Source organism: Pelophylax lessonae (genome assembly GCF_965119305.1).
Source record: "Pelophylax lessonae genome assembly, chromosome: 8".
In the NCBI taxonomy this organism is placed as follows: domain Eukaryota; kingdom Metazoa; phylum Chordata; class Amphibia; order Anura; family Ranidae; genus Pelophylax; species Pelophylax lessonae.
In genome coordinates, this window is record NC_138775.1 from 182,473,206 (window position 1) to 182,617,384 (window position 144,179).

General features: G+C 43.5%; 2 protein-coding genes across 2 annotated transcripts; both read right to left on the minus strand.

Moving 5' to 3' along the window:
- Window positions 1-1,077: 1,077 nt before the first annotated feature.
- CNN3 (calponin 3) lies at window positions 1,078-103,961 on the minus strand. Its single transcript, XM_082265863.1, has 7 exons — window positions 103,780-103,961; window positions 46,854-46,975; window positions 38,440-38,506; window positions 38,214-38,351; window positions 15,979-16,095; window positions 7,733-7,879; window positions 1,078-1,923 (listed from the first exon to the last, which is right to left on the minus strand). Exons 1-7 carry the CDS (start codon window positions 103,834-103,836, stop codon window positions 1,576-1,578), a joined length of 996 nt encoding a protein of 331 aa, XP_082121989.1. The 5' UTR covers window positions 103,837-103,961; the 3' UTR covers window positions 1,078-1,575.
- LOC309561649 (uncharacterized protein) lies at window positions 19,653-31,348 on the minus strand (the record flags this gene model as incomplete). Its single annotated transcript, XM_082265643.1, has 3 exons — window positions 19,653-19,834; window positions 28,123-29,095; window positions 31,217-31,348. The coding sequence occupies 3 exons, from the start codon at window positions 31,346-31,348 to the stop codon at window positions 19,653-19,655; spliced, it is 1,287 nt and encodes a 428-aa protein (XP_082121769.1).
- Window positions 103,962-144,179: the final 40,218 nt, after the last annotated feature.

Sequence of the window (144,179 nt, forward strand, 5' to 3'; positions counted from 1 at the left end):
TGGTTCAGCTGGACATCCTAAACATCTGTGTCTACGAAGCTTGATCTCTAAAGTGTTTGCAATGTGTCACAACTTATTTCCAAAAAGGAGGAGAACCCCACTTCTGGCTCCACATACCACCTTTGACTGGCAGCACAACTCCTGTTATTGGCAAGAGTGCTAGGAAACACTGACATACAACAATAAAACCCAGTTCTTCCAGTAATACCAGAACAAAGCTACCGAGGCCTCCTGCTAGGGAGAAATCCAATCAACTGGCCATATATGTAAGATCCTGCCTCCAAAATAGCACAGACTCAATATGCCCAGTCACAGAAACCGAACGTAGTGTGAAATTTAGATCCATGTATTTTGAGAAGTGATCGCGGCACACACTGTATATTTGGTGGCTATTTACTTGCTCGGGATCATTCTCGTAACATTTACATTTGAAATAGACGCTACCGTTTTTATAGGATTATATTCAACTTACTAGATTAGAACAACGCAGGACTAATGAAGCAAGTAGATATTTTCCCAGTGCAGTGATAGAAATGAGTCCTTGGGAGGTACAGCACTTTTCAAATGAAGACTGAAAAAGTGCATTAGCAATCCCAAACCACTATGTAGGAGGACTTTAAGAGTCACCCACTGCAGATTTTCCTTACTTCCAGTTTTATTTATCCAAGTCTTCTCCTAACCACCATTTTCAGTGAACAATCATCATTCTGTTGCACCCATAGCCTCATACAGATGGGAAAGCTGGTCACAAAGGATATTACTGTCCGCTGTACCACCAAAATATACCTCAAAAACCATACCGCTCTTAAACAGCACAGCTATAAACAAGACCCGCGTCTGCAATTTTTCTAGGTGGGGAGATATCCAAATATAAACCCATTTACAAATACTTGGGAACATTATTCTAGAATGGCTATAACAGAATTGAATTCAGAATTTTGTTCCTGTGCAGTTTTGCTATGCATGTGGTCCAGGGGGGAAGGGAAAATAAAAAAGCAGATCAGACCTCTGCTAAGGCAACTAATAGGTAAAATGTATCTGCTAAGCACACACAACCAAGTCAAGGCAGCCAAAAAAAAAAACCCATTTAGCCAAAGCGAATGCTCTCACTTGACATAATGGCTGCTGCCTACATTACTTAAAACCACCTAAAATACACTATGGAAATAGAAAACTTTCTCAACTAGTTAAAAATGTTACCTAAACCATTGGCAATTTAAAAATACAAAGCACTTTAGACTTATGAACCTAGGATGCAACATGATATGTATAGCAATAAAATGCATAGTCCTGATAGAGCTTAACTGGACTGTACAAATCTCCCTTCCATATTCACAGTATTCCTTTTACTTCATATGAATTCCTGGTAATGCTGCCGGGTAACCTCAATCTCAGCACTAGAAGGCAACTAGGGATACAAGGCAGAGATGAAAAAAGGAATGTACATAAGGCAATTTGTTTTTTTCCATATTAAAGCATAGTAGTGTTTAAGGAAGACAGAAAAAAAAATTACACAAGGCTAGCTTGGTCTTCATTGAATAAAATAAGAACTAATACGGAGTAGACTGTATAGACCTAGTAATCTATGCCCTGGTCACTGTACTGGCCATGGTAATCTCTAGGGTAGTCATCTGGGTACTCTCCTGTGTATTCTTCAGGGTATTCTGCCTGATAGTCGCTGTCGCTGATCTCTGAACCATTTGTGCCGGTCCCTTGGCTGCCGTTGTGTATGATTGGTTCTGTGGGGGCGGCACAGTATTTGGGGTCGTATACTTGCCGGCCAAGGCCATATACGCTCATTCCTTTCTGAGATGCCACCTTATTGGTGCCCATTTGTAGTGAGATTGTGGAGTTATCGATGGGCTGAAGAATTCCTTTCTGATCATAGATGTCCCGTCTTGTTCCTGGTGCCAGCATTCCAGCCTAGTAAAGAAACAAAAAGGCCATAGTATTGCAGATTATTCTGTATTCACACTGCCATAGCGTTTCAGATATCTCCAAGTTATGGAAATACATATTTTTTCACAACTTTGGTACAGTAAAAAGTCAGTGTAATGATAAATGAGGCCCAAATTATACCAGATCATTCCATTGTGGTAAGTAACCAAGTATTTTGTGGGTCAAATTAAAGGGATTGTAAAGTCTCAAGGTTTTTCACCTTAATGCATTCTATGCATTAAGGTGAAAAACCTTTGTTGCAGCTGTCCCCCAGAGCCCCCCTTTTGCTTACCTGAGCCCACCCGTTCCAGCGATGTGCACTAGCCCAGCGGCTCCGGCTGCTGTCTCTGTCCTTATTGGATAGATTGATGGCAGCAGGAGCCATTGGCTCCTGCTGCTGTCAATCAAATCCAGTGACGCAGGGGGCAGGGCCGAGTCATGCTGTCTGTGACAACAGACGCAGCAGTGGGACTCGGGAGAGTGCCCGCACAGGTGCCCCCATGGGGACCCCCGATAAAGGGGAAGATCCAGGAGTGCCGATGGGGCACAGAGTAGGTAAGTTTAACATGTTTGTTATTTTTATTTTAAAAAATATGAACCTTTATAACCCCTTTAATTTGCATTAACTATCCATCGACTGCTCACAGTAAATATACTGCTAGCAGGCGGCAGGTGCAGGCACAATCACATACATGTACGTGACAGCCTTCTGGGTTTGCACGCCCTCTGCCCTGACTGGACACAGCACGAGTTTGGCCGCTGATTTCAGCCGATGATTTTGGCTAAAGTCAGCTGATGGGCTGTGTCCACACACAGAGTTCTGGGTTTACAAACACACCGGTGTACAGGGAACAGTGATCTGGCTGCTTCTTCTCCCTGAAAAGCAGGGAGAAAAAACAGGCAGATCAGAAAGTGAAGATAGCACACATTACACATTGTTAAGCAGTGTTAACCCCTTGATTGTCCCTAGATAATAACACCTTCCCAGGCAGGGTCATTAGTAAAGTGTCATCACTGTATTAGGGTCACTAGCGACATCAGTGTCAGTTAGTGACCCTACCAGATAATGTCGGTTAGTGTCAAACTGCTTGCCACCCTATCATAGTTCACTATAAGTCGCTGATAACCGCCATTACAGTTTAATATTATAAATTCCAGTACATATCTTAGTCTGTAGCTGCTATAGAGCTGTCACACAAACCCATCCTTGGTGACCACTGACAAACACAAGGGGAGGAAGGATTTGCCCAGCCGGAGAACGAAGCCACCATATCAGGGACTCCTTCGTTCCCCGGCTCAGCCGGATCCGATTGCCAAGAGAATGCGGAGTCTTGTCCGATTTGGTCAGAATCCCCCTTGCAGGGACCTCGTATGGAACTGTGCAAACGGAACACCCTCGAAGGTAGACCATCAGGCCCAGCACCTGCATGCAAGTCCGGAGAGATGACCATCTGCTGGACAGCAGGAGACCAACTGCAGCCTGCAATTTCTGGAGCTTTTCCAATGGAAGGCGCACTCTGGCTAAGGCCGAGTCCAGAGTCAGACCCAGATAGTCCAGCTTTGTGGACGAAACCAGAGCAGACTTCTGAAAATTTAGAATCTAGCCAAACTCCCTCAGAGTTTGTATGGTGATTTCCAGGTTTTCCCACCAGAACAGTAGGGGACTCCGCTCACAGAAGAAGGTCACCCAAGTAGGCCAATACCGCGATCCCCCGTTGGCGTAACAATGCTAGCACCAGGGCTAACACTTTTGTGAAGACCCAAGGGGCAGATGTGAGACCAGAGGGTAACGCCACAAACTGATACTGCTTTTCTCCCATGGCAAGGCGGAGGAAGCGCTGGTGACCGGCACATATTGGAATGTGAAGGTAAGTATCCTTGATGTTGATAGAAGGCAAGAAAATCCCCCTGATGCAGGGATGCCACCACTGTGCGAACGGTGAGGTCCAGGATTTGACGCACCTTGCCTTCCTTCCCCCAGCTCAGCAAAGGCAGGGGGGAGCTGTGCTCCCTCCAGGTCACAGCGTAAAAGCTTAGCCCACTCTAGAGTGTGCAACAGCCAGGCCAGGCTGGATTGATGAATACCAGCCTCAGTGCCGAACCAGCCAGAGTGTACATATTGCGGGCCACAGCCTCTGCCTTCCTGTCAGCTGGAATCAGGATTGCCCTGTTCAACTTGGAAACCAGAGGGTCCACCACTGGTGGAACAGTTCACTTCTTAATAAAGGGACACCTCATAGGGATAATGCCTAGTAAATTGTTTAGGGACCCCAAGAGGACGCTTTGTTCGTCCCCACTCTTTAGCGTCAATTCTGTAAAAATAAAAACGGGGAAAGGAAAACACCTTTGCCGCTCTGGATGGCTTGCGAGTGCCAAAGGGAACCTGTGCCTCCGTCGCAGCTGCATCCTTCATCTTCAAGGTCTCACGCGCCAATACAATCAATGCTTTCACCAGAGCCTTTTCGTACACGATTGTAGATATGGAGGAAGCATCCTCTCTGAGGATTCCCGGGCGCCCGGTCAAAGACCCAAGCAGGGTGACCCATGTCTGCAGCCAAATTGGATTCAGGATCTGATGAGGCAAGGGGCTTTTTTTGCTAGCCCGTCTCCCAAAAGCCACTTCCACCCGGGACACAAAGGACTCCAGGACCGCATGATAGTCGCTGATCTGTGCATCGATGGATGGTGGGGACCCAGAGGGCCCCAAAGCCTCAGAGAGGAGGCCAGGTGGGGAGATGTGCTCCAAAGACTCCATGAGTCACCAGGGGGACCCCGCAAAAAGTAACACATTGCAAAGGGACAACCCCCACCTGGCTGGCAGCACTACCCGGTCGCCAGGCACAAGCACCAAGCGATCCTCAGCAGAGAAGGAGAGAACCCCTCTAGACTAACCACCCAGCAGAGACAGGCACCTGCAGCCACCAGGATAATCTGCACTCCCGTGCAGTGATCAGGAAGTGAAAGGATCCAGGAGTCAGCACCAGGGGATGAGGGGCTCCCACCGCCGAAATCAGCGCCCACAGGGCTTCACTGTCATGGCCACCACTATTTTCAATGGAAAACCACCGCAAAATGGCCGCCGGACTACACAAACATGGCCACTCAGCATAGAAACACAAAGGCTACAGCAAAATGGCGGCCCCATGAGGCCCTCCGGGACCCAGGAGGGATCCCTAGGCCTCAAAACCAGGCCCAGTCAGGACAGGGGGCCGTGGCAGGAGCCCCCCCACCAGGTACAACCCCCCAACACAGCGATCGTCCAGTCACCGGTGGCACACACCCCCCTACCCCCATCGCCAGCATAGCACCCTGCCCCCACCCTAGGAGGTGGACCAGACCACCCACACAGCCCCAGCATAAATGGGGAGGGGGGGGTAGGATGGGGGGGACAGATAAAAAGGGGGTGCCTGACGGGAAGAAGGGGAACCCGAGGGTCAGGCCGTCCCAAGGAGGGGCCTACATCCACCCCAAAACCCTCCAGGAGAGGGGGCAGCCACTCACCATACCAGGCAAACACCGCTCCAGACAGAGCAGGGAGCTGAGGTCTGTGCGCGCTTGCTGACCAGACTGGGGTGACCACTGGATCTAGGAGGCTGAAAGGGGAAAAAAAGAGGAAATCTTCATCCCCTTAGGAATGATAGGACTTTATAGGCATCTGTTTGACTGATCTCAAAAGGAATGTACACCTAAAATACATATTCTCCTCTGGGGGGGAAAAAAAAAAAAAAAAAAAACTTTCGCTTGGGCGGAGTCCAGGACCATGCCCAGGTAGCTGAGACGGACTGACGGAGTCAGTGCAGACTCCTGGAAGTTGATGGTCCACCCAAACTCCTGGAGTGTCTGAACCGTGACCGACAGATCGTCCGACAGAGTGGCAAACAAGCTTATCCTGGGCCATTTGTTCCGTGAGCTCAATGAGGGTCGGGGGAACCGACTCAGCCAGCAAGTTGCTCTTAAGCACCTTGATCCATTCCGTAACCATCTGCGAAACCAGCACGGAAGCGAACACAGGCTTGAGGAGCAAGCCCGCCACTAAGTACATGTGGCGGGAAAGGGACTCCATGCGCCTGTCCATCGGGTCTTTAAACACCGGGGAGTCCTCCACGGGCATCACTGTGGATTTATTTAACCTGGAAACAGTGTGGTCCAACTTAGGGGACACCATCCAGCGATTGGAAACTGGGTCCGCAAAAGAATAGCGGCGTTGAAAACGCTTAGGCACCACCAGCACATGCTTAATGCGTCGCCACTGTTCGTTCATGATATCGTGAAACTCCTCGGGGCAGGGGAAAACCTGACCCCAACTTCTGGACTTTGCGAGAGCCGAAGACAACCCGCTTTCCTGATTGGGTGGGCTCATCATCAATATTCAAAGTCTCCCTGACGGAGCGAACAAGCGCTTCAACTAAAGCACGTTCCTGCGCTGCAGCGGAGGAGGACTCATGCCCTCACCGTCAGAGTGCGAGGACAGGGAACCCTCAGGCAGGGCAGTGTCCGTGGCAACCACATCAGGCTCTGAATCAGAAGACAGAGGGCATCGGCCTTTTTTGAGGTTGTCGTGTCGCTTGTAGTTCACCAGGAGGATCCCCCTGACTATCTAGCGATAGTTCGTGAAGAAAAATAAAACATTTCTCAAAGAAAAATAAAAAACTGAAACCGGAGTCCCAGCAGGGAAATCTAGGTCCTACTCCTGAGCTAGGCAGCAAGAAACTGATTAGTAAGCTCCATGTGTCTGGGGGTAATGTTTGAAAGGACAGCCCCTAAAAGGTGTGTCTAGTGAAAGTTTTTAAATTAAGTTTAACTACCTAGCCTGCTCCTGCAGAGGGCGCCATTACCCAATAGTGATGAAACTTGGAAGGGCTGCGTCTGTCAGAGGACATAAGAGAAAACAAGTTTATTTTGTACAAAAGGTTCAGAAGTTTCATGAACGAAACCATTATACAAGAATACAAAAACCAGTCATAGGACAATAAGCTCCTACATCAATGGAACCCTTGTGCATAACAGAATGTAACATTTGGTATGTAGAATTCAGACTTAAAAGTTTATAGGATATGCAGGGTTCACTTGTGGTGGAAACATGACCAGAGAAGCACTACGCGTTTCGCTCCACAGCTTCTTCAGTCAATTGCATTCTGTTATGCACAAGGGTTCCCTTGATGTGGGAGCATATTGTCATATGACTGTTTTTTGTATTCTTGTATAATGGTTTAGTTGTTCATGAAACTTATGAACCTTTTGTATAAAATAAACTTGTTTTTATTTATATTTTAGTGTGCATTCCTTTTGAGATCAGTTAAACAGACGCCTATAAAGTCCTATCATTCCTAAGGGGACGAAGATTTCCTCTTTTTTCCCCCTTTCAGCCTTCCAGTATACGTTTTTGGGATGTGGTATCAATATATTGATTATGTCTCTAATCTCTCTTTGGACCACTGGATCTAGATTATCCAGCCCATCGCCCAGTCCGGCAGTTGATTGTAGTGTAGATCTCACAGAAAAAAAAAAAGGTTTTTTTTTTTTTTTTAATCTAAAAAAATTTGCCAGGACTAGGGATCCCAGCAAGGAACTAGGTCCCTTCTCCTGACTAGGCAGAAAAAAAAACTGAGTACAGCAGGGAGAGGGAGTAAAAATTCTGTGAATTTAGTGATTGAAATCCTCAGAACAAATTATACCCTTAGGCTCAATCAGTAAAAAGAAATTATCAGTTCTTTAAGCATGCATGCTCTAACTGGCATTGATGAACAAATTGCAATATATTGTGCATGCAATTGACACTGATTGGGCTATTTACCTGACTAGCACCTTTGTTTGTTCCCATCTGTAAACTGATTGTCGTCTGGTCAAATGGTTTATCAGTCTGCATCTTTGGATCATACAAATGTCGTCTTGTACCGTATGCTGTCATTCCTGCTTGGCTTGCACATTTGTTTGTTCCCATCTGAAGAAGCAAAAGGGAAAATAATTCTGCCAGGTGTACTTCCACATTAAAAAAAAAAAAAAATCTGATCAGCTCATCCAGAAATGGCTTTCCCAAAGGCTGCCTTATGGTGCACAATCTATGAGCTCTTGCACATCCTTTATTAAGGGCTTTCAAAAAAAAAAAAAAAAAAGACAACCAGCAGTAAAAAAAAAAAAAAAATGCCAAAATTTCATTTCTTCAGAGGTAAGCATTATAAATAAGCTTGAATATTTAAGTCCCATTCACATGGGCGCTGGCACCCATACTGCATGACCGTGGCTGAGCCAAATGCAGGCAGTATACAAAGTGAACAAATTGATCAGAGAGTGGTGATCAGAGCATCAGGTAGACAAATTACATTTACACTGCCAACAACATTATCTGATAAAATCCACCAAATAATTAAACAAAGTGGGGCTTTTAAAATATGTCACAAAGAGTGAATGTATGAAAAATCATCAAAAGATGGCAAATGGCCTTGTTTTATTAATGAGAGAAAACTTGTGGCTACCAAACCAAAGTTGATTTAAACCCAGGCATTTTGTCCGCTTTGATGCTGTGGTCTACTTATTGACCTGTGGATGCGTTTCTCTAGGTCAGTAAAACGAAACGCCAATTCTGGAAGCGTATCAAGGACCAAGTTTCTTTGACTAGACGCTGATTATCTTTAAGACAGACTAGGTCTAGCCCACAATGTGTATTATATTTGAAGCTGAGGTGTCTGAGACTTTCCATTTGGTATTTAATGTCTGTTTTTTGCATTACATTGTTGTCTTGTTTTTCCCCTTTGGGATGCGAGTCTAAACCACAAAGAAAGAAAAACGTGGGGGGAAAATTATATTTTTGACTTACCGTAAAATCCATTTCTCTGATGATCACTGACAGCTCCTGTCATTCTTGACCATTGGGTTATACTGCCCCCTACAGGAGTAGGACACTAGGCAGAAAAAAATTCTGCCTACACCCATGGGCAGTCCCAGGGGGTATACTCCCTCTCTCTCCTATAGTCACTCAGTTTTGTTACAAGCAGTGTCAGGAGAATTATAACTCCACAGAGGGGTGGGTGCTGTGTCCGTCAATGAACATCAGAGAAATGGATTTTATGGCAAGTCAAAAATCCCATTTTCTCTTTCGTTCATTGACGGATCCACAGGTCCTGTCACTCTTGACCATTGGGAAGTCCCAAAGCAGTGTAAAAAAAAAAAAAAAAATGAGGGGTGGGAAACAGCAAAAGCTTTCCAAGCCTAAACAGTAGCCACAGGGGCTCAGGCAAAACAACTGGAGCCCATTTATAAAAAAAAAAAAAAAAAAAAAAAAAAAAAAAATACACCCTCAAATAGGATCGGGTCCTCTTAACAGCAACCTGCAAAACCTTGCGGCCAAAGGAAGCATCCGCAGATGCCAACACATCCACTTTATAAAACTTTGTAAACGTGTGCACCGATGACCAGGTGCCAGGTGGCCCCCTTGCAAACCTGCGCCACTGATGCCTGATGACGGGAGGCCCAGGAGGCACTAAGCACTCTACTAGAGAGTGCGCCTTGACAGGGAAAGGAGGAACCTGACCTCTGATGGAATAGGCCTGAAAAACAGTCTGTCTGATCCATCTGGAAATGGTCGCAGAGGAAGCAGACAACCCTTTGCGAGGTCCATCCATGAGCACAAAGAGTGTTCGACTTCCTGAAATACTCTGTAGCTGCAAGGTACACCCCAATTGCCCAGACCACTTCAAAAAGGCATGCAAGGCAATTTCCTTCGGATGTTTAGGCCTGGGACACAGAAGGCAACACAATGTCTTCCATTAAAATCAGAGACCATCTTAGGAAGGAATGAAGGACAGGGGCGAAGCACCACATTATCCTTGTGAATCACCAAATAAAGTGAGCGACAGGATAACGCCACCGCCAGGTCCGATACCCTACACAAGCGATAGCCACAAAATTTTTTTTTAAAAAAAGACAACCTTCTGGGACAGCGCAAGCAGGGGAACCTCCCGAATAAGAGAGGCTTCTGTAGAGCTGAAAGCACCAAAGATCCCAAGACGGAAACGAAGTCTGCACTGGAGGAACCAAATGTCGGAAAACCCTGAAGAAAAAAGGTACGTACCAGGGAGTGTGTGGCCAAAGGTCTTTGGAAAAAGACAACCAAGGCCGAGACCTGGCCCTTGATGGTACTTAAGGCCAAATTTTGTTCAGCCCCCCGTTGAAGGAAGGTTAAAATACGAGCCACCGAGAAGGAGCGAAGATTAACCCCAAGAGACACACACCACGCAATGTACGTCATCCTCATACCATCGTAAATCTTCCTAGAAGTAGATTTCCTAGCTTTTAAACAGCATAGGAATCAGACACTCCGACAAACCTCTATCCTTTAGCTTGGCTTTTGAATGCCAGGTGCTGTCAAAGCCAGCAACTAAAGCAGGATGGAAGATCGGACCTTGGGACAGCAGATCTTCCCTGAGGGAAAGCTTCCAAGGAAAGTTGGCGACCAGCCACACTAGATCTGCGTGCCAGGCCGGGCGAGGCCAGTCCGGTGCCACTAAGATGACCGGAATACCTTCTGCCTCGATCCTGCGTAGGAGTCTGGGCAGAAGCTTGAGAGGAGGGAAGGCGTAGATAAGACAATACTGATCCCATGAGGCCACCAGCACGTCTGTGGCATCTGCCAGAGGATCCCTTGACCGGACCACAAACCTCTGCACCTTTGTTGAGCCGAGACACCAATAAATCCATCTCCGGTGGGGGTACCCCTGAGACACAGCTGATGAAACACCTGCGGATGAAGGGACCACTTCTCTTGGACCAACGCCTGCCCACTGAGGTAATCCGCCTGCCAGTTTTCCACACCGGGAATGTTTTCTGGGGAGAAGGCTGGAACAAACTGTTCTGCCCAGTGCACTTCTTGTGCCCCTTGGTGATTGACATAAGACCCGGCCGTCCTGATGCAGGGAAGCCACCACCCTGTGAACAGACTCCCATTCTGAACTTCTGCACCCGCACAAAGCAGTTCAGCGCCTTGAGGTCCAGAATTGGAGGCACTTTGCCTTCCTTCCTGGACACTGCAAACAGGTTTGAGTAAAACCCCTGAAAACGTTCCAAAGTCAGAAACGGGACAATGACCCATTGAAGGAACAGGTCTTGTACCACCCCAAACAGACCAGTAAGTGGTCCAGGGACAGGCGCAGGTTGGAAGGAAAGAACCTTGCCGGGGGACAAGAGCGAAACTGGATCTTGTAGCTGGACCGAATGACTTTGTGAACCCACTTGTCTTCGAGCCCTTGTCAGTCGACCCTGAGGGACGAAAAACTTATGAGCCGACTAGGACGTGGGTCCTTGCCCTTAGAAGCCTGGGGAAGAGTTACTCTTGCCCCATGAGACCTTTAAGGATGTCATCCAGGGTAGCACCAAACAGGCAATCTCCTTGAAAGGGGAGATCAGTCAAGGCCTTCTTGAAAGTTTGGTCCACAGACGAGCATTTGAGCCAAAAGACACACCAAAGGACCACTGCCGAAACAGAGAGCCGAGCCACATCCAAAGCGGTATCACCTGGACCAGTCCATCAGCTCAGCAAAGGAGCTGTTCAGGGGAAGGAGCTGTTCTCTCTCCAGGTAACGGCTAAAAAAAGCTTAGTCCACTCGGTCAGAGTTTGCGACACCAGGGCAATGATGAACACCAGCTTCAATGCCAAACCAGCCAGAGTGTATATATTCACGGGCCACAGGCTCCGCCTTCCTGTCAGCCGGATCCTTAAAGGCCGGGGACTCCAACCGGAATCATGGTTGCCTTGTTCAATCTGGAAGCCGGAGGGTCCACCACCGGTGGAACAGTCCACTTCTCAAGAAGGGACTCCTCATAGGGGTATCACCTGGCAAATCTCTTACGGACCCCCAAGGGGAAGCTTTAGTTGTCCCCACTCTTTAGAGACAATTCTGTCAAAATAGGCAGGGAAAGGAAACCTTTGCTGCTCTGGATGGTTTGGGAGTGCCAAAAGGGAACCTGCGCCTCGGTCGCAGCTGCGTCCTCCATCTTTAAGGTCTCACGCACAGATACAATCAGTGCTTCCACCAGCGCCTTTTCGTACGCGGTTGCAGATGTGGAGGAATCACTATCTGAGGATTCTGGGCGTGTGGTCGCAGCCCAAACAGGGAGACCCACGTCCACGGCGGTCAAATCAGATCCAGGATCAGATGAGGAAGGGGAAGGCGTTGGGCGCTTTTTGCTAGCCCGTCAACCATCTCCACCCAGGACACAAAAGGATTCCAGGACCGCCGTCAGTGCAGATGGTTGGGAACCGGAGGGCCTCGCACTTTGAGAGGGGGATCAGATGGGGAGATGAGTTTCAAAGACTCCATAAGTCACCAGGGGGACCCCACAAAAAGTGTAACACACTGCAAAGGGCCAACCCCCACCACGCTGGCAGCACCACCCGGTTACCAGGCACAAAGCACTAAGCGACCCCCAGCAGAGATGGAGAGGACCCCACCAGACTCACAACCCAGCAGAAACAGACACCCGCAGCCACCAGGATAATCTGTACTCCACGTGAGGCGATCAGGAAGTGAAAAGATCCTGGAATCAGCACCAGGGGGTGTGTTCCTACCACCAAAATCACCACCCACAAGGCTCTACAGTCATGGCGCCGCTATTTTCAATGGCAAACCACCGCAAAATGGCTGCCGGACTACACAAACATGGCCACTGTGCATTGAGCACAGAGACTACAACAAAATGGGCGCCTCACAAGGCTACCAGGGACCCAGGAGGGATCCCTAGGCCTCAAGGATAAGGCCAGACTGGACGGGGGCCCTGGCAGGAGCCCCCACCAGGTACAAACCTCCCCACACACAGCCAATCATCCGTTTGCCGGTGGGGCACCCCGACCCCAAATTGCCAGCATAGTGTCCAGCCCCCACCCCAGGAGGTGGACCAGACCACCCATACAGCCCCAGCATAAGTGGAGGGGGGTAGGATGGAGGGAAAGATGAATGGAGGTGCCTAACGGAAAGGAGGGGAACCTGGGGGTCTGACCGTCTGAAGAAGGGGCCAACGTCCACCAGAAAATCCTCTGGAGGGGGGGGGGGAACAGCTACTCACCATACCGGGAACCAGGTAGGCCCTGCTCCAGACAGAACCCCTCGCTATCGAAATGGGGGGGCTGTCAGCCAGGAGGAACGCTGCGACTCAGTCGTATGTGACCTCACAAGGCGTTTAACTCGCAGGCCAGCCCCCGTCCAGTGGGACTATGTCGTGGCAGATCTCACGGGGAAAAAAAAAACAGGAGAAAGTTTTCCATCTTAAGAAAAAATTGCCAGCACCAGAGAGATCCCAGCAAGTAACTAGGTCCTTACTCCTGACTAGGCAGAAAAAAAAACTTGGAAAGTTTTGGTAGGTTTATCTTTTGGCATTTATACCCACTCTCTTCTCTTTACTATATGCCCATGTGGGAGTCTCCTTAATTAAAGCAGAGTCAAATATAGGTACCCCCCAAAAAAAAAAAAAAAAAAAAAAACCATGCTCAAATGTGGCATGTCAGTGGGACAGAAGGCCTGAAAGCGAAGTTCCACTTTTGGGTGGAACTCCGCTTTAGGTCTTCTTTATCTTGTTGGTAAGAGCAGTTTGTGCTGGCCCGCAATTTTGGAGCAGATTCACATTTTACCCCTCTTATTTTCTTTAAATGGTGTTCTCTAAATTAGTGAGGTGCAACTGGTCAATTAGGGAAAGTTTCACCCCTTCTTATACTATATAGTTTTTTATGGGCGCCTCTGTGGGCCTTTATACTTTTTGTCCGTGTGCCATCTTATAACAATCTGGGTCATTAACATACTACAATACCATGTGTGGTCACACACAGACACTTGTTTTGCACACTCCACAGAGAACATAGTGGGTGCAGCTGGATAATTATTTGACTACAACTTAGGCGTGGAGCTATTATATTTATATTGTAGACCTTCTACCAACACCCTACTGCTAGCGATTGTTTCTGGTTCCTATAGGATATACTTCGTCTCACAATGGGGTAAGAATGGGCTACCCGCTCTGAATACTTTACAGAAAGTTATTACTGAGGCTCTTATTGCATGCATCTCGGGTTTGTTACAGCTATCGGTGCTTTGTAAGGTCACCCCACAAGCTTAGGGGTGCTCTTTAATCCCCCCCCCCCCCCATTCTGGGAGTCATTCCCTTAACCCGAGGTTGGAAGTGTGAGGGAGGTCTTTAACCCCTTCATTCCCCCCCCCCCATTTTTTTCCTCTCTGCTGGATATGAAAATATATTTTGGGAAACATTATGTTGGATGTATTTTATGCATTTTGTTTGTTTTTCCTGTATGTTTATTCTTACGGATAGTGGATTATTCATAGAGGTGTAGATAGTCCTGATGAAGTGGGGAAACCCATGAAATGCGTAGACCGTTTACTTTATTGTAACAACCTCATTTCATGCTTTCCCAATCACTTTAAAGCTTACATTTTATACTCTTACTTTATACATTACTCTTTGTAAGAAAATGTGGTGATTTTTAATGATCTTCTATTAGTTTTTCATACATTCACTCACGGTGGCATATTTAAAGTCCCACGTCTTGGTTTCATTTTTTGGCTGTGCGCAGGCAGCCTACAGAAGTGAATGCAGATGCAGAGGCTGCACCGACACCGCTTTCTGTCAAAGGTTGACAGGTATACAGAAGTAACTGCATGTCCCCAAAGCACATTGTCTGCTTTTGAGGCTACGCTCCCGCACACCTGACAAATCCTGACTGCACCGGCATTCACTTTCATATGCTGCCTCCACACACACAGGGTGGATACAGGCACAGAAACGAAAGCCTTGTTTATGCAGTACGGCTGCCAGCACCCTTGTCATTAAGGCCCAAGTCTTTCAAATTTGTGTTTTTAAAAAAAAAAAAGGCATTTGAGAGACACAGTAAAAAGGTTGAAGCACAATATCTGGCTAGAGCACAGTATTACTACATCGGTCTGTAATGCTTTTTTTTTCCCCCCGTTTACCAAATAAAGTTCGACTTTTTAGGTTACATCAGAGATGCTGCTCAACATGTTAAAAGACCTAAAAGGCCAAGGTTACCTTTTTCAGAAAATGGCTTATGTAGTCACGGGGCCCCAGTAGGTATTAAAAAAACCGCACAGCTGGTTTTACTGGTCATTTTGGACCCCTACTAGAAGCCTGAAAACAACATACTGAGAAAATAGATAAACGCATCCAACCTATAACACCATTACAAGTAAAAAAAAAAAAAAAATTATCCTTAGCCTTGAGGACTATAACAATAGGATGGCAGATCTACTTTATATACTCCCTTTTCTATAAACACACTTAGGAATTTAGGCCTTTTAAGCGTTTTAATAGGATTATGCACAAGGTACAGATTTGCAGTAAAGCCGCGGCAACCTGGTTTCCATTTCACTTTGCATATATCAGACAATTCACATATCCCACAGCTTAACACATATCAGCATCAGTGACTAGGGTTAAAGTGGTTCTAAAGCCAAAAGGTTTTTGATCCTAATGCATTCTATGCAATAAGTTAAAACACTTTGTGTGCAGCAGCCCCCCCACCCCCCAGTACTTACCACCATCTCCATCCAGCGATGTTGCACGAGAGAGTCTGTTGTCCAGGACTCTCCCTTCTCATTCGCTGAGACAGCAGCGCAATTTGCTCCCACTGCGGTCAAAGTCATTGAGCCAATAAAGTGAGGGGGTGGGGTGGCTCAATGACTAAATGGAGACACAGAGCCACAGCTCGGTTCAGGTGCCCCCATAGCAAGCTGCTTGCTGTGGGGGCAGAAGGGAGGGCCAGGAGTCCCAGTGAGGGACCCAAGAAGAGGAGGATCTAGGCTGCTCTGTGCAAAACCACTTCACAGAACAGGTAAGTATAACATGTTTTTTTATTTTCTTTTCTCATTTAAAAATAACAAAGACTATTACTTTAAGTGGAGATCACATGATGGATGATTTGAGTCAATCAGGCCAAAATAATGCAACTGAGAAATAGACCCTTCTTTAGAAACATTTTACAAATGAAAGCCTGCTTTTCTTTTGCAGTTGGGAATAACCCATTACCTGTAAACCAATAACGCTCTGTCCAGCTTTTAGCTTATCGTCATCAAACTGTCTCTTCTGCTTTTCTGCATATTTGACACCAATGTCTACTGTAGTGTGAAAGCCTTTTGTTTTTGCCTGGAAAAAATAAAAAATAAAGATAAATCTTTACAGAGACTTGCTGGCCATCAACAGGAAATAACCAAGTTATATAAATCTAGGCGTATGGCATAAGACAATTTATTTTTTTTAAATACTTTTTATTACAGAATTATTTAATCATTACAAATAATATGCATCTCTTAACATACTCAATCACATACTTTTGGTTCCACAAGGGATCCCTACATTCACAACTTTACAGATAGAAGAGAATCAGCGTACTATATAACATGACATATCCATCTTAATATATTAACATACCCTTATACTTTGGTAATTAGACAATTGTTTCCTTCCATATTTCACTCTTAAAGAGTAACATTGGCATTTACCCATACATCCCAAATCTTATGATATTTTTGTATTACCCCTCTATGTTCATACATGATCTTTTCATAGGGAATAATTTGATTAACAGTTTTAATCCATTGATTCACTGACAGTGATGTCGCCTGTAACCATTTTACCGCTATTTGTTTTCTGGCTAAAAATAATGTTTCCTGTATTAGTATCTTATTATATTTTGACCATATTTCCTCCTCCAACAACCCAAACAGACAAAGTTCAACAATAGATGGAATTGGTCTTGTCAAGACCGTTAACAAGATCTCCGTCACTTGTCTCCAAAACTCAACTGTGAATTCACAATTCCACATCAGATACAAGAAATCCATCCCCTCTCGGTGGCATCTCTGACACTCCGATGTGGCCCTCCGTCCCATTCTATGTAATCTACTTGGACTCAAATATATTTCATGTGTCATGTATAATTGTATTAAACTATTTGCTGCTGGTGATACTGTTAAATGTATAGAACAAATCTCTTCCCATTTATCATCCATCATATTCAAAATAATCTCTTGCCATTTATCTCTTACTCTCAACTTATTTCTATTTACCTTTGCCTGGATTAAACATGAGTAGAGTATGGAGATCAGACCCTTTGGGCCATGTGACCTCAATACTCCAATAGGGTATTTTGATATCTTACATTTTTGTGGCCTCATTTGTGTCTGTAAGGCATCCTGGAGTTGCAGATATTTAGAATTTTTTTTGGGTTATGTTGTACCGCTCACATATACCGTATTTTCCGGCGTATAAGACGACCCCCCTAATCTTCATCTACCGGTAATACTTATACTTAGGTTACCTTGGAGATATAATACTCGGCGTATAAGACGACCCCCCATTTTTGGGGGATTTTTTTGAGGTTCAAAAGTAGTCTTATACGCCAGAAAATACAGTACTCAAAAGAGTATATTATCCCATCATTATATATTTGTGCCAGCGTATAAATGCCTTTCTGTTTCCAAAACTCGCTGTCCATATGAGTACTTATTTGATCCAAGCCCGGGTTATTCCATAATGGGACTTCTTGTGGAAGATCACTAAATCCCTTCACTTCTTTTGTTTCTCTCCAGACCGATCTTGCTAGGGGTTACAATGGGAAATTTTATCCTAGGTATAATGCTTGTGCTTCTAAACTCACTTAATAAGTTAGATTCCCAGCATTCTTAACCACTTACCGCATACTAACGTAGGTCTACGTCAGTAAACTTTGCGGTAGTGTACCGGGATGATGCCTCTAGCTAGAGGCACCATCCCGGTACCGTGGTTTAGAGCCGACGGTTGGCTTTCCGTCGGTACCGACCGATGCGGCTCGGGAGCCGCTCGATCGGTACCCGGGGGGGCGGGAGGGGACGTCCCCCCCCCTCCCGCCGCCTTCCGTGGCTTTGCCCGGGGCTCCCGTTCCACCGGGAGCCCCGAGCACCCAGCCGGCACGTCCGCCGGCTGGATGGAGTCCCGATGAATGCCGGAAACGGCATCGATCGGGTCTCCGATGACGTAACCCGGAGGCGGCGTCCATGACGTCACTTCCGGGTTACTGTGCTGCAAAAGGCGGCAAATTTGAAAAACGGCTGTATGCAAAAATGCCGTTTTCGGCGTTTTGCATACAGGGAAGTGTAGTGGAGGGGTCTAGGGTCTTTTAGACCCTCGATCCCTCCATAAAGTGTACCTGTCACTACATATTGGTGTCACAAGGGATGTTTACATTGCTTGTGACAGCAATAAAAGTGATCAGATTTTTTTTTTTTTTTTAAAACTTTAATAAAGTTAAAAAAATAAATAAAATAAATGGGAAAATAAAAAAAAAAAAAAAAATTTAGCCGCCCCCGTCACCGTTAGCTCGCGCACAAAAAAAAACGTATACGGAAGTCGAGCCGCAAATGAAATCGCTGTTCAAACCACACATGTGAGGTATCGCCGCGATCGCCAGAGCGTGAGCAATAATTTAAAAAAAAGAGCTACACTCTAACTCTAAACTGGTAACCGTTACATAAATTTAAAGCGTCGCAGATTGAGATCTCTTTTGACCGTAGTTTGTCGCGATCCCACGGGGGGGCGCAATTTTAAACCGTAACATGTTGGGTATCTATTTACTCGGCGTGACATGTTCTTTCACAATATACAAAAAAAATGGGCTAACTTTACTGTTTAGTATTTTTTAAAATTAGTGAAATGTGATTTTTCAAAAATTTTCCAAAAAAATGGCGCTTTAAAGACCGCTGCGCAAATACCGCGTGATAAAAAATATTACAATGACCGACATTTTATTCTCCAGAGTCTTTGCTAAAAAAATATATATAATGTTTGGGGGTTCTAAGTAGTTTTCTAGGAAAAAATACTGATTTAAACTTGTAAACAAAAAGTGTCCGAAATAGGGCTGGGGCTTAAGTGGTTAAAAAGCATCCCTCTACATCTAACCCATAGCCCGGATTCAACCACTTCTGTAGATGCTTTAGCTGACCTGCCAGATATTACAAATATACATCTGGTAGAGCCAGTCCTCCCTCCATTTTTGGCTGCTGTAACGTTGTTAATTTTAATTTACATCTGTCATTAATCCATATAAATCTTGAAAAGTAAGAATTTTTTAAATATCAGTTTAGGTATTACTGGTGAATGTGAGAATACATAGACATTTTGGTAATATTATTGTTTTAATCAAACTTATTCTTTCTACAACTGATAGTGGCATTTTAGACCATATCCCCAATTTATTTTTTATATATTCCATTAGGGGATATACATTAGCCCCCAGCGATCCCCAAATATTTAAATGTATCAGCTATTTGTAATGGGTAGTTAATACTCTTTGTCTGTATTTTCTGTCGAAGTGGCATCAATACTGATTTCTGCCAGTTTATCTTTAAACCGGAGAAATCACCAAAATCATTTATAATCCTCATTGCCTCATCCAGTGTACTCTGGGAATCATTCATATACAATACAATATCATCCACATATAACCCAATATGTTCTGTCCTCCCTCCTATCGTTATCCCTTTATATCCCTTAGATTGTCTAAATCCCAGGGCCATTATCGCTATTGCTATAGCAAACAAGTGGGGGGGTCAGCGGGCACCCCTGACTTGTCTCCCTATACAATCTTACAGGGGATGACAATTTATAATTTACCAATATAGTCGACCATGGTTGTTTATATATTATCTCTATCCACCTAATAAAGTTTACCCAAATCCAAATTTATTCATCGCCACCCTTAGAAACAGCCACTCAATAGAGTCAAATGCTCTTGCTGTATCCAAAGATGCCAACGCACTTGTTTCCGGGACATAATCCTTTAATTGTGCTACTACTTGCGTTCTTATATTTATTGATGTTGATTTCCCAGGCATAAATCCTGTCTGATCTTTATGGATTATAGTTGGAATTACTGTATTTAATCTTTTCACCAAAATTTTTGCTAGTATTTTGTAATCTATACTCAACAATGAAATTGGTCTATAAGAAGAGCATTCTCTCATTTCTTTATCAGGTTTAGGTATAACTGTAGCCTCAAACATAGAGTCAGACAGTAACCCTTGCCTAAAACATATTTATATATAGCTTAGTGAGGGCTGGTACCATGATATCTATATATTGTACATAAACTTTTAGCGATATCCCATCAGGGCCTGGAGCTTTACCCTTTGTCATTGCTAAAATGGCCATCCTCACCTCTTCCTCCGCGATCTGTTCCTCCATTCTCAATCTATTCTCCATAGCAAGCTCAGGGATAACTTAGTCACTTAAGTATCTTTCTATTTCTTCCTCCCTATATGACATTGTGAATGTGTACATTGAAACATAATCATAAAAAGTTTTACTTATTTCTTCCGTTAAATATACCTCTTCTCCATTTTTATCTCAAATTTTTGGAATTACTAATGCTGTTATTTGCCGATCAGAAATGCTGACAGTTTACCTATTTGATCTCCATGTTCATATTTCTTTTGTCTTCGGAAGAATAATCTTCGCTTAGAATTGGCTATAATATGATTCTTATGTCTGCGGCAAAGATTTTCCCATTTTTGTTGATTATGATCTGTACCAGCTTTCATAAAATCTACTTCTGCCTGCATACATGCTTGTGCCAACTCCTCTTCTCTTCCGTTTGTCTTTTTTTATATAGGCTATTGTAGATTTTAAGGTTCCTCGTAAATATGCCTTAAATGTATCCCATATAACTCCATCAATTTGGGAGTCCTCATGAGCCTCCCAGAACATTTTTAACTGATCTATTACTCTATCATTTGTGCCTGAGACAACCAATATGGGTGTAGTCTCCATCCAGGGCATCTTCCCTTAGGGCCTCTATTGTTAAACAGCAGACCTATGGTGAATGATCAGGCACACTTCGTGGTAGATACTTGACTGAGTTCACCAAAGGTATTGTTTTCACATTAACGAGTATCAAGTCTATCCTAGACATGCTCTTACCGGGTACCGAACAAGAATATGCTCTAGTATGGGGATACTTTGACCTCCATATATATATATATATATACACACACACACACACAGAGGCTACCTCCCATGCAAACTTTAATATACCTATTCCCCCCACTCGGTCCCGTATGCTTTTCCCGTTTTTTTATCGAATGTGGGGTCCATTAACTTATTAAAGTCTCCCATACATATAACATATGCATCCGGGTATTGCATCATAAATATAACTTCCTTTAATATTTTCATATTAGCTGGGGGTGGGGGAATTATAAAGCCCTATTACGAAAAGGTAATGAGAACACCCTAGCATACACAAATATATATCTTCCTTCCGAGTCTTTTTTAAACTTGAATACATTCCCAAGATACAGACCGATGCACCATCAGTGAAACACCTCTTGAATATGTTGTGTGACACGTATGGCACACCCACTGAGCCCATACTTTCTTTAAACATTCTAAAACGTTCCATTGTCATATGTGTTTCTTGCAAGCAGATAATTTTGGCCCTAGTTTTATGAATAACTGAAAAAAACTTGATTTTGTTTTTCTGCTGTTCTAAGGCCCCTTACATTCCATGTTAGAAAGCCACATTGCTCAACCAATTCTGATCTATTCCAATTTGTAACTTATAATATAATTCCATCCACATATGTTCCCCATTTCTAGTCATCCCTTATTTTTAAGTAGCTCCCAGCACCAGTCCTTGTATACACTAATCTCTTTTCCTCTATCTGCATAAAACCCATTCTTAATCATCCACTCTACTACATTCATACCCCATCCAAGAAATACATATAGCCAAATAGTAATAAAAAGAAAAAGAATAAAAGAAAAATCGGGCATTGCCACCATAAAGCATATGCTTATATGTAGGCAATATAGATTAAGCTCAGCCCATCCAGCTCTGGGGATCCATTAGTATTCCTTTCGGCTTATTTTCAAATTCTACAAGGACAAAAAAAATTTGACACCTTCACTCAAAAAAAAAAAAAAAAAAGGGAGAGAAGACGTGTTATATATGCTCCTTAGCCACAATAATGTTATAGTGCAAAAAAAAAAAAAAAAAAAAAAGTTTTCTTCTTTCTTTTTTTTATTCCAAAATTATCCTGTGACCATCTTATTACTCCATGGTGTTTGTCATTATTTCTTCCTTCCTTCTATAGAACTAAACCCAAACCTGTGCAATATATCTCTTATTCATCCATTTAATTCAAATAATTTCTTTTTTTTTTTTTTTTTTTACACTGAAAAACACAAATACACCTCAATCGCAAAACATACACAAATAAAAAGGGGGAACAATAAGTGCAATAGTGCAACCGCTTATCCAGCATTAAAACATTTTTTTACCACTCCTCCCCCCACAAAATCCATCATCATAGTCCATTATAGAACCAGTTAATTATCCCATAGTATCAATTTTATCCTCTTAACTATTTTCTTCATAAGTTCATTCAGCTTCAAGATTTAATCATTTTGTAGCTATGTTTTTACTCAAAGTCAAAGCAGCTTTATATGTTCTCAACCATTCTTGTGCTTCATCTGGAGTGCTAAAAAAACACTGTTTTCCCATTATCCTCTACTATCAGTCTAGCAGGATATGCCATTGAGTATACTATTTCTTTTTCTCAAAGTTTCCGCTTAATTTCATTAAATGTAGCACGCGGTTTCTGTAATTCCAATGAAAAATCTGGGAATATGGATACTTTGTGACTTTCAAACTGTAGGATGCCTTTGTCTTGCCTTCCACAACACTTGATCTCGATCCTTGCAGTTTAGTAGGTGTGCTATTATTGGTCTTGCAGGTGCACCTGGTTGTGGGGATCTTGCTGGAACTCTAGGAGCTCCCTCTACTGCAAATGCAGTGGAAAACTCTACCTCAGAAAAAAATGTTTTTAACCATTTTTCCACAAATACACCCGTGTTCTACCCTTTAGCTCTTTCAGGCATCCCCACAATCCTAATATTATTCCGCTGTATGCGTTTCTCCAAATCATCCATTTTCTGTTGCCATCAGTTTGCTTTCCCATGTCTGCTACTTTTTTTAGATATCGGAGGTATTGCATCCTCTATAGCTGACACACTGTTTTCTACTTCAGCCATCCTTTCCCCAATGTTCTTAATATGTCTAAGCAGTCCTATATCTTCCTTTAGCTCCTCAATTTTACCTGTAAAGGTGCTGCTGCTTATTTGTATTGCTGCCAGAAGCTGTGTATTCATTTGCTCTAGAGTAAGCCTCGGTTGCCGGTCAGTTTGCTCAGACTGAGTGGTGCTCACTTTTTGTGTCTCCACATTTGGCCGATCGCCACTCCGCATCACAGGCGGGCTCCGTCCGCCCTCCTGCTTTTCTGTCCTGGCATATTCTCAAAGCCGCCCTGCCGCCGCATGTCGGTCCTTGCTCATTCTGTCGCCGTATTCACCGGATGAAAAACCCCCCTTATAATGGGTCCTCGGAGCCACGGATACATTACAGGATTCTGACGGAGCCTAGAGGCTGAGCATGGAGCTCACGCTGACCACGCTCCTCTAACCACTTCCGTGCATGGTAAAGGAAGTCATGCCCTGACCAAGACAATATATTAAATGGATATATGTTCATTTCCCTCCACATACGCCAGATATACCTCTGCTGCAATTATACTGTCAAAACACACAACTCTAGGGTCAATTTCCAGCCCAATATTCAAGACGGTGAGTGGGGAGAGGAAACCTGCATAAATATGGGAAGAACGTAAGATATAGGTCTAAGATATTCCAGTATAATTGACTACACTAGAACTGGTTACAAACAGTTATAGCACACAGTGCTCTTTCTATTAAAGCTCTATTCTTTATTAAAGTGAACCATTATCCATCATAAATATTTAAAAAAGTAAAATAGTCTAGAAAATCCTCTTCAGTGCCTCATGAGATTGCTTTCTTTAGGCACAAAATCAGCTTATTGCTCACCAGTCTCCTGTCCGACAAGTGTGCCTTGCTCAACAATTAATGCAACCTTGTCTAGTTTGCTAAATTGTGGGGAACTTTACAAGAATCCATGCCCAAAGTCAAAGCTCAAAGTATATAAAGGTTCATCAGAATGAAAGAAAAAAAAAAAATGCAATAAAATCCCTTTTATAATGTATTTTTTTTATCATTTTATTCACTTTAATTAGGATGTGGCAGTGACTCCTACGTTGTTTTGTAATGACTGGGGCGTCTCACCCCCTTAAAACATGATAGGAAACAGTGAATTCTTCAGACAATAGGTGGGAGGCAGCCCCGGCTGACAACAACAGCACACCAGGAGACCGTCCACAAGGAAATGTCACTGCAGACATCTTCCTGCAAGCTCAATAAATCAGGACATTTGTCAGGTGCACACACGTGCCAACTCCACAAACTGACAAAACTTGAGCTAATCACTGCGGATATATAATACAAGGTACTGTGCTTTAAAACAGACGCCACTGAAGTGCTTTAAAACAGACGCCACTGAACACAGACAATCTGATATCTGGTACTGGGGGAGATTTCATGTCATGTGATACTTAGCCTGGGCCACCTTACCTGTGCTGTTGATCATGGATGGCACATTTGGAGTAGAATGCCAACTAATCTAAATTGGTTGTAAAAACAGATCTTTACCTTAAAAACCCCTTTCTTGGAGTACATCACGCAGGACACAAGAGAGTTCATTCTAATTGACCAAAAGCAACCCAAACAGCTTACAGTATAAGTAGTTATGATTCCGCGCTACAGTATAGACAAAATGGCTGCTGCCTACCTCACATATGGAAATCAAATATAGAGGGAGAGGTATAGGTTGTGCTGCCTATTTAGTGTGTGTAATCCTCATAGGAAAGAAATAGCACTAATATGCAAAAAAGTTGCTATCCCTTTAAATAAACCTCAGATGCATGCGATCATCTCACATAAAAAAAAAAACCTTAGTTACTTACCGGTGACGGTATTTCTAAGAGCCTTTCAGGACAGCACCTGGAGAGAGCGCAGCTCCACCCAATCCACAGGAAACACTGCAAATAAAAACTCCTCCTCTTCCACCATGCCTCAGTCATAGAGTAGCCTCCGACATGCTGGAAAACATAAACTACCACAGGTTAAACATTTACAAATTATATTATAAACAAAACCAAGGGGGGGGTAGCTGCTGCTGTCCTGAAAGGCTCTTAGAAATACCGTCACCGGTAAGTAACTAAGGTTTTCTCAGATCGCCTTTCAGGACAGCACCTGGAGAGGATAAGCGAGTAACTTACACTTAGGGTGGGACCACTGCCTGCAGAACTTTTCTGCCGAAGGTTTGATCCTGAGCTGACAACAAGTCCAACCTGTAATGTCTAATAAAGGTTGAATAGCTGGACCAGGTAGCTGCCTTGCAGATTTGATCAGGCAAAGCACCGGCCCTTTCAGCCCATGAGGTTGCCACAGACCTTGTAGAATGCGCCAAGATGCCTTCTGGAGGTTCTTCTCCTTGAGCTACATAAGCCTGTTCAATTGCCCATCTGAGCCATTTGCCTAAAGTGCTCTTTGATGCTTTTTCTCCTATACGGGACCCTGAGAAGATGACAAATAATGCATTTGTCTTTCTAAATTCCTTAGTTACCAGGAGGAACTGAAGCATCTCCTCACATCCAAGGTATGAAAGGATTCTTCCCGAGTATTACTAGGAGTTGAGGAGAAAGATGGTAAGACAATTTCTTGTGATCTATGAAAAGATGAAGCAATCTTTGGAAGAAAGGCTGGGTCCGTTCTTAGGACTACTCGATCTGCAAAAATTGTCAAAAAAGGGTCTGAAATTGAGAGGGCCTGGATCTCACTGATCCTCCTGGCCGAGGTAATTGCTATCAAAAAGATAGTTTTCAAAACTAAATTCTTCAGGGAAGCCTCTTTTAAAGGTTCAAAAGGAAACTTAGTTAGACCTTGTAACACAATGGTCAAATCCCATTTGGGAAATACTTTAAGGGCTATCGGCCTATTGCGGGCTAATGCCTTGAAAAAACAAATGATTAGAGTCTCTTGGGACAAAGTCTTTTCGAAAAAAACTGAAAGTGCCGCTACTTGCGTCTTTAAAGTACTTGCTGCTAGTCCTTTCTCCATTCCCTCATGGAGGAACTCAAGCACTGAAATTAAATTTTTTAATTCAAAATTTCTGCTGGAACACCAAAAGTTGTATTTTCTCCAGACTTGCAAGTAAATATCCCTAGTCACCTTCTTCCTGCTGGAGAGAAGGGTGGAGATAACTTTTTCTGACAGGCCTCTGGCTCTCAAGATGTCCTCTTCAGTAATCACGCTGTCAGTTGTAAGCGGTCCAGTTCTGGGTACACTAGGTTCCCCTGTGTCAAAAGATCTCTCCTGCACGGAAGTTTCCAGGGAGGTTCTGAGGCAAGATTCAGCAGGAGGGCGAACCAAGGTCTCTTTGGCCAGTAAGGTGTAATCAGAATCAAGTTGGTCTTTTCTTCCCTGAACTTTTTGAGAACCAACGGAATCAGTTGGAATGGAGGGAATGCGTAAGACAAACGGAAGTCCCATGGATGGGCTAGAGCATCCAAGCCCCAGTCCTGATCCTCCCTGTGTAGGGAAAAGAATCTTTGGACTTTGGTGTTTTGTTGACAAGCGAACAAATCTATTTGGGGAAGACCCCAGACTTCCACGATCTGCATGAATACTTCTTGATTCAGACTCCATTCTGATTCCAACACCTTTTTCCTGCTCAGCAGATCTGCTAGAAGGTTTTGTGACCCCTTCAGATGCACCGCTGTCAGAGAGGCTAGATTTTTCTCCGCCCAGGAGAGTAGCTGTTTTGCCAGATCTGATAGCTGTCTGCTTCTTGTGCCTCCTTGCTTTGACACGTAGGCCACTGCTGTCATGTTGTCCGACAGAACTTGCACATGATGGCCCTTGACTGTCTTTTGAAAGGACCAAAGACCCAAAAGGATGGCTTTCAACTCCCGCCAGTTGGATGATTTCCTGGACTCTGCTTTGGACCATGTCCCTTGCACTGTCCGGCCTTCCAGGTGGGCTCCCCAACCCCACGAACTGGCATCCGTCGTCAAGACGTTTGTTCGTCTGGAAAGTCCATTGCAGACCTTCTTCCAGATTTCTGGAATTCCTCCACCACCACAGAGATCTCTTTGCTTTCGTGGAGATTCTGATGGATTTCTCCAGATGTTCCGGGTATGACCAACTCTGCAGAATGTCTCTCTGGAGAAGCCGGGAATGCAGTCTTGCCCACTGTACTGCAGGGATAGCGGCTGTGAGCAAGCCCAAAGCTGCCATGGCCGACCTGACAGTAACCTGATGATTGGTTTGTAATCGAGCAACTGCGTTCTGAGTCTTCTCGATCTTTTCTTGAGGTAGAAACACTTTCTGGAGAACCGAATCTATTCTGTATCCCAGAAATTTTATCTGCTGAGATGGAATCAAGCTGGACTTCTCCAAATTCATGAGCCACCCCAAACTCTCTAGGTGGTCCTGAGTCTCCTGAAGGTGTACCAACGCCTGGCTCTTGGACTCTGCAAAAATTAGCAGATCGTCCAGGTAAGGGACAATTGAAATACCCTTCAGCCTTAATGGCTCTAGGGCATCCGCCATTACCTTGGTAAACACCCTTGGAGAAGATGAGAGGCCAAAGGGGAGGGCCCTGAACTGCAGATGCCAGACCGATTCCCCGAGATTGACCGCCAGCCTTAGGAATTTCTGGCACTCCTGATTTATTGGGATGTGCAGGTAAGCGTCCCTCAGATCCAAGGATGCCATGAAACAGTTTGGGGACAACAGTTTGGTCACTGAATAAATGGTGTCCATCCTGAAGTGCTTGTACCGAATTGATCTGTTTAGGATTTTCAAATTTAGAATCATTCGGTACTTGCCTGAGGGTTTTTTTACTAGAAAGATCTGAGAATAAAACCCACGGCCTTGTTGCCCCTCGGGGACTTGGATAATCACTTCCTGTTGAATCAGCTCTTGTAAAAGAGACATCATTGAGGAAGCCTCTTCCGGATCCCTTGGAAGGGGAGTAACATGGAATCTGCTTGGAGGTGTCTCCGAAAACTCCAGCTTGTATCCTTGAGCCACTATATTCTTTACAAAGGGGCTTGCGGATACCTCTTCCCAACGCGGGAGGAACCATAACAGCCTTCCTCCCACTGGAAGACTGTTGTCACTTGCTTTTATTGGCCTGGTCAGGTGGTCTAAAGAGGACTCCACCTTTCCCTTTGCCTTTATGGGAGGTCCATCTTGATCTCTGATCTTGTTCACGACCTCTGTTGGTTTGTTGAACAGAACGAAATCTCTTCTTAGGAGGCGATTTCTTTTTTGACGGAAAGGCCTTCTTATCCGCCGTTCTGTCAAGAATTGCTTCCAAATCAGGCCCGAAAAGCAAGTCACCGGCAAAAGGTAAACCACAGAGTTTCACCTTAGAAGCTGAATCACCTGTCCAGGTTTTCAACCAGACCGCCCTCCTGGCAGAGTTGACGAGGGCTGCTGACCTGGCAGACATTTTAATGGATTCAGCAGAAGCATCGGCCATATATTTTACTGCCTTTAGGAGCAGCGGAAATGAATCCAGGAGATCTTTCCTTGCTGTTCCAGCCTCCACATGCCCTTTAAGTTGTTCGAGCCAGCACTCAAGATTTCTGGCTACCACCGTGGAGGCCATGGCCGGCTTAAGGCTGGACGTAGAGGAGTCCCAAGCCTTTTTAAGGAGAGAATCTGCCCTTTTATCCATGGCGTCTTTCAGAACACCCATGTCTTCGAACGCCAAATCCGTGCGGCGAGACACCTGAGAAAAAGCAGCATCCACTCTGGGCTTTTTGTTCCATAGGTGCGCCGTATCCTCTTCAAACGGAAATCTCCTTCTTAGGGATTTAGAGAAAAAAGGGGCCCTCTCTGGGTCCTTCCACTCTTTTTCAATAGATTCCGTAAGGACTTTATGAACAGGAAAAACCCTGCGCTTTGTCTGTTCAAGGCCCTGGTACATTCTGTCATGAAGTGAAACTTGCACCTTTTCTTCTGCGATTTCCAATGTGGTGTAAATCGCTTTCAGCAACTCCTCAACCTCTTCCAAGGATAATTTGTATCTGGAAGAACTAGCCACCTCTTCCTTCTCTTCCTCCTCTGAATCCCTGATGGAACAGAGAGCACTCTCCCCCTCATCTTCTGAATCGCTTGACACTGCAGACTTAGAAGTAGACGCTTGGGAAGATGTACCACCCGTTTGTTGGGAATCTGAAAGAACTTGTGGCGTCCTGGATAACAGGGAACGAACTGAGGACAGGGTGTCTGTGAGTTCTTTAAATGAAGATATGAATTCATTATTCTGCTGACTAGACTCTTCCTTCACAAGGTCAGCAATACATGCTTTACAAAGTGGCTTCACCCAGGAATCTCTGAGTGGATTCTTGCATGAAGGGCATTTCCTTGATGCTGGGGCTCTTGTCTTCACTGTGGCTTTAACCTAGTAAAGAAAAAGCCACCATGAAAGCCCAATAACCACTAATAAAAGAAAAACCACCACCTAGTGATTTCTTGCAAGGGAGAAAATCGTGACCCACACCAAAAAAGGATCAGAAGAAAGAGACTCCCTTATGTATATGTATCCTGTTAGACTGGGAACAGTTACTCAGTCTACAGGGCAGGCTCCAAAGGAGGAAGGAAGAAACCCCACAATAAAAGCTCACACAGTAAAGAAAAAAGAGGCACCACTGCACCTCTCCTACCTGAGCTTGGCCGGCGCTGGCGGTGCCTGCTTCCACCGTCGCTGCAGACTTTTTCTCCATGTTGTTGAAAAGCGCAGCTTGCTGGCAGATCTCTCCATTTAAATACCGCTTCCCGCGTCCTCCTCTGTGGACCGGAAGCGGAAGCGCCGACCTCGTGACCTGCCTCTGACCCCTGCGTGTACTGCGGTTGGAGCAAACGCCGCCACGCCCCCACCGGAAGTCCCGTCCACCGGAAGTGACGCCGCGCGTCCCCGGGATCAGAGTCCGAAAGTGCGGGAGATTCAAAAGCCAAAAGCGGCTCCCCGCCCGCCGACCGGCCGAAGCGCGGACCTCTGACGCCCGGACCGGATCCTCCGATGGGTTTCAGCTCCCCTGAGCGAACGAGGTGAGAGGCTCCGGAGCATACCCCCTTTGACACTCCAGGGAGGGGAGCTGGGATGGTCTCCATGCTGAAACAGCAAACACAAAACTGGGCAACAAATCCTTCTCTCCCCCTGGAGAGAGTGCAGCCCTTTCCACATAGCTCCTGCAATGCTTCCACCATGGCGGAGGAAACACAAATGACTGTGGCATGGTGGAAGAGGAGGAGTTTTTATTTGCAGTGTTTCCTGTGGATTGGGTGGAGCTGCGCTCTCTCCAGGTGCTGTCCTGAAAGGCGATCTGAGGAAAAAAATTTATAAAGTGCAAACATACTAGGAAAAATTGCCAACCAATTGGTAATCCACAAATCTAAACTACTCCAGCACACTGTGTGTAGGTGGAGACTACAGCGCCATCGCCTCACTTCCAGTTTTGAGCTTTTCTGGTCCATGAACGCAGGGTGTCCCAGACACAGTGTTTGACTTACTGCCTTCAGTCTTTGAACCTCCAAGTACTTTTTTTGCTTTTAACAATAAAAAAGCTTGTTTACGGACTTGCACTATGAGATGCCTTCTTTGGCCATCTACCCCAAGACCCGGTGAGGAGACATAGGACCGTGCAGTAACCTATTTGTTGGTGTCTCTGACCCCGCTGGGGTTCAGTCCGCTGGTGAATGCGGATCTGAGGGGGGGGAGCACTAGTGGATTCACCTCCTGTTTTCATCACCAAAAGACGGGCACTGCACTTTGCTGTTTTTTTGCAACAGTCACTTTATAATATTTATAAGGACTCAAAACATTTTTTTGAACATTTATGGGATTATTTCATTGATTTGTTTATTATTCATATTTATTTTTTATATTATATTATTTTTATGTATACTGTGACAGTGTGCTGGAGTATTTTAAATTTGTGGATTACCACTTGGTTGGGAACTTGTACTAGCATGTTTGCATTTTACTAAGGTTTTTCTCATAGGAGATCATTTTGGTATTTCTTTCCTAGGAGGATTACACACAATAAATAGGCAGCCCCACCTATACCTCTTCCTCTATATTTACCAAACAGCTTACAGGCCTAACCGTTATCAATCCACTTAACAGAAGAGGAAAAAAACTGACAAGGCCTTTAAAAGGGCTGACTGTAGGATTTTCCAACCGATAGCAATGTCCGCCACAGCTTGAATATCCCTGTATTAGCAGAAGACCAGAACGTTGTCTTACAGGTCTGGGAAATGGAGGCCTAATGTTGAAAAGCCCATGAAGCACCAGCGCTTCTGCTGGAGTGGGCCTTCCCTTCTGAGGCTCCTGCTCCACTTCAGCCGCATCTACCGCCACGGGAGCCACACTATCCATCTCTGGATACACCCAGGCAACCCATGGGTAAGATTGGGCATCAAAAACATATCTCCCAGGCCTGTACCAAGTCTCGGCCGCCTCCACTCATGGATTGCTTCCTACTTAGGCCGCAATCCCCAGCCTTGAGTAACCTGGCAGAACCAAAATGCGACAGTGACTGTAGATGTCCTACATTTAAAGCTACACACCCTGCTACAAGATTTAACCCACAACAACATCACCAAAGAAGTGGGGAAAATAGCACACAAGATTAGAGGTGAAATAGGGTGGAAAATAAGTTCAATGAACTGGTGCAATACATTCATGTTCTGGAAGAAGATAATGCTGCTCTTAAATGCGCCTCTATCTCTAGGATCTTTTTGTCACCTTAGCCCCTCATATTCCGGACACAGATTAGCGTCTTGATCAGGCTCACAGGTCTTTAGCCCCCAAACTACCACCAGGCACAAATTCTAGAGACATCATTGTACGTATCCATTATTATGAAAGTAAAGAAGCACTCACTTTAGCAACACGCAACAAATCCCGCATTGCTTTTGAAGGTGCCAAGATTAAAATTTTTAGTAATTTGTCACCTATCACCTTGGCAAAACGATAAAGTCTACGCCCTGTTACTACCCATCTACAAAATCCCCAGGTAACCTATCGCTAAGGGTTTCCCCTTCCGGTTGTCTGCCTCCAAAAATGGGACACAGTACTCTATGTGGGAGCTTTAGGAAAGAGGCATTCATTCGCAATCTGGGCCTTCCACCACTCTCTAAAGATGACCTTTAACTCCCCCACCAACATCACGACCGCTTTCTACCCATTGAAAAACCTGGACCCGTTCGTCAGATCGTAGAAAACTTCCTCCACTCCTCAATGTTCTACTCATCCCAGATACCCCACCTGACTACTTCATCCTGATTAATGTGCACTTCTAAATTTTACATGGATGACTTGCCTTCATCCGTGTGATGCAGACTCTAAAGATTTCATCTCCCTACTCATGGGAACATCACGAGAGTCTGCATTACAATATTCTGTTTGGTTGTTTCCATCTCATTTGCTTTATCGCCACAGATTTCAGAAGGAGACAGGGCCTTAATGCCAATTCTTGCAGGCCACCTTGCTCCTCTCCGCTGTCCTAGGCACTCGCCTTGGACTCCTGAGGGTCATGTTCTCCTCAGGTCTCAGTGTTACTTTTTCTTTTTTTCTCAGGTCCTTTGAGTTTCCTTTGATTTTGCATCTCATTTCAATTGTTTCGGTTTCCAACTCAAGTGTTTATACATTAATGACTTTTTTCTTATACACCATGGACATTGTTTTTTACCCCTATTAATTGGATAATGTTTGCATTACCTTCATGTTTTGAGATATGGCTTTAAGAATAATTTCTTGTAATGTGAAGGGCTTGAACTCCATTCATAAGAAATGGCTATGAAGGAGTTCAGGTCTTCTAATGCAATGCAGATGTGGTCATATTTCAGGAGACACTTTCGAGGAGGGGGAATCCTCTGAATTTGCCTCTAAATATTTCCCTACCGCCTTTGTAGCTTCAGATGATCCTGGAAAAGCAGACGTAGACATTTTTTTTTTTTTTTTTTAAGCGCTCATGCCCAATACGCATTAAGTAAAGAAAACTTTTTTTAACGTAAAATCCATTTTTCTGATGTACACAGCTCCTGGTATTCATAACCATTGGGTTTTACTGCCCCCTACAGGAGTAAGACCTTAGGCAGAAAAGTATTCTGGCTACACCTATGGGCAGTCCCAGGGGGTATACTCTCTCTCTCTGCTATAGCCACTCAGTTTGGATACAAGCAGTGTCAGGAGAAAAATAACTCCACAGAGGGGTGGGTGCTGTGTCAGTCAATGAACATCATAGAAATGGATTTTACTCTAAGTCAAAAATCCAATTTTATCTTTCGTTCATTGACGGACACAGCTCCTGGCACTCATAACTATTGGGACGTACCAAACCAGTGTTAAACATGAGGGGTGGGAACAACCAAAAAACATTCCCAAGGCTAAACAGCCAACCAGGAACAGGAGCTCACCTGAAAAAAACAATACACACTAAAAGAGGACCAGGTCCTCTAAACAGCAGCCTGCAAAACCTTGCGGCCAAAAGGAAGCATCCTCAGATGCTAACACATCCACTTTATAACACTTTTATAAAAGTGTACACCAACCACCAGGTGGCCCTCTTGCAAACATGCGTCACTGAAGCCTGATGACAAAAGGCCCAGGAGGCACCAAGCGCCCTTGTAGAGTGCGCCTTCACAGGAAAAGGAGGAACCTGACCCCTGATGGAATATGCAAGAACCACTGACTGTCGGATCAATCTGGAAATGGTCGGAAAGGAAGGGGACAACCCTTCGAGGTACGTCCGTGAGCACAAAGAGCCCGGCTTCCTAAAAGATTCCATAGCTGCAAGGTACACCCTAATTGCCCGGACCATATCAAAAGGCACACAAGGCACTTTCCTTTGGATGTTCAGGGCTCGGACAAAGGAAAGGAAACACAATGTCTTCATTCAAATGAAAATCAGAGACAACCTTTGGAAGGAAAGACGGACAGGGACAAAGCACTACCTTATCCTTGTGAATCACCAGATAGGGTGAACAACAGGATAACGCCGCCAGTTCCGACACCCTTTGGGCAGAGGTGATAGCAACCCAAAAGACCACCTTCTGAGACAGCGTAAGCAGGGGAATCTCCCGAATGTTTTCAAAGGGAGGCTTCTGCACCAAATTGAGATCCCAAAGGCGGCAACGGAGCCCGAACTGGAGGGACTAAATGTTAGGCATCCTGAAGAAAGGTACGCACCAGGGAGTGTGTGGCCAAAAGTCATTGAAAGAAAACTGCCAAAGCCAACACCTGGCCCTTGAAGGTACTCAAGGCCAACTTATGTTCAACCCCCCATTGAAGGAAGGTTAAGATCCAAGCCATTGAGAAGTAGTGAGGATGGACCCAAAGCGACACCACGCAATGTACGTCTTCATAGAAGTAGATTTCCTAGCTTTCAACAGAGTGGAAAAATCACCGATTCAGATAAGCCCCTATCCTTCAGCACCTGTGTTTAACAGCCAAGCCATCAAAGCCAGCGACTGTAAAGCAGGATGGAAGATCGGTCCTTGAGACAGCAGATCCTCCCTGAGTGCGGTTAGTCTGAATGTTCCAAGGAACGTCAGACTAACCGCAACAGATCAGCGTACCAAGCCCCACGAGACCAGTCTGGAACCACTAAGATGACCGGAATCCCTTCTGCCTTGATCCTGCGTAGAAGTCTGGGTAGAAGCTTGAGAGGAGGTAAGGCGCAAATCAGCCGATACTGACCCCACGGGGCCAGCAGCGCGTCTGTGGCGTCCGCCAGAGAATCCCTTTCACCGAGCCACAAACCTCTGCACCTTTCTGTTCAGTCAAGAGATCCACCTAAGGGGTGCCCCAATGGAGACACAGATGATGAAACCCCTTTGGATGAAGGGACCACTCCCCTTGGTTCTACGCCTGCCGACGTAGGTAATCTGCCTGCCAATTTTACACCCCCCCTAATGTGTATGGAGGAGGGACTGGAAAAACCAGTTCTGCCCACCTTAGAATGGATTCCATTCTGAACTTCTGTACCCGCACAAAGCTGTTAAGCGCCTTGAGGTCCAGATTGGACACACTTTGCCTTCCTTCCTGGGGACTGAACAGGTTTGAGTAAAAACCCTGAAAAAGTCAGAACCAGGACAATCACCCCTTGAAGTAACAGGTCTTGTACTGCCCCAAACAGGCCCTGTAAGCAGTCTGGGGACAGGCGCAAGTTGGAAGGAAAAAAATTTGCCGGGGGACAAGAGCGAAACTTGATCTTGTAGCCGAACTGAATGACTTTGTGGACCCACTTATCTTGCACCAGGGAAGTCCACGGATCTGGAAACCAGCAAAGACATCCCCCGACCCCCAATACCGGCGAGGGCGCACCTTCATGCTGAAGGAGCCTTCTTGAGTCTGGAGAAGCCTGATCTTGGCTTGCTAGACCAGGTTCTTTTGGATCCTCCAGAAGAGGCCCTGAAAGGTTTTGAGCCCTTGTCAGTCGACCCTGACGGACGAAAAAAAAAAAAAAAAAAAACTTATGAGCCAAGGTCCACGTCTACGACGAGGTTCCTTGCCCTTAGTAGCCTGCGGAAGAAAAGTACTCTTCTCCCCCCCCCCCCCCCGTGAGACCATGATGATTTTATCCAGGGTAGCTCTAAACAGGCAATCTCTTGGAAAGGAAGATCAGTCAAGGCCTTTTTTATAAGTCTGATCCGCAAACCAGCACTTGAGCCAAAAAACACGCCGAAGGACCACTGCCAAAATAGAGAGGCGAGACATCAGGGGAGCCGCATCCAAAGCGGCATCACAGATGAACTGCAGCCCCTGGACCAGCTGGTCCGCCAGTTCAGTAAAGGCAGGGGAGAGCTGTTCCCCCCCCCCCCCCCCCCTCCAGGTCACGGCCCAAGAGCTTAGCTCACTCTGTCAGAGTTTGCGATACTAGGGCAATGGTTAATACTGGCCTCATTGCCGAAACTAGCCAGAGTGTACATATTGCGAGCCACAGCCTCCGTCTTCCGGTCAGCAGGATCCTTAAAGGCTGGGGACCCTTCTAGCAGAATCATGGTTGCCTTAATCTGGAAACTGGAGGGTCCACCACCGGTGGCACAGTCCACTTCTTAAGAAGGGACTGCTCATAGGGGTAAATAGTAAAGCGCTTAGGAACCCCACAGGGACGCTTTGGTTGTCCCCACTCTTTAGCGACAATTCTTTCAAAATAGGCAGGGAAAGGAAACCCCTGTGCTGCTCTGGATGCCTTGTGAGTGCCAAAGGGTACCTGCATCTCCGTCGCAGCTTCAGCTGTATCCTCCTTCTTTAGGGTCTCAGGTACAGATACAATCAGTGCATCCACCAGCGCCTTTTCATGCGTGGTCGCAGACGTGGAGGAATCATCCTCACTATCAGAGGATTCCAGTCACATGGCTGCAGACCCAGCCGGGTGACCCACGTCCGCGGCGGCCAAAATTAGACTGAGGATCTGATGAGGCTGATGAGGCAGGGGGCACTATTTGCCAGCCCATCGCCCGCAAGCCACCTCCACTCGGGTCACAAGCGACTCCAAGACCACCGTCCGTGCATAGATGGATGGTTGGGACCCGGAGGGTATCAGGTGGGGAAATGTGCTCCAAAGACTCCATGAGTTACGGAGTTCTACTATTAAAGACCAACTATAATCAGAAATTGTCTTTTTTTTTTAGGGGTGAATGCATCTCCGCTGGTTTGCGTAGCCGGCAGAAGCACCGGAGGGCGGCGGGAGGATGGGGGGGGGGGCCGCCTGTAACAATCGATCATCGGCTTAACAGCCCCAATGATTGTTCTTATGGTGCAGGGAATTGCCGGCGGAAAAAAAATGATATCTGAATGATGCCTGATCTCCCCAGTGAAGTTCCGGGTGAGAGGTGAGTTGGGAGGAAGTAGAGACAAGACGTTGCTGGAAGAAGCAGTAGAGGAGCGGTTTAAGGGCTGTTCTCGGGTGACTCCGTATAACATCACTGGGTATACAGGCATTTACTCATCAGCATCTGTGGTTCAAGAGCCTGTCTCGGATGACTCCATTGGGATATCTTATCTGAGAGACGCCACTGGTGATACAGGTCTACTTTTACCAGTATCTGGTAAACAGGATTATTTACTGGTGGAGGATACAGCACTTTTGGTGTACACAATCTGGATTAAAAATTTTCACCAAATCTTGGGATTATTTGGACTTTAGAGATTGCCATTTTAGCACTTGTTTATTATTTAGCGTTTACTGATCTAAATCAGATAATACACACTTATCACTGTTTTTGAACTGAATTGTAATATTTTTTTTGATAAGTTCATTCATTTATTATGATTTTTGATTGATCACACATGTCATCATTCACTTAGCGCAGCTTGTTTATTTATTTATTCTAACATGGCACCTGCACAGTAGCACAGACGGGCTTGCGGCACATGCACAGTAGCACAGATTGGCTGACAGCACATGCGCCGTAGTGCCACCAGGTCACACTTGAGCAGAAGGCAGGTGGCTGCACAGAGCAGCCAAAGAATAGCAATGTGTGCCCAGACAGGGTGGCGTGTGTGCACCTTGTGATCATGTATGCCCACAGTGTGCTCTAATGACCCCAGCCAGCCAGGACCAACCATTTAATAGGGACACTTACACATATGCCAAGCAGAGCCAAAAATGGTCTCAATCTTCACCTTCTCCTAGACAGGCATGCTTAATAGCATCTTTAGGAACTGAGCTCAGTCACAGCGGTCTATGACCCTGAACCTGTAAAGAACCCAACCAGCTAACTCACAGATGCAACCAAACAGCGCACACATAGAATCCAGTGCCCATATAGTTTACCGGCTAGTCTTCAATTCGTCCACTGTGGTCCAGATACGGTCTTTTTGGATAAAAGCATCTGTAGGGGCCAATCTTGAAAATTGCCACTGTTCTAGAGAACAGAGGCCACACACACACACACACACACACACACACACACACACACATCCATTGTCTGCTGACACTAGTAAAAAACTGAAGCAATGCTGGGAGCAGGAATACAATGCTGGGTGTAGTTAAAGCTTATTTGTCAGTGTTCAATCACCTGGAGATGTATTATAACCCAATAGTCTAAGAATTAACTCTCCTGTTTCCTGTTATTACTATGAATACATTTGAATTTACTTCTAATCTTTCTCCCTCAAGCTGTACTTACTTGTAGAAACAAAATAAAAAAAAAAAAAGTCACACACACGGTACTGAATACAAGGTTTCTGTCCCTACATTTAATTTATAAATGTGCAAAAAAAGGGTACATACCAAACCAGCCAGGGATATCAAAGACGACTGAACTTGGGTCATATTTCCATTCTCAAATAGGTCATTTGCTTCAAAAATGTCATGTGGCTTCATCCCATATTCCTGTATGGCTTTAATGAAGTTTCCAATGTTTTCCAGCTGTAGAACAATCAGCACATGACACCATTAAGATAGATTGACATAATATAACTACACAGTCTAAGAAAAATGTACCCACAGCCCTTACCTTGTGCCAGTTTATTTTTGCATCATTTACTTTCTTTACTGCTCCCGGTTGTAATCTGTTAATGAGACTAGAAGAAGGAAGGAATTAATAACAAATATACTGAAAGGTTCTAAAGCCGACCATAGACAGCCGAGATTAAAAACCATGTATGGGCATGCAGTTTGTTCCCCAGTTCATCGATTGATACAGTAGGGTACAATCAGCTTGCGATTTTTAATTATTGCCAGCATCTATAGCCACTAGGAATAATCACTAAGTTCTCCCAGAGCAGGTATGCCTGAACCCCCACCCCCCCCCCCCCCTTACTGCTATCATGTAATGTCCCCTATAAAACTATCACTAAAATTTGTATAATTTACAGAGTACAGAGGAAGGAGGGTCGCCCTTAAAATGAGTAAGCCATGATGCACGTTTGAGGCTATGATTAGGTGTTGCTGAATAGGTTCGACAAATGGTATTTTGCTTTAAATGGACTGAGCAAGCATCGCTCAGGATGGATTTATGTTTTGTGAGCTTTTAGAAAAAGTACTTCTGTGGGTAGATATACTTTTTAATAAATATCACACAATGCCAGCGTGGTTTATATTTGTTCTATAGGGCTGCACAAGGATTTCCAAGTCGGGAAAGAGTTGCAATGCTGTGGATTTTATCTTTATATGTGCATTCTTCTTTTAAATACTGGAATGAACTTCGGATGGTAAGTAATCAGTAAGAGTGTATACTTGAGCGCTGTTAGTTTGCATTTAACAATATTAGAAAAGTAAAAAACGGAGAGCTTGGTTGGGTGCAGAAAGCAGCACAGACAAAATTCTTCCCTCAGACCTACTGATAAATTGAGGCTACTGGTCAGTGTAGAGGCAATAGCAGAACAATCACCTGATCGGAGGTAAACAATCTATTAAACGCCACTCAAAATAAAAGGTTTGCTTTTTAGAAACAAAAAAGACAGTCTATCCAGCCTTTCCATCTACATAAACTCTGTACACCAAGTGCGGTTTGCTATGTGAGCATAGTAATCTGGTTCTGCCACATTTTCCAGATGTAGGAAGGTGAATGTCAGGTGTTCAAGGTTGTTTTTGCTGTAACATGGAAGCCTCTACCATCAGCTAGAACAGGATATCAGAGGAGAGATTTGGGTTTCATTTTGCACAATTTTATAGTTTAAGCTGACAAAGTGGTCACCTTAAAAACACTAAACAGGAAGACGATCATGAACTTCAGCATACAAAAAAATCTCTGTATGTTACCTCATCAAGCACACTGGAAAACCTGATATCTAGAGTGCTGTATTATATGAATCTTTTCAATCTACTAAGCGCACAGGTTAATTTTAACCCTCACAATAAGCTGGTAATCATCGCTAAGAACCAAAACAAAACAAAAGAACAGATGGGGTTGCTCAAGATCTGCATAAGCGCTCCCCAACTGATCGAGACCTGGGGGTTCTATAAGGTATGTCAGCTTTCAGTCATCTAGTGGTCACTTTTGAGCTTTCAGTCATCTAGTGGTCACTTTTGAACATCAAGTGCAACGTGTTTTTATATTTCAGTCCCAATGCAAAATATATTGGGTCATATTTTTCATTGTTCTTTTTAATTTTTATTTATTTTGCTTGCTAGGTTTATAACATTTCATTATTATAAATGTTTTGCCAAAAATCTTTGCTAATCTATACATTTATGTATATCAAATGTCACGTTACTATGAACACATATTGCTGCTCATCCTGCTACCCTCTGTCAAACGTACTTGCCTGTGGCAAAAATGCAATATGGATTGAAGGTAATTAGTCAATGTACAATTGCTCTCTTTCTGTAAATTCAAACCACAACACCACCAAAGCAGCTAAACACCATTTTAAAATACATGTGTGTTAATTTGTTCACCTGTCAAAGAATTCATAATTCTGGGCAGCCACAAGTGTAATTTACAGAGCTCTACCACCACCCTCTTATCAAGGAGACCGACACTACTATTCAAAGCATGCAGCTCCACCTCTTCCTTTCTGCATTTCTTCTTCAACCCTAGTTTGCTAATCAGACTATGAATAATGCTGGGTATACACAAACTGAAATTCAGCAGGAATGACTGAATTTTGATGTCTGTGTATCCCTCGCTGTTCAACAGAAGGCAGTCTAACAACTGGCTTCTGTCGAACAGTCATGCTGGAAAACCAGGAATAGTGCAGTAGGGAAAATCCCTGCTCCAATCTCTAGTGTGGATGCAGGTATCAGAGATTTTTGCTCAACCTGCTGGTTGAACGAAAAAAAGAAATACCTGGTTTAAGAATCACTAGACTGGTGATTACGCTCCCTGTGCTCCCCTCAGCCTCTACAGCTGTCTAAACCCCCACTGCATGAAGCATGTAGAGATCAGATTTTTACCATTTTTTTTTTTTTTTTTTTAAGGGGAAGATAATTCGGGTTTGTAATGACTGGACAGTTTGTAATGTTTTGCTGTTTTTATACAATGTAGCTCTCTCTCTCTCTCTCAAGTATACAGTTTAGACACAAAGTGTAGTTTTACAGACTTCAAGTACATTTTGTCAACATTTTAGATATACATGCCTACATATAGTTATAAATTATTTACATTATATATGCAATGTCTGTTATCAAATATAAAAATCTTCAAATCTATACTATGTCCCTGTGCAATGTACACTGCTCAAAAAAATTAAAGGAACACTTTGAAAACACATCAGGGAAAAAAATGGGACGTTTGACTTACCGTAAAATCCATTTCTCTGATGTTCATTAAAATAGACACAGCTCCTAATCTTAACCATTGGTTTATACTGCCCCCTACAGGAGTAAGACACTAGGCAGAAAAAAAAAAAAAAGACTGTCTACACCTATGGGAAGTCCCAGGGGTTATACTCCCTCTTTTTTTGTTTTGTTAGTGTCAGAAGAATTACAATGCCACAGAGGGGTGGGTGCTGTGTCCGTCAATGAACATCAGAGAAATGGATTTTACTATTAAGTCAAATATCCCATTTTCTCTCTTTAGATCATTGACGGACAAAGCTCCTGATCTTCTCAACCATTGGAACATCCCAAAGCAGTGTTAAACATGAGGGGTGGGAACAGCGTAGAAGAAATTCCCAAGGCTAACTATAGTCAACCAAATAAACAGGAGCTCAATCAAAATGACTGGAGCTCACCAGAAAAAAAAAGCGTGCTCCGACGACCAGGTGTCCACCTTGCAAACCTGCGTCACTGATGCCTGGTGACGAAATGCCCAGGAGGCACTGAGCGCCCGAGTAGAGTGCGCCTTGACAGGGAAAGGAGGAACCTGACCCCTGATGGAACCAGCCTTGATCACCGTCTGTCTGATCAATCTTGAAATGGTCGCAGAGGAAGCGGACAACCCTTTCCGAGGCCCATCTGTGAGCAGAAATAGTGAGTCTGACCTTCCTAAAAGACTCCATATCTGCCAGTTACACCCCAATTGCCAGGACCACATCCAAGGCATGCAAGGCAATTTCCTACAGATGTTTTGGCCTGGAACACAGGGAAGGCAACAAAGTGTCTTCATTCAAATGAAAATCAGAGACAACCTTTGGAAGGAACGACAGACAGGGACGAAGAACCACCTTATCTCCGTGATCGACCAAGTAAGATGGACAGGATAAAGCCGCCAATTACAACACACTGCCCGAGGTCCCTAGGTGGCAACGGAGACAGCACTGCAGGGGCCAAGTGCCTTATTCCCCGATGAAACATACGCACCAGGGAGTGTGTGGCCAAGGGCCGTTGAAAGAATTCCACTGTCGGACAGCAGGAGACAAATTGCAGCCTGCAATTTCTGGTGTTTGTCCAGAGGAAGGAGCACTCTGGCGGCTAAGGCTGAGTCCAGAGTCAGACCCATATAGTCCAGCTTTGTGGAAGGAAGCAGAGCAGACATGAGAATTCAGAATCCAGCCGAACTCCACTTCGTATAGGGATTTCCAGGTTTTCCACAAGAGCAGGAGGAGACTCTGCTTACAGAAGGAGGTCGTCCAAGTAACCCAGTAACGGGAACAATGCTAGCACCGGGGTCAACACTTCGTGAAGACCCGAGGAGCAGAGGCGAGACCAAAGGGGTAAAGCCACAAATTGATAATGCTCCTCTCCCCAGGCAAAGCAGAGGAAGCGCTGGTGAATGGCTCATATTGGAATGTGAAGGTAAGCATCCTTAAGTCGATAGAGGCAAGAAAATCCCTGATGCAGGGATGCCAACAGTGCGAATGGACTCCATTCTGAACTTCTGCACCCGCACAAAGCTGTTTAGCGACTTGAGGTCCTGGGAACTGTAAACAGGTTTAAGTAAAAACCCTGAAAACTTTATAAAGTCGAAACCAGAACAATCACCCCTTGAAGTAACAGGTCTTGTACCGTCCCAAACCGACCCTGTAAGCAGTTCGGGGACAGGTGCAAGTTGGAAGGAAAGAACCTTGCCAGGGTACAAGAGTGAAACTCGATCTTGTAGCTGGACCGAATTACTTTGTGGACCCACTTGTCTTGTACCAGGGAAGTCCACGGGTCTGGAACCCAGTAAAGACGCCCCCCCCCCCACCAATACAGGGGAGGGGGCACCTTCATACTGAAGAAGCCTTGTCCGCAGGTCTGGAGAAGCCCGCTCTTGGCTTGCCAGACCAGGTTCGTTTGGATCCTCCAAAAGGAGGCCCTGAAAGGCTTCGAGCCCTGGTCAGTCGACCCTGAGGGACAAAAAAAAAAAAAAAAACTTCTTATAAGCCGAGAAGGAGGGCCTACGTCTACAACGAAGGTCCTTGCCCTTAGTAGCCTGCTGAAGAAAGGTACGCTTTACCTATGAGAACTTTAATGAGTCCATCTAGGGTAGCTCCTAACAGGCAATCTCCTTGAAAGGGGAAATCAGTCAAGGCCTTTTTAGAAGTCTGTTCCACAGACCAGCATTTGAGCCAAAAGACACGCCGAAGAACCACTGTAGAAACAGAGAGCCGAGCTGCATATAAAGAGGCATCACAGATAAACTGCAGCCCCTGGACAAGCTGATCCACCAGCTCAGCAAAGGCAGGGGGGGGGGGGGGGAGCTATTCTCCCTCCAGGTCACAGCGTAAAAGCTTAGCCCACTCAGTCAGTTTGCGACACCAGGGCAATGGTGAATACTGGTCTCAGTGCCGAATCAGCCAGAGTGTACATATTGTGAGCCACAGCCTCTGCCTTCCTGTCAGTCGGATCCTTAAAGACCGAGGACTCTTCAACTGGAACCATGGTTGCCTTGTTTAATCTAGAAACCTTGGGGGGTCCACCACCAGTGGAACACTCCACTTCTTAAGAAGGGACTCCTCATAGGGGTATCTAGGGGTATCGCCTAGCAAATCGCTTAGGGACCCCAAGGGGAGGCTTTTGTCGTCCCCACTCTTTAGCGACAATTCTGTCCAAATAGGCGGGGAAAGAAAACACCTCTGCCATTCTGGATGGCTTGTGATTGTCAAAGGGAACCTATGCCTCCGTCCCAGCTGCATCCTCCATGTTTAAGGTCTCACACACAGATACAATCAGTGCTTCCACCAGCGCCTTTTCATGCACGGTTGCAGATGTGGAGGAATCATCCTCACTATCTGAGGATTCTGGCCGTGTGGTCACAGACCCAGCAGGGAGACCCACATCCGCAGCGGCCGAATCAAATTCAGGATCCGATGAGGCAGGGGGCGCATTTCGCTAGCCCATCACCCAAAAGCCACCTCCATCCAGAACACAAATGACTCCAGGACTGCTGTCAGTGCATCAAAAAATGAGTACCTTTAGCAGAGAGGGAGTATACCCCCTGGGACTGCCCATAGGCATAGCCAGACTTTTTCTGCCTAGTGTTCTAATCCTATAGGGGACAGTATAACCCAATGGTTAAGAAGATCAGGAGCTGTGTCCATCAATAAACGAAAGAGAAATATCATGCTGGATATCTATACTGATATTGACTGTGTAATGTGTTAGGAATGAAAGGATGCCACATCATTTGATGAAAATGATGAACCTACAGAGGGCTGAATTCAAAGACACCGCAAAAATCAAAGTGAAAACATGATGCAGCAGACTAGTCCATTTTGCTGAAATTTCATTGCAGCAAATCAAAAAACGGTACTAAGTAGTTTGTTTGGCCCCCACTTGCTTGTATGCATGCCTAACAACGTCATGGCATGCTCCTAATGAGACGACGGATGGTGTCCTGGGGCATTTCCTCCCAAATATGAAGCAGGACATCAATAAGCCCCTGAACAGACAAAGGTGCAACCTGGCGGCATCGGATGGACCGAAACAAAGTCTTAGAGGTGTTCTATTGGATTTAGGTCAGGCGAACGCGGGGGCTCTTCAATGGTATCAATTCCTTCATCCTCGAGGAACTGGCTGCATACTCCCACCACGAGGCTGAGAATTGTCATGCACCAGGAGGAACCAAGGACCCACTGCAAAAGCGTAGGGTCCGACAATTGATCCAAAGATTTCATCCCGATACCCAATGGCAGTCAGCGTGCCATTTTCTAGCTTGTAGAAGTCTGTGCGTCCCTCCAGGGATATGTCTCCCCAGGCGACCCACCACCAAACATGCTGAACGATGTTACAGGCAGCATAACGTTCTCCACGGCTTCTCCAGACCCTTTCACGTATGTCACATGTGCTAAGGGTGAACCAGCACTCATCTGAAAACCACAGGGCGCCAGTGGCGGTCCTGCCAATTCTGGTATTCAATGGCAAATGCCAATCAAGCTCCACGGTGCTGGGCAGTGAGCACAGGACCCACTAGAGGACATCGGACCCTCAGGCCACCCTCATGAAGTCTGTTTGATTGTTTTGTCAGACATTTCACACCAGTAGGCCTACTGGAGGTCATTTTGTAGGGCTCTGGCAAAACTCAGGAAAAAAAGAGTAGGGGGAAAACAAAAATATTAGTGGCCTTCACCTGTAAAACCATTCCTGTTGCCCTAGTCTAGTGCATCTGTTAATTAACACCAAAAGCAGCTGAAACTGATCCACAACCCCCTCTGCTATGTAACTAGATCAATATCCCAGGAGTTTGAGATAATGCTATACTCTGACCTTTAATGAGAAAAAGAAAAGAAGAAAAGAAAAAGAGAAAAAGAGAAAAAGAGATCGAGAGAGAGAGATCGAGAGAGAGAGAGAGAGAGATCGAGAAGAGGGGGGGGGGGGGGGGAGAAGAGAGGGGGGGGGGAGAAGAGAGGGGGGGGGGGAGAAGAGAGGGGGGGGAGAGAAGAGAGGGGGGGGAGAAGAGAGGGGGGGGGGAGGAGAAGAGAGGGGGGGGGGGGAGGAGAAGAGAGGGGGGGGGGGAGAAGAGAGGGGGGGGGGGAGAAGAGAGGGGGGGGAGAAGAGAGGGGGGGAGAAGAGAGGGGGGGGGAGAAGAGAGGGGGGGGAGAAGAGAGGGGGAGGGGAGAAGAGAGGGGGGGGGGAGAAGAGAGAGGGAGGGGAGAAGAGAGAGGGAGGGGAGAAGAGAGAGGGAAAGACACACGGTGGATTACAACCAGATTGCTAATGACTTTAAAAGCATTAAAAAATAAGCGTAGTTACAATTGACCAAAAGGATCCCATTATAGACAACTGCCATACCATATTGAAAATGGTTCCATCAACAGACGCATCTATGACAAAACTGCAGTGGGGGATTTTCTCCAATTTTAAACCATCTAGATGGTATATTATGGATACCATGTAAATATTTTAAATTAGTTTGTCCCTAGAAGAGATGATCATTGTAATATGTGGTTCTATAAGGCTTTTGATTGTAGTATGGATAAAGGTGGAGTAGTGCATGGAGATCAACTGAGCTTCGCTGGTTAACAGCAAAAAGCACAAGCAGCCTGATTTCTGGTATGCAGGGGATTATTAGAAGTTACTATGTTTATACTTGTAAAAGTTGTAAATCTCAGTCAGGAAATCTGAGAAAAGCACATATCTGTAGTGTTTACTTATATTTCTCCAAAGCACTAAGTAGGGAAGAGAGGGCTGCAGACAAACAGGTTAAACCTATGTAGGAGAATTTGTTTCAGCTCTGCATCATCTGAGGCTGTTCACATCACTTGGTATTTGTAAGGGTTTACAACCACTTCAAAGCGATTTTGTCAGCAAATGAAAATTCCCAATAATTGAATGTGTTTTCAATTTTGACCCTGTAGTGAAAGGATCACTAAAAAAAAAACAAAAAAAAAAAAAACAGACAAATGTGCTATTGCTGACATCGTTAAGAAAGCATTAGATGCCTGGTGGTCCCTGGTTTCAATACACTGTAAATCACTGGCCTGGGATAAGCATGCAAGTAAACTCAGGGACTCCAAAAGCACTGGATCAACAGAAAGTCAGACAAATCAGCATTTTTAACAACAACCCACCCGCTATACTCATCACAGGATATAATAGAGTATGATCGAACAGCACACTTACTGGCAGAGAATGACTCCATCTCTCAGGCCCACCTGGAAGTTGTCACCAATCCTCATGCCAGTCACCTCCTCTATCCAGAGTCGCAGATCCTCCTCCACCTGCGGGTCATATTTCTGGGCAATCTGAAAGTAAAAAAGAAAAAAATTGTATGGCCAGTGGACATTCCAATAGCTTTTATCAAGTATTATTACAGTTACAATGTAAACATTTACAATTACACAATTTTTGCCATTTTAGAAATAACATTTTTTCCCCCATTATTAATATTCTATCATTTAAGCTAGGGCACCACCATAGCTTTAGACCTTCAGATATAACAGGGAAAGAATGTAGTTGTAATTTTCTCCGAAATTACCACATCAAACAAGATTACACACAAAAAAATAAATAAAACACAAGACACATTATTCTAAGGCTACGTTCACATCTTGGCGTTGCTATTTACAGGCGTTTTTTAGGCGTTGTTTCAGGCGTTTTTAGGTTGACAAGTGACCAATGGAAAAAAATAAAAAACGCCTGTAATCTGCCCAAAAAGAAGCTCATGTACTTTTTTGAGCGTTGGGCGTTTTGCTTAAAACGTCAAAACGCTCAGATGTGAACAGGGGTCATTGAAATGAATAGGATTTGTCTTATTGAGCTGATCCTAGAGCAGAAAAACACCCAAAACGCCTACATGTGAACTTAGCCTTAAACTTCTGGAAATGCCAACACCGATATTCCCGACACATCAGTGAACCAGTTCTGCAAACCAGACCAACCAATGAGTGCAGACCAGTTTTGCAATCCTGACACATTGGTGAATATGGGGCAGTTCCACAGTCCTAATACACAAATGAACGCAAACCAGTTCTGAAGTCCTGACACATAAGTGAACTTGGTTCAATGGAGTAGCAAATATATAAGATAATGCAGGCCAGAGGATGGTAGTTTTGGATCATACAATAAGCGGGCTAAACAAAACCATCAGATTCCTCCATCCACACAAACTAGGTATATGAAGAAATCCCATCCCCGCTGGGATATTATATTCTGAAACAGGCTCCTACTGCTCTCAATATACATTGCTTAAAGTGGTTGTAAACCCACTTTAAAAAAGACTTTTACCCTATAGGTAAGCCTATATTAAGGCTTACCTATAGGTGCTATAAATATCTCCTAAACATGCACCGTTTAGGAGATATTTACAGTGCATGCAGCCAATGTCATTCTTGCATGCGCTCTGAAGGAACGGCCACCCGTGCCATTCCTTCAGAGCCCAGTGGCGTGAGTGGCGGCTCCCGCTCGCATGCGCAGGAGTGATGTAATCGCTCCTCCGGCCAGATGGCCAGAGGATGCGATCCAGGAAGCAGGATGGCTGAACATGTCGGCTGTCCTGTCGGCACTGTGGGGGCTTAGTGTTTTAGGTAAGTACTTCATAATGAGCTAGTGTGCAATGCATACTAGCTCATTATGCCTTTGTCTTAACAGGTTTTTTTTTTTTTCACTTTTTTCAGTGGGTTTACTTCCTCTTTAATGGTTGCAGATTTCTAAGTTTTCCAACTTGTCCGTTTAACAGAAGTCAATTAAATTATAGACCTGTTGAACAGGGACAACCACACACTGATTAAAATTTGTCCAGCTGAACCAGACGAATTGTGGTCATTCTCTGGCCAGCTTTAACTGTATTGCCCACAGAAAAGGTCAATATACTTTTGGTAAAGTGGGAAGGTTGCAAGAAAAATTACTTATCAGGTAATCATGCAAATGATGTCTTGGTAGCACAAATAGACGAGCATGTGCTTTTCCCTCAATGCAAGTACTGTACTGTCAGACCACATGCACCAGACTTATGGGCCATACACACGTGCAGATTATCTGAAGACTTTTGTCTGTAGACTTACCAAAACCATATAATATGAGGTCAAACCTAAACACTTTCAATTTGTATGCAATCCGGCAGGCCCTTGCACTACATAGAAAAGGTAAATCTGAAGGAAAAAGACTTCAGATAATCTGATAGTGTGTATGGCCCTTTAGGCAGACTGTACAATCAGTCAGAAAAGGTCACATTCATGGGTATGGTAATAAATGGCAGCTGTGCATGGAAGGGGGGGAACTGACCACAGAATCCAGTGTCAAAGAAAACAAATCTGCTGATTCTGCTGCTCTGATGTCTGCACCCACAATACAGAGCAGTTCTACGTTTAAGTGCGTTACTGCTGGGTTTGCACTCAAACTGCCCTAATCCATTTTTACGAGCGAGTTCATTTCCACCTACTGTAATATCCCAATTCGCCCTACTGTTAAAGCCAAGATAAGTGCACTTTATAAAAGTCTAATATGTTGCAGCCCAATACGCAATGAGCAGGGCCCTCTGATTCCTCCTGTATTAAATTGTATTGCAACTGTACTGTTTGTCCTCACGCTGTAAAGCGCTGCGCAAACAGCTGGCACTATATAAATCCTGTATAATAAAAATACGTCCCAAATTCCAGAAACTGTTAGTGAATGTTAAATATTCTAAAACCCGCGCTATGAATAATAGGGAAAACAAAAAGCAGCTGCTGTTCACCCAAAGGGTCCTTTCACACGGCCGCTCCGTGTGTCCGCAAATCATCCTATTTTTTTGCGGATGATTTGCGGACATAATGTAAGTGAATGGCACTGCGGGTGTCAGCGGAATACCATCCGCTGACATCCGATTTTCCTCCTTTCAGTTCTGTTCCGTTTTTTCGAATGGAACAGAACCCTATTTTTTCATCCGTGTAAAAAACGGAAAGGAAGGAAAATCGGATGTCAGCGGTATCATCCACTGACATCCGCAGTGCTATATACTTACATTATGTCCGCATATCATCCGCAAACGGATGGGATGATATGCGGGCACACGGAGGGGATGACACAAATGTCATCCGCTCAGTGAAAAAAAAAAAAAAGTCCCGCAGCGGAGCGGCCGTCTGAAAGGACCCAAAGGGAAAGTAAATAAATGAATATTACAGCGCTTGCTACATGAATAGATACAAAAATATAATGACCAAAGTGCTAAAAATAAGGTGCCAAGTAAATACAATCCATTACCAAAATCGAATGATGTCTATTGATGACGCTCGGGGAAGCGGGCAAAACACAGACGTTATTTCCCGCGTACCCTAACCATCTATGTCACTGTTCCTCGGTGGAACACACGCAAGTCGGCGTTCCAGGAAGTATTCTGTTGTAGATCTGCTGCCTACATTTTTTTTACTGGCTTGTGAGTATATTTGATTGCGTTTTTATAATAAACTATCCATGCAGTATTATGCTATGATCGCTTAAATTTAAATTGGGCTGAGCGCAACAAGGAAGCAGCATTCGCCATTAGAAGCAAGCAGGTTGTTTGGACGAAATCCTCACAAGTTTTCCAGGACTCTATACTCACCTCCAATTAGCCACATCTGACCTGGTCTTTACTTCTGAGTAGGGGTACATGAGGGGAGTGTGGCACCTTGGCACTGATGAGCACTTTATTCAAAAGAAATCGAAGGAGCACTAACACAGTCTTGAGCACTACTGCACTGGTTATTGGACTATTTATGGACTTGGATTCATTTTTTATTGAATTTTTTATAATGATTGATGAATTTTGATACACTTTCTGCATTTTTGCACCTTTAGATTTTAGTAATATATGGATTGTATTTACTTGGCACCTTATTTTAGCACTTTGGTCACTTTATGTAAAATCTATTCATGTAGCAAGCGCTGTAATCATTTGTTGGTGAATGTTATTGCCCAACAGGTATCTTATGCTCTAGGGAGACTGACATCCTATTCAAGAGCTCCTGAAAAATTCAAAGCAGAAATATATAACCAGTGAAACAATACGAGGCCTAAGAGCAATTTTATATGATCCATGGGATTAGTGTAAACAGCAGAAGCACACATCATTTGGCAGTGTGAATGGAATGTCTGAGTAAAGCACTTTGTCCCACTTACTGCTCTGTTTACACACTGCTTGGAAACCACAGATGGGAAAAATCAGAATGAAATCATATTATAGGACAATAGTCACCTGTATACCTGCTTAACAGATTAGGGAGTGGGAAAGTGAAGATCCTGGTTTACAGTAAGAACCTGTTCGTAAAGATTGTAAAGATTTACATTTTTTTTCTGAAAACAATTCATACTTACCTGCTCTGTGCAGTGATTTTACATAGAGAAGCCCTGATCTTCCTCTTCTCGGGTCCCTCAAAAGTGCTCCTGGCCCCAATCTATCCCACCCCCACCCACCAGTGCTCTGGCTCCAAATGCCCCATAGGAAGTAGCTTGATCCCGAGCTGGGATACCTATTCAGACACACAGCTCCGCTCGGCCCCACCCCCTGCTCTGCTCACAGGGTTTGACTGACAACAGCAGGAGCCAATGACTTCCTGCTGCTTTTAGCCAAGCCTACCAGTGAAAGTGTTTCCCCTATAATGCAGGGAATGCATTCAAGTAGCACTATAGGCAAAACTTTTTTTTTCCCCATTTTGGATGAAGCAAGAGATGGTTATAACCCCTGTCAGATTTGTTGTCGTCATCGGTGTCCCACTGCAGAGATTTCCCTTCACTTCCTGTCCCATAGCAAAACAGGAAGTCAGGAAATCCCTGCAAATTAAGGGAATTTCTTGGGTAACCCCCAGGTCACCAGAACTAGTGTCCCCAATGGAAGATTTCTGCTTTATTACTTTTCTGGAGACAACCCAAAATTTGGGATTTTGGGTTATTTTCACTTTCATTGATAATGGTAAGCAGGACAAATAGAGAGGGTAAATCTCCCCAAAAGGGACACAGACCGCAATACAAACTGACAGGTGTTCTCATCCCTCTCCACTCCAAAACTAAAATAAAAGTTCTGCTTGCACACAGGATGACTATCTGCACAGCACTTGTGTCCTCACCATGAAGTGTTTTTTTTAGCATAGTTAAGGTTTAACTGAAGCCATTTTGGATGGCGTAGGGAATGGTCACATGCCTGGCTATTAGAAGCATTGAGAACTTCATAAAGTGGTTTAGTTCCGCCATGGAAAGGTCTGTTCTTAAGAAACAGCATTTAAGAGTTATATAAAGCATTGGTATCGTTCGAGACCATATATTTTGCATTCTTAACCACTCAAGCCTCGGAAGATTTTACCCCCTTCCTGACCAGGGCCTATTTTGCGATAAGGCACTGCGTGAATTTAACGGACAATTGCGCGGTCGTGCGACGCTGTACCCAAATGAAATTGACGTCCTTTTTTTCCACACAAAAGAGAGCTTTCTTTTGGTGGTATTTGATCGCCTGTGCGATTTTTTGATCATGCGCTATAAACAAAAAAACAGCGACAATTTTGCAAAAAAACACAATATTTTTCACATTTTTTTTTAGATGAAATTCCCCCAAAAAAATGTAAAAATCGAAATTTAACATTTTAGGCTAATTTGTTTTCTGCTACATATGTTTGGTAAACAAAAAGGCAAAAATCTTATTTTGATTGGTTTGCGCAAAAGTTATTGCGTTTACTAAGGGAAAGATTTTTGTCATTTTTATTTATTTTTTTTTTAAACGAGTAATGGCGGCGCTCTGCGATTTTTTTTTTTTGCGGGACTGCGACATTGCGGCGGACAGATCGGACCCTTGACTGACATTTTTTGACACTTTTGGGGGTACCAGTGACATTACTACAGTAATCAGTGCTATACATATGCACTGTTACTGTAAAAATGACACTGGCAGGGAAGGGGTTAACTTTATTTGAGAAGGAGGGGTTTAGTGTGTCCCTAGGGGCGTACTTCTAACTGTGATTGGAAGTGGCTTTTCATGTAACAGCAGAGATCTACGGTCCTACATAGCAGGACCGTATGATCTCTGCTGTTACACAGGGGAGAATGACAGGCGGCTTTGTTTACACTAGCCGCCTGCCTTTCTCCTGGTGTAACCGACGATCGTGAGTGACCGGCGGACATCGGGTATGCCGCTCACATGCGCGCGGGGGGCGTGAGCGCGCCTCCGGCGGCGCGCGCTCGCTCCCTAGATCCTCACAGGCTAGCGATGTAGATCTACGTCGCTTTGCCTGTGAGGGGCTGACTGCCGACGTAAATAGTCGTTAGGCAGTCAGCCCCTCACAGGCAAGGGGCTAAGTTGATGTGTGGTCTTTCATATTTTAGATTTGTAGAGTAACCACTAAATGGTGCTTTCAGTGGCATCACCTGAATTCCTGCTTAAACACCGCTTTTTTCTTTATTGAGGCAACCTCAGAAGCTTATAGACTTGCATCAAGAGAAGCTGCAGTAAGGCACAACCGTTGAGTAAATACTGTGTGTCACACACACACACACACACGTATAGACATATATACATACATACATAAATATAGAGGTATAGAGATATACATACCTATATATATCTATCTATACCTCTATGTATGTACAGTATTTATCTATACATATCTAGAGAGATATACATACATACATACATACAGGTATAGATATAGAGACACATACAGTATCTCACAAAAGTGAGTACAACCCTCACATTTTAGTAAATATATTATATCTTTTCATGTGACAACACTGAAGAAATGACACTTTGCTACAATGTAAAGTAGTGAATGTACAGCTTCCATAACAGTGTAAATTGCTGGGGAGCTACAGTTCATTGAGGGAACCATGAATACCAACATGTACTGTGACATACCGAGGCAGAGCATGATCCTCTCCCTTCGGAGACTGGGCAGCATTCCATTAGAACGACCCCAAAACACACCTTCAAGACGACCATTGCCTTGCTAAAGAAGGAGGGTAAAAGGTGATGGACTGGCCAAGCATGTCCCTAAACCTAAACCCTATTGAGCATCTGTGGGGCATCCTCAAATGGAAGGTGGAGGAGCACAAGGTCTCTAACATCCACCAGCTCTGTGATGTCGTCATGGAGGAGTGGAAGAGCACTCCAGTGGCAACCTGTGAAGCTCTGGTGAACTTAAGAGGGTTAAGCTGGAAAATAATGGTGGCTAAACAAAATATTGTCATTTTGGGCCCAATTTGGACATGTTCACTTAGGGGTGTACTCACTTTTGTTGCCAGCGGTTTAGACATTAATGGCTGTGTGTTGAGTTATTTTGAGGGGACAGCAAATTTACACTGTTATACAAGCTGTACACTCACTACTTTACATTGTAGCAAAGTGTAATTTCTTCAGTGTTGTCACATGAAAAGATATAATAAAATATTTACAAAAATGTGAGGGGTGTACTGTACATAGATAGACATACATTAGGAGAGATCCGAGCTGGAGATCTAGAGAGATCCGAGCTGGAGATCTAGAGAGATCCGAGCTGGAGATCTAGAGAGATCCGAGCTGGAGATCTAGAGAGATCCGAGCTGGAGATCTAGAGAGATCCGAGCTAGAGATCTAGAGAGATCCGAGCTGGAGATCTAGAGAGATCCGAGCTGGAGATCTAGAGAGATCCGAGCTGGAGATCTAGAGAGATCCGAGCTGGAGATCTAGAGAGATCCGAGCTGGAGATCTAGAGAGATCCGAGCTGGAGATCTAGAGAGATCCGAGCTGGAGATCTAGAGAGATCCGAGCTGGAGATCTAGAGAGATCCGAGCTGGAGATCTAGAGAGATCCGAGCTGGAGATCTAGAGAGATCCGAGCTGGAGATCTAGAGAGATCCGAGCTGGAGATCTAGAGAGATCTGAGATGGAGATCTATCTCGCTACACACACGGAAAAATAATTATTTGATCCCCTGCAAATTGTGTAAGTTTTCCCACTTACAAAGAAATGAAGGATCTATAATTTTTATCACAGGTGTAATTTAAATTAGAGACAAAATATCGACCAAAAATCCCCCCCCCAAAAAAAGATACAAATGTTATAAATTGAGTTACAGTTCAGTGAGTAAAATAAGCATTTCTTTCTCAAGCAAAACATGACTTAGTACTTGGTGGAGAAACCCTTGTTAGCAAGCACCGAGGTAAGACGTTTCTTGGAGTTAGTGAGCAGGTTTGCACACATCTCAGGAGGGATTTCGGTCCACTCTTCTTTACAGATCTCATCTAAATCCTTAAGGTTTCTTGGCGGTTGCTTGGCAACTCAAAGTTTCAGCTCCCTCCATAAATCCTCTATATGATTAAGGTCTGGAGACTGGCTAGGCTACTCCATGACCTTAAGACCCCGTTCACACTGGGGCGACTTGTCAGGCGACTTGGTCGCCTGACAAGTTGCGGTGGGTCGCCTGCCATAGATTAGCACAGGACCCGTTCTAATAGGAGCGACACAAGTCGCTCCGACTTAGAAAAAGGGTCCTGTACTACTTTGGGGCGACCTGCATTGACTTCAATGATATGAAGTCCGTGCATGCCACTCCGTGGTCGCAGTGCACGCTGTGCACCGCGACTTCATAGGTCGCCCCGGCAAGTCGGTCGCCCCTGTGTGAACCGGCTCTAAATGTGCTTCTTGAGACACTCTTTTGTTGCCTTGGCTGTATGTTTTGGGTTATTGTCATGCTGACCATCTTCAGGTGTTCTGGCTGAGGGAAGAAGGTCATCATCCAGGATTTTACAACACATGGCCCCGTCCATTTGCCCCTCAATGCGGCAAAGTCGGCTTGTACCTTTAGCACAGAAAACAGCCCCAAAGCAATAGGTTTTAACCCCTGAGCTCGACTGTAGGAATGTGTTCTTAGGATTATAGTCAGCAATTTTCTTCTTCCAAACAGTGAGTCCCCCTCCTCAACAAGGCACATGTACAATTGTGCCAATGAATATCCAAACGATTCAGAGAAGGATTGGCATTAACCCGACTCACTGTGTTTGGAGGAAGAAAAATGTTGACTATGACCCTAAGAACACCATTCCTACAGTCAAATTATTTCAAATATATATATATATATATATATATATTTGAAACAATGACTATTCCATATCAGTGATCCCAGAATTCACCGATGGTGGGGAGGGAGGTTGGGACTATAGCGGACTAAATTGTCAAAAAGTTTGTAGGTAAGCCAAGAGGGAAAACAAAGAAGAAATGTTAAAATATAAACAATATTTATTCAAAAATTGATAAAAGTCGACATGAAAGTAATAGAAAGAGTAATACAGTACAACATGTTACATATATAACGTGGTAGTAGTCGATTTGACGGGTGAAAGCCTATGTTCAATGCATTTCGCTTTCCGCTTCGTCAGGAACTTTGGCGTAATGTATTCACCCTTTTATGGAATTAGGACTACATTAAGACCTTCAAAATGTATACATGAAAAAAGGAAAAAACATATATAAGTACAAATTCATGTCTTAATAGTGAGAAGAATTAGCAATTTTCATTTTAATCCTTATATAAAAATGTACAGAATCAAGAAAGAAAAAACAAAGAGCTTACCACACTTAAAAATGTTGTGCCTAATACATAAAGATATTGGACCAAAGATTGCGTCTCCCAGAGGCTTGCTTTATGGCTCCAAACCAAACAATCCCTGGCAGGGCCCCTAGGGGGTCCTCCATGGAGATGGTTAAGAGGTATGAATTGGACCAGTCTTGAATGGGTGCCACCACAGCGGACAGTAGGTGGAGCCCGGAATTCTGTGGACACAAATAATATGCGTTGTATAATATGTCTGATGTAATACAGACTTGTTTGGAATGAATAGACATTTATAATATGATAATTGGTTAAAGCTCTTAAGGGGTTAATAACCAGGATAACGTCACAAAACATACTGCCGAACTGCCAAAACTAGGGTCAGCTCATTGGGACTGGACATGGAAGGCAAGAGCATTAAGCCAGTAGTTCCATCCATGTTCAAAATATTGAGTCTGCAGCTAGGAGTATATGCTCCAACTGGTTGCCCAATACAGGTATGTGTACAGAAATGATCCATAATCAGATCAACAAACTAAGCCACAGGGTTTAGCTGTCTCCGAAACAGAGCTGGAGTGTAAGGGGTGGTCAGACCAAACAAATTGGGTGTCTTACCTTCAAACCGATAAAGCCGCGGGTCGGGAGAACCGCCATGGCTCATCCTCCCGCGCCTTAAGACTGGTCCCGCCGGAAGTGACGCATGTCCGCAATCGTCACTTCCGGCGCGGGCGCCATATTGTCGGATGTCCGCCGCTAGAGGTCAATAGATCTCCGTGGCTGCAGATCCGCACCGGCTAGGTCAGCCGGAGGGGGCAAGCAAGAGTGTTGTCCCCTGCTTGGCGCCCGAATCCATACCTAAAAGCGAGCCAATGGACAAGCAGGGAGTGAATCCAGATCCATTACATTAATGAATACAGTATTGAGAAACTGGAAAGTTATATTGAGTAAATTTAACAAGCAGAAGCAAAACCAAAACCAAAAGAAAAAAAGAAGAAAAGAAAAACAACCCTAAATGGATTGTAATACAAATACAGCATTCGGGACCTATCAAAGACATATATGTCCAACTGATAATTCCTATATAAACATCAAATAGGCAACTCTTGGTATGAAATAAACAAGGACATGAAAAATAGGGAAGTGAAGAAAAATAAAAGTTTTTTGTCGCCCAGCGCTGGGCGACAAAAAACTAGGCCCGATGGACCAACATGTCATCAAGCAAATCTGAAAAATTATGATTTAGATGTAATTAATTTATCCTCATATGATTTATCACCCTCTGAAAAAGTAGTATTAACACTGGGGTTGAATTTTTGCCCGACTAACGGCTTGGACAAGTTTGAACTAGTCAAGGACCTGCATCTTTTCGCCAGAAATCTGACGTTCAGATACATCTTTGACAAGGAGAAAGACAAGGTCCCTGGTAGGGACGATACATACAAGGATTTTAAAATACAGGACTTTAAAACCTTGAAAATCCTAATGCAACTTCTAAGTGAAAATGAAAAATATGGAAGGGAGGAGAATGACTGTCATCCTCCTCATCTGACGAGGAACCACTACCAGAAGACAGTCCACATAAATACAAAGCTAAGTCCAAAACTTTCCCCAAACTTCAAACATGCCCCGCTGTGTGGGCTTTTCTCCGTCAGTCGATGAGAGACATTGAGTCTCTATCTACGACCCCTGTACCTAAACACAATCTGAGCGTGTCGCAAAAATGCGCACTTGACCACTTGATCCATAACGACGACATTGTCATCAAACCCGCCGACAAGGGGGGCAATGTCGTCGTTATGGATCGTGGTCAATACGTCACGATGTGTGACAAAATATTGTCCAATTCAGACTGGTATGCACCCATATCTTCGGACTGCATACAAGATAAAATCAATGAATTTAATGATTTGCTTCGTGATGCTTTTGACCAGGGAATCATTGACCAAGACCTTTTAGGCTACCTTTCAACGAGATGGCCAATCACTCCGACCTTTTACGCCTTGCCCAAGGTCCATAAGGACCTTGTTGCTCCCCCCGGGCGTCCAATAGTCTCCGGTATGGGCTGTGTATCGGAGACAGCTAGCAAGTATTTGGACGATCAATTGAGACCACATGTGGTGAGATTACCCTCCTATTTGAAAGATACCATTGAACTCCTTAAAACCCTGGAGGGACTATCTGTTCCTTGCCACTCCATCCTAGTAGCCATTGACATCGAGGCACTCTACTCCAGCATCCCCCACAGCAAGGGGTTGGAGGTGGTCGCTGGTTTCCTCCGGGAACAGGGACGCTCGTTCTGGCCAAAAGTTGATTTTCTCTTAAAACTTTTGAAACACATTCTCAATTCCAACATCTTTACATTCAATGGCAACACATTCCTCCAGGTGCTGGGGGTAGCGATGGGGACTTCCTGTGCCCCATCGTATGCCAACCTGTACCTGGGGGGATGGGAGCGTGCCCTGTTCGCGGGGGAGTCCGGCGACCCCCTCCTCAACCATATACTCCTTTGGAGAAGATACATCGACGATGTACTTATGGTGTGGACGGGGTCGCTGGAGGAATTACAATCGTTCATGTTACTCCTAGGCGAAAATTCATTCAACCTCAAATTTACGATGCAGTGGCATAGGAACAGATTGGCCTTCCTGGATACTGAGGTGGTGTTGGATCCGGATGGATCGATTTACACCACGCTACACCGTAAGGATACAGCGGGTAACACAATACTCCATTTTGATAGCAGCCATCCGCGTTCATTGGTACAAAGTATCCCTTATTCCCAGTACCTGAGAATACGTAGGATCTGTACCAAGGAAATGGATTTTAAAAGGGAGGCGGATTCCCTCCGTCAACGACTCCTGGCCCGGGGGTACAGCAACAGGGTCCTTAAACGGGCCTATAACAGGGCTTGTGGATTGGAGAGAGATAAATTAATTTTTGGCAAGAGAAAAGGCAAAAAGGATGCAGTCACTAGAATTGTGACAAAATTCAATACAGACCATCATCTGGTGCGCAACCTCCTTGCCAAAAACTGGCACTTCCTTAGGGAAGACCACACCATCTCTAAATATGTATCTACATACCCTCAGTTAACCTTTCGTCGGTCCCGGTCAATTCGTGATTCCCTGGTCCACAGCCATTACACCGAGCAATCTGAAGGGGAGCCTTCCCCCATAGGTACGTTCAAATGTGGTGCCTGTGACTTTTGTCCATGGATCCTGGAGGGTCCTTCCTTCCCTCTTCCCAGGGGAGGCATCCATAAATGTCGATCCTACGCAGATTGCCAAACACAGGGGGTGGTTTACATCGCCCTCTGTAAATGTGGTGCTTTCTACGTAGGAAAGACCAAGCGGAAACTAGCCAAGCGTATACAGGACCACCTATACTATCTAGAGGTCGGCCTTATTTATACGCCCATCTGTAAACACGTCGGTGTGCATCATGATTTTGACCCCGATTACGTTAGGTTCGCTGTTCTCGAGGTCATCCCCTCCAATCCACGGGGGGGTGACCTCGATAACAAAGTCCTCCGTAAAGAGGCTATGTGGATTTTCAATCTACAGGCCACCCAATGGCCAGGACTTAATACTGCTGTTTCATATAAGTCCTTCCTTTAGATCCCTGAACCTCTCTATCCTACTTCTGTCCCCCTAGGTTGTTCTGATAACGGGCCCCATTACAGAACAAATCATTAGTATTTACCCATGTAGTCATTGATTTCACTCAATATACAACTATCTGCAACTTTTCAGTAGTCAAAGTCTCTTTATCATTCTACTTCTATAAGGCCTCATCCTAGGAGGCCCATCGGTCCATTCAACTGACCATTGCTTACCCGTTTTTTTTTTTTTTGTTGTTGTTTTTTTCTACTTTATCTGACATACAGGTTACACTGGTACCTTCTAATAAGGGGACTAATGTTCCCTATTTAAAACTCTCTCATACGTTGGAGGAAGTCAGGTATGGGGAGCTTATGCTTACTCTTTATATGGGTCCGTTCTTGGATATCTGGGTTATCAGGGGGACCATGTCTGAGAACCCTCACAATATGGGATGCTTCTCTTTCCTATCTTCCTACCCTCCCCCCTCTTTCCTTATTTATTTTTCTTCACTTCCCTATTTTTCATGTCCTTGTTTATTTCATACCAAGAGTTGCCTATTTGATGTTTATATAGGAATTATCAGTTGGACATATATGTCTTTGATAGGTCCCGAATGCTGTATTTGTATTACAATCCATTTAGGGTTGTTTTTCTTTTCTTCTTTTTTTCTTTTGGTTTTGGTTTTGCTTCTGCTTGTTAAATTTACTCAATATAACTTTCCAGTTTCTCAATACTGTATTCATTAATGTAATGGATCTGGATTCACTCCCTGCTTGTCCATTGGCTCGCTTTTAGGTATGGATTCGGGCGCCAAGCAGGGGACAACACTCTTGCTTGCCCCCTCCGGCTGACCTAGCCGGTGCGGATGTGCAGCCACGGAGATCTATTGACCTCTAGCGGCGGACATCCGACAATATGGCGCCCGCGCCGGAAGTGACGATTGCGGACATGCGTCACTTCCGGCGGGACCAGTCTTAAGCCGCGGGCGCGGGAGGATGAGCCATGGCGGTTCTCCCGACCCGCGGCTTTATCGGTTTGAAGGTAAGACACCCAATTTGTTTGGTCTGACCACCCCTTACACTCCAGCTCTGTTTCGGAGACAGCTAAACCCTGTGGCTTAGTTTGTTGATCTGATTATGGATCATTTCTGTACACATACCTGTATTGGGCAACCAGTTGGAGCATATACTCCTAGCTGCAGACTCAATATTTTGAACATGGATGGAACTACTGGCTTAATGCTCTTGCCTTCCATGTCCAGTCCCAATGAGCTGACCCTAGTTTTGGCAGTTCGGCAGTATGTTTTGTGACGTTATCCTGGTTATTAACCCCTTAAGAGCTTTAACCAATTATCATATTATAAATGATGTCTATTCATTCCAAACAAGTCTGTATTACATCAGACATATTATACAATGCATATTATTTGTGTCCACAGAATTCCGGGCTCCACCTACTGTCCGCTGTGGTGGCACCCATTCAAGACTGGTCCAATTCATACCTCTTAACCATCTCCATGGAGGACCCCCTAGGGGCCCTGCCAGGGATTGTTTGGTTTGGAGCCATAAAGCAAGCCTCTGGGAGATGCAATCTTTGGTCCAATATCTTTATGTATTAGGCACAACATTTTTAAGTGTGGTAAGCTCTTTGTTTTTTCTTTCTTGATTCTGTACATTTTTATATAAGGATTAAAATGAAAATTGCTAATTCTTCTCACTATTAAGACATGAATTTGTACTTATATATGTTTTTTCCTTTTTTCATGTATACATTTTGAAGGTCTTAATGTAGTCCTAATTCCATAAAAGGGTGAATACATTACGCCAAAGTTCCTGACGAAGCGGAAAGCGAAATGCATTGAACATAGGCTTTCACCCGTCAAATCGACTACTACCACGTTATATATGTAACATGTTGTACTGTATTACTCTATTACTTTCATGTCGACTTTTATCAATTTTTGAATAAATATTGTTTATATTTTAACATTTCTTCTTTGTTTCCCTCTTGGCTTACCTACAAACTTTTTGACAATTTAGTCCGCTATAGTCCCAACCTCCCTCCCCACCATCGGTGAATTCTGGGATCACTGATATGGAATAGTCATTGTTTCAAATTCTCCAACCGGGATGAGGACTAGTTGTCCAGACACAGGCTGCTTCCCATCTTTTCTAAATTATATATATATATATATAATCAAAATTATGTTTGTAGTAAATCAAAAAAGAAGGTACCACATCCCTAAATTGTATACTATAAATTGTGGGAAATGTTCCCAAAGAGTCTCCAAGGCGCAAGCCCAAGGTGTAGGGGCATGGGTCTGGATGGAAATAAGAAAGCAAACAGAAAAATAGATGAACAGAAAAGAAAAGGGGGAGACTGGGAAAAGGAGGGGAAAAGGGAAGGGGAACAAGGAAAAGAGGGGGGGGGGAGAAAAGAGGGAAAAAAAAAGGAAGGAGAGGGGGGGAAAAAGGGGGGGGAAGGAGGAGACTGAGGAAAGGGAGGGAGGGGTGGGGGGGAAAGGAGGAGGGGAGAGAAAAGGGAAGGAAAAGGGGAGAGGACAAAAAATGGGGAAGGAAAATGGGAGAAAAGAAACAAGAGCAGTAGGAAAAAGGTGTTGAGGGCTAATGGGATTTTTTAGGTACCAGATAGGGCAAAAATGAAAAAGGTGTTTGTAAAAACTAAAAAAGTTTATTGGTACATATTAAAACCAGGATATATGATGCAAATCATAATATACATAGAAATACATTAAACGTATATGAGATGAAATATAAAATGAGGCATATAGGCGTAAGGCAACAATGTGTAGTAGATTAGGTCCAATGAGGAGCATCAGACCATTCCCGACATGTTTCGCGGGTACAGGGGGTCTGCTTCTTCAGGGGTGTAGAACACAGAGTATAATATGCCTTGAATAGCCTGTATGATATAACAACAACAACAGTTATTGGTGTGTACATGTACATATATAGTCATAAATGCATGCGAGTGTGGACCACCAAGTGCGTCCAGAGCCTCCACCGTGCAAACAACAAGCTGAGTCCGAATGAGATGGAAGTGCCCCCCCAAAAGAAAACGTCTCCCCAGCAGATGTGGAGGGGTAATCAGGACAGTGAGCTATCCCAAATGGGTGTTATAAGATAGAGTGGAAAAAGATAATAAGTCTGCACTAAGAAAGGAGAGCGAATATATCCACCATCACCATAAAGGGTATGGATTTTGCATATAAATGCTTAGTACCTATTCGTGTTTCCCGAGGAAGACACACATATCTCATAAAATAGGGAGATCAGCCAAGGTAAAAATGCAGCTGGAGCTGGAGTCCTGAGACCAGTATTGATCCTAAATGGGCAGTAATAAACATGTCAGCATCCCAAGAAAATTTGTACACCATAAAGATGATTGAAAAGGCAAGCCGAATAAAGGAAAGAGTTACCTTTTGAAAATATGCCTGATGAACAGGGGCAAATTAAGATAATATAATGATGGTAATTCGAATCAGGCACAGAGCAAGCTGTGCCATTGAGAAATGTTCCGTGGGCCAAATGCTTAGCCTAAGCAATAGATCATCTAAAAAACAGGAAAACGATATGAAGTTTAAAGGGATGCGTCAGTAGCTGGAGAAAAGTCCATAAAGGAAAGGCCATCCTGGATCTTACCTGCAACATGCTGCAATGGCGCTAAACGCCGTCCTCGGGAAACACGAATAGGTACTAAGCATTTATATACAAAATCCATACCCTTTATGGGGATGGTGGATATATTCGCTCTCCTTTCTTAGTGCAGACTTATTATCTTTTTCCACTCTATCTTATAACACCCATTTGGGATAGCTCACTGTCCTGATTACCCCTCCACATCCGCTGGGGAGAAGTTTTCTTTTGGGGGGGCACTTCCATCTCATTCGGACTCAGCTTGTTGTTTGCACGGTGGAGGCTCTGGACGCACTTGGTGGTCCACACTCGCATGCATTTATGACTATATATGTACATGTACACACCAATAACTGTTGTTGTTGTTATATCATACAGGCTATTCAAGGCATATTATACTCTGTGTTCTACACCCCTGAAGAAGCAGACCCCCTGTACCCGCGAAACATGTCGGGAATGGTCTGATGCTCCTCATTGGACCTAATCTACTACACATTGTTGCCTTACGCCTATATGCCTCATTTTATATTTCATCTCATATACGTTTAATGTATTTCTATGTATATTATGATTTGCATCATATATCCTGGTTTTAATATGTACCAATAAACTTTTTTAGTTTTTACAAACACCTTTTTCATTTTTGCCCTATCTGGTACCTAAAAAATCCCATTAGCCCTCAACACCTTTTCCTACTGCTCTTCTTTCTTTTCTCCCATTTTCCTTCCCCATTTTTTGTCCTATCCCCTTTTCTCCCCCCTCCTCCTTTCTCCCCCCCCCCTCCCTTTCCTCCGTCTCCTTTCCCCTCCCTTTTTTTCCCTCTTTTCTCTCCCCCCCCCCCCTCTTTTCCTTGTCCCCCTTCCCTTTTCCCAGTCTCCCCCTTTTCTTTTCTGTTCTTCATCTATTTTTCTGTTTGCTTTCTTATTTCCATCCAGACCCATGCCCCTACACCTTGGGCTTGCGCCTTGGAGACTTTGGGAACATTTCCCACAATTTATAATATATATATTTATTTTTTTTTTTCTCTTTTCGAATTGAATTACATTTTTGGAAGATATTCTAATTTTTTTGAGATACATCTGTACACAGATATTCAAAAGAATCCAGTCAATGTGAATTTTAGATGTAGGATCTAAATTAAATTTGAAGTTGAACTCCTATGAAAATGCTAGTTGCCTAGTTGACATTCTGATCCTCCAGATTCAATAGTTTGAGCTGGAAACTTCTTTACTGAGCTGAAGAATGGATATCAGGGGGAAAAAAAAAAAAAAAGAAGGAGGTCCTTTTCAATATATATTTTCCAGGTCTGACTAAAATTTAAAGCAAGGCGGCCAGTGTGTAACCTAAGAAACTAGCATTTTCGGGACAGTTCAATGATATTGTTCTGCAATATACTGTACAATGGTTTCATAAAGCAGAAGTCACCTGTGTACTCTGGCCTTCCAGAAAATATTCAAGGAATTTATTTGATCACAAGAAAGTCAGGAAAAGGGCTGACCTTTTAGAGCTCTTTTCTCATTACCAAGAAAATCCTGGTAAACCATTAATCATGTGTCAAAAGCAAAAAGCATCAAGTAACGTGCTTGTTGTACAAATTATCCAGTTCAAGGATACGCAAATCAGACCAATGGCACATTAACCAAGATGATCCTACTAATGGAAAGCGCCAGTAACCTTTTACATAGAACAACCAAAGTTTCACATGACCTAATTCTAGAAAAATCTGTTTCAAATTTCACTGCAACAGCTGGCCATACGCCAGACCTTATAAAAACTTTCCCTGCATGCTTCTGAGAGTGGGAATTTCAGAAGCTTTCCATAATAAGAATAGGAGAGTCCCATTTCTGAGCAGGAGCCATATTCAGATCAACTCTGCACTGAGGCTTTGTGGGTTAAAAGAACAAAACATTTTATCTACGTCAATATTCCACAAGGACTGCCAGAATCTCACTGAACCATCACCAAACGCTCCAATATTTTTTCCCATTAGAACCTGTCTGGAAGGGTGGAATGACAGAATAAAAGCTGGAATTGTATTCTAATATCTCTCACTCCAATTAAATATTCCTCTAACCAAGTAATTGATGTAAAAATATTGATGTCATTACTTTTGGGCCCTGTTCACACCTGAGCGTATTTCAGCTCGTAAAACGCTCATCTCTTAATGCCTCGTACACACGCAATGATTATCGGCCGACCGATCGTCCGACTTTTGTCCAGAGTGGTGTTTTGTTGGTTGGAATGTGCCTAGACTGCACACAAATTTTCTCTGCCAACAAAAATCTACTTCAGAAGTGATGTCATGTGCTGGTTTACTTTCCGTGTGTTATTTCTTCTCTGAGCATGCCCAGTCTTGCTCATCAGATTTTTGTCTGCCGAAATCTGTACTGACTGACGGAAAATCGGCAGTTGTGTTGACGGCCAACAAAAATTTTATAGCCTGCACACCGATTCGGCCGAAAAGTCGGAGTCGGTTGTCGAAAGCATCATACTAACAAGCCGAAAATTGGCCGATCAGACTCTTAAGTTGTGCGATTTAGAGTGCGACTGAGTGCAGCTTTGATCTAACTTTACACTTTCTGGATCAAAGTCACATCAAAGTCACAGATGGAAATGGGTGCCATTGAAATCAACAGGCTGTGACTTGTCATGCAACTTTATGTGTCCAAAGTCACATGACAAGTCACTATTGGAAACTGAGCCTAAAACTCATTACTCACATGTAATCAGCAATAGAAATTGAGCTGTATCCTTCCAAACTTTCAAAAATGTTCCTTTGTACCTTATTTTTTTCATATATTGCACCGGTCACGTGATCCCCCCTCTTTCTCTCTCAGAAGAAGCTGCTAGCCTAAAGAAGGCTATAAAAGGCAGGAACAGATCACGGTGAAGGATAGGAGGGATGGGGGTGGGGCTGGGCAGGTCTAGGCATGAATGTTTAAGACCGACAACCTTTACAGGAAGTGAAAGACAGCTTAGCAAATTCAGATAAAAAGGGAGATGGCGTTGTCGGTGAAGATCAGGAAGAAGCTGTTTGTCTAGTTTAGATAAGACTTTCTAAGCTACACAATCAGCTAGCCAGAAGATGAATATCAAAGATAAAGCTATTTAACATACTATTAAAAAGGAAAAATTGTATATATTTGACTGGAGTATCTGTTTAATGCTGTAAATACAATACACAAATTTATGAAACTACAGATATTTATACATAAAAAAAAAAAAACACACCTGAGGGGCATCTACATAAGTAAAAAGCCTCCAGTATGCAGGATTCCATAGTTTGATTGCACCAAGCTAGGGTGCCCATAGATTTGAAGAGATTTCTGAGACCATCCAGTGTCTATGGGGCAGCCCTGAACAAAAACATTCAAAAAAATGAAACCACTGGGAATTTTAAAGCAGTATTAACCCCAAAATCCAACAATTCTATATATTGAAGCATCCCAATTTTTAGATGTGATGGTTGCATTAGTTCAATTTTTTTAAGGCTTTTCCTTGTTTTACCTGGTGATCCTGCCAGTAAAGGTATACATGTGCATATTTTTTGTTCAACCAGCAGGTTGAAAACAAAAAAAAAAAAAAAAAAAAACCACACCTGACAGATCCCCCCCCATTAACACAAAGATGGGCACTGCAGCCATTGGTTGCATACGCCGATCGAAAGCTCGTTTCCCAGCAGAACCGTTAAGCTGGATATACATGGACCAAAAATTGGCCTTTTTCCGGTTTGTGTGTATTGTCTTACAGAAGCCAGATAAAGTCTTTAAAAACAACAAGCTGTTCCGCAGATATAAAATTTTCAGGGCTGATAAACCATTTACTACTGACAGGGGTAGGGGTGCTAACAAAAGATTGCCTTTTACTTATGTTACCTTTGTTGTAAATCTTTATTTATATTCTCTTTACTCAAAAAGCAAAATAAAAAACTGCTGTAACTATAAGGGTCCATTCACACTAGCGCGACTTGTCAGGTGACTTGGTCTTCTGACAAGTCGCGGTCGGTCGATCACCATTGAATAGTACAGGACCCGTTCTAATAGGAGCGACACAAGTCACTCCGACTTAGAAAAAGGATCCTGTACTACTTTGGGGCGACCTGGAGGCGACTTGCATTGACTTCAATTATATGAAGTCCGTGCACTGCGACTTCACAGGTCGCCCCACAAAATCCTGTCGCGGCAGTGCGAATGGGCTGTAAAAGTGTAAACTGGAGTTCAGCTTCAATTTGTTGTATGGAAATCTGATAACACTCCCTTCCCCTTGACCGATAATGCTGCTGTCCAAAAGGTGCCCCTGTGCTCCTTCATCCAGAATAGGGGCACCAATAGATGGGGTGTGTTTTACTGGCCAGTGTACCAGGTAAGCGGGGAAAAAAGCCCTAAACAATACAAAAACAAACACAAAATGCAGCCACAAGTTGCAATATGTTACTTTTTTGATTCATTTTGGCTTTAAGTCCCAGTTTACGGTGGTGCAACTTGTCATGCATTCAATTCCAAACCGCATGACAAATCGCAGCCTATTTTCGACAATAGAACGGTTGTTCATATCACCGCATTGATTATGAAAAAGGTTCCTGCACTACTCAATTGTAACTTCCATAGACTTCTGGTAATTAAAGTTGCAAGTCGCACTGTTGTGCAGCTTTGAAATTGCGCTGAAGTAGCACAATTTCAAAGCTGCACCGGGACTTATAACCTTGTTTGATCCTGAATGTTTTCCAGGATGCCTGGGCTGTTCACACATCCCCTACCTCACGGGTGTCAAACTGGTGGCCCTCCAGCTGTTGCAGAACTACAATTCCCATGAGGCATTGCAAGGCTGACAGTTACAAACAGGACTCCCAAAAACAGAGGCATGATAGGACTTTTAGTTCCGCAACAGTTGGAGGGCCGCCACTTTGACATCCCTGCCCTACCTCCTCCACTGCCATAAACAGGGCTCATGCAAAAAAGGTGTTCCAACTTAAGGTTCGGTTCACCCCTATGCAGTTTGCTTGTGATCTGTTTCTGCAGTGTTTTTTGCGGTGCGTTTCTGCACACGTGATTTTACTGCAATTTGCATTTTTTTTTATACTTTTTTTGGCCAAATGTGTTAAGCAGCTTAAAAACCGCAAATTGCGGCAAAAACGCACTACATACTTCTCTTAGCTTAATCCCTGACCTTTTCCGAAAATGCAGAGGCTAAAAAAAAAAAAAAAAGAAAAGAAAGAAAAGCATAGATGTGAACGTGTCCCGTAGGAAACCAAGTTAAATGGACTATAGTGCGTTTCTGCAAAAAGCACCATTAAAAAAAAAAAAAAAATATTTAATATTCATGCCCAGCTTAACAGATTTGGAAATTAGATCCCAATATCAAAGAGAGCAGCAAAGTACACATACATTCAGAAAACGGATTGTCCAGAGCAGCTTGAAAAGCTATTACTATTTTAATACTTCAATTAAAACAAAAACACAAAAACACCTATCCGCACAAAGCTTTTACACAAGTGTACTTTAGTAAGTAGAGGCCACCAGAAGTAAAGCTTGCAGTCTTTGGCTGAATAAAAGGTAAAATATGCCCATTAAAAAAGGTATCTGTAACTGTAGTCCTACTCGCTCACCCATCAGACTTTTTTCCATATAGATGGCCACATTTATATTCTCCAGGAAATTTCCAGGTATTTGGAATTTCCTGCTCCCCAACTGAACAAATGCAGTTATCAAAATATCTGCTCCATCTGTCAGACCCGGACAAACTGATATTAGAATTCTAAAACAATTCCATGGTGGAATGCAACATGATCCATCTGCAATATAGTCCCCCTCCCTTTATGTCTGGAGGTATGGTTTTCCCTTGGCAGCTGGGGTGGCCATATTAACCACAAGCAGCTGAGGAAGCCAGCCGAAAAAGGAAACAAGCAAGACAGTCCCTGAAAAAAGTACAATTAAACATACAGGCACCGTTCACATATTGGCATCTCGGTTTACTGGCAGAATCACCGCAATTCTGCCCGCGATCCCGAATCGCGGCAAAACGCAGGACACCCACGCAATTCCTGTCACTTCCAACAGCACCCCAAACAGGGCGCGATTTTCACCCGACAAATTGCAGGACGGCAGTCGGCAAAAAAAAAAAAAAAAAAAAAAAAAACTTCTTTTGGGCGACAAGCGACCCGCAATTCTATTTGCGCGATTTGTCGGGCAACAATCGCAGCAAAATTGCGCCACTTCTGGGGAGCCATTTGAAGTGAAGGGAATCGCACGGACGTGCCGCAATCCAAGACACCAATGTGTGAACTGAGCCTAGATTAAGCACTCTAAGGGCTCATGCATTTCAAAGCTTCTTTTGAGCCCTCGTTTTAGCTCCCTGGAAACTCCCTCCATGTTAGCCAATGTCTCCATGCACACTATGGCTTTTTCAGGTGTTTACTCCTACAGGAAGGAGGGAAAAACCCCACCAAACTCACGTTTTTTGAGAGCAGTTTATGAGCAGAAGAGACACCCAAGTGCCCAAAAACAAGCAAAAAAGCTTGAAAACGCACAAAATAAATAGGAAAAAATGAGCTGTGGAACCCCCAAAAATTGATTGTTTTTGTTAGCAGAGACCCTAGAGAATAAAATGGAGATAGTTGCAATGCTTTATGTCACACCATATTTGTGCTGCGGTTTTACAAATGCAATTTTTTTGGGAAAAAATACACTTAATAAAAAAAAAAGAAAAAAAAAAAAAAAACGTAAAGTTTGTCCCACTTTCTTTAATGTGAAAGAGAATGTTACGCCGAGTAAATTGATACCCAACATGTCATGCTTCAAAATTGCGCATGATCATGGAATGGGAACAAACATTGGTACATAAAAAATCTCCATAGGCGATGGTTTAACAATTTCTACAGGTTACCAGTTTAGGGTTATAGAGGAGGTCTAGGGCTAGAATTTTTGCTCTTGCTCCAACAATCATGGCAAAACCTCAAATGTGTGGTTTGAGCACCGTTTACATATGCGGCCACAACTTGAGTAAGCGTTCGCTTCTGCGCGCGAGCTCGGAAGGACGGGGCGCTTTCAATTTTTTTTTTCTTCTTTATTTTACCTTTTATTTTTATTTTTTTTTTTTGACCATTTTTCTTCCTATAAGACCCCGTTCACACTGGGGCGACTTGTCAGGCGACCTGGTCACCTGACAAGTCGCTGTGGGTCGCCTGCCATAGAGTAGCACAGGACCCATTCTAATAGGAGCGACACAAGTCGCTCCGACTTAGAAAAAGGGTCCTGAGCTTCTTTGGGGCGACCTGGAGCGACCTGCATTGACTTCAATGATATGAAGTCCGTGCCGGCCGCTCCGAGGTCGCGGTGCGAGCTGCGCACCGCGACTTCACAGGTCGCCCCGGCAAGTCGGGTCGCTCATATGTGAACCGGCTCTTACAAGGAACGTAAACATCCCTTGTTCTAATAGAAATGAGCAGGACAGGTCCTATTTAATGTGAGATCTGGGGTCAAAAAGACCTCAGATCTCACATCTACACTTAAAAATAAATAAAAAGTATAAACTTTTTTTTTCTGCACACCGCTGTTATGGCAGCAGATAGCTGCCATAACCCCCTATTTTTCTACACAAGCTTTTAGGCAGAGAAATAAAAGCTCAAATGCCTGTAGAAGCAGCTCTCTTTTTTTATTTTTTGAGCTGCAGTGTGCACGAGCCCTTATGCCCCATACACACGTGCAGATTATCTGAAGACTTTTGTCTGCAGACTTACCAAAACCATATAATATGAGGTCAAACCTAAACACTTTCAATTTGTATGCAATCCGGCAGGCCCTTGCACTACATAGAAAAGGTAAATCTGAAGACAAAAGTCTTCAGATAATCTGATAGTGTGTACAGGGCATAACACACAAGGTGTGTTACCAGCCAGATCATCAGATAAAAACAGAGGGGAAAAGAAAAAAAAAAACGAGTGCAGCCACCACATCTAAATGATTGTAAGCTGCAAAATACAGTGCCTTGAAAAAGTATTCATACTCCTTGAAATTTTCCACATTTTGTCATGTTACAACCAAAAACGTAAAAAAGTGTTTTATTGGAATTGTGTGTGATAGACCAACTTAAAAGTGGCACTAAAAAATTGTGAAGTGGAAGGAAAATGATACATTTTCCAAATTTTTTACAAATAAATATCTAAAAAGTGTGGCATGAATTTGTATTCAACCCCCTTTACTCCGATACCCCTAACAAAAAATCTAGTCTAACCAATTGCCTTCAGAAGTCACCTAATTAGTAGAGTCCATCTGTGTCTAATTTAATCTCAGTATAAATACAGCTTTTCTGTGAAGCCCTGAGGTTTGTTAGAGAAACTCAGTGAACCAACTGCTTCATGAAGGCCAAGGAACACATGACAGGACAGGGATAAAGTTGAAAGCAGGGTTAGGCTATAATAAAAAAAAAAAAAAAAAAAAAAAAAAAAATATTCAAAGCTCAGAACATCTCACAGAGCACCGTTCAATCCATCATCCAAAAATGGGGGGAAAAAAAAAAAAGAATTTGAGTATGGCACAACTGCAAACATACCAAGACATGGCCATCCACCTAAACTGACAGGCCGAGCAAGAGGAGCATTCATCAGAGAAGCAGCCAAGAGGCCCATGTTAACTCTGGAGGAGCTGTGGAGATCCACAGCTCAGGTGGGAGAATCTGTCTACAGGAAAACTATTAGTCGTGCACTCCACAAATCTGCCCTTTATGGGAGTGTGGCAAGAAGAAAGCCATTGATGAAAGAAAGCCATAAGAAGTCGCATTTGCAGTTTACGAGAAGCCATGTGGGGGACACAGCAAACATGTAAAAGAAGGTGCTCTGGTCAGATGAGACCAAAATCAAACTTTTTGGCCTAAAAGCAAAAATGTTATTTGTGGCGGAAAACTAAAACTGCACATTACCCTGAACACACCATCCCAATCATGAAACTTGGTGGTGTGGTGGCAACATGTTGTGGGGATGCTTTTCATTAGTGACAGGAAAGCTGGTCAGAGTTGATGGGAAGATGAATGGAGCAAATACAGGGCAATCTTAGAAGAAATCCTGTTAAGAGTCTGCAAAAGACTTGAGACTGGGGCGGAGGGTCACATTTCAGCAGAACAACCCTAAACATACAGCCAGAGCTACAATGGAATGGTTTACATCAAAGCATATTCATGTGTTAGAATGGTCCAGTCAAAGTCCAGACCAAAATTAAATTGAGAATCTGTGGCAAGACTTGAAAATTGCTGTTCACAGACACTCTCCATCCAATCTGACAGAGCTTGAGCTGTTTGGCAAAGAAAAATGGCAAAAATGTTGCTCTCTAGATGTGCAAAGCTGGCAGAGACCTATCCAAACAGACTTGCAGCTGTAATTGCAGACAAAGGTGGTTGTACAAAGTATTGCCACACTTCAGATATTTTTTAAAAAAATGCTGAGAACCATTTATCATTTTCCTTCCAATTCACAAATATGCGCCACTTTGTTAGTCTATCACATAAAAAACAAATTTTACGTTTTTGGTTGGAACATGACAAAATGGAAAATTTCAAGGGGTATGAATACTTTTTCAAGGCACTGTAATGCATTTTTGTTTTAATACCTTAAGCACACACTACACTGGGTGTTTGTTAAAGCCACTTGTAGGAGCGTTTGATTTTTTATTTTTTTTCCTGCCCCTGAATGCCCCTCAGTGCTAGCCATGCACACGTAGGCGTTTACAGGAGTTTAGAGACAGAAGAAGAAAAAAAAAAAACCATGCCAGTGTGTTCAGGAGAAGCAGCGTTTTAAATGCTTGATGTGCCCAAACATGTATAAAAAGGTGTCTAAATGCGCTACTAGGCACATTTAGTGCTTGAGCATGAATTCATTTCAATGGCTAGAATAAATTATCCTGGCCAATTTTATGAATTGCGCAAGCTCTTGACACACCAAAAGGATATTACAAAAAGATGGCTTTAGGAGCATTTTTTATGCAGCTTTTCTCCTGCCAGAAGAAAAACATTCAGGAGAGATAAGCAAATGGCATAACAGGGATCCTGTGAAAATGTATAGTCAGCCCTCCAGAGTCCAAATAAAATACAAATAGTTTTAAGACGTAAAAGTTTGAAAAAGAAGCAATTTGCAGGCAAAAAATGCACTCTAGACCATCCCAGGAGAGCACTCTCATGGAACTGTGAGCACCTACCGGTAGCTCTCCTGGGAGGCAGTGGCGAAGTCACCCTCATCTCTTGGATGCATTAGAGCCCAGGGCAACATCCTTGCAAGCATTTTTGCCTAATAAGCATTTTTTTTTCCTGCAAGTCGCTTATCTTCGAATAGCTATTTAAAACCATTTGTATTATGGCTGTGAGGGCCTGGCAATAAAGCAGACCTTCAATTTTGCACAAAATCGGGTGGCATCAGCCGGTTAAAAAGAAACTGTCCAACATTCAGCCCATGTCTACAGCAGCTGGTCCGACAGAAGCCGGATTAATGGCTGGAAGAGGCATGACCAGAATAGGTATGCCGATCAGCAGCCAATGGCTGAGAGTGCTAACCGTTGTGTTCTGGTTTTGGGGGGGCCTCCCCATTAGAACCCAAAAGCTCAGCAGGGGAGAATGCTATACTAACATTGGATTGTTGGTACAGCAGCTCGTCCTGGGCTCTACAGTCTTTGTTCAGCCTGCCGGATTGACCAAAAAAAAAAAAAAACTACTAGTGTATACCAAAGTTTAGTTTGCTCACCATCAGCTTGTCACAATTATCTACACAAACAAAGAACTGGGACTAGAATATGGAGGCCACTAGATCACCACATTCCCGCATGACAGCAGGTACATACCCCACCTTCTTTCATCTACTAAATCGCACCCTTTCTGGCTAAAAATGGGCTTGTCTGGTAGAGAAATCATGTGCACTACCAAGAGTGCTTGGAAATGTATTGCAATTACAAGCATTACAGCAGAATACACATTATACAACTTTTGTTGTTAGATTTCCTTTAAGCTACATTCACACCTGAGCGTAGCGTTTTCGCATGTTTTTTTACCGCGATTTTACCGCGATTTTTGTGCAGGCGTTTTTAGATTGAATAGAAACCAATGGAAAACGCCTGTAATCTGCCCAAAAAGAAGCTCATGTACTTTTTTGAGCGTTGGACGTTTTGCTTACAGCGTCAAAACGCTCAGATGAGAACAGGGGCCATTGAAATGAATAGGATTTGTCTTATTGGACGCCCCAAAACGCCTACATGTGAACGGAGCCTTAGATTTACCCTTCAACTATGTAGTGCAAGGGACTGCCTGAGTGCATACAAAATTGAACATGTTTAGGTTTGACCTCATATGGTTTTGGTAAATCTACGGAAAAACATCTAAAGAGAACTGTATAGTGTGTAGTGTACCCAGCTTTAGTTAGAGATCTACAAACAACCTTCAATCCACTCAAGTCACATTTTCCCCATTCTAGCCTCCATGACTTCTCTTCTCACAGCCTATGTCCATCTTTCTCTGAAACTCTTCAACCTTTAAAATGGATAATTGTAGCCTCATATGGGCAGGGTGCCCAACCTTTTAACTTTCCTGGGCCACACTGGAAGAAGAGGAATTGTCCTGGGCCACACATAAAATACACTAACAAAGATAGCTGATGACCAGAAGTTTTCAGGCAGATCACAAGTTAACGATGACTGATCTAAATAACGTACCTAAGGAATAAAACTTCATTTTTTTATTTTTTTAATTATAAAAGTAAAATATTACTGATATAGGACGCTGTTTTGATAAACTAACGCATGAATATCTAGTGCGATGGATGTGGTAGCAATTCTCAAGGTGCACATCAGATACTTGGATTAGAATTTCACCCTTCGTATTGGCCCAAGAATGATCCAATGGATTAAAATGTTATATAAACAGCCAACAGCAGCAGTTAAGATATATGTGACCCTGTCTCGAGCCTTTGAATTGAACAACAGAACGAGGCAGGGTTGCCCCCTCTCACACTTACTGTTTATATTGACGCTGGAATCCTCACTCACAACTATTAGAAATTGTATAGATATGAAAAGGAGTGGAATAGGAGAGGAGGAACATAAGGTGGCAGCATATGCGGATATTTTGTTTTAGGTCTCTAGCCTAGAGCAAACGTTACCAAAATATAATGAAACTTCTGAAATATAATGGAGAACTATCAAACTACAAAATTAACCCCTAAAGTCAGAAATTTTAAACATAAATGTGGACAAAAAAGAGGAACAATGTTTGTAAGAACAATTCCCGTTCAAATGGCAGGAAAAAAATAAAATATTTAGGGGTACAAACAGCAAAGTGGAAGGATCTGTACCAAATAAATTGTATGGTCTCAACAAGATTGCTCTCTCCTAGGTAGGAACGTATTCACATGAAATGGGAATTTTACCAAAAATACTTTGAAAGTTCCAAATGCTCCAGATATATTTGCCACAGAATATTTTAAAGAAAATGATACTTGGGTCCATATGGCAATATAAAACAACAAAGAATACATTTTGCATTAATAAGTAAAGATGAAACACAAGGAGGTTTAGCAGTCCAAGATTTTAAAAGACATTACAATGCAGTTTTATTAACAAGAGTTATTGATTGGGCATTTAATTTGCAAGGGAAAAGTTTAGTTAAAATAGAAAACACGTAAAGATATAGTTACATAGTTAGTGAGGTTGAAAAAAGACACAAGTCCTGCTGGTAGCCAGGACGAGGGACACTACCTCTTCCTTCGACAAACAATGGGCAGCATGGGTTAACTGGTACTCCTCTTAACATGCCTGGCATCCTGCTGATTCTGTGGTTAATATATGACTCTTATGTAGAGTGGTACACTGACTGAACCATTGGAAGGTTATTACTAGGTTATTCTCTGTTTTGATTACACCTTATTGATTGTAACATGTCACCGATTACATTGATATCGCTCCACCTCATCTTGAGCGAGAGCTTGTTTGGTATATGTTTCTATGTATCTTGAACATTTTCAATAAAAATTATTTGAAAAAAGAAAGACACAAGTCCATCCGGCTCAACCAATGGAAAAAAAAAAAAAGAAGGAGAAAAACACTCACTACTTTACATTGTAGCAAAGGGGGAGATTTACTAAAACTGGAGTGTACAAAATCTTGTGCAGCTCTAAATAGAAACCAATCAGCTTCCGGATTGTATTGTCAAAACTTAATTAAATACACTGAAGTTAGAAGCTGATTGGCTACTATGCACAGCTGCACCTGATTCTGAGTGCTCCGGTTTTATTAAATCTCCCCCAAAGTGTCATTTCTTCAGTGTTGTCACATGAAGATATAAAAAAATATTTACAAAAATGTAAAGGATGTACTAACTTTTGTAAGATACTGTATATTTTACACACACACCTGTATATTTTTTTCACTCTGTGTGCTTAATCCTTGAAAAAGGCATGAAAAAGGTGAGATTGTGAAGAGTGGGATATTTTTCTTGGGAAAAAAAAAAAAAGTCCAGTAAAGAGACACTTTTTTTTTTCAGCCGCATATGTTCGCTAACTTAGAAAGTTCCACATTTTTTAAGTTCGTTTATAGTTTTGTGTTGGGCCGCATTCATAGCCATTTTGGGATGCAGATTGGACACCCCTGTACATAGGTTTAAATATTTGCATTACTTACCCTGCAATTAGTAACCCACAATGGGATGAAACAACTTCTTGCCCAACCAATAGCAAATAGAGTTTCTTTTCATGCCATCCATTGAATACAACTGTGTTGCTAGCTGTGATTGGTTAGTGTGATCACATGGTACAGACAGGGCTAGCCACAGCCCATCTATACCACATGATTAGCTCTAGCCAATCACAGCTAATAAAAACAAACTGAATTAATCTGTTTCATTCAGTAAAATGCTTGCTTATAGAAAAATGCATTGCTATATGAAAACAGTAAAAAAAATCAAATAAAACCCTGATCAATTACCAGAGTAGTACAATGGTACTATAGTAGTATTATATTGTTCTGATCAAAGTGTAAAAAAAAAAAATCACCATGCCTCTTACTAAACAACTTGATATTTGTACTGTCCTGGCATTTTTGGGCCTCAAGAAATGAGATTAGCCTTTAGGACTGATCAATTTTCAGATACTACTATATATCAGTTTGTGGACTCCATAATTTTCATACAGACTAAATTAATCTGTTTGGGTTATTTTCACCAAAGAAATGTAGCAAAATAAACTGACCTTAACTTAAGAAAGATCACTAGCAAAATTTGATAACAGAAACGAAGAAAAACCCTTTTTAAAAAAAAATATATAGGACTTTTTTTTGGTTTAAATTTAGCAAAAAGTAAAAAAACCCAATGGTGAATAAAATACCACTAAAAGAAAGCTCTAGTTTTGTATAATTTTTTTCACACCTTTAGTTTGGGTTCAGTGTTACATGTTGTTATTCAAATTGCGACAGCGCTGAAAGCTAAAAACTGGCCTGGGAAGGAAGGGGGGTAAAAAGTGCCCTGTATTGAAGTGGTTAAGGTATAGAGATGTAGCACTCTCCTAGTTAGTTGCTAGGTTCAAAGCATTGTATGCTCCAGCTGCCTATCAGGGGAGCTTGATCCATTAGTTTGCCTGTTGCACGTTCCCAGGTGTAATTCACTGAGTCTAAGGCAGTGTACCCACTGCATCCAATAGGGGAGCCTGTTGGACAGTGGAGGAAACGTAGCCAGTGACATTGGCTTTTGTGAGTCCCAGTGGGAGGGCACTCTTGCAGTGCATCCTGGGATTTCTCATAAAAGCCGGGGGGACATGTGACAGGGGGGGTCTTTGGCGGGAAGCAGAGTCCCAGGAGGAGGCCGACGGCTTGTCTCTCCTCCTGCTGCATGGGGAAGGTGGTCTTAGGCAGTCGGCCTAGTGAACCAGGTGTGGAGAGGAGTCACAGAGGATCCAGTACAGCTGGCTGAGTCTTTCGGGAAAAACAGTGTCCGTGAGTACCAGGGGACTCCCCAAAGGGTCTGCCCAGGAAGGGAGATCACTCCAGGGAAGTCAGAGGATCAAGGGGCCAGCTCACACAGTGTCAAGAGTATAGAGGGTGCCAGTTTCAGAGCCCTGAAGACAAAGGGGGTGCCAAGTAGGACCCTGAAGAGTGATTCACAGTGCAGTACAGTTCAATAACTCTTCTTCACTAAAGTGGCAAGGTGAAGCAGCGGCCTTGCCGCACTCAGCGTTACATAGAAGTCCTAGCAATTGTGCATAGTTTATACAGTTGGAGTATCCCACTCATCCCTTCTCCTATCCAAGTTCTCTAATAAAAACAAAAAAACAAAACCCCTGGACTGTTTTCTGACTGAGCCAAGCACTTTGAATATGCTATATTGTCAAGTAGTTGCTATGGGTAACCCAGGGGAATCCGTAACCAGCAGCTCCCAAGGGAGTAGTGCTACATATTCTAAAAAAATATTAAATATTGAAGGCAAACTCTCCCCTCCCAATCAGTACCACTGAACAATCCAATTCTCTCCCAAAATGCTTGTCATGAGGACAATGCGGTCTGCCATTTCAGCTGAGCTTGCAGTATTGCCTGGACATGCACATACACAGGGTGGAATCTGATCTGCTTCTCATGGTTGAAGGACTGGCTTGTTCTTTGTAATGCCGTGTTTAAGGGCAATTTATTCAATTACACAATCTTATATTTTCTAATAAAGCGGATTAGAGCATGATTTGAGCATTTGACTCAAGTGTCCTTTTTTGCAAAGATTTAAAACTTAACACTTTCTACAGCTTCTCAAATCAAACCATTTTTAATAGAAACAAAAATTTAAAAACAGACCTGGCAATGGCACCGCATTCTTGTTTTAATTCTAACAATGACGCATTCACTTCATCTAGTGCTGATTGTTTGAAGGACATCGTTGTTTACACATGACGTTCAATCTAGGTGGTGTTCATAGTATTGGAGGGTTTGTGACATCAGAGGTCAGGAAGCAGTTTGTTTTGGGTATGGTACTTTTAATGTCACCTTACTGCACTTGTCACTGAAACATTGCTGTTCTATGCTGTGATGTGATGTGATCGCTTTAATAATAACCTTCGATCTTTGACTTGCTGACAACATAGCTCTTATCCCTCAAACACCTCAACACCTACTAGATTTAATCTGCAAAATAAAAAAAATTAAAACCTACATCCTCAAGGTGATGCCTGTGCCAGTTTTAGGTATTTACTCTATTGATTTTTAAATAAACAAACAAAAAACGTGATAATGACTTCACTTTCAGTGAACAATGATATCTTAAATATATAAAAAGATATACAAAATTGTGAAAAGTGAAAACAAGGTGCTCCAAAGTCCCAGTTAATGTTGCAAACACAATCCCCAATGTATTTGATCTCCTCCAAGACCATCCAAACCAAATAAATCACCCATGATCTCCTGGGTCCCTCCTCCACCCCCAACAATCACAAGCACAAAGCACAAAGCACTCAGATGGTTTTGAAACCCGTTACAAGCAATAAAAAAAATGACTTTACGACAGATGAATGTTCTCAGGCATTTAAAAAGCAGGGGATGCCTCACTGCCCTCCACCTGCATTCCAAAAAGTGGAAGTGGCTTGTCATGTCTTAGTTCCACCCACTCATTTTTATTGCTTCAAAAAAATTGTTGACGTATTACGCTATGAGAGGCCTTTTTCTTTTTTCACTTAGATCATACACTGAGCATCTGCACCCATAGGGACAGGCTCTTCCAGATGTTTATGGAATACCATTCATGCCGAGTTTGACTACCTGTAATGGGTGTCAAAACCATCCGGTGAGTGTTTTGTGCATGTGAAGATCAGTGGAGGAGGGACCCATGAGTTCACGGGTGATTTCTTTGTTTTGGATGGTCTTGGAGGAGGAGGAGATTACAATCAAAGAACACTCACATTGTGGTAGTGAAAAGCAGGCATAAACAAAAAACACTCCTGTGTTTACTAAGCAGCTGACAGTCATCCGACACAGATCGCAGTACAGCAAGCACAGCTGACGTCACTCAACTCCTCATATGCATTACGTCACGTGACTTCTTCAGGATTATTCGTTTCATGTCTGCTTCTCACTACCACAATGTGAGTGTTCTTAGATTGTGTTACCCTTTGAATAAAGGTTGTATTAATGGAACCACGCTATGAGATCCTCTTTGTTCATATATATATATATATATATATATATTAGAGAACACCCTCTAGCTAATAAAACTACAGGAATCTTTTCTCATCCAACCTTCTACCTTTGAGTGTGACCTCTTCCCCCTTGCAAGGATTGAGAGATAGTATTTGTGGCGACTACAGGACACCTTCCTCCCCTGTCCTATTGTGTGGATTACATCGTGCCCATTATTGTGCATTGCACGCACAGGTGCATTTATGGTGAAGGTGTTTTTTTGCTTCTCAGCACATTGAAGTACAGATGAACTATTAAGACCACTATAAAGTCCCAACTTTTTATGGACTTTTCACCACAGTCTCAGTCAATATTGTTATTGTATTTTGATTTGGTTTGTTTTATGAACACACATTCGGTTTGTTTTATGAACACACATTCTATTAATACTATTCTTATTACTTCACACCAGATTTTGATTTGCACACTCTTACGTTTCTTGCAATTTTAATGTTTGGAGGTTTCACCTACTGATGTCAGCAGCTATTCAAGTTTTTGTCAATCCCATTTACTATTGTGCTTGTCTGGCCTTTTTCAACAATGGCCATCCATAGCAGTGCACCAGTTCCCTACATTTAATCAAATTTAAAGAGTAACTCCAGTTTCGTGGGGAAAAGATAGCAAATAAGGGGAAAATAATATAGCGTATACAATTGTGACACAAGTCATATTGTAATTGAATGTCATTAAAAATGACCTTTCCTTTTCAATCTGCAGCCACTGTACATTTCTGAAAATGCAATGCAATATGGCTACCTGGGAGGTGTTCTGTGCACAGAAGGCAGGGGATGCCTGAAAATATGATTTTTATCTTCGTGCAGACTTCTGGGAAAATCAGTGAACCAATCACACAAGCAGTAAATTAGGGTTCTGGGGGGGGGGGGGTCAGTACACATTGTGTACAGAACTCCAGGTAGCCATATTACACTGCATTTTAAAGATAGTTACAGCGGCTGCAGATTACAAAAAGGAAAGGTAAAATTTAAATAACATTCAAATTACAATAGGACTTGTGTCGCAATTGTATACGCTATATTATTTTTTCTACATTTCCTCAACGAGAGTGAAGTTACCCTTTAAGAAAATCAAACCCACTACTGTTCAACCCCAAGCAACCTCTGGGAGGTAAACATGACAAATATGTCACGTTCTGTCAGAAACTTTAAAAGTTGGAGGACTCAGCTGATGCGGAATTGGCGACACCAGTGCAGTTTTGGGTGATTGAGGTGACTAAGGTGTTCCCCTTTCCTGCCTATTCTGACCAGATTGTCGCTAGTCAGCGGGGAATTCCCAAAACGCATGGTTGGAATACCCAATTTCACTAGGAGGTATCCTTTTGAGGAGTCCCTCTTAAAACTGAAGGTTTCACCCTTGGTGGACTCTCCGGTTTCCTGGTTAAATAGGGCCACACTTTTACCGGTGGGAGGATTCTCCATCCTTCAAGAATTCTGTGGACAAGAGAGCTGAGGCTCTGGTTCGATACCTTTTCACAGTGTTCGTTGCCTGTATGGAGGAGACCATTAACGACCTTACGGGAGGTAAGAGTACTTTATTTCCGCAGGTTGCTAGGGGCAAGGAACCTCATCGTATAACATTGTCCTTTCTTCTCCACTCACAAGCAGCCCTTTCGCCCAACTGGATCGTAGGAAAAGGGTTCAAGATCCACCCGTACTTTCACGGGAGGCTCTAAGAGACCATGGAATGGTAAGTCAAAAGTGGGCCCTGTTGGTTCCGCAGACAAGCCTTCCCCAGACTGAAGGGGCACCCTCACCTGTATCTGGGGGGGGGGGGGACACGTCTTCGTCTTGCCGTAGGCGAGGAACACTATCAATTAGTGGCGTTACCTTCTGGCCTTGCTTCAACTCCTCGGGTGTTCACAAAAGTACTGGCCTTGCTCCCTCAGAAGGAGATTGCAGTACTAGGTTACTTTGATGATCTGCTTCTGAGTGCAGTGTCTTCAACAGCTCTAGATGTCGACTTGGACCTTACTGTGCAAACTCTACAAGAGTTCGGATGGACACTGAAATTTTCAGAAATCAGCTCTGACTCCCTCTTCCAAGCTGGACTACTTGGGTTGAACGCTGAATTCAGCCCCAGCCCAGGTGTTTCTTCCACAGGCGAAACTGATGAAATTGCAGGATGCAATTCGGCCCCTGTTGTCCAACCGTTGGTCATCGCTCAGGACTTGCATGCAAGTGCTGGGTCTGATGGTCTCCACCTTCGAGGCGGTTCCTTTGCTCAGTTCCATACCAGACCTCAGCAAAGAGATTCTTGCCAAATGGAACAAGGACCTGCAGTCACTGGACAATCTGATCCTGTTAAGCCGGGGTACGAGAGGGTCTTTGATATGGTGGCTCTGCTCTCTGCCGCTGTCCGGGTGGGGAGGGCGTCTTGGGAGTATACTCGGCTCAAGGCAATCAGGCATTGTTTGTCTCAGTGGATGGATCGTCTGCAGGGATGCCCGGTGAGGATAATCGGACAATGCTACGGCTGTGGCATATGCCAATCATCAAGGGGGCACAAGAAGTGCCTTGGCGGCCCGGGAAGTAGCCGGAATCATGAGGTGGGCAGAACGATATGTTCCAGCCCTCTCCGTTGTGCACATTCCGGGGGTAAAGAATTGGCAAGCAGACTCAGTCGGCAGGCGCTTGATCAGTTAAGAATGGTCTCTTTATCCAGAGGCGTTTCAACTGGGTCTCTGGTAGGGGACTCCAGATGTGGACTTGTTGGCCTCCTGCCTCAAAAGGAAAGTGCCAAGGATCATGTCAAGGTCTCGGGATTCTCTGGCCGTCCTCAGATGCCCTAGTGGCCCCCTGGGGTTAGTATCGTCTGATTTACGCTTTTCCTCCAATACAACTTCTGTTGAGACGGCTTTGCAGAATCGAGGTAGAAGGGATTACAGTCATTTTGGTGATGCCAGTCTTGGTACGCAGACCTGGTAAGGCTGGTAGCAGACATTCCTTTGGAAACTTCCTCTCAGGGAAGATAATCTGTCTCAGGGACCAATCTTCCATCCTTTACAGTCGCTGGCTTTAACGGCCTGGCTATTGAAAGACAGGTGCTGAAAAACAGAGGGCTGTCGGAGTCGGTGATTCCTACACTGTTGGGGTTTCTCCCTTCTCCTTTTCTATGTCTCGCCTGGTGGAGTTTCTACAACTAGGTGTAGATCAACGTTTGGCTCTGGGCACCATCAAGGGCCAGATTTCCGCCTTGGCCATATTTTTCCAAAGGTCGTTGGCGGCAAAGTCCTTGGTTCACACTTTTGTGCAGGGAGTTTGCCATCTGACTCCTTCCGTGTGATCCCCGATACCTCCGTGGGATCTCAATTTGGTACTTTCGGTACTTCAAAAGTCTCCTTTTGAAAATATTTGTGAACTTCCTCGACTCCCTCTGTCACAGAAGCTGGCCTTTTTGGTCGCTATTACTTCTGTGCTTAGGGTGTCCGAGTTGGCTGCGTTGTCCTTTCAGTCGCCTTACCTGGTGATTCACAGGGACAAAGTGGTGTTACGACCCTGTCAGGCATTCCTTCCTCAGGGTTTCATTTGAATGAAGATATTGTGTTGCCGCCTTTATGTCCTAAGCCGAAACACCCTAAAGAAATTGCTCAACACTCCTTGGATGTAGTTCAGGCAATTAGGGTGTACCTGGCGGTGACTGAGTTGATTCAGAAATCTGATTCTTGCTTTGTTTTTACGAATGGACCTCGTAAGGGGCAGGCCTCATCTACTGCAACCATTTTCAGATGGATCAGGCAGACGGTGGTGTAGACCTGTTCCACTAAGAGTCAGGTTCCTCCTTTCCCCTGTCAAGGCACATTCTACGAGGGCGCTTAGTGCCTCCTAAGGCCTCCCATCATCAGGCGTTAGTGATTCAGGTGTGCAAGGCGGCTACGTGGTCGTCTGTACACACATTCACAAAGTTTTACAAGGTGGGTGTACTTGCTGGGTTCAGCCGCAAGGTTTTGCAGGCTGCGACTGCAGAGGCTCCAGCCTCTTCTTGAGGGTGTATTTTTCCAGTTGTTCCTGGTTGATCTCCTGTTTTACCTGGTTGGCTATGTTTAGCCCTTGTTGGGAATTCTATGTATTGCCATGTCGTCGTCCCCCTCATAATGACACTCCTTTGGGACATCCCAAGAGTCTAAGAAGACATGGAGCGGTGTCCATCAGTGAACGAAAGAAAAAACTGAATTTTTGTCTTCCCGTCAAATCCCTTTCACCAAGGTTCACAGACGGACACAGCACCCGCCCCTCTTGGGTTGAATAATGTATTGTTTTGACACTGCTTGTTACAAACTGAAGTCCTATATCAGGAAGTGATGGTATACCCCTTGGGACTGGCCTCAGGGGCGTAGCCAAAATTGTTTCCGCCTAGTCTTACTCCTGAAGAGAGAGCAGCATAAGCCCAAGAGTCTAATGGAGCTGTGTCTTTCAGTGAACCTCAGAGAAAAGGATTTTATGGTGAGACATAAATCAGTTTTTATTTTAGTCATGTGACTGGCACAGTACCAAGTCAGGACTGGTCAGACACAGACGCATACTGTAGAGAGCATACATTGGCAGAGTAATAGAATGCCCTCCCAAAGATCGATCCCCGCTGAGCAGGCGGATGACAGCTCAGCCTCCGCTCTGTGTGGGGAGACGGAGCTGGCAGATCCCCCGCTGTCCTCTATGGGGAGATCGGATGAGAACAGACCGCCTGTCCGTTCTCATCTGAACCCATCCCATCCTCCAGATGGATGGAAAATAGGGTTTCCATCCGTCCGGATTTCCCTGACAGGATTGTATCTGATAGCAGCGGGTGTCAGCGGAGAGGTCTCCATAGGGATTCATGGAGCATCTGATCAGGTCCGCCTGAAAAACTGACAGGCGGATCGGATCGCCCGTCTGAAAGGGGATTATCGAAAGATCTGTCGTCCGTTTTTTGTGGCATGCTAGTCTGATGTGGAAAGTAAAGAGGTTTTTTCATACAAATTTTCCCGTACGACAGAATTCTACTTCAGAAGTGATGTCATGTGTTGGATTGCTTTGTATGTGTTCTTTCGTCTCTGAGCATGCCTAGTCTTGCTCTTAAGATTTTTTTCCATCGAAATCTGTACTAATGAGACGAAAATCGGGCGTTGTATTAGGGACAACAAAAATTTTATAGCCTGCACATCAGGATTTTGTCAGCCGAAAAGTCGGAGTCGGCTGTCGAAAGCACCATACTAACAATCCAAAAATCGGCAGATCGGTCATCGGACGAAATTTCCCTTCAGATTTTCTTAGCGTGTGTACGGGCCTTAAGACTTGTAAAGGGCACAGTCTATTTGCCATCAGAAAATAAACCCCACTGACAAAGTACTGAAGCCAGTGGGGCATTTTAACAGGCAGGCAACTAGCTTTTTCAGAAGGATACTGGCAGCGGCAGTATTTTAATGACAACATTGGACATGACATGTGAGGGCCTGTGTTTGTCTTTCCTTACGTGTTGTGTACACAAGATTTTTCAGACTGCATTGGCCAAGACAGTACCGTATGTTGTACAAAGTGTTATAACAGGTGCAGGGAGTGACCACAACAGACAGGCACATGCCACATTGCTTAGCTGTACTGGCTGCTTGTCTCTGGGATTCTTCCACATGTGAGATTGTTATTAGATGTGGTTAATGGCGTGATTAAGGGCCTAACAGATTAAAACCCACAAATTATTAGTCATTACCATTTAGGCATTTTATTATGAGTTCTCCAAATCATAAATCTCAGACACTGCCATAAAATGCTGTTTACTGCAGGCTTTCTGAAGCAATACTATCAAGCCGATTTACTAAAGGGCTTGTTCACACTTTGATGAACTGAATCTGGGTCACAGGAATGCAGAACGAAGTGCACTTCTGTGATCTACAGGAGAAGTACACTCAAAATAGCTTTGGCCATACTTTTCTTTTAATGTATGTAGGCATAAACACACAGGCTCTGTTCACACATAGGCATTTTGAGTCACGGCATTTTGAGTCACGGGCGGAAATACTGAAATTCTAAAACGAGCTGTTAAAAGGTCAAATCACACGAGAGTGCTCAGGTGCCATTCATTTCAATTGCATCTAAAAGCATGGTTTTATTTTGCCGACTGTCGTGCTGTAATTGCACCACACGTTGTCCAAGAACTTCTTTTGGGCGAAACGCGTTTAGCAATTGCAGCACAATTTGTGATTATGACACGTGGCAAAATTGCACCACGCTTTTAGTTGCCATTGAAAGGAAAGTCACCTGAACAAGCTGCTGACATGCTATTTGTCATTTTCACAGCACATTTGAAGCCACGGGCAGAATAGTGGCGATTTCACCCCCAATTTAAATGTGTGAACAATGCCTCAATGAACTCATCAAGACAAAGTAAGCTTGCAATTAAGCGCCATGTGAATAACTCCATGATTCCAGATTAAAACCCACAACGTATTAGTCATTACCCACTTTAGGAGAGCGCTTGTTAATGCTAATCATAAATCTCAGACATTTCCACAAAATGATGTACACAGTAGGCTTTCTGATGCAATTCTGTCATGATGATTCATTAAGGGCTTGTTCACCATCTCCGTTAAGCAGAGTTCCTCTCCATAGATCAGCCATTTTCAACCTTCTGGATTCTTTAAGGGTGCCTTCACAAAATGCCTAAAAATTGCCAAACAATTGTCAACAAGCCAAGGCGTGGATCAACCCTGCTTTTTTTGTTGTTACACAAAGCCACAGGTTTGTTTTTTGTGCAGCATTACAACCTTGGACGACGTGTAGGCCAGCTGCCGGCCTGAAGATGTCCTTTAGCTGAATGAGGGAGAAGAGAAATGCTAAGAATAACTAGCTGGTACCAGTGTGCAAAGGTGTATTGCTTTGTAAAAATAAACCACCTCTAATGTTGGGTGTCCTACGTGTGTGGATGCTGCTGCTTTACATAAAACTATTAGCTTCGTTTTTTTACATTTTTCATTGGAGTGCCTCAAGATTGTGTATAATTTTAAAGGGTGCCTTGACAGAAAAAAAAAAAAAAAAGTTGAGAAACACTGCCATAGAGCAATGCAGGCTCAACACAAGGGCACATACCATAAACTGCTCTGAGGTTGTGTAATAATGCAGACATGCTCAATATTATGCAATGCAACTCACTGCACTGCATGAAACCAATACATGCTGTAACTGTCAATTTTGTGATACTTCAATAAAGTAAACAAAAAATAAATAAAAGAAGCCTTTCTGTGCATGTTCCCGGAACGCAAAGGTGTGAATGGGGACTAAAATATAGAAAGCAGTGTGTATGTGTGCACGCAATCGCAAGAACCTGTCTGGTAGATTGATTTGCTGGAGAGCAGAGTTCTGCTGAAAGTGTCAGGATTGTGGATCTCTCACAGTCTCGTATTTTGTGAGTGATAGGTGTGTGTGTGTGTGTGTATCCCAGGTTTTGGATCAGAGGTCCCTTACTGTAACATTACCAGCATTTTAGTGGTTATTTTTCTGAAGTGTTCCCGTAAATGCACAAGATAAAGCATAATATCGCATATGCATACTAGCTCATTATGAAATACTTACCTTAGAACGAGCCCGCGCCGCGCCGGCCCGCTTACCTCTATGACGGGCGACATGTCCAGTCGCCCGTCTTCCGGGATCGTCACTCCCGTGCACGCGCGCGGGAGCCGGCGGTCGCGGCATGGGGCTCTGAACTAGGAACGGCACGAGCGGCCGTTCCTTCAGAGCGCATGCGCCAGTGATGTCACTGGCTGCATGTAAGGTAAATATCTCCTAAACGGTACATGTTTAGGAGATATTTACAGTACCTATAGGTAAGCCTTATCATAGGCTTACTTATAGGTACAAGTGTCAGAGGAGGGTTTACTTCCTCTTTAATGTTTGTGGAGTTTTGACAGCCAGCACTTTCAAGCCTCAGCTAGGTCTGTTAGTATGCAGCACAGAATTCCATCAACAGCGAGATATCCCCAGTACTAGGAGGCTGCTTATGAGAAGAACATTGGAAGGGCATGTTTTTTATTGACCTGCATGCTTGGCTGAGCGGTGTTCATTTGATAGATGTTGCATAACCGTATTCAACAATAAGTCATTGTCCAAACCTAATGTACGATTTTACTGGTACACTTTAGGGGTGAACAATGTGTTTTCTTGTATGGTAACTGCATTTATTTTCTGAAATATATAAAATAAATAAATAAATAAAGGAACACTTTGAAAAAACATAAGATCTCAATGGGGAGAAATATCATGCTGGATATCTATACTGATATGGACTGGGTAATGTGTTAGGAAGGAAAGGATGCCACATAATTTGATGGAAATGATCAACCTACAGAGGGCTGAATTCAAGGACACTCCGAAAATCAAAGTGGAAAAAATGATGCAGCAGGCTAGTCCATTTTGCTGAAATTTCATTACAGCAACTCAAAAACGTTCCTCCGTTTGTATGGCCCCCACTTGCTTGTATGCATGCCTGACAATGTCGGGGGAAGGTTCCTAATGAGACGATGGACATTTCCTAGGGTATTTCCTCCCAGATCTGGACCAGGGCATCACTGAGCTCCTGAACAGACTGAGGTGCAAACCTGGCAGCGTCGGATGGACCGAAACATAATGTCTTAGAGGTGTTCTATTAAATTTAGGTCAGACTTGTTCGGGAGCCATTCAATGGTATCAATTCCTTCATCCTCCAGGAACTGGCTGCATACTCTCGCTACATGAGGCCGGGCATTGTCCTGAACTGGAGGAACCCAGGACCCACTGCACTAGCGTAGGGTCTGACAATGGGTCCAGTCAGGGTGCCATTGTCTTGCCTGTAGATGTCTGAACGTCCCTCCATGGATAGGTTTTCCCAGACCATCACTGACCCACCACCAAACTGGTCATGCTGAATGATATCACAGGCAGCATATTGTTCTCCATGGCTTCTCCAGACCCTCTCACATCTATCGTATATGCTCAGAGTGAACCTTCTCCTCTGTGAAACAGAGGGCACCAGTGGCAGTCCTGCTAATTCTGGTAGTCAATGGCATATGCCAATCGAGCTCCACTGTGCCAGTAGTGAGCAGAGAGCCCACTAGAGGATGTCTGGGCCCTCAAGCCATCCTCATGAAGTCTGTTTTTGATTGTTTGGTCAGAGACATTCACACCATTGCCCTGCTGGAGATAATTCTATAGGGTTCTGGCAATGCTCATCCTGTTCCTTCTTGCACAATAGGAGCAGATACCAGTCTTGCTGATGGGTGAAGGACCTGCTACAGCCCTGTCCAGCTCTCCTAGAGTAACGGTCTCTTGAAATATCCTCCATGCTCTTGAGTGCTGGGAGATACCGCAAACCTTCTGACAATGGCACTTATTGATGTGCCATCCTGAAAGAATTGGACTAACTGTGCAACCTCTATAGGGTCCAGGCGTGTTCTCCTTCTCATGTAAATGCAGCAGTGATCCAAGCTGCATCTGTACCCCGCCACCTCTACATTGAGAGCAGAGAGATCAAAGGCCGCTGATCCTTCACTCCTCAGGCCTGTTCAGAGCACAGGGCAGGGACTGTCAGTCACCATTCTGTGCTTTTCCAGTCCAGCATTCACTTGAGCACTGGACTGTGCAAAGGGTGGGAGTAACTGGCTCAAAGAGGCTGAGCCAGCTGCCGGTCCGCCATCTTGGCAGATATTGACATTAGGGTCAAGATCTCTGCAGAGCCTGGATTGGTCGGTGATGCTAAAGCCCACTGTCAGCTGAATCTGGGTCACAGGAGTGTACTCCCTATGATCTACAGGGAAGTAGCCTTGGCCATACTTCTCCTTAAATGTAGGCATAAACACTCAATGCACTCATCCAGACATTACGTAAGATTGCAATAGCCCTATGTGGAAAACCTCCAGGTCACATAATTCCAAAAGAACACATTTTATTAAAGATATGTCTAGTTGCTGTCACTAAGCAACATAGTGGAATACCAAATCTTATCTAGAATTTGGGAATCCGTTCCATATAGGGGACAGCACTCACATGCCGCCAGTAACATCAGAAAAGGCTCCAGGAAAATGAACCATTGGCATCAGTGGCTTTTACACTATGGGGTTGATTTACTTAAACTGGAGTGTGCAAAATTTGGTGCAGCTTTGCATAGAAACCCATCAGCTGCCAGATTTTTTATTGAAAACGTTGAAGTTAGACGCTGATTGGTTACTATGCACAGCTGCCCCAGATTTTGCACTCTCCAGATTTAGTAAATCAGCTTCCAGTCCATGTCTTTTGGGAACAATGGTTATTTGACAACTGGCATTATTGTGTGAATTCTTTTACATTCACATTTTTTAGCTCCAAACAATATCACTGATGAGATGATTCACAAAATCTGCTTTGCTGGAGCAAGCGGAGGACAAGTTTATGTAAATTATTCCAGATGGAAGAGTTAAGCGATCGAACATAAAACAAGAAATACTACTTGAAAATGACACCTGCAGTTTCACACAGAGAATTGGATGGAAGCAAAAGATAGCACAAGAGGCTTACATATTTATGAAGGGGTCAAGAATACTGAATGCTAGGTTTAGATATTGAAAGTGTGAGTGGATAATAAATACTAAAAAATGTGTGAAAAGGGCTGCTGCCCCACATAAACTGGCTACCTAGGTAGTGTCTGATGTATAATTTTTTTTTTTTTTTTTTAAACAAAAAAATAGGTTGGGCACTGCACTGTGCGCGATAGAAGAATATTAAACCCAACCAATCGTGACAAAAAAAAAAAAAAAAAAAGTCATTCACAGGGTCTCAAAAATATATCAGAACTAAATGGTACAGATGAAAAACAATGTGTCAAAATTATACCATAGCTTAGGGATCCTCTAACTACAACCCTCCAGCTGTTGCGGAACTACACGTCCCATGAGGCATTGGAAAACTGACATTCACAGACATGACTAGGCATGATGGGAATTGTAGTTCCTGAAAAACTGGAGGGCCATCGTTTGAAGACCCCTGCGGCATAGCTACATAATATAAAAATGTGTGCCAAAAAATAAATTGATTTGGAAGGAGAGAAAAAAAAAAAAAAAAAACGCCCTAGGGTTGATCCTGGATATCCTTATACAGCCAGGTGGATGCTGGTTACCCCTTTTAAGGGAAAAGATTTCTGGTGAGTGTAACACCAAGAGGGGGGCACGTGTGGAGACACTGGGCACAGTGCATGATATTGTGGAACACCTTTTGCTGCAACACCACCAAACATTGTTTCTTCCAACATAGCTTTTGCGCAAATAAATCAAAATACGCTTGCGATTTTTTTTTTTTTTTTTAACAAAAATATGTAGCAGAAAACAAATTGGCCTATAATGTTAAATAAAATTTAGATTTTTAAATTTTTTTGGGACTATTCTATAGCAGAAAGTGAAAAATATTTTTTTTTCGCCGGAATTGTCGCTATTTTTTTGTTTATAGCGCAAAAAAAATCCCAGGAGGTGAGATCAAATACCACCAAAAGAAAGCTATTTGTGGGCGGAGGAAAAAAAAAAAAAAAAAAAAAAAAAAAAAAAAAAAAGGACCTCAATTTTATTTGGGTACAGCGTCGCACGACCGTGCAATTGTCCGTTAAAGTAACGCAGTGCCGAATCACAAAATATGGCTTGGTCATTAGTCATTAAGGGGGAAAATCTTCCGGTCCAGAAGTGGTTAATATAGCATATTGGTCACTTTCACCTAGCACTTTTAATTATAACATTGCTTATTTTGCACATATTTATTTTTTGGCACTAATTTTTTTATTATGTAGATATGGTATCATTTTGACACTGTTTTTTCTGTACCATTTAGTTTTGTTCTGATATTTTGAGGCCCTGTGAATAACAGCTTTTTTGTCACAATTGGTTGGGTTTATTATTATATCACGCACAGAGCAGGTTTAAATATGCTGCAAGTGTGCTGCACCTCTGGAAAGCAATGAGTATTCAGATTTCTTTTCAGGAGTTTGACAGACAATGTGATGCCTTATCACCAATCTTTTAACCCAGTATATGCCACACCAACACACCTCAACCACACCCACCCCCTTTGGGTCTGGTATGGATTTTGAGGGAAACCCCATGCCAAAATTAAAAAAAAAAAAAAACTGATGGGGCAGCATAATTGATAACTACTGCAGTAAAGTGGGGACGAAGTGCTTTGGGGTCCCCCCCATGTTGAGGGCATGCTCGCTCGTCCCCCCCCCCCTCACGACCTGCTGGGATGCATGCTCAGATAAGGGTCTGTTATGGATTTAGCAGGGGAGCACGGCTGTTTATGTTTATATATATATATATATATATATATATATATATATATATATATATATATATATATATATATATATATATATATATATATATATATATATATATATATATATATATATATATATATATATATATATATATATATATATATATATAAAATTTTAAATTGCTGGCAAGTTTTCTTTACAGCTGTCAACAGGGAACCCGCTGAGGAGTCATCTGTTTAAGGACGTGGCAGCCAGCTTCCCGGCCTGCTCCTTAGCAACCAGCTCAAAGCAATAAATTACCGCATTCAAATATGCAGCAATTATCGCATTATCAAAATTTGACCACAGTAGTTACTTACTGCACAATTCTTAGTGAACTGAACATTTACACAATTGTTTTCACATGCGTTATTTTACCGCTTTTTTTTTCCAGCATTATTTAGCACTTCGTAAATTGACCGCATTGACCTGCAAAAGAGTATTCCTTTCTAAGCCAATCTGTATATCACTATTGAATCCTAGGAACATAAATAACCAGGGCAAAGAAAAGTCAAATCTCTAGCTATACCCATAACTTGGATCAATGGTTTCTTAAATGCCTGGAATTCATCTTGCAGCATAAGAGAAAAACCTTACTTGTATGGATATCCCGTTCAGCAGGTTTCTCCGCTATTACAAAGTATACAAACCGATCATACCTTCTGTGGCACTGCATATAGTATGCTTCTTGACAACTGTCAGCTAAACCTGTACTTAAAGCAGATAAAACCCCAAAAACAAAAACTTTATTACAGCTTACCAATCCAAAAAATGTGGTGGCTGCATTATGTTTAATATTTTCAGACTGTCTATTTTTCTTATTTCACTGGATAATCCTATGGATAACACTTTCTGTTCCTTTGTGTCTACACATTTCTCCTCTGTATCTTTAGAAAAGGTCATGGTTGTCACAGGCTGAACTTCAAACCACGTCTGCCCTCATCTCCAATACATGGTGGATAGATGGACTAAGTTTACACAAGATCAGGATGTTTATGCTTTTAGCTCACAGAAGTGAAAAGGACACTGCATTTCTGTCAGGCTGCATTCACATGTCAGCGTTTGGATTGCGGGCAGAACCGCCGCGGTTCCGCCCGCGATCCGGAGATTATTGCAAATCGCGGGACGCCTAGCGTTGCCCGTTGATTTGCAATAGCCCCCCAAACGCCGAGCGATGTTGCCGCGATTTCCGCCTGCGAATCGCGGCAACATCGCGCAAACAAAATCGCGGGACGCAATACGCTCCAAAGAAGCTCTTGTACTTCTTTGGAGCGTATTGCGTCCCGCGATTTTGTTTGCGCGATGTTGCCGCGATTCGGCAGGCGGAAATCGCGGCAACATCGCTCGGCGTTTGGGGGGCTATTGCAAATCAACGGGCAACGCTAGGCGTCCCGCGATTTGCAATAATCTCCGGATCGCGGGCGGAACTGCAGCGGTTCTGCCCGCGATCCAAACGCTGACATGTGAATGCAGCCTTAAGATCAACAGATGTTTTCTGCACTTGCTGAAACTGTAGTGAGAAAAGAAAACAATTGCAAGCACCACATTTAAGAGCCCATTCACACTAGCGCGACTTGTGTCGCCCCAGGTCGCTTGACATAACAAAAGCAATGTTAATCAGTGCCGTCTTAATGGCACTACTGAAGTCGCTCCGACTTCAGAAAAGGGTCCTGTACTACTTTGAGGCGACCTGTGATCCGACTGTCCCATATACTTCAATGGGAGTCGCCTCCTTATCTTAATTGAAGCGACTTGTTATCAGACTTTCCAGGAAGAAGAAAGATTAGCCAGGCTTTCCCCACATTGCAGCCATGCCTATATGGTATATATATGTAATGGTATATATATTCCATTATCTCTGCTTGGTCTGTGCGAGTGGCACTGGTGGACACAGATACGTGGCACTGGTGGGCAGTGGCACTGGTGGACACAGATACGTGGCACTGGTGGGCAGTGGCACTGGTGGGCACAGATACGTGGCACTGGTGGGCAGTGGCACTGGTGGGCAGTGGCACTGGTGGACACAGATACGTGGCACTGGTGGGCAGTGGCACTGGTGGACAGATACGTGGCACTGGTGGGCAGTGAGGAAATGAGTAAAAAAAAAAAACAGAAAAGGGGAAAATCGGTCACAACACATCATATTCTGACTGGCCAAACACAAAGTTGTCTGTCATATAAGTCGCGCAAAATAATCCACAAGTCGGGGAAAAAGTCGCTCCGACATGAGGCGACTTATGGTCGCGGCAGTGTGAACCGGCTCTAAAGCCTATGCTGCTTTAACAAATGGGTCCACCGGCAGGTTTAAGCCATTACGTACTACTATGCACTGCATACTAGTACATTATGACAGACTTGCCTACAAAAGCAGCCCTCCAGCGCTGCACTCTCACTGCTCTCCTTTGTCCCCAGCAGCTCCCATCTTTGTCCCCAGCAGCTCCCATCTTTGCCCGGTATTTCTTCTGGGTTTGCGATCTCAGGCTGCTTGACTGGGTGTGCCGGGGCAACCTCACTCCCAGGCAAATCGCACACGAGCCACATCACAGCAGGCCGTAAATGTGGTCTGAACTGCGCATGTGCAGCTCAGATCACATTACTCGCTGACAGGCAGATGGGAGATTTAGGACACAAGAGACCCTTCTAGGGTCTCTTCTGTTATAAAAACCCTGCCTGTCAGTGAGTCATGTAAAGATGGCTTTACTACCACTTTAAGGACTGGCAAGATACAGTTTTAGGTTTAGACAAGCTTTAAAAAGGATGAAAAAAAGCATTTGTTTCAAAATGTCCCTAGTCCTGAGACTTTGTACATAAAAATCCCCATTAAACCTAGCAAAACTACAATAGTGGTCACCCATTATTCACTTCTAAATCTAGAATGAAAAGGGCAAATGTATAAATAGTAAAAGGATTTCTTAACAGCTGGTTGCCAAAAGTGAAGCTGCACTTGCCCCAGGAATTTTTCCAAACTCCATGAGACAGCTGAGTTACTATGTTTTCTATCGCTCAACTGGTTTCTTTAGATTGACAACCAACTTTTCCTTAAATGGAGATATATAGACACTAACACCAGCATGGACACAAATGTTGTGCATTCATGTCTCTGAGATTAGCAAAAAGAGTGCAGTAAAGGTCAAAGTCACAGAATTCATGTCAAAGAGTTTTCTTTCCAAGAGTAAATAGAATCTGGACTTCCTGTTCAACTTTCCAGAAAATGCAAATTTCAAAGTTACAGGACCTCCTGTCAGTCAGCTACTCTGAAGACATTCCTACAAAATCAGAAATAGGAGTCATTCACTTTGTAATCAAAATGGTTACTTTTGTTTGACAATATAATTGTTCCCATATAGGTGTCTAATCCCTCCTTTCAATACTGCTCAAATTTCCTCACAGCAAAATATGGATATTCTTTTCCAGCGTTTCCTAATGTCCATCTCAATCTCAGTGGTCACAGAGAGATTACATCGGAGACTCAGGAAAATGTACAGCTATATCCCTATAAAAAGAGTGGCAACTGATTCATTTTCAACATCACAGAAAACAAGCCAAACCTGAAGAAATCATCAATAAGGGTTTAATATTCTACCTATGAGGCTATAAACCGAATACAGAGGCATGACCCAACTACCCTTCCAAGTGCTGCACCGGGCCCCCGGCTTTTATAGGGGTTTTGGGAAGGGGGCCAGCTTTATGATCTGTACAATCACCACTTTCCCCCAACAGCAGTCAGTCCCACACTCAGCTATGCGTTTTCACCCACAGACATGATCACCATTGCTGCCCAGCCAAGTCATTTCATACTTGTGGGTGCCCTAAAGCAACAATACTAGTAAAGAAAAAGCATCCCCTAAGGATCCTGCACATACTTGCACTCTTGAGACCACCCCGTCTTCACCAAATAGGGGTTTTCTGATACTCCAATGCCTATGTAACCAGGAATGGAGGCACCTCGCCTACAGGCTGGTGCTTCATTTAAAGTCCCACCGTGCGATTTTTGTGCGTTTTTGGTGGATGCAGTCTAATTTGACCCCAGTTTTTTCATATACAGGGATGGAGACCATAGCATGACCTGCTTGTCTCATGTAAAGTCCCAAATATTTTATGAAATTAGGGATGGAGGCACTGAGCTATACAGGCCAATGCCTCATATAAAGTCCCAATCTGTGTTTTACACTGCATCCACCAAGGGATTGGAGGTGTATGCTTCTCAGCTGGTCGTTTTCAGTTTGTACCATCTTAAGAACATTGCTATTAGAGCATTGAGATACTATACCAGTCGTGGATGGAGGTGGGTTGGGGGAAGTTTGGGCTGCTCCCTCCCACCGGCCTCCTATCCATCCATTAGCAGCCATATGCTCCCAGAGTGGAGACACTCAAATTCAAAAGTGTTAGGACTGCAGATAACACAGGGTGCCGTGTCGTGGCTCTGCAGCTTACACATGCGTTTGCAAATGCGTGTCAACTAAACCCCTGTTCTTTATTTATATCGAGACAGGTCTACTTGGTTGGTGGCAGACTGGAGGGTGAGTACATCAGACTTGGGGGCTGGCTTCCATGCACCTCTTTTAATCCTTTTCAATTTTTTTTTTCCGATACAGGGATGGAGATGCTGGGTATACCTGTCGCTGTCTCACTTAAAGTCCAACATAGCCGACATGGTCGATGATACTCCAATGCGGTTTTTTTTACAAAATCAAGACCTCCTACCTCAATTTCTAGCCATTATTAATGGATTGTGATAAGCATCACTACTGTTACTATTCAAATCTTACAGATCAAATAATACTCACTCCAATGAAATAGGTTAGGCCCCTTTCACACATACAGCCCGGGCCATTCATTTCATCAGTTCAGTCAAGTCAAAATGGATGAAGTATTCATCAGTTTTTTTCTTCTTTTTTTTTACAGCCACTACCAATGCAAAATGGATGAAACACTGACCATTTGTCAGTTTACATCTGTTTTTCGTCCGAAGCGAAGAAAAATAGAGCTTTGATCAGTTTAAAAAAAAAAAAAAAAACTGACGACGAATGCATATGTAAACTGATGTAAATGGATGAGCATCCATTTACATCAGTTTTTCCTTAGAGATGCATTGATGTCCGTTTTTCATATGTCAACAGATGGATGAAAAATGGACAGCATGTGTGAAAGGGGCCTAAGTCTTCAAGCCTTTACATGGAACCTGTCTGAATGACTTCTGCAAGCTAACATAGCAGGCTTTTTTTTTTTAATGTTGTAGGCCTCAGGGCCACCATCCTTAGCAAGTCAACAAACTGGAAACAACATGCACTGGTAACCTGATATACACATACATGTTCCAGGTTTGTGGCTCACCAAGCTGGCATTGGCAGCTATGTCCATGTTGCACAAGTGTAAAAATAAAAAAAAAAAGGAGAAAAGATGCTCTCTTCATTAGCCCATAGTAGAGCTGCACGATTCTGGATATAATAAGAAATCACAATGTTTTTGCTTAGAATAAAGATCACGATTCTCGGCCCAACGTTGTACATTCTACAAAAAAAAAAAAAAAAAAAAAAAATTGGGCTAACTTTACAGTTTCATTTTTTTTTTTAACTCATTAAAGTGTATTTTGTCCCCCAAAAAACTGTTTGAAAGACTTCTGCACAAATATAGTGCGACATAAAAAGACTGCAATGATCGCCATTTTATTTTCTAGGGTCTCTGCTTATATATATAAAAAAAAAAAAATGTAATCTATATTTATATTATATATTTGGGGGTTAGTGCCATGTGTGCTCAATCTGTGGTCCTCCGGCTGATGCTGAACTACAAGTCTCACCATCCGTGTAACTGTCAGCCTTGCAATTCATCAAGGGACTGGTCATTCCTCACTAGCTGGAGGGCCACAGGTTTGAGCACCCATGTAGTTAACCAGTTTGCTTTTGTTTTATAAAAGGGCAATATGACCTTCACTGAACAGCCTGCTCAGGAAACATGGGAAGCAGGTAAGGGATCTAAGTGAATAGTACTGTGGCCATTGGTTTAGTTCAATCCAGGCTGCTGTGCACATATTTGTAAGTTCTCCGATTTAGGGCGTCTTCTAGGTGCCGTTTCCCCCACAATCTAAAAACAAAGTGACAGTATAAATGCCTCTCAAATCAGCCTGGCCTAGTGTTTGAGTGGATACGCCTGTGCCAGGGAGACGACTAGAAGGTCCCATTCACACTTCACAAATCTGAAATCAGTCAGAATTGTCTTACCACAGCGTGCTATAATCATGCAAAATGCACCCTTGGGTGCCAATTTTTCTTAAGGACACCCCACACGTGGTTAGCAGCAGTGCAACAAACATGCCACAAGTGGGGCTGTAAAAACATGCCACGCTCCACGCCTGAACATGTGCAGGGTTTTTTTGGGGTGCGTTGAGGATCCCTTTTATGTAAATGGTGTGCCCCATGCGTGACCCACAGAAACGCATAAAACAAAATGCAGTCGGGAATTCCCGCTATGTGAAGCGTGAATGGGGCTTTAAGCACTGAAGTGTCAGCCATACTCATTAAATGACCACAATAATTCCGATGCACCACCTTGTGGTGAGTCAAATAGCAACAGCCTGAAGGACCCAACATTGTAGCCAAAAAAAGGCCTTCCTCAGACAATTGATCATAATTTATTTTTTTTTTGCTTGCTAGTCTAAAGAAAACCAAGAGGTTACTAAAGTTACAAAAATTCTTATATGACTGAATAAAACTTGGGAAGTGATGTATTGTGTTCTTTGATTTCCGAGCATGCGTGGTCTTCCGATATTTTTTCAGACGAATACTGTATTGATCCAACTAATATGGTTTGGTTCTGGTATCGTATGAGAAAATTTTTGCGGTTTGTCCCTTACTTTTGCATGCAGTCATGAACGGCTTTTGAAAACGATGTATTAAAGATCAGATTATCATACAATCGCTTCAAAAGCTGTATTTTTCATCAGTTTTTCTCATCGTATGTACTAGGCTTAAGGTCAGCCCACAATATTCTATAACTGAGGATTTTTATGTAGTCCTGTAATTTAGCGGCATGATTAAACGTCTAGCTCCTAGTAAACAATGGAAATAACTTTTTTTTAAATCACTAATTTTCCCTTTGCAAATATTGTACAGCAATGCTCTCAAAATGGGGCTTTATGCTGATTAAAATCTGCTTTCCAGCTGCGTCATCCAAAAAAGTATCCAGCCAACTCTCACTCCACTCATGTCTACCTTCAGAGCCTGCTTACCAGTTGGGATAAATGAAAACAGATTAGAACAGCAGGAGTAGACTGGTAGCCATTCTCAGCAGGCCTAAACCACACAAAGGGCTTCTTCTGATGTGACATTTGTTTTCAGACGCAACTGAGTGCATCTCTCCTGGGAGGGGAGGGGGGGGGGGGGGCAATTTCAATGGAAAGGAGAAAATAAATAAAATAAAAAGCGCAGTGGCTGGAAATATCATGTCTTTCAATGAGACTTCTCAGATGGCATGTACATATTATAGACCTTGCTAGGAACATGCAAGCAGCTTGTACTGCAAATATTTACACAAAGGTTTCGTGTTCGGAAAGTCCCAAAAATATTGTATAAAAATGCTTTCTAGAATTTAATTTGGGAATATCCCTGTCATTTTTATGCTGTAAAAGTGACTCGTTTACGGTTACCTGCAATTTTTAAAAGCACAGAGTAAACAAGGCTGTAGTTAGAGAACAAAAGGTGAATTGCATGGGAACATTTCAGAGGTTAAAAATCAGACAGTCCATAAACTTCAGTTGGTTCACCCCATGCTGGGGATTAGTGTTACATCTTTCATCCACTAAACCATAAGATTTCTTCTAAATTATGAAGTATTTATCAGTCTTTTTCTTCCTCAGCGAGCATCCATACTATTCAGAACAAAAATATCTTTTACTATGAAGTTTTTTTGTTTTTTTAACCAATCCTATAGCTAGAGTCACAGTAAAGCAGTGCCGGAAATGCTGTGATCTGTGCACATTTCCCGTACCGCATTTAAATCACACGGCCCTTGTGATCCGCCGCAGGTGTCAGTGCAATATTCACAACACCACAAAACGTAGATTGCATATGCATTGCGTTGGCCGATATCGGATCCCATGGTACAGAATGACCATGCAATCCAGTTGCAGTACCAAAATTGCTGCATGCACGTCTTTGGTGCGATGTGATCTGTGCCCATTCAAAATGAATGGGCTCGAATCACACCAGTTCATAATGTGAACTGAGCCTAAATCTTATGCCCCGTACACACGTGCCGATAGTTGGCCGTGAATTTTCGGCCAACGTCTGATCGGCCGTTTTTCGGCTTGTTAGTATGATGCTTCCGACAACCGACTCCGACTTTTCGGCCGAAAAAAATCTGGTGTGCAGGCTATAAAATTTTTGTTGGCCGTCACCACAAAGGCCGATTTTCCGTCAGTCAGTACAGATTTCAGCAGACAAAAATCTGATGAGCAAGACTGGGCATGCTCAGAGATGAAAAAACACACGGAAAGTAAACCAGCACATGACATCACTTCTGAAGTAGATTTTTGTTGGCTGAGAAAATGTGTGTGCAGTGTAGAGCACATTTCAACCAACACAACAACACTGGACAAAAGTCGGCCGATAATCGTTGCGTGTGTACGAGGCAGAAGTTGGCCAAAACAGCAGCTCAATGAAGTAGCATTGTGCAGATACTAAGCATACAATTGCTTGTGCAAATGCTCCTATGTTAAAACCGATACATTCGGTTCAGGTGCGATTTCCATTGTCATACACTTCAATAATTCGCACCTGAACAAAAGTTGTACCGGAGGCAGCTGAAATTCTGCTGCCAAAACCAGACTGCCCCTATGTGAACCCAGTCTTTCAGTTCTTCATAAATTATAAAGAAACGGTAATCATTTTTCATTAGTCTAAAAAAAAAAAAAAAAAAAAAATGAATCTAAAAATAGATATCGATGAGTACCTAAGAGTATCCGTGCTCCTACTTGGTCTTAAAAAACTAGTATCCATGCATCCCTGCCGTGAAGTATCCTTTAAACGGTGGACAATTTTGCAGGGAATCCAGCAGGACTTTGTTTTCCATTTTAGGGGCCAGCTTCTCCGGCAACTAGAAAAACCTCAAAAGTTCAATGTCAGCTTTAATTTTTAAAAGGAGCATTGCCAACCTGGCTTCCAAGATTTATCCAGCCTTGGCTTAAATTTTGGTAAATTAGTTGACAAAGGGTTTAAAAAAAAATGCACAGTGCCTGGACTTAATAATGGAGTATGTCCAACACAACCAATTGCTAACTGTTTTAAAACTTGAGCTTGAAAAGGGAAAAAGAAACAAGTGCTGAAGGGGTTATAGAAATGTGAAATCCAGCAGCAAGTCTTTGTGCTTCTGCAGTTTGGCTGGAGATGCTGGAGGGAGACAATGAACATTCTGTATGCTGAGCCCACACCATTGGATGTTTCCCCTGCCCAGAAGCCATGAGGTAATGCCCCTGGAATGTGATGGGGGGGGGGGAAGGGGTGGGAGAGGGGATGAGAAGAGGTTTTTTTTTCCCCCTGAATTTTCCCAGACTATGGAGGCAAGGCTAATTAACATCCACCAGACAGGCAACACCTTCAACCTTTTCGATTTCCTTTCCAAAGCTCCCACTGAAACGTATGAGGAGGTGGATGTCCATCAACGTCGGGTCATCTTCTGTGCAGATGGGGAACAGCTGTAGAGTTTTAACTTTTCCAGACCTTGCTGGTTACATTCCCACTTCTAGAAGCCGGACAATCCAGAGGAATCAAGCCAGTACTCTGCAGGGTGCTGAGGAAGAAAAACTCAATGCAATCCTTTTTCGCTGTCCCAGAGGGCACAAGTCACTTCAGAGTTCAGGAGAGATCATAATACTCGCACACATGAAATCACAGCCCCAATAACCCCAGATCTATGCAAATCTTTAGTGGTGGAACCACCCTGGTCACATAACACCACAAAGGAGTTCAGTATGGAAAAAAAAAAAAAAAAAAAACGCAACGGACAAAAAAAAGAAATCATGGAGAAAAAGGCCTACTGAGCACCAGCCTGTAATTATTAGAGGACAATCCATTAAAAGGGACATTTTTGATGTTTACTAAGCAGAGGACAGAGAGGAGCGGATTTATATGCTCAATCAGCAGAATAAGAGTCAAATTCTCACTGGGGATGGGGGTGGGGGAACCAAATCTGGCCTGTGCAAGCAACTACGCAGGAGGGTGCAGCATCCCATACAGAACTCTATCTCTATGTATATTATAATAAATAAAAATATATTTTATATATTATAATAAAATAAAAATATATTTTATTATAATAAAATAAAAATAAATAAATATATAAATATATAAATATATATATATATATATATATATATATATATATATATATATATATAAATGTATTTTTATTTTATTATAATATATAAAATATATTTTTTATATATTATAATAAAATAAATATATATATATATATATATATATATATATATATATATATATATATATATATATTTATTTTATTTTTTTTTTTTTTTATTTATTTTTTTTTTTAAAAGCATTCCAATGATCCCGATGGCATTTACACAATACTGACAGCAATTAAAAAACATTGTGTCCAATATTCTTTTATAAATAATATAGGACTATTGTTCTTTTAGAAGTTCTTCATGTTAATGTATTGTAGATTGGAGCCCCTCTACTTTTATCCTGCCATCAATGGATTAGAATAGCCCAGCTCCATCACTAAGGATCATTGGCTGGCTGCCCTGGTCACATGACCACCCTCCCAGCGGTCTCGGTACTGTGGTACCCCCCCCTCCTCAACCCCTCACCGCCTATAACGGTTTCGTGTCCCGCTATTGTCACACTTTACCTTGTTCTTGACCTCCGCGGAGAGTCCATAAGCTGGTCCCTTGTTAAAGCCTGCCATTGCCGGGGTCTCGCTCTGTCCGGGTTACTTGTCTCTTCCAGCGGTTCCACCGAATAAACTAAACCGGCGGCGCGAACAGAACCTTCTAGTCCTCTGCTCCCAACAAGAGGATCGAAGGAGGGCGTGCCTCTCGGAGCAGTGGGCGTTCACCGAAGGGCGAAGGGTTGAGGCGTCTCAGCCAATGGGATTGTACAGCGGGCGAAGGCGGGGTGGAGGGGAAGTGAAAGGGCTCGGTGATTGGTGGGCTTTCACGAGGCTAGGCTGAGATTGCTGGTGTGTTTGTTGCATGAAAAAGTGCGGTCAGTCGCTGTGTCAGCGCTTTAGTTGGAGGTGGTTTCGGTGTTTGTATGGAGTTTCTGTGTGCAGGGGAGAGATGAGAATACAGGTGTACAGTGATCACAGCTCTGTCACTGGCAGGGATCTTCCTCTTTTCGCAAGGACTAAGGGTGCTGCACTACTTTTTTGGAATGTCATTGTGACTTGCTTAGACTTCTGTTAAATGAAGTTGCAAACCACAATGCAATTAGAGATGCAAATTGCACTGGACTTGGGCTTTGAAATCGCACTGATCTCCGGCTTTGAAATCGCACTGATCTCCAGCATTAAAATCACATTGATCCCAGGCTTTGATATCGCACTGATCTCCGGCTTTGAAATCACATTGATCCCGACTTTGCTATCGCACTGATCTATCCAGCTTTGATATCGCATTGATCCCAGGCTTTGATATCGCACTGATCTATCCAGCTTTGAAATCGCACTGATCTCCGGCTTTGAAATCGCATTGATCCTGGGCTTTGAAATCGCAATGATCCCGGGCTTTGAAATCGCACTGATCTATCCAGCTTTGAAATCGCACTGATCTATCCAGCTTTGAAATCGCACTGATCTATCCAGCTTTGAAATCGCACTGATCTTCAGCTTTGAAATCGCACTGATCTCCAGTTTTGAAATCGCACTGATCTCCAGCTTTGAAATCGCACTGATCTCCAGCTTTGAAATCGCACTGATCTCCAGTTTTGAAATCGCACTGATCTCCAGTTTTGAAATCGCACTGATCTCCAGTTTTGAAATTGCACTGATCTCGGGTTTTGAAATCGCACTAATCTCGGGCTTTGAAATCGCACTGATCTCAGGGTTTGAAAACGTACTGAGCTCCGGCTTTGAAATCTCTCTGAAGTAGCGTGATTTCAAAGCCACACTGATGTGAATGTCAATGCACTGAAATTGCAGAGAAATAGTGCAGGAACCTTAGTCCTTGCGACTTGAGTCACAGTGATTTGAACAGTTCCATTGTGCAAGTAGGGTGCAACTTGTCATGCGGTTTTGAACTGTCAAGTCACATGACAAGTGCACTCGTGTGAAAGGAATGGTTCTTTGAATTTTCAACTAAACTGATGCTACAGTCTGCCTCATTCCTGGCACTTCATGATTCCCACCAGGGGTCTCCAAACTGTGGCCCTTTGCTTGCCTTTATCTGACACTATTCCTTCTACTTATACAGTACAAGGCACTATTCCTCCCACTGACACCACTAATGGGGTACTATTCCTCCCACTGACACTAGAGATTGGGTACTATTCATCCCACTGACACTAGAGATTGGGTACTATTCCTTCCACTGACACCAGAAATAGGGCACTATTCCTGCCACTGACACCAGAGATGGGGTACTATTCCTCCCATTGACACCAGAGATTGGGTACTATTCATCCCACTGACACCAATGATGGGGCACTATTCCTCCCACTGACACCTACTTGCGGCCATAGACAATTGAAGGCCCTTTTTTTCATCCACCAAGGCCCATCCTTTTGGCTTTACGTCCTGGATTCCACGGAGGTCTTACATATCTGGTATGTAATTATAGAGGCGTTTTCGCCCCCCTTTTTACATCTAAATACGACAAACACTGTGTATAATGAATCATGTGATGTATTGTTTCAAACATTGTTTAATACATGTGAAATCTAACTCTATACTTACCATTTGCATCATACTCACTGTTACCTTTTATGCTCCTAGTCTGAGCTCTGGTGTTTTCTGGACTATCGAGAAAGGCAATTGGACCGAAACGCGTCTAGTCTGATCCAGACACCTCAGACCCTCTCGGTTCCAAGACGTATCTATGACCTTGTTTTTATCATATATTTTATTTGTGATTATGTATGTTTCATCTTTGTAATACGTGTAATAAAATTTATATATTTTCATACTCAAGTCCTGGTTCTTGCCGTTGAAAGTCCCAATCCTCAGGGGTTATTTATTGTTCCATATTTATCAGGGATGTTGGCAAGATTCCAGGTTTAAAACACAGAATCCAAATTTATCTTTTCTGACACCAGAGAGGGGGCACTATTCCTCCCACTGACACCACTAATGGGGTACTATTCCTCCCACTGACACTAGAGATTGGGTACTATTCATCCCACTGACACTAGAGATTGGGTACTATTCCTCCCACTGACACTAGAGATGGGGTACTATTCATCCCACTGACACTAGAGATTGGGTACTATTCCTGCCACTGACACCAGAAATAGGGTACCATTCCTGCCACTGACACAAGAGATGAGGTACTATTCATCCCACTGACACCAGAGATGGGGCACTATTCCTGCCACTGACACCAGAGATGAGGTACTATTCCTGCCACTGACACCAGAGATGAGGTACTATTCCTGCCACTGACACCAGAAATAGGGCACAATTCCTGCCACTGACACCAGAGATGGGGCACTATTCCTGCCACTGACACCAGAAATAGGGCACTATTCCTGCCACTGACACCAGAGATGAGGTACTATTCCTCCCATTGACACCAGAGATTGGGTACTATTCATCCCACTGACACCAATGATGGGGCACTATTCCTCCCACTGACACCAGAGAGGGGGCACTATTCCTCCCACTGACACCAATGATGGGGCACTATTCCTCCCACTGACACCAGAGATGGGACACTACTCCTCCCACTGACACCAGATATGGGGCACTATTCCTCCCACTGACACCAGAGATGGGGCACTATTCCTCCCACTGACACCAGAGATGGGGCACTATTCCTCCCACTGACACCAGAGATGGGGCACTATTCCTCCCACTGACACCAAAAATGGGGCACTATTCCTCCCACTGACACCAGAGATGGGGCACTATTCCTCCCACTGACACCAGAGATGGGGCACTATTCATCCCACTGACACCAATGATGGGGAACTATTTCTCCCACTGACATCAGAGATGAGGCACTATTCCTCCCACTGACACCAATGATGGGGCACTATTCTTTCCACTGAAAGCAGGGATGGGGCACTATTCCTCATACTGACAACAGAGATGGGGCACTATTCCTCCAACTGACACCAGAGATGGGGCACTATTCCTCCTACTGACACCAGAGATGGGGCACTATTCCTCCCACTGACACCCGAGATGGGGCACTATTCCTCCCACTGACACCAGAGATGGGGCACTATTCCTCCAACTGACACCAGAGATGGGGCACTATTCCTCCTACTGACACCAGAGATGGGGCACTATTCCTCCCACTGACACCCGAGATGGGGCACTATCCCTGCCACTGACACCAATGATGGGGCACTATTCTTTCCACTGAAAGCAGGGATGGGGCACTATTCCTCCCACTGACACCCGAGATGGGGCACTATTCCTCCCACTGACACCCGAGATGGGGCACTATTCCTCCCACTGACAGCAGAGATGGGGCATTATTCCTCCCATTGACATCAGAGATGAGGCACTATTCCTCCCACTGGCACCAATGATGGGGCACTATTCTTTCCACTGACATCAGAGATGGGGCACTATTCCTCATACTGACAACAGAGATGGGGCACTATTCCTCCTATTGACACCAGAGATGGGGCACTATTCCTCCTACTGACACCAGAGATGGGGCACTATTCCTCATACTGACAACAGAGATGGGGCACTATTCCTCCAACTGACACCAGAGATGGGGCACTATTCCTCCTACTGACACCAGATATGGGGCACTATTCCTCCCACTGACACCAGAGATGGGGCACTATTCCTGCCACTGACACCAATGATGGGGCACTATTCTTTCCACTGAAAGCAGGGATGGGGCACTATTCCTCCCACTGACACCCGAGATGGGGCACTATTCCTCCCACTGACAGCAGAGATGGGGCACTATTCCTCCCACTGACAGCAGAGATGGGGCACTATTCCTCCCATTGACATCAGAGATGAGGCACTATTCCTCCCACTGACACCAATGATGGGGCACTATTCTTTCCACTGACATCAGAGATGGGGCACTATTCCTCATACTGACAACAGAGATGGGGCACTATTCCTCCTACTGACACCAGAGATGGGGCACTATTCCTCCTACTGACCCCAGATATGGGGCACTATTCCTCCCACTGACATCAGAGATGAGGCACTATTCCTCCCACTGACACCAATGATGGGGCACTATTCCTCATACTGACAACAGAGATGGGGCACTATTCCTCCTACTGACACCAGAGATGGGGCACTATTCCTCCCACTGACACCAGAGATGGGGCACTATTCCTCCCACTGACACCAGAGATGGGGCACTATTCCTCCCACTGACACCAATGATGGGGCACTATTCTTTCCACTGAGAGCAGGGATGGGGCACTATTCCTCATACTGACAACAGAGATGGGGCACTATTCCTCATACTGACAACAGAGATGGGGCACTATTGATCTTTTATTGAAAAGAATCAAGCAACATATTTTATACAAAAGTAAAAAACAGAACTATAGTACAATATTCCAACAGAAAAAAAACAAAGGAATTCACATCCATGTGCAGAATATATACAATATATACATAATCCACTTCCAACATTCTTAGAAAACTATTTACATAAAGCAGCAGAGAGGGCCTAAGAGGCACAACCCATCACCTATGTATGCAGCCATTTATCAAAAACTGAGCATTAAGAAAAAATCTAGGGTGATAAGAGACAGAAAGCCACACCCGGGAAAGAGACTCCTGGCAGTCAGGGAGGCTTGAAACCCCTCCACGCCTTCAGCCAAGCCCTCTGACCCCACTTGTCTCTCTCAAGCGCCCGAATCTTCCCCACCTCATGCAGAATGTCACACACCACCACCTGAACAGGAAGGATTTTACGCCGAAGGGTGACCTGACACCGTGCGTTCCATGTGTAATAACGGACTACTAAACTAACTAAAAAAAGTGTATCCAAACAAAAGCCCCCACCAGTATTGAATGCTCCGTACACCCACTCAGCATAACCCAGCCTGGAGAGGAAAGGAACACAGAGGGCCCGCCCAACCTGTTTGTATACCTCTATGTTAAAAGGGCAACGAAGCAGAAAATGGTCCATAGTCTCCTCCTCACCTGCACATTCCTCCCGAGGACAACCACGATCCATCCCACTGCGGAATTTCAAATTGCCCCGAACATAGAGCCTCCCGTGGAAGCACAACCAGGCCAGATCCCTGAATTTAAGGGGGACTCTAGCCAAATTAATCAATCTTAACCCTTCCCTCAAAATTGGGCCTGGGCAATCCCTTAAGGCCAGTGGGTCATGAAAGACTTCACTCAAGACTCGGCTCATAAGGACTTTCCTCGGAGCGGATCTGAGATCTTCAGCCGACAGTCGCCACTGCCGCAGCAACTTCAGACACGGAGCGACATAGGCTGGGAGCTGACCACGATGACCCCTGAGATTCTTCACTTGGCCACCTTCTTCCCAAAGTCACAGAAAAGGCCTAAACCAAGATCTAAACATGCCTGCCCATCCAGGAGGTTCCACTGCAAGCATACTACCAATGTTAAACTTGAGAAATAGCAGTGAAAAGAAAAGAACGGGGTTGACCATACCTAAGCCACCCTCCCTCCTGGATAGATAGGTGACATTCCTCTTGATGGGGTTCAGTTTGTTCCCCCACAGCATCTGGAAGAACACACTATAGATCCTAGCATAGAGAGACACTGGCAAGATGCAGACAGGGCTGACATACAAGAAGATCGGTATCAGGTAAGTCTTAATCAGATCAACCCTTTCCCTCAGAGATAACTTCCATCTCTTCCAGCTGACCACCTTAGTATTGGCAACTTCCAGCCTGCCTTCCCAGTTTTTGAGGCCATAATCGCCAGGTCCAAATTCAATGCCTAATATCTTAATTTTTTCCTGGGGCACTGGAAAGGTGTCCGGGAGATCAAACCCCTCACCTTCCTTTCCCATCCAAAAAACTTCACTCTTTTCCTGATTGATCTTGGAGCCTGATGCTTCAGAGTACCGTGATGTCAGAGAGACCACCTCCTCCGCTTCATCTGTCCCAGTGACAATCACTGACACATCATCCGCATAGGCAACAACCCTCAAAGGCGGCTCACCCGGGATTCCCACTGGTACCCCACACAACATGCTGCTCTCTAGCCTCCTGATGAAGGGGTCGATTGCAAACACATAGAGCAGGGGACTCAGCGGACAACCCTGGCGCACCCCAGAACCAACCTCAAAGGACTGTCCAACCCAACCATTAACAAGAGGGAAGCTTTCTGCCCCCTTATACAAAACTTTTAACCAATCGACAAAACCACCTGGCAGACCGTACTTACTAAAGAGCAACCACAGGTACTCATGGTTGACACGATCGAAAGCCTTTGCCTGATCCAATGCCAGTAGATACTTTCCCCAGCCTGCAGCCCTGCACTGCTCCAAGGCCTCCCGGACAGCTAAAACCGCTGTGAAGGTGCTCCTACCCTGGATCGAACAGTGCTGATGGCGAGAAAGCAAAGACTCTGCTACTGCCGATAGGCGCCAGAAAAGTATCTTCGCCAGCACCTTTCTATCGACATTGAGAAGGCTGATGGGGCGCCAATTCTCAATCATCGAAGGATCTTTACCTTTTGAAAGAAGAATCACAGCTGAGTGTCTCATGGAAGGGGGAAGCACCCCCTCCGCAAGACAACTGTTAAAAACCTCTACCAAATGTGGGGCCAGAATAGACTTAAAGGCTTTGTAAAACTCAGCCGTCAGACCATCCGGTCCAGGTGACTTTTTGATGGCAAGCTGTTCAATTGCCCTCGTCACCTCTTCAACTGTGATCTCTTCTGTCAAATTCATCAAAGGGACATCTCCACCATTTAGACCTGGAGTAGAGTCCAAAAAGCTTTCCATCTTGTCTCGGTCAAGCTCTTTCCTCCCAAGAAGTTCAGCATAAAAAGACCTCACGACCTCCAGGATCCCTGACCTGGACTTTGTCAAGGAACCTGTACTATCCTTAAGGCCAACGACCATCTTAACAGCTACACCCTGTTTGCAGTTCTGGTAAGGGTCAGGCGAGTGGTATTTCCCATAGTCCCGCTCCAGAACCAAAGAGGTATGCCGGTCATATTGACACTTCCTGAGGAGGATTTTCACTTCAGAGATTGCCCCAGGATCTCCTCCTCTCGAGACAAGAATATCCAGCTTCCTCCGCAAACGTTGGTAGGTCATGTATCTATTAAACTGTTTTTTATTGGCTAGGCCCCTGAAGAATCCAGCAATCCTCTTTTTGGTCAGCTCCCACCACTCAGCCTTGCTGCTACAAAAGTCCAGGATGGTCACCTGTGCCTGAAAGAATTCCTCAAAGGATTGTCTAACATGTTCTTCCTCAAGGAGAGTCGAATTTAATCTCCAGATGCCTTTGCCCCTCTGAGGGAAGTCTGAAGCATTCAAGACCACAGATAGCATACAGTGATCAGAGAACTCCACTGCCTGCACCACTGGGGGTGAGAAAGCAGAGGCCTCCTTCAAAAAAAACCTATCTATTCTACTCTGACTATTACCTCGATGAAATGTGAACCCTGTGTCATCCGGAAGGTGCTTAATGTGCACATCCACAAGACCAGCATCCCTAACCATACTATTTAAAAAAACGCTATCATATCCCAGCCGGTCATTGAAGTCCTTCCTGTCCTTGGGCCTAGTCACAGTATTAAAGTCACCTCCAAAAACCACTTGCCGGGATGTAAAAAGAAATGGCTTGATCCTTGTAAAAAGGCATTTCCTGTCCCACTTTGTGTGCGGCCCATAAATATTAATTAGGCGCAGGTCCTGCCCTCCCACAAGGACGTCTAAGACCATACATCTCCCAATCTCCACCTCAATAACCCGCCGGACAGTTACCATGCCGGTTTTAAACAACACCGCCACCCCGCCGTAAGGCTCGGCCGCAAGAGACCAGTAAGATGGACCATACCTCCACTCTCTCTTGGCCATATGAATATCTGCCAAGGAGGTGAGCCTAGTCTCCTGCAAAAATAAAATTTCAGCATCTAATTGGCTGAACAAAAAGAAGGCCATAGAACGAGCTCTTACTGACTTAATACTGGCGACATTTATTGTCACCACTTTTAACGGAGGGGGAACCGCCATTTGGGTTATTGAGTGGATTGCTTCTTAGCTCCCCTCTGCTGCTCATCACCAGAAGCCTCTCTCTTTCTTGAAGCCTCCTCCAACTCCATTTCAATTTCTGAATTCTGCTCAGAAGAATCCCCAGATGAGGAGATATCCCAAGCAGAAACCCTAGAACGGTTGGGGACAGACACTGGGGCATCCTGTCCCTGTTCCGTCCTCACCGTCTGTCTCTTCCGCCTCACAACCTTCCTTCTCTCCTCCTGGTACTGCAGGTCAGATTCAGAGATGCTTCCATCTCTTGTTTTCTTCTTCTTCTTTGAAGTATTCACAGAAGACTTCTTTACAGAGGAAGCCGCAGCAGCACCCTTTTTGGTACCCTCTACCACTCCTGGTGGGTGGGGGGCTTCTTTAAGGTCACACTTAGGAAGGGAAGATTTATCAGGAATAACTGACTTGGGGGGCACAGACTTGGAAGGTTCTGACACAAGAGGAGCAGGGACAGTAGGCTGGGGGGACACAGGGACAGACACAGAAGGAATACTTACAGATACAGGAGGGGTGGGCACAGGGACTGGGGAGGGATCCTGAACAAGACCAGGGGGGTCAGTCACCGCAGAGGAGGGTGGTACACCAGGGGCCTCATCCTCCATCCTGTCCAGCCTTAAGAGGTCATCTATCACCTCTCTATCCATATTATGCAAGGCTTCAGGACATCGGCTGTAGGGGGGGCCAAGGCGCAGGCACAGGTTGCACCTTATCGCCTGGGTGCAGTCCCTGGCCACATGACCCTGCCCCCGACACACTGAACAGATCAGAGCTGAACAAGAGGAGCTAAAATGCCCCTTTTCTCCACAGCGGTGACACAGTTTTGGCTGACCGGGATAAAAAACAGTCATCCTATCCCTCCCTATAAAGGCAGAGGAGGGCAGGTGACGGACAACATTCCCATCCCTTGCCAACCTGACCGTTACCGACCAACCCCCGGTCCAGATGCCACGCTCATCATAAATTTTATCTGGCCTGGTCAAAACATCCCCATAATTTCTCAACCAGACCTCTAAGTCCCGAGCAGGAACACTCTCATTTGTGAGGATAATAGTGATTTTCTTTACTGTTGACCTTTGGGAAACTGCCACTGGCACCAGACCTTCCCATTCGGGTCTTGACCTGCACCGAGCCATATATCGTTCCCAGAACAGGTCAAGACCCTCTGGTCTGGTGAAACTAACCGTGTACTCCCGACTTCCAGCCACATGTATCAAGGCATATAGGTCATTAGCCCCAAAACCCATATCCAAGATCAGGTCCACAACCATACGCCGTGCTACAGGGCCTGCACCACCTTCCCATTTAAGGAGGACTACGTTCCGCCTTGGACCCCCAGCAGGAGCCATAGACCCAAGACCAGATCCAATGGTGCTCATAGTGGCAGCCTGCAAGGGAAAACCCCGATTGGAAGCGGAGCTCCTCCTTGATTGTATTCCTGGCTTGATGATATTGCCAGGAGCACAGCTTACCACCTGTGCAAATGTAGGCTTATTAGGGCCAAGACCCCACACTGATGTCACATTATCAGGTACATTTCTATTATTATTTTCAGCTTGGCCTAAATCAGCAGCATTATCAGTTAAACATACAATGGTGGGTCCCACCACACCTGCAATGTTATTAGGTGTAGTTACTGTTTCTAATGCAGTACCAAATGCTTCCTGCTGCTGCGCTGTAGAGTCCTGGTTAGTTATTACTGAGACAGTTTTGGGCTCAGCAGAAGCAGGGTTAATCGGCTCTTCTGGGTTTTGTAGTTCCTGAGCAGAAATGTCATTTTTTAAACGTAACATTTTCTCAGCAGGCAAAGCATTGCTGAGCACAGGGGTATCATCCTGGGTGTCACTGGGAAAACCCTCATTATTAGGCAAGGTGCTAAAAGGCACAAAAACAGTTTTGTCTTTTACCTGAGACTTGATAGCTTTTCTCTTATCAGGTACATGATCCGGCAAGTCCTCCACACCACCAAACACCAGCTTATCTCCCTGTACTGGAGACTCCATTACCTGGATTACCTTTAGCATGCCTCCTGAGCCCTGAGATGGCAATGGGCTGCTTACCTCACCTTGAGGGGGAAGGGGGTCAGAACATGGGGTCTCCTCCTCCACCTCCATCTTTGCAAACCTTCGGTCGTTGCTAAACTTCTCCCTGAAGGGACCATCCCTGCCTTCCATCATGGCCACGATGGTTTCCTGATGTTCCACACGGACCTTAGCTAATTGGACCTCTGAATCCATGGATCCGCGGTTCTTGCTGAACAAGCTGCTTTCTCAGGCGCTTTAAATCCACTCTAAGCTTGTAGAGCTTGTCTCTTTCCTTATTGAGGACTTTGATCCCGGCCACCACTCGCTCCCGAATGGATCCAGCATCTTCATCCTCACCAGGTGCAGAGAGATCACCAACCACGGCTTGTCCAGGAGCAGGGGTGCCATCCATCCGACCAGGGGATGGCTGAGAGCCTCCAGCAGGAGAGGCCCCGCTGGCCTGCATGGCCTCCCCAGAAAGGAGCCAGCAGGGCTGGGAGGGATTTCACCTCACTCCCCTCTCAAACAGATCACCTGGAGCAGCTCCAGACACACAGCCAGAGAACCTTGCAGCAGCCACACCCGAAGCTGAATGATGGGAAACGACTCCTCCTACTGACAGCAATGATGGGGCACTATTCTTTCCACTGAGAGCAGGGATGGGGCACTATTCCTCATACTGACAACAGAGATGGGGCACTATTCCTCATACTGACAACAGAGATGGGGCACTATTCCTCCCACTGACACCAGAGATGGGGCACTATTCCTCCCACTGAAATTGCACAGAAATAGTGCAGGAACCTCAGTCCTTGCGACTAAAGTCACAGAGATTTGAACGGTTCCATTGCGTCGCTAGAGGAACCTCCTTTACAACAATGTGTCCAGTGCTGGAGACCTCACTTACAAAACAATATCAGTGAGATAGCACGAGTCCAGAGATGGGCGACAAAAACAGTGAATGGTCTGAAGAATAAAACATATCAAGAGAGACTGCAAGAATTTAAAGTGGTTCTAATTGCTAACAGCTTTTTGCCTTAATGCATTCCCTGCATTAGGGTAAAAAACACCTAACCAACTGGTTCCCCCCCCCATCCAGTCCCTAAACATAACCCGGCCATAGGCGGATCGAAATTCGGCCAGTTCAGCTGGATCGGCACCACTCTCTACATCACTGAGGACCACCTAGAGCCAGATATGAGATAAAAGGGACCGTGTCCAATTATGCCAATCTAGATCTACCCACATTAGGTACACCTGTAAGCACACTAACAAGTGATAACAGTGCTGTAACGTACCTGGTGATGGAGTCTGACATGCAGGGGTAGGCCTCTCTTACAGCTCTGACTCAGGAACCCTGGTAAGGTCAGAGCACAGAGTGGCACGAATGCTCGTAAAGTCTTCTGCTGGCAGGTGCTGATGTGGGTTAGGGTGTGCAGAGATAACTGGCTGGATGCACACAGGTGGAAGGATCAGAGCTGGAGGCAGGTACGGGTCAGCTGATGCAGGTGCAGGTATGAGAGCCAAGGTAAGGTCATACAGTCCAGGTTAGCAATGTTTCGGGCAGATCAAGGCACAGGCAGTAGAGTAGTCAGGAACCAGGCCGGGGTTGGTAATAGCAAAGCAGATCATCCAAGGGAATAAGCGAAAAAATTGTCCAGAGGCAAGACAGGGGACTGTACAAGCGGTGTTCAGGCAGTCAGGTACAAATGAGGTTGGCAACAGAGGATGAATACAGGAACCGATGCTCAGGAGCCTAGTAGACCAAACGGCACTGACACAGAGGACTAGTGAAATTGAATTAGCCTGCCTGGTGCACGTACACGCATGCGATCGCACATCAGTTACACAGTCAATGGCAGGGGTTCCTAAGCTTATGCACCTGCATGTATGCAAATGTCTTTCCTGAAAAGTGCCAGTGTATACAAATAACAGAAAATATCTACATCCCCTTCTATACGTCTAGAGCAGTGATGGCAAACCTTGGCACCCCAGAGGTTTTGGAACTATATTTCCCATGATGCTCATGCACAAGGTTCACCATCACTGGTCTAGGATGAGCTATCTACTGAATAGAATGTGTTATTACAGTTTTGTCATTTACTGACAGCTACATGAATGGTTTGTTTAAAATGGAAATATTGTTTTTCCATACCGAGTGGTCAATTGGAATTCAGGAAACTGCATCAAACTTTCCATACTCAGATCTCTCTTGTACACCAAGTGATAGGAAACAATGATATGTGGTACCAGCTTCCTTTGCTGCATCACACTGCCATCAAATGTTTCTGTTAACAAGGTGGCTCCAACAAAGTTTGTGATCGCTTTGATCTGTTCTGGGCTTCAGTGATTGCATGTTTGATTGTTTCCAATTTTTGGGTCATCACTAAAGGGGACTGTTCTAGGGAGTAGTACCAAAGTGAAGAGTCTTCTCTCATTGCTGTTCAGAGTTCATGGAGTATCCCACAGCTCCCTATATGTCCTATCTAAGTTTATTCAAGAATACAGTTAGGAAAAAGCAACACCTAGACCATGGGTGTCCAACCTTTTGGCTTCTCTGGACAACATTGAGTGTAGAGAAATTTTCTCGGGCCGCATATAAAATACCGTATTTATTGGCGTATAACACGCGCTGGCGTATAACACGCACCCCAATATTTTGAGAAAAATTTCAGGAAAAAAGCTTAAATTTAAAATAAACAGCTTTGAACTCAGAACATTTTTTTTTTTAAATCAAATGATATCTCACCAGTGCCCATGAATGCAGCCTCATCAGCAGTGTCCAACAATGCATCCTCATCATGCAGCCTCGCAAGCGCAATGTCCAAATATGCAGCCTCGCAAGCGCCATTGGAACTGACCAAATTTGTTTTAAAAAAGGACGGGAAGCAGTGCCGAGAGCAGGAGGGGCGGGCCGGGCCAAGGAGAAGGAAGGACGAGCTGTCATAAGAGCAGAAGGGGGCGGGCCGGGCCGAGGAGAAGGAAGGAGGAGCTGTCATAAGAGCAGAAGGGGGCGGGCCGGGCGGAGGAGAAGGAAGGACGAGCTGTCATAAGAGCAGAATCGGGCGGGCCGGGCCCAGGAGAAGGAAGAACTAGCGAGCGCAGTCATCGGAAGTCCCGCCTCCTCTGCCGAGACGTGTGACGTCTGTCATAGGGGGGACTTCCAATGACTGCGCTCGCTCGTTCTCCCTTCTCCTCGGCCCGGCCCGCCCCCTTCTGCTCTTATGACAGCTCGTCCTTCCTTCTCCTCGGCCCGGCCCGCCCCGCCCCTTCTGCTCTCGGCAATGCTTCCTGGCCGTTTTTTTTTTTTTAATATCGGCGTATAACACGCACTGCTGCTTTTTCCTCCATTTTTAGGAGGAAAAAGTGCGTGTTATACGCCGATAAATACGGTAAATACTATAGTTAAGGTACATAAGTAATAAAATTCCACTGCACCCCCGCACTAATTTAACAAAACTAGAGGATGATCAAATTAAATGGAATCAGTATACAGAGGTTTACTTCTTCTGAGAGATATTAAAGAAACACTCTAACCACCATGACCACTTCAGAGACTTGAAGTGGTCATGGTGGTAGGAGTCAGAAACACTGCACATGCTCACCTCCTCCCCTCCGAGGCAGCCTCTGCCTACTGTTAGTTGGAAGCTGCTGTGGCCATGCCCCCGACCCGACTTCCTTCCTCCCCAGCAAAAAATAAAATTGTCAGGGGTCAGTGGGTCGCATTGCCTGCGGTTCTGGGCCGCATGCGGCCCCCGGGCCACAGGTTGGACATGCCTGACCTAGACTGTTCATTGGGCTAGAGGAGTGACTGTCGTGGTGTGCCTGGCTGCCATTACACTGGCTTGAGAGTGGCCTTGTTCACACAGGTGGCAAAAACAGGCAGTTGGACTGCGCTTCACCTTCACACAAAGACATTTTTTTTTCTGCTCCCCAAACGCTTAGCAACATTCTTCATTGGTCTCACAATGCACTGTGTCTTTGTGAGAGAATAGAGCTGTATACATGCATGTGCTTGATATCTCTTGTGTCGCAACAAGGCAAAAATAATGGCGCCAGCTGGGTTCAGCAGGCATTGAAGCTTTACAATGACCTTAGTTGAATTCTATTGTAGTGTGTCTTAAATGCACTGTATATCTGCCATATACAGGTGTATCTCATAAAATTAGAATATCGTCTAAAAGTTTATTTATTTCAGTAATTCAATTCAAAAAGTGAAACTCATATATTTTATATAGATACATTATACACGGAGTGATTTATTTCAGGCATTTCTTTCTTTTAATTTCGATGATTATGGCTTACAGCCAGTGAAACCCAAAATTCAGTATCTCAGAAAATTTGAATATTACATAAGACCAATGGAAAAAAAAAGGATTTTAATACAGAAATGTTGGCTTACTGAAAAGTATGTTCATTCAGAGTATTTTTATTCTGCTGGTGTGGGGATCTATCTACAATCTACTATCACCCTATAAATTTGGATGCTTTACTTTTACTTGGGACTCACCTCTATTTATTTATTCAATTTTCTTGTTTTCAACATATATGCACATATATTGTATCATATTTCTAGCACTGCACTTATTTTTACTTTTCATGTAGAGTATAGTTTGCACTCAATACTTGGGGCTCCATGGAGGCGATCAGCCTGCGGCACTGCTAAGGTGTTATGGAAGCCCAGGTTTCTTTAAAAGTGGCGTTCAGCTTGTCTACATTTTTGGGTCTGTTGTCTCTCATCTTTCTCTTGACAATACCCCACAGATTCTCTATGGAGTTTAGGTCAAGCGAGTTTGCTGGCCAATCAAGCACAGGGATACCATGATCATTAAACCAGGTATTGGTACTTTTGGTAGTGTGGGCAGGTGCCAAGTCCTGCTGGGAAATGAAATCAGCATCTCTATAAAGCTGATCAGCTTTATTTTTACTTTATGAATTTCCTGGTGGAGGTCTGCGCTGACTTTGGACTTGATAAAATACAGTGGACCAACACCAGCAGATGACACGGCACCTCAAATCATCACTGACTGTGGAAACTTCCAAACTGGACCTCATGCAATTTGGATTCTGTTCCTCTCCTCTCTTCCTCCAGACTCTGGGACCTTGATTTCCAAATGAAATGCAAAATTGTCCACAGTCCCTGATGATTTGGGGAGCCATGCCATCTGCTGGTGTTGGTCCGCTGTGTTTCCCCATGATTAAGCTGTATGGGCAGAGTGAAATGCATTGGGGGCATGGCTTGGCTGAAGCCCAAGCTGAGACTATCATTTACACATTTACAGGGTCCTGCAGTGATGTGCGGCTTGTAGAACATTTACCTTTTCCCATTTGTGCTGGAGGCGAGCCAAGCATTCCACATGCCTTTCATTTTACTTAGGCATCCTCTAGATTCATAAGTGGCCTTGTACAAGGGCAGAGCTGTTTTAATCAAGGTCACTATCAAGGGCACCTGGTTCTAATCTCGAGAAATGCTATAGCTTTCCAGGCATAGCTATTAACTGTTGTTTTTTTTTTGTTTTTAGGTTTTTGTTGGACTGCTATTGAAACAAATAAAGACAATTATATCTAATTTTATATATGTTCATTTTTTACACTGAATGTTTTTTTTATTTCTAGTTGAGTGGACTGATAATATAATACATGCTTTCATTGCTTGTGAAGCCAATATAATCAGTTAGTAAAGTGTGATTACATTTTTCATCCACAAGTGCAAATGAGTTAATTTAATTACATGAGCCAAGAGTAGCTAGAGATCGCACATGACTGATACCAAAATTAATCAACGTTTTAGCTAATTAGCTAATGCTTAACGGAACACATTTCCCAGAGAGATCTTCATTTCACCTTCTTTGCTCCAAACCCTTTTAGATGTCCAAACTGTTCTTCAGCTGATATTACAAACGATGATCTGGGCATTGCATATCACATTGTACATTTCTGCATTGAATATCGGACAATCAGAGTTGCAGTATATCCAAAACAATATCAAGGTAAGCCGCGCTAAGCAGTGAATTTGTGCTATAACACACAAAATATTATATATGGTGAAAATACCAAGTTAAATACTTAAATATACAGTGAATAAAAATAATAATAATAACAACAACTTGAATGTGACATACACCCAACCAGGAAGTGTGTAAAGCAAGTTGTGTGCAGAGTTAATTAAAGTTCAATAGTCCCTATAAGGACCCAAAAAATTAACAGTGACAAATAAAAATGTCTAAAGGTCAAAAATGATATTGACCACAAAAACTGCTGGAAAACTCCTGGGGATCAATACAGTAGTCTGTGTGAGATTCCAAAGTGTTAAATCACTCCTATTGCAAGGAACAGCCACTAGATACGCAGACTGCTTACAAGATTGAAGTATATCAAGTGCCTGATTCAAAGGTGTATTATTATTTATTATTATACAGGATTTATATAGCGCCAACAGTTTGCGCAGCGCTTAACAAAATGAGGGCAGACATTACAGTTACACTACAATTTGGAACAAAAGGAATCAGAGGGCCCTGCTCGTTAGAGCTTACAATCTAAAAGGGAGGGTCAATTGATACAAAAGGCAATAGCTGTGGGGGATGCGCTGATGGAGCAAGAGAAACAGCGTTATTAGTTAGTAGCCGGGTAGGCTTCTTTAAAGAGAAGGGTTTTCAGGGATCGTCTAAAGATGGATAGATTAGGGGACAGTCGGACAGATTGGGGTAGAGAGTTCCAAAGAATGGGAGAAGCTCTGGAGAAATCCTGGAGGCGAGCATGGGAAGAGGTGACAAGGGAGCTAGAGAGCAGGAGGTCTTGGGAGGACCGAAGAGAGCGGCTAGGTTGATATTTTGAGATCAGGTTAGTGATGTAGCTGGGGGCAGAGTTGTGGATGGCTTTGTAAACTGTTGTTAGCACTTTGAATTTTATTCGTTGGGTGAGTGGAAGCCAATGAAGGGATTGGCAGAGAGGGTTGGAGGACACTGAACGGTTGGTAAGGTGGATAAGTCTTGCAGCTGCATTCATTATGGATTGAAGGGGGGATAATCTATGTAAGGGTAATCCAATGAGGAGGGAGTTGCAATAGTCGAGGCGAGAGATAACCAGGGCTCCCAGGATCCTCAATAGGATAGACCTCTGGATAAATTCCAACCTCAGACATCAGGAAAAGCTCAACAAACATGGACCACGTGCATGTAAAAAATGATACAAGATCCCATAGCGTAACACTGTATAATTGTTATGGGTGCATATATCACAAATGTACACCCAATGGTGAAATTTACATCTTAAGTGCAATCCACTTAACCACTTAAGCCCTGGAGGATTTGGCTGCTAAACGACCAGAGGGTATTTTGCGATTCGGCACTGCGTGACTTTAACGGACAATTGCGCGGTCGTGCGACGCTGTACCTAAACAAATTTGGCGTCCTTTTTTTCCCACAAACAGAGCTTTCTTTTGGCGGTATTTGATCACCTGTGCGATTTTTTGATCACGCGCTATAAACAAAAAAAGAGCGTAAATTTTGCAAAAATAGCAATATTTTTCCCTTTTTTTTATATGAAATTCCCCCCAAAAAAAATGTAAAAATCAAAATTTTTTAATATTTTCGGCCAATTTGTTTTATGCTACCTATGTTTGGTAAAAAAAATCGCAAAAAGCGTATTTTGATTGGTTTGCGCAAAAGTTATTGCGTTTACTAACAAAGGGAAAGATTTTTGTCATTTTGTTGTTTTTTTTTTTAACGCGTAATGGCGGCGATCTGCGATTTTTTTTGCGGTACTGCGACATTGCGGCGGACAGATCGGACCCTTGACTGACATTTTTGACACTTTTGTGGTTACCAGTGACATTTCTACAGTAATCAGTGCTATATATATGCACTGTTACTGTAAAAATACACTGGTAGTGAAGGGGTTAACTTTATTTGAGAGGGAGGGGCTGTGTGTGTCCCTAGGGGCGTGATTCTAACTGTGATTGGCTGTGGCTTCAACTGTATGCAGAGTGATCAATGGATCTACATAGTAGATCCATGTGATCATCTCTCATACAGAGAGGAGAATGACAGGCAGCTTGTTTACACAAGCTGCCTGACTTTCTCCCTCTCCCCCGCCGATCGCAGAGTGGCCGGCGGCGATCGGGTCCGCCGGTCACACGCGCGGGGGGGTCCATGACCACGCGGGAGCGCACCTCCGGCGGCGCGCGCTCGCTCCCTAAACCCTCACAGGCGAGCGACGTAGACCTACGTCACTTTGCCTGTGAGGGGCTGACCGCCGCCGTAGATAGTCGTGCGGCGGTCGGCAAGTGGTTAATAAGGAAAAAAGTGCTGAAGCGAAAGATAGTGACCTCCACCGATATTACAAGCTGCTTGCCAGTCATACAAATGAGTATAGCCAAAGGAAGTTGAAAATAACTAAGTATGTGCCAAACTCCAGTCAGAGAAGCGACCAACACCTACATGCACAAGCTGCTTACCAGATGTACACAATTAAGTGCCAGTGCATGCGCGTGCTCTAAACCCAGAAGTCGGCAGCAACGTACCAGTACAGTGGCTGCCTTTGCGCAGTTAAATGCGGGCCTGTGGTCATCAAGTGCTTAAGCTGGCCAATGATGGATAGAATTTTGAACAAAAATTCTTAGGAAAATTTGTACAAAAATTCTCAGAACATTCTCATAATATTCTAATGTTATTTTAACTACCTCAATACTGGGCACTTAAACCCCCTTTCTTCCCAGACCAATTTTCAGCTTTTAGCGCTGTTGCATTTTGAATGACAATTGCGCGGTCATGCAACACTGTACCTAAACCAATTTTTTCCCCACAAATAGAGCTTTCTTTTGGTGGTATTTGATCACCGAAAGGTTTTTTCTTTTTTGGTGCACAAATAAAAAAACACAGCAAAGTTTGAAAAAAAAGAAAAAGTTTTTTGTTTAGGTTATAAAATTTTGTAAATAGATACGTTTTTTCCTGCACTGATGAGCACTGATGATGCCGCACTGACAGGCACTGATGAGGAGACACTGATGGGGTGGCACTGATGGGGTGGCACTGATATGCAGCACTGATTGGGCACTGATAGGTAGCACTGATATGCAGCACTGATGGGCACTGATATGTGGCACTGATAGGTAGCACTGATATGCAGCATTGGTGAGCACTGATAGGCAGCGCTGATGGGCACTGATCGGTGGCACTGATGGGCACTGATCGGTGGCACTGATGGGCGGCACTGATGGGCACTGATGGGCAGCACTGGTGGGAAATAATGGGCACTTGTGGGTGGCACTGATAGATGGCAATAATGGGCACTGGTGGGCAGCACTGATAGATGGCATTGGTGGGCAGCACTGATAGGGAGGGCACCACTGGCAGGCCCTCTGAGCCCTGATTGCCATCCCTGGTGGCCATGGGTGGGCATCCCTGGTGGCTCTAGTGGCAACCCCCCCCCCCAGAGCTGCACTGGTAATCAATGTTCTGATTACCAGCACAGACCCCCCCATTAGAAAAACTCACTGATCCCCCTGGCTGCAGCACAGATCATCTTCTTCTCCTCACTGAAGGATCTGTGTGAGGAGAAGAAGAGATCAAAGCCGTTAGCTGTGTTTACATTGCATGATGGCTGTGATTGGACATAGCAGTCATGTGATCAGGAGGGCCAATCACAGGGCCCTCCTGCAGCAAATTGTTGCTCTGTGTCCGAGGGACACAGGCACAAAGAGATCGCGCCGCTGCGCGTGCCCGCGGTGGCACTATCTCGCTCCTTCTGAAGGACATTCTGGAACGTCCGATCAGAAGGACAAGACTCCCACCCGGCCGTATATGTGCAGTGGCCGGGCGGGAGGTAGTTGAAGATTTTGTTTGCTGTTAACCTTGGCATACCTACAATTATTTCTCACCGATGAGGTTATTGACAAAATAGTTATCGAGACAAACCCGGTACAAAGAGCAACAATGCGCTACGCATCGGAAGTTTGCAAGAAGCAGAAAGTGGGAACTAGTGACCAAAGTTGACATTTGGAAATTTCTGGGCCTAATAATTCTTCAGGGAGTGGAAGGGAAACCCCTGCAGAAGTGGTATTGGACAACCAATACATTATTTGCCACTCCATTCTTTGGCACGGTCATGTCAGAGTACAGATTCTCCCTCACAATGAAATATCTCCACTTCGAAAACAATGAAGAATTTGATGAAATGTATTATTATTATATTATAATTTATGATTTCGTGTTTCAAACTTTATCATACCCGGGATGTCTACTAGATTCTTGTTTGGACAGATTTAAGTGAGTTATTCCTAAGAATTACAGGCCTAAAATATAAAAAATATTTCCATGCAAAACAATCTACCGCTTTTAGCACAAAAATTCTGACATAATCAGACCGCCAGGGAGGTTAAATAATGCTTTTTCAAGCTACTGTATTTTATCATTTAATGTTATTACAAATCCCATTTAAATATTGGCCTGCAGTGGCCAGGTTTTGTCTCTTCTGTAGAATATGGTATCCTCCAAGCATTCTGTACAGTAGAGAAATCATATTTCCTGCTTATGTGACTGGCTCACTGCTTTTTCCAGAGTTCTGCATTGATCTACAAGTCAAATGTCAGGCATTCTCTGCAACAATATTTAAAGGGTATGCCAACTCTAACACCAAAACTTCTATTTTTTGGTCCCTTTATTAATTGCCATGCATTCAGAATGCGCTCACAAAAGCACCCCAGCACATCTGGTGTCAATAAACCCTCACAAATGTGTTAACACATGGCTTTAACCGGTTACCGACCGCCGCACGACTATATACTGCGGCGGTCAGCCCCGGCCAGGCAGAATGACGTATCGGTACGTCACTCGCCTGTCACTGACTTGCGAGCCTATCGCGGGCGGGCGCGCGCCCACTGAGGCTCGTTCACAGGCAAGTCAGTGCGTGTGACCGGCGGACTCGATGTCCGCCAGTCACACTGCGATCGCTCCTGTGAAGGGAGAAAGACAGAGCAGCTTGTGTAAACAAGCTGCCTGTCAGTTCTCCCTGTGTAAAAGTGAAGATCTGTCCGTTCTACTATGTAGAACGGTGGATCTTTGCTTTTACACCAATAGGAATGTCCCTACACAGTTAGAATCACGCCCCTAGGACACACTTAACCCCTCCCTGTCCAATAAAGTTAACCCCTTCCCTGCCAGTGTCATTTTTGCAGTAACAGTGCATATGTATAGCACTGATTACTGCAGTAATGTCACTGGTAACCCCAAAAGTGTCAAAAATGTCAGTCAAGGGTCCGATCTGTCCGCCGCAATGTCGCAGTACCGAAAAAAAAATCGCAGATCGCCGCCATTACGCGTTAAAAAAAAAAACACCAAAAATTACAAAAATCTTTCCCTTTGTTAGTAAACGCGATAACTTTTGCGCAAACCAATCAAAATACGCTTTTTGCGATTTTTTTTACCAAACATAGGTAGCATAAAACAAATTGGCCGAAAAATGTTAAAAAATTTTGATTTTTACTTTTTTTTTGGGGGAATTTCATATAAAAAAATGTGAAAAATATTGTTATTTTTGCAAAATTTACGCTCTTTTTTTGTTTATAGCGTGTGATCAAAAAATCGCACAGGTGATCAAATACCACCAAAAGAAAGCTCTGTTTGTGGGAAAAAAAGGACGTCAAATTCGTTTAGGTACAGCGTCGCACGACCGTGCAATTGTCCGTTAAAGTCATGCAGTAAAAAATCGCAAAAAAACCCCTGGTCCTTTAGCAGCCAAATCCTCCGGGGCTTAAGTGGTTAAGAGGGACTAAATTTGTTAGCCTAATTTTGGTGGTAAGGTGAAGTTTTAGGGTGAGGGTTAAAGTTCAGCTCAAGGTTTAGGTTAAAGTGGAGCTCCCCCCAGAAGTGGAAGCCCCGCTTATGTGCCCCCCCCTCTTGTGGCACATTTGGCTTCTTTCAGGGGGGGGGGGCGAGCAGGTACCTGTTTTTGATGGGTACCCGTCCCCACTTCTGTCGGCCTTCACCGCGAGGTATGTCAGAAGTTTGGCCCCCTCCTCCTTCCCCGCCCATGGGCCCTTCAGAAAGCGCAACGTGCTTCACGCGTGCGCAGTAGGGAGTTTTCTCTTATAGGCTATGGCGGCGGAAGCACCCAAGAGTCAATGGAAAAATTGGCTGGGGTGCTGACACCACTGGATTCCATAACAGGTAAGTCTCCTAATATTAAAAGTCAGCAGCTACAGTATGTGTAGCTGCTGACTTTTAATTTTTCCATGGGGGGGGGGGCTGGAGCACTGCTTCAAGGTTATAGGCAGAGACTAGAGAGATGAAACATACCAATAATAGTTCTAATAATTCATGTACTATAATTTGGAATTTGAGCTTTTTGGCTGGGTCATTCAGAGCTTGATGATTTAATATGTGATTTTGATATTATATATTTGTATTTAATAGATTAATGCATATATAGCAGACAAATATATTGCTCTAACCTTGGAGTTATCGATCAATAAAGCAGTTTTTACTAAATATCTTTCTGAAGTTCTTGGGGGAAAAAAACGCCAGACTTATAGAGAAACGTTAACAGTGACTCAGCAAAGTGTCACCTCTTTCTGAAAACACACAGACACAAATGAAATGTCTGGAGCAGATGAGCAGTGACCTCATATGTCTCTGTCTGTGACAGGTAGAAATGTTATTTGGCATGATACATGATTTTACGGGTTGCCCTTTTGACATCTTGAATGTACAGATCGTGTTCAGAAGTCAAGAAAATTAGCTATGACAAGTTTACGTTATTCCAAGTGATCTTATGTTTTCTTCCCTATATACGTTACTTTTTCAAGAAATTTACTATTCATTAGAGCTAGAAAAACAGATACAAAGTAAAAAAAAATATTTTTAACTATGGTGTGTATTTAGAAAAAAACATTGCATAGCAATCTTCTATGTATTTTTTGCAAGTTATTTGGCTATTTCCTGTGCTGGTCAAATGTTTTTCAATGATTTAAAACAGAAAATACTGCATTTGGCCACTAGATAGCACCAAGTATCATAGTAAATCCATATGATGCTTATCACCATCTAGTGGCCAAATGCAAAAATGAGGAAATAGCCTAATAATTTTTATTTTGTTTATTTTTTTTTTGCCCCATTTGCACAGCATGAATATACACGTGCTTCCACTGGGAGCAATTGCTATGCAGATTTTTTTAAAATTTTGTTTATTGTTTATATTTGTTTATCAAATCACTATTTTCTGGATCAATTGTGGTTATAGGATTGTGTATATGGAGGTTTTTCTATTTATTTATTTTTACTATTGCTTGGATTAGATGGACTTGTGTCTTTTTTTAACCTACTTTTATAACTATATTTTTAAATACAGCTAAAATCTCCTGCACAAAAGGAATGAGATGGTCAGCACTGTCGGCCTGCCTGTTGCTATTGCTATGCTTAGTGTTGTCAGTCTAATCTTGTGAGCTTTCTGACAGGAGGAAAGAGCAAATAGATAACCTCCTTAATGAAGTGATCCTTCTTCATGAGCTAATTAACAGGTTATCAATAGGTTGTCATTAAGCTGTATTGCAAAACTGCAATGGAAAAAAATTAAATCACCTACTTGCTTGTGCCATTTGGCTGGGGTGTGTGTCATCACAAGGTTGGCTGAACAAAATTACATCATTTTTTTTTTTGACAAATTAGATTTATATATATAGGCAGTTAAGCTGTGTATTGAAGCTCATCTTTAAAGAACTCCACTTAAAGCTTAATTTCAGATATTAAAAAAACACCAATTAAAGCGGTTGTTAAGCCACTAATATAAATGAATCTGATCCACTCTGTAATATAACACTAAGTGCTCCTGTGCCTGTTTTATAGAACAAATATGCAGATCTGTACCTATATCAGAGTGGCTCCCAGCGATCAGCTGACCCCTCGGCTCTCTTCTCTGCCTGGCTGACAGCGCCAGTGGGCGGGGCTGAGCACTGCAGCTGACGTCAGCCGGACAGGAGGGGAAGAGAGGAGAGAGAGAGAGCCGAGTGGTCACGTGATTGCCGGGAGCCACTCTGATATAGGTACAGATCAGCATATTTTTTCTAAAAGACAGGCACAGGAACACTTAGAGCCGGTTCACATTAGAGCGATCCGACTTGCCGGGGCGACCTCACAAGTCGCGGTGCGCAGCTCGCAAAGCGACCTCGGAGCGGCCGGCACGGACTTCAGAACATTGAAGTCAATGCAGGTCGCTTCGGGTCGCCCCAAAGAAGCTCCGGACCCTTTTTCTAAGTCAGAGCGACTTGTGTTATATTACATTACAGTGGATAGGAGTATTTTAAAATAAATATGAGAGCAGCAGGAGTGGAGGGGTGGGCGCTGACACAGCAGGCAGACGGGGAGGGGAAGGGGGAGGAGGTTACAGGAGACAGAGAGCAGGGCTGCAGATGATGGAGGTACGTACACTGACCAGGGTGTCAGTGCTCAGCAGTAGAAACTGGCAGGATCAGTCAAGTTTTTTAGGTGATACAGGGGGGCAAATTACACAGCCCAAGCACTGTGTTGTATAACATGCAGTATCTTGTTATACAACACAGTGCTTGTGCTCTATCTTTTTTTTTTTTTTCTAGGGTAACAAACGCTTTAATGCAGCTTTGTATTTATTATTGCGTGGTATTTTTTTTTCTTCAAATGAAAGCTTTGAAAGTACCTGTATATGACCTGAACCCTTTTGCAGTCCCTGAACAACAGGGCTGCAGAGTGAGAAGAAGAAGCAGAACAAAGAGCCAATAATTTCACGCACTATAAATAAGGATGCTGATAGGAGGAGAAAGCAGAATTAAAGTAGCATAAGGTCATCATTGTCAGACTTGTATAAAGTACTCGAAATTTCTACTTGAGTAAAAGTACAAGTGCTCGATCAAAAAATTACTTGAGTAGAAGTGGAAGTGCTCGCAGAAAAAGTTACTTAAGTAGAAGTACTAAAGTATTCAACATTTTTTTTACTTAAGTATTGCAAGTAGTTTTTTCAAAAAATTTGCTACTTAAGTACTAAAAGTAAAAAGTACCAGTAGTTTTGAAAAAAAAATTCTACTCAAGTACTGAAAGTAGAAGTACAAGTACTGTGTTATGTAGTTATTAAAGAAATAAGTCAAAAGTTTGAACATCATATTGTTTTTATTATTTCAAATGATTTATTCAAAATGATTAACCTGTGTTTGTTAGTAGTTTCTTGATGCACTTTAAGCGCTGTAGCACCATTTATTTGTTTGTTTCATATTTTCTTTTTATTGGAAAGATTAGGTATAGCAGCTTTTATTATACACAACCTTTATTTTCGTATGCGCTGATTTACAAATGACATTATACACATTTTTTTGAGCTTTATGCAAACTGTTCTGGCAGTGGTAATTTTTTTAAAAGTAACGAGTAACTATGCAGCACAAAAAAAAAATACTTGAGTAGAAGTATCGAAATCATCGAAAAAATGTAGTGAAGTAAAAGTAGAAGTAGGAGAAAAAAATTCTACTCTAGGAAAGTACAGATACCGCATTTCGGTACTTAAGTACAGTACTTAAGTAGTTCTACTTCGTTACTATACATCTCTGATCATTGTGCTGCTTTTCCTTTTACTGTCCAGTCACTGGCTAGGGTGAGTGAACGACAGCTTGGGCCTAGAGAAAATTGGTGAATGGGGTGTTAGGGAAGGGAGAGCATCTTGAAGGATAACTAAGAAAAAGTATAGTTATCCTTTAACTAACAGCAATTCATGGATGACATGTAATTTAACAGCAATTCTAAGTCATAAACATAAGCATTTACTTTCCACCCCTCCTCTAAACCAAACAACCAGTTTACTCAAGTGCTTATAATTCCTCTTACACACTGCAGAGATTCACTACTCATTCTGCCTATTGACTAAATAGATGCCATAAGCATGTAAAACCTCTATATTTTTTTAAGTAAACCTGTCACAAAACACGGGTAATGTAAACAGGGGATATGATAAAACAATACATAATCAGATGTTACCTTCAGTGAACACTGAGTGTTACAAAGATCAGTGGATTCAATTATATGCAAATTTTGACTTTTCCTGCAGAGTCACTCTTTTCATCATTATGTATGCTCAGGCGGGGGTGGTATTAACCTTAGCATTACAGGAAAAGCTAATATTTCTTAAATAATATCAATTAATATTAATATCTGTTTTATATGTAGTTTTCTCTAAAGGTAATCTCAGTTTATGCATCTCTTCATAATATGCCTTCGACAGGTTTGGATTAGATGAAAATCTTTAGGTCTCCTCGTCTTCACCCTGTCTACATTTGTTTTGATAGAAAGATAGCTCACACATTTTTACTTGTGACCTGTAGTGATGCCTCTCCGGGTCCTGCATGCCAGTGATTCCTCACTTCTTCCAGCATAATGCCAGGGCTCACAGATTTCAAAGGCTGAGTCACTAACTGGTTTCTCAGCTGCCTTTTTCAGGAAGGACTGTGTGGAATTACTGGTTGAACATGATGAGGGACTGCTACAGGTTACCAGTAAACATTTGAGAGAACCTGTTTTTTACTTTCTAAGCTATCTCCGGGTAATGTTAAAGTTCTCCCCATTCACGATTTTCAGTAAAATTTTAAAACTACTTTATTACCTATCTTAGTCCATCGTCACATGCCCCACGATGGTGTCTCTTCCTGGAGTGGAGACCAGTAATCCTGGGTTGAGGTCTGTGCCCAACACTGACCTGTCCCCTGATCACTGCAGTTTTCTGGAACAGGTGAGGACTCAATCAATGTGGTTGAATATGATGTTGGACTGCTACAGGTTACCAGTAAACATTTGAGAGAACTTTTTTTTTTACATTCTAAGCCATCTCCAGGCAAAGGTAAAGTTCTCCCAATTCACAATTTTCAGTAAAACTTTAAAACTACTTTATTACCTATCTAAATCCATCATCACATGCCCCACGATGGTGTCTCTTGCTGGAGTGGAGACCAGTGATCCTGGGTTGAGGTCGGTGCCCACCACTGACCAGTCCCCTGGTCACTGCAGTTTTCTGGAATGGGTGAGGACTCAATCAATGTGGATGAACATGATGAGGGACTGCTACAGGTTACCAGTAAACATTTGAGAGAACTTTTTTTTACATAAGCCATCTCCAGGCAAAGGTGAAGTTCTCCCCATTTACAATTTTCAGTAAAATGTTAAAACTACTTTATTACCTATCTAAGTCCATCGTCACATGCCCCACAATGGTGTCTCTTCCTGGGGTGGAGACCAGTGATCCTGAGTTGAGGTCTGTGCCCACCACTGACCAGTCTCCTGGTCACTGCAGTTTTCTGGAATGGATGAGGACTCAATAAATGTGGATGAACATGATGAGGGACTGCTACAGGTTACCAGTAAACATTTGAGAGAACTTTTTTTACATAAGCCATCTCCAGGCAAAGGTAAAGTTCTCCCCATTCGCAATTTTCAGTAAAATTTTAAAACTACTTTATTACCTATCTAAGTCCATCGTCACATGCCCCACGATTGTGTCTCTTCCTGAGGTGGGGACCAGTGATCCTGGGTTGAGGTCTGTGCCCACCACTGACCAGTCCCCAGAGGACTCAATCAATTTGAAGCCTCCATGTCACCCAGGCAGCAAAGGGGGTATCTGGTGAAGTACTCCACCACTCTGCAGTACAGAAGAAAGAACACTTGGGACCTGGCATAGCACATGACCAAAGATTTAGGTACATAAACAGACATTTAGTTTAGGATTTTTTTTTTTTTACTTACATGGGGATTAGTTGGTGGGAAAGAATTGGTGCCTTAAGATCCTCTTTAAAACGTATCTCTATGCAAAACCTACAGTTGTGTTAAAAATTATTCAACCCCCAATGCTGTAAAGGGTTTTAGGGAATTTAGTATACATTTGTAATTGTATTCAGAATGAAATCCTACAAGGACTTCTTAAAGAACCATATGCAACTAAAATGACATCAATTGGTTTTGTAATACAGTAGTAAATGTTTCTTTTGTGAATTCTTCATTGACACAATTATTCAACCCCTTAAAGACTACCACTTTGAAGAACAGAGGTTCATTGAAGTGTTTTCAATCAGGTATTGAAAACACCTGTGGATGTCAGGGAGCAGCAATAAAGCCTAATAAGCACCAATTAGGCAGCTTTAAAATGACTGTGATACTCAGCTCCTTCTAGACATTTACTGGTGTGGTTCCAAACATGGTGAAGTCAAGAGAATGGTCCAGGAAGACAAGAGAAGAGGTAATTACTCTTCACAGGAAGGGCAATGGCTATAAGAAGATTGCAAAGATGTTAAACATACCAAGAGACACCATAGGAAGCATCATTCGCAAATTCAAGGCAAAGGGCACTGTTGAAACGCTACCTGGTCGTGGCAGAAAGAAGATGTTGACTTCGACTGCTGTGCGCTACCTGAAGCGTAGAGTGGAGAAAAGTCCCCGTGTGACTGCTGAGGAACTGAGAAAAGATTAATCAGATGTGGGTACTGAAGTTTCTGCTCAGACAATACGGCGCACACTGCGTAATGAAGGCCTCCATGCCAGAACTCCCAGGCGCACCCCCTTGCTGTCTCCAAAAAATAAGAAGAGTCGACTGCAGTATGCCAAAAGTCATGTGGACAAACCACAGAAGTTTTGGGATAGTGTTCTGTGGACTGATGAAACAAAATTAGAACTGTTTGGGCCCATGGATCAACGCTATGTTTGGAGGAGGAAGAACAAGGCCTATGAAGAAAAGAACACCTTGCCTACTGTGAAGCATGGAGGGGGGTCAATCATGCTTTGGGGCTGTTTTGCTTCTGCAGGTATAGGGAAGCTTCAGCGTGTGCAAGGTACCATGAATTCTCTTCAGTACCAGGAGATATTGGATGACAATGTGATGCAGTCCTTCACAAACCTGAGGCTTGGGAGACGTTGGACCTTTCAACAGGACAATGATCCCAAGCATACCTCCAAGTCCACTAGAGCATGGTTGCAGATTAAAGGCTGGAACATTTTGGAGTGGCCATCACAGTCACCAGACTTAAATCCGATTGAGAACCTCTGGTGGGACTTAAAGAAAGCAGTTGCAGTGCACAAGCCTAAGAATGTGACTGAACTGGAGGCTTTTGCCCATGACGAATGGGCGAAGATACCCGTAGATCGCTGCAAGACACTTGTGTCAAGCTATGCTTCACGTTTAAAAGCTGTTATAACTGTAAAAGGATGTTGTACTAAGTACTAAGATTGAATGTCACTTGAGGGTTGAATAAAACGGATAATAATGTGAGCACAGAAAAGACATTTGTGGTTATTTCATTATAAATGTTATGTTATATTTGTCTGACCTACACGTGCCTCTTTGATTTAATTGTAAGCAGTATGACTGAATGATCAAAATCAATGTCAAACTGGCCAAAACAATCAATTTCAGTGGGGGTTGAATAATTTTGAACACGACTGTATTTGTTGTACTGATGACCATTGTCACCAAGGAAAAAAGTGAGGGAAAATCCAAAAGTTGTGCTCAGAACAAGAGGTCAGGGAAAATCTTCCAATAAGAACACCTATTCTGGGGAAGACTGTCTAAAATGGAAATTCCCCAGGCATTGGGATATTTCTTCTCACTTTCTGCTGCATCACTAGGGCAGGAAGGGAAAGGAAATCTATCCAATCAAACACAGAGGGCAAAAAAAACAAAAACTTGCATGGGTTCTCATCCTGCCCTAATTTATCTAAAACTAAAAGATACTGAATGTAGACAGTGTGGGGGACATGCAGACCTGGATCCAGTTTAGGCTTTAGGTCCACTTTATTAGCAAGTTGGAGAAAGATTTAAAAACAGGCATGTCATATCAAACTGCCATGCCAATGTATATCTGATCCTGTCCTCTAAACTTTAGTTATCCATAGCTCCTAACCATCCTGCTTTTAAAGCCAAATCCCTCTGTCCCTCTTTCCTCTATGATGTCAGTCTTTTTGTTCAGATGCAGAGATCTTTATAAATAAATGTACTATTCAATTGCTAAAAGCATGTTGACTTTTTCCAACCTCTAAATTCTTGAACTACTCAATTTTTAAGCGACCCTGAAACTGTAGAGTCATTCATAAACAGTGGGAACCCTGTATTTCACCATTCCTGGTGAGTGAAAAACTTGCCCCTCTGTGGTTCTCCTCATTGGCACATATGTCCTGTAGTGACATAAGAGCTGGCAAGAGAAACCACAATGTGCCACAGCAAAGCAGGCATCCTCCATACCCAGACATGTGGAATACCTGCAGCTAGGGCTTTCTCTCTCAGAAAATAGGTGCTGGAACTCAACCATGACCCCCAACCCCCCCCCCCCCCCCGAGACACACACACCCTCCAACCTGCATCAAATAATGGGTGTGGTCAAATTTCACTAACAGTCAGGGGGTCTTAAAGGGACATTAAATACTAGGAGTGCATAATGCACAGGGTGCAGAGTTCAGGGGGGTTACACACAGAGTGCAGGGTTCAGGGGTGCGCTATGTGCAGGTTTGAGGAGTGTGTTACGTACATAGTGCAGAGTTCAGGGGTTAGAGCATACAGAGTGCAGAGTTCAGGGGTGAGCTACACACAGAGTGCAGAGTTAAGCCTTCTTCCACAGCTGGTTACCTTTGCATCCCTCATCCACATCTCACGGTCACCCCGCTTCAGCTCTGACATATGCATCCCCCCTACTGCTCCCATCTTCTCCCCCTGCTCCTTAAAAACTCCACCATCTTCCACGTTTTACTATTGGTGCTGTATTACCCTTAAGCACCCAGCCAGCTCTAGTATCTTCCCGTACACTGTAAATGGCTCTTCCTCTCTCAGTTGCACAGAGATCATCCAGTGGAGGTGTTGGCATCTGCACTGTACCCCAGGCACCTGCATCTCCCTTGTCCCTATCCTGCACTAGGTGGGAGCCACTCAGGAGATGAGATCTGTGGGAGCTGTTGGGAGACAAAGTGTCACTGTAAACACAAAAGCCGGACTTCTGTATTTACATGTGGTAGTGGGGAGCAGAGGGTCTGAGCCAGAGGTGGTGGAACTGAAAAAAGCCCTGCCTGCAGCAACCAGGTAACACAAAGTTGTGGCATTTTAACGCACTGGTTAATGGAAAGGTAAGTATATACCATTTTTTTTTACAGGTTTCCTATTGTGTATATATGATTCTAAGGTAACTTTAATTGCTCATATAAAGGAAAAACAAAAGTGAAAAAATACCAGTGTATATACTGTATGTGATTTGTACTTTTTGTAGTATTCTTTTATGCTGATGTTAACCTTTGTAGGTTTCTTTAAGAAAATCTGTCTTTTGGTCTTGCAATCTCCATTATCATGATCTGCTGATTAATGATGTTTAAAAGGTGTGTTCTCTGCCTAAATCTATTTCCCATTTCAGAAAGTTGAGATGTACAGTATGTATCATGCTTTGTCACATGGTGATTCATTAGCTACCACACAGATATGAGAACAGATAATAGCAAAGAGTGATCAGCCCTCCCCGATTCTCTACTAATTTCTACTGGGAGCTTATGAGGTGGAGTATAATTATAGTTTTTAGCCAAACAACCAATAATAATGATTATGGCATAGAGCAGCTACAAGCTCTGGGAGTTCTTTACTAAGAATTAGTAGGCTTAATAGGCCAAACAGGTTGTTTTGCAAGTATAATATCCCGGTAATCTTTGCTTACTAAAAATTATTTCTATCAGAGAGCCCTATATTAGACAAACCATTCTAAAAAGGGAAGGTGACTTAATTTGGGCACACACAAAGGGTTTTATTCATTCAACCAGCGGATTGAACGAAAAAAATCAGAAATCCCGGCATAAACACAATGATGTGCTGTTCCGGGATCTCTCCTGCTGAGACACTGTATTCTGACAGGGGGACTACCCCCCACCCATCAGAATACACTGATTAGCTCTCGCAGCCATTGGTTGCAAGCACTGATCGAATGCTGGTTTTCTAGCATGCTTATTTGACAGAAGCCGATCATTAGACCGGCTTCTGACGAACTGGCCAATTTTTGGCCCATGTGTACCAAGCTTTATTGCTGTCAGTTTGTTTGGAAATAAAAATAAAGTATTTAATAAGACTTGTACTTGCTTTGGTCATGGGCAATGCAGTTGGTGTCCAGAGTGTTCCAGAGTGTCTGCTGTGTCTGTTTTTCACTGCAGAGACAGCAGACATCATTGTCATATAGGAAAAGGACTGCACTGCCCATGACCAACAGATCTAATGTTCCACAAAAGGGGGACCCACAATCCCCCAAATCCCCCCTACGTTTTATGTCGTACACTAATAAAGTGATTTTTGTTCCTCAACCAGCTGGAGTTTCCAATACTCTCTATTTATGCACATTGCTCCTTACCCACCTTCCATTGAGTAGTGGGGTCAAATCCATGTTCCTTTTTTTTTTTTCAACCATAGTGACAAGAAACGGGATGGCATTTTTTTTTGAATTAACTAAATTCTAACTGGAAATGTGTTTTTTGTTCGGAAGAAATCCTAAATATTGTAATAAAACCAGCTTAAAACACATGGGATTCCATTAAAATAGCAAGTTTGTATGACTTATTTAGGGGTCAAGATATCTGCTAAACTGTCAAATCTATATGATCCTAATTATAAGCAGCTACCTAATGATTTGTGTGCTAAATTACAATCATGGTCAAAAGGACATCACTACATTTGGTTTGGAAGGATTGCTTTTTTAAAATTGAACCTGCTTCCTCTATGTTTATATCTATTCCAGACATTATTCTCACTTCCAAAAACATTTTTTGCCAGGATGAAAACCTTGACGATATTTGGGGAGGTAGATCATCTGGACTCAGTTATAGAATTCTTACAAGAACAAAGAATCATGGGAACAGAGTATCATAGTAGATTAGATCTGTCTACTATAGAATTGTACTATAAAACATCCCATTTAGTACACATATTGGAGTGGTCCCATACTAAGTTGTGGCTTACAATAAAGTGCAATGTTAGCACAATACCTACAGCACCTTGAAAAATTATTTATACACCTTGAAATTTTCCACATGTTACAACCAAAAACATAAATGTATTTTATTGGGATTTTTTTTGTAATAGACCCACACAAAGTGGAACATAATTGGGAAGTGGAAGGAAAATAGAAAATGGTTTTCAAAATCTTTTACAAATAAATATCTGAAAAGAGTGGCTGCCTTTGTATTCAGACCTCTTTACTCTGATACCCCTAACTAAATCTAGTAAAACCAATTGCCTTCAGAAGTCACCTAATTAGTAAATAGAGTCCACCTGTGTGTAATTTAATCTCAGTATAAATACAGCTGTTCTGTAAAGCCCTCAGAGGTTTGTTAGAGAACCTTAGTGAACAGACAGCATCATGAAGGCCAAGGAACACACCAGACAGGTCAGGGATAAAGTTGTGGATAAGTTTAAAGCATGGGTTAGATTATAAAAAAATATCCCAAGCTTTAAACATTTTACGGAGCACTGTTCAATCCATCAAGTTTGGCACAACTGTAAACCTACCAAGACATGGCTGCCCACCTAAACTGACAGGCCGGGCCGGGAGAGCATTCATCAGAGAAGCAGCCAAGAGGCCCATGGTAACTCTGGAGGAGCTGCAGAGACTCACAGCTCAGGCCACAAATCTGGCCTTTATGGAAGGGTGGCAAGAAGAAAGCCATCGTTGAAAGAAAGCCATAAGAAGTCCAGTTTGCGAGAAGCCATGTGGGGGACACAGCAAAAGTGGAAGACGGTGCTCTGTTTAGATGAGACCAAAATTTACCTTTTTGGCCTGAAAGCAAAATGCTATGTTTGGCTGAAAACTAACACTGCACATTGCCCTGAACACACCATGGTGGTGGCAGCATCATGTTGTGGAGATACTTTCCTTCAGCAGGGACAGAAAAGCTGGTCAGAGTTGATGGGAAGATGGATGGAGCCAAATACAGGGAAATCTTAGAAGAAAATTTGTTAAAGTGTGCAAATGACTTGAGACTGGGGCGGAGGTTCACCTTCCATCAGGACAACGGCCCTAAACATACAGCCAGAGCTATATGGAATGGTTTAGATCAAAGCATATTCATGTGTTAGAATGGCCCAGTCAAAGTCAGACCTTAATCTAATTGAGAATCTGTGGCAAGACTTGAAAATTGCTGTTCACAGACACTCTCCATCCAATCTGACAGAGCTTGAGCTATTTTGCAAAAAAGAATGGGCAAACATGTCACTCTCTAGCTGTGCAAAGCTGGTAGAGACATCCCCAAAAAGACTTGCAGCTGTAATTGCAGAGAAAGGTGGTTATACAAAGTATTGACTCAGGGGGGCTGAATAGAAATGCACACCACACTTTTCACATATTTATTTGTAAAAAAGTTTGAAAACTATTATTTTCCTTCCACTTCACAATTATGTGCCACTTTGTGTTGGTCTATCACATAAAATCCCAATAAAATACATTAACGTTTTTGGTTGTAACATGACAAAATGTGGAAAATTTCAAGGGGTATCATTACTTTTTCAAGGCACTGTACCTAGGTTGCCCTCTTCAGTATTGCCTCCACCCATAAAGTTATCCTTTTTCACATCATTGGTATTGAGAACATGAAAACAGATTTTCAATGATTACTATCTTTCCTAACACCTATATTAGGGAATCAAGAATTACCCTCTGGCATGTGAAGTTGGATTTTTTTCTACTTTAGCAAATAACTGAACCTGATATATTACAGTGTAGGCAAGGGGGGTAGGGGCTTACAGACACTCTCCTAATTATTCTATCATATAATAGTACCAAGCAGTGCTGTATTTTGGCCTAGGCCAACAAGGCCCATGCCTAGGGCAGCACTTTGCAGGGGGGGGCAGCAACAAAGCCACCCCCCTCCACCTGAGACTCTTTTGGCCACTGGTTGCTAGAGCCGCCTCTCCCACCTCTCTCTCTCACTCCCTCCTCTCTCTCTCACTCACCCCCCCTCTCTCTCTCACCCCTCCTTTCTCTCTTACCCCCCTCTCTATCAGCCCCTCCTCTCTCATCCCTCCTCTCTCTCACCCCCTCTCTTTTTTTCTCTCTCACCCCCTCTATTTCTCTCTCTTTCATCCCCTCTCTCTCTTTCTCTCACCTTCCCCCCCTCCCTCTCATCCTCTCTCTCTCACCCCCCCTCTCTCATCCCTTTTCTCTCTCTCTCTCCCCCCTCTCTCTCTCATCCCCCTCCCCCCCTCACCCACCCCCTCTCTCTCTCTCCCCATCCCCCCTCTCTCTCCCTCACCCACCCCCTCTCTCTCTCTCCCACCCCCTCTCACCCCCCCTTCTCTCTCCCACCCCCCCTCTCACCCCCCCCTCTCATGAGACACCACTGGTACCAAGAGGAGCTTGCGTGCAATATTTTCAGCTAAAATATTTTGTTGATTTTATAGTGAGTTACGAGCAACTACACCGCCCACCTACTTTATTTGATGAGATATGCATCTGAGGGGAAATTCCAGCATATACTGTTTCTTTTATATTGTGCAACCTCCTTCACTCTAACCAACAAAGTTAGATAGTGTACTATATGAGGGAAGAGGAGAGGGAATTGAAAATCACATTATCAGAAGAAGATATCTTAAAAAGCTTTATGTTAATGCATAAATCAAACATGTCTAGTATTGCTCAAGAAAGAATGATAAATTGCTCTCTGCAATTCCTGGCTCCATGTCCTCAATTAAGAAATCACTACTTCGGTTGTTTTTTTAAACAGCAAGAACCTTAATTTCTAGACACTGGCAGTCTATAAAACCTCCAGAGGTGGGAGAATGGATAACGGAAATGTGTTATTTGATGAGGATGAGGGAAATAACTGCCCAACAACAGGATAGACATGAAGAGTTTAGGGTCAAATGAAGCCAGTGGGCTTCATATATGGACACATGGAATTAGGCTTCTCACCTGATTATTCCAAGGTAATGAATCGATAGGTAAGCCTTGCTGAAAAATCAGTCCTATAAAAAAGCAATGTAAGCTTTCCCCCCTTTTCCTTCTTTTTATTTTTTTCCTCTTCTTTTCTTGGTTTATGTAGTAATATACGGGATTTGTACATGCTATTACTCTATAGTTTGTAGCTAAGAAAGTATAGCACTTTTAAAAAAAGAACAGGTAAAAATTGTAGGAAGTTATTTTTATATAAATATATACATATTGATTTGTTTCTGTATTTGGAAATGTTTATAATTATACATTTTTCCCTTGTTCTCTTTTTTCTGTATTCTACTGAAATTCAAATATTAATAAAAATTGATTAAATAAAACATAGCAAGTCTGGATGATATTTTACAGGCTTTCGAACAAAGTTAGTTGACCCAATGATGGCAACAAAGAATGTTCTGACGAATGAAAGGATTCACTTTAACCAAATAAATACAGGGCACTTTCACCCCCTTCCTACCCAGACCAATTTTCAGCTTTCAGTGCTCATTGGCGTCTATGGGAAATCTTGGTCAGCTTGACATGGCACTGCTCCCGGGCTTTAACCACTTGCCGACCGCCGCACGACTATCTACGTCGGCAGTCAGCCCCTCACAGGCAAAGTGACGTAGTACTACGTCGCTAGCCTGTGAGGCTCTAGAGGGCAAGCGTGCACCGCTGGAGGCGCGCTCCCGCCCCCGCTCGTTCACGGACCCCCCCCCGCGCGTGTGAGCGGCGGACCCGATGTCCGCCGCTCACTCGCGATCCTCCGGTACAGCGGGAGAAAGGCAGGCGGCTAATGTAAACAAAGCCGCCTGTCATTCTCCCCTGTTTAAGTGCAGAGATCATAAGGTCCTGCTATGCAGGATCCTATTTCTCTGCAGTTACACACACAGCCACATCCAATAACAGTAAGAAGCACGCCCCTAGGGACACACTTAACCCCTGTTTCTCAAATAAAGTTAACCCCTTCCCTGCCAGTGTCATTTTTACAGTAACAGTGCATATCTATAGCACTGATTACTGTAGTAATGTCACTGGTACCCCCAAAAGTGTCAAAAATGTCAGTCAAGGGTCCGATCTATCCGCCGCAATGTCGCAGTCCTGCAAAAAAAATCGCAGCTCGCCGCCATTACTAGTTAAAAAAAAAAAACAACAAAAATGACAAAAATCTTTCCCTTAGTTAGTAAACGCAATAACTTTTGCGCAAACCAATCAAAATACGCTTTTTGCGATATTTTTTACCAAACACTTGTAGCAGAAAACAAATTGGCCTAAAATGTTAAAAAATTTTGATTTTTACATTTTTTTGGGGAATTTCATATAAAAAAATTTGAAAAATAGTTATTTTTGCAAAATTGGCGCTCTTTTTTTGTTTATAGCGCATGATCAAAAAAATCGCACAGGTGATCAAATACCACAAAAAGAAAGCTCTATTTGTGGAAAAAAAAAGGACGTCAATTTCATTTGGGTACAGGGCAGGACCGCGCAATTGTCCGTTAAAGTCACGCAGTGCCGAATCGCAAAATAGGCCCTGGTCAGGAAGGGGGTAAAATCTTCCGGGGCTTAAGTGGTTAACATTAGCGTCTATGGCATCACCAGCCCAAAGCAACCCCCATGTTAAGGGCATGTAGCCTGGTATGATTCAGGAGGGCGGGGGTGCTCGCTCGTTCTCCCCTTTCCTGACCTGCAAGGCTGCATGCTCGGATAAGGGCCTGGTATAGATTTTGGGGGGAAAACCCCATGCCTTTCTTTTTTTATTCTGGCATGTTTCCCCTTAAATCCATACCAGACGAAGGGCCAGGCATGGATTGGGGGGGGGGGGACCCCACGCTGTTTTTTTTTTTCTTCACATTTTTTTATTGCTGGCAATTTTTTTTTTTTCATGCAGCTGTCAGCGGGAAAAGCCTGCTGACAGCTGATGACTTGTAAAGGACGTGACGGCCAGCTTCCCAGTCCTATCCTTAACAACCAACTAATCACAGGTTGTTAAGAAAGCTGGCAGCCTCCGCATAAAAAAAAACTCTGCTAAACATTGGATACCAGTGCTTAGCATTGGTTAGGAGACTTTAGTAGCGTTTAGGAGCTGTCAGCGTTCTTTTGCCAAAACGCTGCTGCTTCAGAATGCACTGGCCCTGGGTTTTTTTTTTTTACAGCTTCTAAACACGTATACCACTAAAAGCTATTAAAAGCTTAAGTGTGCATGGACAAGTAGAATAACATAAAAAAAAGGCGTTTTGAAATTGAAAAAAAAAAAAAGTCTGACGCTGCTAAAAGTGGCAGTGAAAATGCCCTTTGTGCATGAGGCCTAAGACTCTAGAATGTTGATATATTCATTTTGTAAAATATTTTTAAGGATTTATAGATAAAAAAATCCCTTCCCTTTTTCCATTCGATGCTGCCAGGCATTCTGCTGAATCATGGGTAGTTTGCGTTTTTTTTTTTTTCCAGAAAAAACTGCCAGTTGATCACGGAAGGATTATTGTTCTAAACATCTGCACTTTCTAAGAAAGTGAAAATGCAACCAATTACTGGTGCTTTTTATCCATACTGATATGCATGAGCTATGACCTTTGTCCTCCCAGTGACAAAGCTGGACCTTGTTGATTCCTGCAGGCTGCTGGAACTGGAAATCATTAAACACTTGTGTAAGGAATAACAGTATGGTCTGGGGTTTGCAGAAGATTTTTTTTAAGCTGTTAGTGCTGCTTCCTTGCAGCTCCGGGGTCCTGGGTTCAATGCCTATTATGTTCTTAGTTGCAAAGTGTTTTATGTCCTTCTGTGGATATAAGGGTTTCCTTTATGGGTTCATTGCTTCCACTTACAATCCAGAAACATACAGTGAATGCTGTACAAAGATTTGATTTTAAGTTCACCAAGCAGGGAGTAATTTGTTGTACATTATTTAATGCTACGGACTATGTTATTGCTATATAAGGAAAGAAAATAAACCCCTCTTCTTCTTCTTTTTTAAGCTTCTCTGGAAAATGTTTTGAATGTCAGTGGTACTACTACTATGAATTACTTGTTTCAATTTATAAATGATTAACTAAAACAAATGAGTGCCTGATAAATATAGTCAGTGCGTGAGTGGCACCGAATGATAAAATAAGCAAAGAGGTGTCAGCATTGGTTAGAGCAAAGAATTGGATCACTACTGTAATCATCTAGCACAGGTCAGCAACAGAAAAGGGACTATGGTTTGATGACTGTATACAAATGCTTTAAATACATTTTTATCACACCACATACAGGTCTTGATCTAATGCATGGGGTGTACAGGAACCAGTGATAGATACAGAATATGTCGTCAGAGCACTTTAACTCTTCATCATTGCATCCTTTTTATTGAAGCATAGTGGAAGTCACAAAGACATGTGACATTACAGAGTCACACAGGAATCCATCAATAAGGCAACATCACATTGCCTTGACAAAGGGTTAATATGTGACCATTGTATTTATATATCTTACCTTACCCAGTTTCTGCCTACGATGTTGACATCAGAGGCCTTCTGGCTAGATCTTGGGAATGTCAAGGTTCCCAAATATCACGAGAAGAAGCACTGTTTAGGTGCATCATATCTAACAAGAAGGCAGGTTTGTATTTTGATGCATGGTACACTTTAACATGATATTAATGGAAACCTGGATATGTCCCAAGTTGGTTTAACCATGCCTCAACATTCCCTATTTCCCCATCACATTTAATTTCCCAAGAACTAAAATGTAGCAAACCTAAACAAGTGGACAGCAGCTGTCATTTGTCTGGTAGCCTGGCTGCTTTACATGTGGACATACAAGGCCAAATTGTCTCATTTTTTGTGAGAACGTTGAACCATCGCTTTTAATAACGTTATTCTTTTTAGACACATGCTCAAGGAAATTAGCCAATGCCTTCTCTGTGCTGTCATTAAGGCTTTTACTGTAACTTATAGACACACCAATAAAG

Coding starts and splice junctions, on each gene's coding strand:
- CNN3 (XM_082265863.1), bottom strand. CDS start 103,836: ATGGCAGGCTTTAACAAGGGACCAGCTTATGGACTCTCCGCGGAGGTC. Junction 38,352..38,439: donor CAAAAATAAACTGGCACAAG/GTAAGGGCTGTG, acceptor ATTGTTCTACAG/CTGGAAAACATTGGAAACTT. Junction 7,880..15,978: donor AGAGCGTTATTGGTTTACAG/GTAATGGGTTAT, acceptor TTGCTTCTTCAG/ATGGGAACAAACAAATGTGC.